Source organism: Mesoplodon bidens (genome assembly GCF_964165515.1).
Source record: "Mesoplodon bidens genome assembly, chromosome: 1".
Taxonomy (NCBI): Eukaryota; Metazoa; Chordata; class Mammalia; order Artiodactyla; family Ziphiidae; genus Mesoplodon; species Mesoplodon bidens.
In genome coordinates, this window is record NC_138176.1 from 148055546 (window position 1) to 148194165 (window position 138620).

At 38.8% G+C, this 138620-nt stretch overlaps 1 protein-coding gene and 1 pseudogene across 2 annotated transcripts; one reads left to right on the top strand and one right to left on the bottom strand.

Annotated features, from left to right (window-relative positions):
* Nucleotides 1-2110: 2110 nt before the first annotated feature.
* UBE2K (ubiquitin conjugating enzyme E2 K) lies at nt 2111-72985 on the bottom strand. Its single transcript, XM_081237365.1, has 7 exons — nt 72717-72985; nt 35455-35548; nt 31214-31272; nt 25579-25661; nt 7182-7281; nt 3719-3847; nt 2111-3390 (listed from the first exon to the last, which is right to left on the bottom strand). Exons 1-7 carry the CDS (start codon nt 72777-72779, stop codon nt 3316-3318), a joined length of 603 nt encoding a protein of 200 aa, XP_081093491.1. The 5' UTR covers nt 72780-72985; the 3' UTR covers nt 2111-3315.
* Nucleotides 60255-62624, top strand: LOC308625245 (polyglutamylase complex subunit TTLL1-like; annotated as a pseudogene). The gene has a single exon. The product of its transcript is annotated as a polyglutamylase complex subunit TTLL1-like (transcript).
* Nucleotides 72986-138620: the final 65635 nt, after the last annotated feature.

A 138620-nucleotide genomic window follows, 5' to 3' on the forward strand; every position in this document is an offset into this window, starting at 1 on the left:
CTCCATGAAATCAAGTTAACTGTAAACAGCTTCCCTTTCCTATCCAAACACTGTTTCCATCTAGGTACAAGAGTATAAACTGGCTCCAACTCTTCCAAGCCCAAATTCATCTTTAAAACACCAAAAAAAAAAAAAAAAAAAAGAAAGAAAAAAAAGAAAAGCTTTTGTTTCCTGTGCTAACAAGGATCGTGGAACATTATTATACCCCTATTGTAGAGTTTTAAAAGCTCAAATCAGGCACACACTTAGAGCCAAGAACTGCTTTTCACATTGATAAACTTACAAAGCAGCAGTAATATGATATGCTGCATTCTGTAGTGCATAAATAAGCAATATCCACTTTATCTGCCAATTTTTTCTTATACTTTAAAATTATTTTGCATAGTTTTAAGTGCCACCAGCAATCACAAACGTGAAATACTTCCAAAAAAAGAAAAATTATGTCTTTCATTCCATAGATAACTCTCCTCAAAAGCAAAATGGTCAGAATACAAACACACATATATATACTTGAACGTGTTATGTGTTTAAGTAAATCATAGTCACAATTCCAAACATTTGGGGGAGCCAACACAGAGCATCTGATTTAGTACCAGTTTCTCAAATATTTATATATCTTACCGTATACTTATTTGGGTCACAAATTGCTACTCATTCATTTAGTCATCTGTACTGAAATACTACATAACTAATTATTTGTTCTTTTAAAGGTCAGGCACATACTCAGGAAACAGACCTGATTACCGTAAAAGCCTATAGGAGTATCAGTGACTTGTATCTGTCTGCCCTAAATGGGATAAAACTATTTATATTTTTTACCATAATTTTTGAGGCCTTCACAACACAAATCACAAATGATTGAGAATTATAAAAATAATTTCCATCAGGGTACCTCTTCCCTAGACCTGCACTTTTTAATGTTCTTTTTCCGAACATATATAAGACCACAGAAAAGAGCAACTGCCTTTATTTCTGTTTGGGAAATAAATCTACCTGTAGAAAAGTAGGAAAAAAACAAACAAACAAAACAACAGGAGGCGACAGTAGGAAAGGTACCAGAAAAAGAAAGAGATTATTACATTAAATGTAAATGAGGTAAATTTTAGAAATGAAAAATCCATTATGAAGAACCTCTCATACAAAATATTGTACTTTTCAATTTCCTGGGCATTGGGGATGTTGAACTGTAGTTAGATGAGTAAACCCTAAGGGGCTAATGTGCATAAAAGTCATAGGCAAGGTATAGCTGCCTCCAAGAGCAAAGTGTATAATGCTTGACCCTTAGTAAATTCTCAGTTCTTTCTCTCTCATTTGTCAAACCACAGGACAATTAAATATACCCTGATAAAATAGGCAAATAGTAAACTGGGTAGAGGTGTCTGATATTTAAAATAATCCAAATATTACTAATATTACCAAGCCACCCACCACTAAAAAAAAAATAATTCTAACCAACAATGGAACAAAACTGTCCACATTTTCACACAATTCCAACCTTACTTCAAAAATATAAAGAAAAGTACATGGTTTTAGCTATTTAAAATAAATAAAGAAAAATCTTGTTTCCTTTGGCATCTTTAGAAAGTAACTAAACTACAACAAAAGGAGGTGATTGTATAAAGAAATTTATACTTAAGCAAACATATAGGGGAAAAAAACAGCAACTTGTGTTTAGTATGGAATAAAATCAACTACAAGAGTTTACTATTGATTAGGAAAGCCTTACAAGTTTTTGGAAGAACCTCCACATCTTAACATTACAATATATTTAATAATGGTTCTTTTATTGCTTCTAAGATTATTGAGAAGTCAAATGAAATTATGCTGAATTTATGGTTCAAAACTATTTTCCAAACACTTAACCATTATAATTTAGGATAAGTAACACTTGAAGAAAGCAAACCTTTTATAATATGACTTTCAGTATACAGCCTTACTTTAATTCACTCTGATTCCATTACATTTTTGTAATTTTTGCATTGGTCCTGAATATGTAATAAGAACTGTGTTTCTATGTATAGAACAGCCTACACAAATCCATCTCACCCTTCATAAAATGGTCACATTAGTGTTTGAGCTTGCAAAACTAATAATTTTCAAACTTTTGAACTTAGAATGAAATGTAAGTCTAATACGTATAGAAAGTCTGACTATGTACAAGAGAAGGTAAAGTTTTCAATTCTCATATTATCAGAAACATCATAAAGAAAGCTAGATTTATAACACACTTCTATTCCTATGTGCATCTGAAGTATGTACAGTAAAACACCAACACAGCTTTCATGTGTCAATAGGGGGAAATGCAAGCAAGAGTGACTTTTAAAGGATCTGATAAAGCAATCTCTTATAAAGCCAAAATTAGGCTTAAAAAACTGCTAACAGTTGATTTCATCCTTGCAAGTTGTCAACAAAAAACTTCATCAGTTTAAAAATAGAAAGATATTAAATTCACTGAAAAATTAAGCTGGGTTCTTTCATTAAATCTGGGAGTACTGCAACATCAAGTTTTTACTGTTTTTGCAAGAGAAATGAAACTGGCAGCTCCATTTTTACATTATTACTTACTTATATATGAAAGTTCTAAGAGTGAAGAATTGTGACAAAACATTCCAAATGGACAACCTAAAAATGGAGCAAGGGATACTGTCCCTCAGCACATTTCCCCACCAAATAGAGAAATTTACTATTAGAATATTAGCTGTGTGTGTAAGAGGGGAAAAACAGATATGGTGTCCCAGTCTGTTGACAAGGACAAAAAGGCTCTGAATAGGTCACCATCTTCAGTTCTGAATAATCTCATATTTAAGAATTCTCAAATGCTTAAAATGGTGGTCTTTTCAGCTACCCATCCTAAGAAGTCAAGTACAAGCATGCAAGTAAATTCACAGGCACAGAGGGTCCATGTTAAAAACAGTTAAGGTAGCTGTGATGCAACACCAACGATTTGAATGGCCCTGACACACTCAAAATATTATCTTAATTATTCAACAAAATCCTGAAGCAAACTCTTGCTAGTCTTGGTACACTGCTAAACACTAAAGTAGCATGTTTTTTCCATGGTTTTAGCTTAGCTCAAAGAATTTTTACACTATTAAGTAAGAAAAAAATTAAAGTATTTCCCCTTTTTAAATTTACAGAGACGTTTAATTAGCTTTATTTACAGAGCAGAGATTTTTTTCAGTCTCCAATGGTGCCTAGATAACATCATTAGGCAAGAATGCCAGTTTAAAAGAAATCTACGCAGAATCCTAAAAATAACAGATGTTGATGCTCCTCAAGAAGGGGCAAGCTTGACTATATCAGCAGCTCTATGTCTCAGTTACTCAGAAGCAATTCTGTTGCAGTCTCTACATCCCAAGATTTTGAAGACAAGGCCACTATTACTGCATTCTGTAGAAAAGAAAAGGGGACAAAATAAATAAATAAATAAAATCTCAAGGAAATATTTTTAAAATACTGCATCACCCACTGTCTTTATATTAAGAAACCACACCTTGTTTTTTCATTTTTAAGTTACCTTGCACTTCATAAAAAGAAGCTTCTAAAACCAATGACTGGAATCAGCCAAAAAAAAAAAAGAAAGATGACTGGTTTTAATAACAAAGTTTGCTTATCAAAATTAGATTTAGGGTATTTTTTTGAGCCACTTTTGTCAGCCAAGGATTTGCAGCAATAATTTAATGAATAAGTAAAAATCAACATGCCTTTATGTACTTACCCTATCAAAGCCCATAGCACATAGGTTTTCTATTTTTTTGGTGTATTCTGGACTAGAAACTGGTGCTCCAGCATACACATGTGCCCAAAGTCGAGCTGTCTGTTTGAACATTTCGGGATTTTGTTTGTACTATATGGGGGAAAAAAATTGATTGGCATGACAATGCAGTTATAATATTCAATATAGTAACTCATCTCTTAATTGCCTAAAAACCTGATTTTTCTAAGTAAAATGTAAATAAATGTAGATTTGATTTTTAAAATGTGACTGATTCACTTTCCACTGCAAACAAACTATGTCACTCAAGAAAAGACTGTTTATTTAACCTGAAGCTGTGATTCACAAGTTGCACTGAGGAAAGAAAAACAAAAATAACGTTTATCAACTTTAATCTCCAATTTCAACAAAGTAGCAGAAAACTAATACTGAATGGAGTTATTAGAGTTGTCTCTAAACACTGTGCAGTGGCAAACGTTATAGAGATAAACAGAATTACTAGCTTCTAAAATTATGTGGACATTAATAAATGTGACCAACTTCTGTATTAATCATAGCTCAGGCTAGAATACAACTTGACTTTGCTGTTTTGCTAGAGCTGTATTAGTGTACAGTGATTTAAGAAAACCCCATATGCAAAGTCCTAACTTACACCACATGTTTTGAGATGATTATGAACTCACCATAGAGTACTTTTTAAAAGGTAAGATTTTCCATATGCATTGGAAAGAAGTAAATTTATTCTCAAATATTCTGGGACTACCATTAGTTAATAAAGCCAAGTATAAATTTAAAATATTAAATTCACTTTAATATTTCTTCTTAAGATGTTTTATACACATTAAATATTTCTATACATTAAAATGATAAATCTAGTTTCTACCATTATTAAAAGGAAATAAGTCAAACTACTGAACAGAGTTAGAAGAAAACTGAGTCCAACCTCAACCTTTGAGGCTCAGAACTCAACAGGAAATCAAAGCTGGAACTCAAGCCATGTTTCTATCAAAAATGAACCAAGAGGGCTTCCCTGGTGGCGCAGTGATTGAGAATCTGCCTGCTAGTGCAGGGGACACGGGTTCGAGCCCTGGTCTGGGAGGATCCCACATGCCACGGAGCAACTAGGCCCGTGAGCCACAACTACTGAGCCTGCGCGTCTGAAGCCTGTGCTCCGCAACAAGAGAGGCCGCGATAGTGAGAGGCCCATGCACCGCGATGAAGAGTGGCCCCCGCTTGCCACAATTAGAGAAAGCCCTTACACAGAAACGAAGACCCAACACAGCAAAAATTAATTAATTAATTAATAAACTCCTACCCCCAACATCTTAAAAAAAAAATTCTTTAAAAAAAAAAAAAAGAACCAAGAGCACACATATAACATGTTAAACCATAATTCTAAGCACTCTAAGGCAAATAATACTAGAACACATTAACAAGGATATATACAACATAAGGAGTGATGAACTTTTCAAAGGAAAGGAAGAAGTTTCTAAGAGGAAATGTTTTCTTAGGCAGAGGGAAAATGGCAGACTGGGTGAAATGACAGGTAGGAATGACACCATCTTGAACAGCGTGAGTTTGAAGAACAGTAAGAATTTAGGAGATGAAACTGGGTTTATAGACAGTTCAAATCATGGAGGAACTCTTCAAACTAAACAATTTGGACTTACCAAGTAGGTGATAGTAAAGCTACTAATAGGTTTTTAACAGGAAAGTGGAATAAGATTTACACTTTTATAAAGCTAACTGCTATCAGTGTAGAATATGAGGGAAAGAAGAGGCTGAGGTAGGGAGCTCCATCAGAGCAGTCAAATGAGAAATTTTTAAACATGTGAATTAAGGCAATCAGAGAAGTATTACGACAGAGAGATACTGGGATTCGAGAGAAAAGGAGACACAGAGAAGTACTCCAAGTCTGTGACTGGGATATATAAATAAGCTGATTATATTACAGGAGGATGAACAGGTTCATAGGTTTAAGATTCTGCATCCAGTTTTGGGAATGCTGTACTAAGGTACCCGTGGAATATTCATATAGACCTCTCCACTTCCAAACAGGCTCTTGGGCTCAGGATAGAGGTCAAGCCTGAATACTGTTATCAACATACAGGTGGTAACATCAGCATGGATATGATCATCCAAGTGAGCGTATATAATGGAAAGTGAAAGAAACAATGTAAGAACTGAGAAAGTATATTTAAAAAGGAGGAGAGGTAATTCCTTGGTGGTCCAGTGATTAGGACTCCGCACTTCCATTGCAGGGGGCACGGGTTCAATCCCTGGTTGTGGAACTAAGATCCTGCAAGCTGTGCAGTGTGGACAAGAAAAAAAAACAAAAAACAAAAACGGAGGGCGGGGCCTGGAGGGGGTGTGGCAGAGTGGGGAAAGAAGAGAAACAACTGTAGGAAGTAGGAGGGAACAAGCACAACTACGAAGACAGGAAAAGAGAGTAGTATCTCAGAAGTCAAGAGAAGAAAAAATTTCTGGGTTAAAAAACAAAAATAACAAAAACACACAAGGCTCAATAAATCCTACTGGTTTAGACCAGGGGTCCCCAACCTCCAGGCCACGGACCAGTACCGATCCTCGGCCTGTTAGGAACCGGTCCACACAGCAGGAGGTGAGCAGCGAGCGAGCAAAGCTGCACCTGCCACTCCCATCGCTCGCATCACCGCCTGAACCATCTCCACCCCACCCCACACCCTCCACTACCGGTCCGAAGAAAAACTGTCTTCCACGAAACCAGTTCCTGGTTCCAAAACGGTTGGGAACCACTGGTTTAGAGTATGGGTTGGCAAACTTTCTTAAAGGACCAGAAAATAATTATTCAGGCTTTCAGACAATATTGTCTCTTTCATAATTATTCAATTCTGCCACTTGTAGCTGTAAACAAATGAGGGTGGCTATGTTCCAATAAAACATTATTTACATAAACAGTCAGTCTGGCAGTAATTTGCTAACCTCTGCCTTGGAAATCAAAGATCACAACTGAAAAATATTTATTCCATTTGGCAATTACAAGGTTTTTGATAACCTTCACCATGCAAATCAGTGCTTCAGTTGGAGCTGATTAACATTATCAGGGAAGGATCATCACTGAATTAGGAGACAGATAAATAGATACACACATGATAAAGCACATGAAGTAAAATGTTAATCATAGAATCAAGATGGTAGGTAGATATGTGGGTATTCATTGTGTAATTCTTGCAACATTGTGTGTTTGAAAACTTCATATGTTAGGAAAAAAGCATCTACCATATAAACAATTAAACTACTGTGTTAAAAAAAATCACAAAATTAGGTTTTCACTATTACATCTGATACAATAATCTCACAGCAGGAAAGGAAACCATTTCCAAATTTACTTTCAATAGACGTATGCTTCTGTTCTAACCACTGCAAACCATTAAAGTAAACACTCCTAGGTAAGTACAAGAAAGTCGTTCAAAAGCAGCTACCTTACCTGATTTGCTACTACTGCATCTTGTGGATCATCTGGTTCTGCAGCTGCCAGTAGTGCTTGCAATGACAATAATACCGTGCGGAGAGTCATTGCTGCTGCCCTGAAATTCAAAATAGGAAGATATCCCAGTTAAGAACACTTTGCATGACAAACCAAAATAGAGGTTTTCTGAATAAAACATGGAAACTACTGAAGCTAAAAATAATCTAGATTTTATCTTAATCATATAATTAAGTCTTAGAAATCTATAATTATATATCTGCCTGCCCCCCCCTTTTTTTTACAACAAATGAGTCCTTCTATTTCTTAAGACAACTCAAATTGCCCTTAATTGGCTTAGTTTTTTTCGTTTTGCCCATGTTGTTGACATATCCTTCTGGTCAGCTTTATCTACTGACTTACTTTCTATCCATTTCTCTAGACACAAACTTAAAATAAAGTGATAAAGTAACATGTGAAACTTCCTTTCTGTGCAATTCTAAAAACAAGATACCATCAAGCAAATATCCTTTACTTTCAAGAAAGCATAAAATTACTTGGAGGGCATTATGCTAAGTGATATGTCAGATAAAGAAAGACAAATACTATATATGATAGCACTTAAATGTGAAATCTAAAAAATAAAACTAGAGAATGTAACAAAAAAGAAGCAGACTCACAGACAAAGAGAACAAACTAGTGGTGAGCAGTGGGGAGAAAGAAGGAGGGAGGGGCAATATAGGGATGGGGTGTAAGAGGTACAAATTATCAAGTATAAAATAAGCTACAAGGATATACTGTACAACATGGGGAATACAGCCAATACTTTATAATAATAATAAATATATATTATTTTATAAGTATAAATGGAATATAACCTTTAAAGATTGTGTATACTATATTGTACACCTGTAACTTATAATATTGTATACCTGTAATTAACATAAAATTGTACACCTGTAACTTATATAATATTGTACAGCACCTATACTTCAATAAAAAATGAAAGAAAATTTAAAAACCATTCTATAACATTCTGAAAAGGGAAAATTTTTTGCTTCATATACATAATATTCATGCCTCTAAATGTGTTTATAAAGCAAATATTTATCTAGAAAATGGTATCTACCTAACCAAAAAGGACTCTTGGTATTTCTGTTAAAAAATTACTTGGCCAGTTAATGTACAAATATTTCTGAATACAATAGTGAAACAGCATAGTAGTGAACTATTTTAAAAGTTGAAGATTATTTTTTTTGAGATGATCATATGGTTTTCCTTCTTCAATTTGTTAATATGGTGTATCACATTGATTGATTTGCATATATTGAAGAACCCTTGCATCCCTGGGATAAACCCCACTTGATCATGGTGTATGATCCTTTTAATGTGCTATTGGATTCTGTTTGCTGGTATTTTGTTGAGGATTTTTGCATCTATATTCATCAGTGATACTGGGGTCTGTAATTTTCTTTTTTTGTAGTATCTTTGTCTGGTTTTGGTATCAGGTTGATGGTGGCCTCGTAAAATGAGTTTGGGTGTGTTCCTTCCTCCGCAATTTTTTGGAAGTGTTTGAGAAAGATGGGTGTTGGCTTTGCTCTAAATGTTTGATAGAATTCACCTGTGAAGCCATCTGGTCCTGGACTTTTTTGTTTGTTGGAAGATTTTTTTTTTTTTCGGTACGTGGGCCTCTCACTGCTGTGGCCTCTCCCATCGTGGAGCACAGGCTCCGGACGTGCAGGCTCAGTGGCCATGGCTCATGGGCCCAGCAACTCGGCAGGATGTGGGATCTTCCCGGACTGGGGCATGAACACGTGTCCCCTGCATCAGCAGGCGGACTCTCAACCACTGCACCACCAGGAAAGCCCTGTTGGAAGATTTTTAATCACAATTTCATTACTTGTGATTGGTCTGTTCATATTTTCTATTTCTTCCTGGTTCAGTCTTGGAAGATGATACCTTTCTAAGAATTTGTCCATTTCTTCCAGGTTGTCCATTTTATTGGCAAAGAGTTGCTTGTAGTAGTCTCTTAGGATGCTTTGTATTTCTGCTGTGTCTGTTGTAACTTCTCCTTTGTCATTTCTAATTTTGATTTGAGTCCTCTCCTTCTTTTTCTTGATGAGTCTGGCTAAAGGTTTAGCAATTTTGTTTATCTTCTCAAAGAACCAGCTTTTAGTTTTATTGATCTTTGCTATTGTTTTCTTTGTTTCTATTTCATTTATTTCTGCTCTGATCTTTATGATTTCTTTCCTTCTACTAACTTTGGGTTTTGTTTGTTCTTCTTTCTCTAGTTCCTTTAGATGTAAGGTTAGATTGTTTGAGATTTTTCTTGTTTCCTGAGGTACGCTTGTACTGCTATAAACTTCCCTCTTAGAACTGCTTTTGCTGCATCCCATAGGTTTTGTATCGATGGATTTTCGTTGTAATTTGTCTCCAGGTATTTTCTGATTTCCTCTTTGAGGTTTTCAGTGATCTCTTGGTTATTTAGTAACATATTGTTTAGCTCCATGTGTTTGTGTTTTTTACACTTTTTTCCCCCTATAACTGATTTCTAATCTCATAGCATTGTCGTCAGAAAAGATGCTTGATATGATTTCAATTTTCTTAAATTTACTGAAGTTTGATTTGTGACTCAAGATGTGATCTATCCTGGAGAATGTTCCATGTGCACTTGAGAAGAAAGTAAAATCTGCTGCTTTTGGATGGAATGTCCTGTAAATATCAATTAAATCTATCTGGTCTATTGTGTCATTTCACTGATAACAAGTATCAATTAAATCTATCTGCTTCTATTGTGTTTCCTTATTAATTTTCTGTTTCGATGATTGGTCCATTGGTGCAAGTGAGGTGTTAAAATCCCCCACTATTATTGCATTACTGTCGATTTCCTCTTTTATAGCTGTTGGCAGTTGCCTTATGTACTGAAGTGCTACTATGTTGGGTGCATATATGTTTACAATTGTTAAATCTTCTTCTTGAATTGATCCCTTGATCATTATGTAGTGCCCTTCCTTGTCTCTTGTAACATTCTTTATTTTAAAGTCTATTTTATCTGATATGAGTATTGCTACTCCAGCTTTCTTCTGATTTCCATTTGCATGGAATATCTTTTTCCATTCCCTTACTTTCAGTCTGTATGTGTCCTTAGGTCTGAACTGGGTCTCTTATAGACAGCATATATTTGGGTCTTGTTTTTGTATCCATTCAGCAACCCTGTATCTTTTGGTTGGAGCATTTAATCCATTCACGTTTAAGCTAATTATCGATATGTATGTTCCTATTATCATTTTGTTGACTGTTACGGTTTGTTTTTGTAGGTCCTTTTCTACTCGTGTTTCCAACTTAGAGAAGTTCCTTTAGCATTTGTTGTACAGCTGGTTTAGTGGTGCTGAATTCTCTTAGCCTTTGCTTGTCTGTAAAGCTTTTGATTTCTCCATCGAATCTGAATGAGATACTTGCTGGGTAGAGTAACCTTGGTTGTAGATTCTTCCCTTTCATTACTTTAAATGTATCATGCCACGCCCTTCTGGTTTGTAGAGTTTCTGCTGAGAAATCAGCTGTTAACCTTATGGAAGTTCCCTTGTATGTTATTTGTCATTTTTCCCTTGTTTCTTTTAATAATTTTTCTTTGCCTTTAATTTTTGTTAACTTGATTACTATGTGTCTCAGTGTGTTTCTCCTTGGGTTTATCCTGCCTGGGACTCACTGCATTTCCTGGACGTGGGTGGCTATTTCCTTTCCCATGTTAGGGAAGTTTTTGACTATAATCTCTTCAAATATTTTCTCGGATCCTTTCTCTCTCTCTTCTCCTTCTGGGACACCTATAATGAGAATGTTGTTGTGTTTAATGTTGTCCCAGAGGTCTCTTAGGCTGTCTTCATTTCTTTCCATCCTTTTTTCTTTATTCTGTTCTGCAGCAGTGAATTCCACCATTCTGTCTTCCAGGTCACTTATCCGTTCTTCTGCCTGTTATTCTGCTGTTGATTCCTTCTAGTGTAGTTTTCATTTCAGTTACTGTATTGTTCATTTCTGTTTGTTTGTTCTTTAATTCTCCTAGGTGTTTGTTCTTTAATTCTTTTAGGTCTTTGTTAAACATTTCTTGCATCTTCTCAATCTTTGCCTCCATTCTTTCTCCAAGGTCCTGGATGATCTTCACTATCATTATTCTGAATTCTTTTTCTGGAAGGTTGTCTATATCCACTTAATTTAGTTGTTTTTCTGGGGTTTTATCTTGTTCCTTCATCTGGTACAAAGTCCTCTGCCTTTTCATTTTGTCTGTCTTTTTGTGAATGTGGTTTTCCTTCCACACGCTGCAGAATTGTAGTTTTTCTTGCTTCTGCTAAATGTTGAAGATTACTAAAGAACATGCCCATTTTCACCACACAAATTAGATAATTCTAAACCAGTCTTTTTCAACTGGGTTCCTCATTTTAACCACAGAACAGAGAAAATTACTAAGTATTTACTCAATTTCCCCAAGGATGGTATATAAATAGTACCATCCTGGATGCTTAGGAAAAAAGTTAATTTATTATCAATAACAAATGTCTTAAGGAAATGTGTCTCTACAGTGTGGTTTCTTCAACCGGTAGCAGCAACATCACTTGGGAACTTCTAAGAAATGAAAATTCTTAGCCCTGTCCCAGACCTACTGAATCAGAAACTCTGGGATGGCTTAACAGATACTCCAAGTGATTCTGATGCAAGCTAATTTTTGAGAAATACTACTTTAGTGCATTACAGCTTAAAGCGAATTGAGAAAGGCTGTTCTAAACCAATAAAATTAAATCAGTATCACAAACATGTCTATATTTTATCTACTGGAGAAAAATTACAATACAAATGGTTCTTCATCTAAAATGCTATCAGAATTGTCACTTATATTAAATTCCACAAAATGCAAACTAATCTACAGTGACAGCAGATCAGTGTTTGCTGGGGAATGGGGGAGCAGGAAGGGTGGGAAGGAGCAATTACAAAGGGACACTCACTAGGAAACTTTTGGATATGTTGGTTATGTTCGCTATCTTGATTTGTGATAGCTTTATGGATATATCTGTGCATTTATCAAATTGTGCATTTTTAATGTGTGCAGTTTAAGATAAATCACACCTCAATGAAGCATTTTTTAAAGTTGTGTTTAAAAAAACAAAGCTATCAAAATAAGAAATTTTATTGATCAACTTATCCTTTTAGAGAAGCTACAGAAATAGGAAAAACTTTGGTTATGATGTTTTAAAATTAGGTGAAATGCTAAACTAGCATTGAGAAGAGAATAAAACTTTAAAAACTTTTTAAACCACTATATAGTTATATGAAATGGAATTTTTTTTTTTTTTTTGCCACACTGCACGGCACATGGGATCTTAGTTCCCCGACCAGGGATCAAACCTGCGCCCCCTGGATTGGAAACATGGAGTCTTAACTACTGGACCGCCAAGGCAGTCCTGTGTAATGGAAATTTCTGATTCTGAAACAGGGCTGGGAAAATAGAAATTATTTTTCTAGACTAAATTTCTAAATTTCCTAAAAGCGTGAACAACTTATTTTCAACCAGAAGTTTTAACGTCTTTACAATGGACAATATTCTTTTAAGACAGTAATCAAAGCATAGAATTCCAAATTTAGCCCTTAAATGTTAATTCTTGTTCTACCATTCATTATCACTATTAACAAGATGAAATCTTTCTTAATTACTTAATTACTCTAACTTCATTTTATATTTGGGTAATTGTAAAGAGAATGTTTAAAGGCACATGCACACCAAGAGCTGCCAGATATATCACCTTGAAGCTGAGTTAAACCACTCGAAAAAGGACAAAAGTACAAAATATCACAGAAATAGAATATATAAAGCTGGCTACTCTAATATCCCAGTGGAATTAAGCATCCTGATTTAGAAATCTTCTTTTTTTTTGACCACACCAGCAGCAGGCAGGATCTTAGTTCCCCAACCAGGGATTGAACCCGTGCCCCCTGCATTGGGACCACTGGGCCACAAGGGAAGCCCCGCAATTTAGAAATCTATAAAAACACTTTATATAATGTTTAATTGATCCCACATGATGCGTGGCACGGCCAAGGGAATAAATAAATAAAATAAAATTATTTCAAGGAAATGTATCTGAATATGGAAGAAAAATCTTCACTCAAAGAGTATTTAATTGTATATACTAAAACAATTATTAAACTCAATAATTTTAATTTACAATAAAAACAAATATGTTTACAACTCAACAAGGCAATAAACATTATTCTTTACAACTTAATGAGCTCTACTATTTACGAAAGCCAGAACATGGAAGCAACCTAAGTGTCCATCGACAGATGAATGGATAAAGAAGATATGGCCCATATATACAATGGAATATTACTCAGCCATAAAAAGAAACGAAATTGAGTTATCTGTAGTGAGGTGGATAGACCTACAGTCTGTCATACGGAGTGAAGTAAGTCAGAAAGAGAAAAACAAATACTGTATGCTAACACATATATGGAATCTTCAAAAAAAAATGGTTCTAAAGAACCTAGGGGCAGGACAGGAATAAAAACGCAGACATAGAGAATGGACTTGAGGACACGGGAAGGGGGAAGTGTAAGCTGGGACAAAGTGAGAGAGTGGCATGGACATATATAAACTACCAAATGTAAAATAGATAGCTAGGGCCCTGAACCAAGATGCCAGAATAGAAGGACGTGCTCTCCCTCTTGCGAGAACACCAGAACCACAACTAGCTGCTTGACAATCATCGACAGGAAGACACGGGAACTCACCAAAAAAGATACCCCACATCTAAAGACAAAGGAGAAGCCACAAAGAGATGGTAGGAGGGGCGCAAGCACAGTAAAATCAAATCCCGTAACTGGAGGGTGGGTGACTCACAGACTGGAGAAAACTTATACCACAGAAGTCCACCTACTGGAGTGAAGGTTCTGAGCCCCACGTCAGGCTTCCAAACCTGGGGGTCCAGCAATGGGAGGAGGAATTCCTAGAGAATCAGACTTTGAAGGCTAGTGGGATTTGATTGCAGGACTTCGACAGGACTGGGGGAAGAGTGACTCCACCTTGGAGGGCACACACAAAGTACTGTGTGCATCAGGACCCAGGGGAAGCAGTGACCCCAGGGGAGACTGAACCAGACCTACCTGCTAGTGCTGGAGAGTCTCCTACAGAGGTGGGGGGGGGAGGGTGGTGGCTGTGGCTAACCATGGGGACAAGGACACTGGCAGCATAAGTTCTGGGAAGCACTCCTTGGCCTGAGCCCTCCCAGAGTCCGCCATTAGCCCCACCAAAGACCCCGGGTAGGCTCCTGTGTTGGGTCACCTCAGGCCAAACACCAGCAGGGAAGGAACCCAGCCCCACCCATCAGCAGTCAAAGGGATTAAACTTTTACTGAGCTCTGCCCACCAGAGCAACAGTCAGCTCTACCGACCACCAGTCCCTCCCATCAGGAAACTTGCACAAGCCTCTTAGATAGCCTCACCCACCAGAGGGCAGACAGCAGAAGCAAGAAGAACTACAATCCTGCAGCCTGTGGAACAAAAAACACATTCACAGAAAGATAGACAAGATGAAAAGGGCTATGTATCAGATGAAGGAACAAGATAAAACCCCAGAAAAACAACTAAATGAAGTGGAGGTAGGCAACCTTCCAGAAAGAGAATTCAAAATAATGATAGTGAAGATCATACAGGATCTCAGAAAAAGAATGGAGGCAAAGATCGAGAAGATGCAAGAAATGTTTAACAAAGACCTAGAAGAATTAAAGAACAAACACCCAGAAGAATTAAAGAACAAACAAACAGAGATGAACAATAAAATAACTGATGAAAACTACATAAGAAGGAATCAATAGCAGAATAACAGGCAGAAGAACGGATAAGTGACCTGGAAGACAGAATGGTAGAATTCACTGCTGTGCAACAGAATAAAGAAAAAAAAAAGGAAAGGAATGAAGACAGCCTAAGAGATCTCGGGGATAACATTAAACACAACAACATTTGCATTATAGGTGTCCCAGAAAGAGAAGAGAGAGAGAAAGGACCAGAGAAAATATCTGAAGAAATTATAGTCGAAAACTTCCCTAACATAGAAAAGAAAATAGCCAGCCAAGTCCAGGAAGCACAGAGAGTCCCATACAGGATAAACCAATGGAGAAACACTCCAAGACACATATTAAGTAAACTGGCAAAAATTAAAGACAAAGAAAAATTACTGAAAGCAGCAAGGGAAAAATGACAAATAACATACAAGGGAACTCCCATAAGGTTAACAGCTGATTTCTCAGCAGAAACAATACAAGCAAGAAGGGACTGTCATGATATACTTAAAGTGATGAAAGGGAAGAACCTAAAACCAAGATTACTCTACCCAGCAAGGATCTCATTCAGATTCGATGGAGAAATCACAAAAGCTTTACAGACAAGCAAAAGCTATGAGAATTCAGCACCACCAGACCAGCTCTACAACAAATGCTAAAGGAACTTCTCTAAATGGGAAACACAAAAGAAAAGGACCTACAAAAACAAACCCAAAACAATTAAGAAAATGGTCATAGGAACATACATATCAATAATTACCTTAAACGTGAATGGATTAAATGCTCCAACCAAAAGACAACAGGCTTCCTGAATGGATACAAAAACAAGACCAATATATACGCTATCTACAAGAGACCCACTTCAGACCTAGGGACACATTCAGACTGAAAGTGAGGGGATGGAAAAACATATTCCATGCAAATGGAAATCAGAAGAAAGCTGGAGTAGCAATACTCATATCAGATAAAATACACTTTAAAATAAAGAATGTTACAAGAGACAAGGAAGGACACTACATAATGATCAAGGGATCAATCCAAGAAGATATAACAATTACAAATATATATGCACCCAACATGAGCACCTCGATACATAACGCAATTGCTAACAGCTATAAAAGAGGAAATTGACAGTAACACAATAGTAGGGGACTTCAACACCTCACTTACACCAATGGACAGATCATCCAAACAGAAAATTAATATGGAAACACAAGCTTTAAATAACACAATAAACCAGATACATTTAATTGATATTTATAGGACATGCCACCAAAGAACAGCAGATTACACTTTCTTCTCAAGTGCACATGGAACATTCTCCAGGATAGACCACATCTTGGGTCACAAATCAAACTTCAGTAAATTTAAGAAATTGAAATCATATCAACCATCTTTTCTGACCACAACGCTCTGAGAGTAGAAATGAATTACAAGGAAAAAACCGTAAAAAAAAAACACAAACACATGGAGGCTAAACAATACGTTACTAAATAACCAAGAGATCACTGAAGACATCAAAAGAGGAAATCAAAAGTACCTAGAGACAAATGACAACGAAGACACGATGATCCAAAATCTATGGGATGCAGCAAAAGCAGTTCTAAGAGGGAAGTTTATAGCTATACAAGCCTACCTCAAGAAACAAGAAAAATCTCAAATAAACAATCTAACCTTACACCTCAAGGAACTAGAGAAAGAATAACAAACAAAACCCAAAGTTAGCAGAAGAAAAATCGTAAAGATCAGAGCAGAAATAAATAAAATAGAAACAAAGAAAACGACAGCAAAGATCAATAAAACTAAAAGCTGGCTCTTTGAGAAGATAAACAAAATTGACAAACCATTAGCCAGACTCATCAAGAAAAAGAGGAAGAGGACTCAAATCAATAAAATTAGGAATGAAAAAGGAGAAGTTACAACAGACACCGCAGAAATACAAAGCATCCTAAAAGACTACTACAAGCAACTCTGTGCCAATAAAATGGACAACCTGGAAGAAATGGACTAATTCTTAGAAAGGTATAACCTTCCAAGACTGAACCATGAAGAAACAGAAAATATGAACAGACCAATCACAAGTAATGAAACTGAAACTGTGATTAAAAATCTTCCAACAGGGCTCCCCTGGTGGTGCAGTGGTTGAGAGTCCACCTGCCGATGCAGGGGACACAGGTTTGTGCCCCGGTCCGGGAAGATCCCACACGCCGTGGAGCAGCTAGGCCCGTGAGCCATGGCCGCTGAGCCTGCGCGTCCGGAGCCTGGGCTCCGCAACGGGAGAGGCCATAGCAGTGAGAGGCCCGCATATAGCAAAAAAAAAAATCTTCCAACAAACGGAAGTCCAGGACTAGATGGCTTCACAGGTGAATTCTATCAAACATTTAGAGCAGAGCCAACACCCATCCTTCTCAAACACTTCCAAAAAATTGCGGAGGAAGGAACACTCCCAAACTCATTCTATGAGGCCACCGTCACCCTGATACCAAAACCAAAGATACTACAAAAAAAGGAAATTACAGACCAATAGCACTGATGAATATAGATGCAAAAATCCTCAACAAAATACTAGCAAACAGAATCCAACAACAGATTAAAAGGATCATACACCATGATCAAGTGGGATTTATCCCAGGGATGCACGGATTCTTCAATATATGCAAATCAATCAATGTGATACACCGTATTAACAAATTGAAGGAGAAAAACCATATGATCATCTCAATAAATGCAGAAAAAGCTTTTGACAAAATTCAACACCTGGGCTTCCCTGGTGGCGCAGTTGTTGACAGTCTGCCTGCCGATGCAGGGCACACGGGTTCGTGCCCTGGTCCGGGAGGATCCCACATGCCGTGGAGCAGCTGGGCCTGTGAGCCACGGCTGCTGAGCCCGCGCGTCCAGAGCCTGTGCTCCGCAACGGGAGAGGCCACAAAAGTGAGAGGCCCACGTAACGCAAAAACAAAACAAAACAAAACAAAAAAATCAACACCCATTATGATAAAAACTCTCCAGAAAGTGGGCACAGATGGAACCTACCTCAACATAATAAAGGCCATATACGATAAACCCACAGCAAACATCATTCTCAATGGTGAAAAACTGAAAGCATTTCCTCTAAGATCAGGAACAAGACAAGGATGTCCACACTCACCACTGTTAATAAACATAGTTTTGGAAGCCCTAGCCATGGCAATCAGAAAAGAAAAAGAAATAAAAGGAATACAAATTGGAAAAGAAGAAGTAAAACTGTCACTGTTTGCAGATGACATGATACTATACATAGAGAATCCTGAAGATGCCACCAGAAAACTACTAGAGATAATCAATGAATCTGGTAAAGTTGCAGGATACAAAATTAATGCACAGAAATCTCTTGCATTCCTATACACTAATGATGAAAAATCTGAAAGAGAAATTAAGGAAACACTCCCATTAACCACTGCAACAAAAAGAATAAAATACCTAGGAATAAACCTACCTAGGGAGACAAAAGACCTGTATGCAGAAAACTATAAGACACTGACGAAAGAAATTAAAGATGATACCAACAGATGGATATACCATGTTCTTGGACTGGAAGAATCAATATTGTGAAAATGACTATACTACCCAAAGCAATCTACAGATTCAATGCAGTCCCTATCAAATTACCAATGGCATTTTTTACTGAACTAGAACAAAAATCTTAAAATATGTATGGAGGCATAAAAGACCCCGAATAGCCAAAGCAGTCAAGGGAAAAAAACGGAGCGGTAGGAATCAGACTCCCTGACTTCAGACTATACTACAAAGCTATAGTAATCAAGACAATATGGTACTGGCACAAAAACAGAAACAAAGATCAATGGAACAAGATAGAAAGCCCAGAGATAAACCCATGCACCTACGGTCAACTAATCTATGACAAAGGAGGCAAGGATATACAATGGAGAAAAGACAGTCTCTTCAGTAAGTGGTGCCAGGAAAACTGGACAGCTACATGTAAAAAAATGAAATTAGAACACTCCCACACACCATACACAAAAATAAACTCAAAATGGATTTGAGACCTAAATGTAAGACCGGGCACTATAAAATTGTTAGAGGAAAACATATAGGAAGAACACTCTTTGACATGAATCACAGCAAGATCTTTTTTAATCCACCTCCTAGAGTAATGGAAATAAAAACAAAAATAAACAAATGGGACCTAATGAAACTTAAAAGCGTTTGCACAGCAAAGGAAACCATAAACAAGACGAAAAGACAACCCTCAGAATGGGAGAAAATATTTGCAAACGAATCAACGGACAAAGGATTCATCTCCAAAATATATAAACAGCTCATGCAGCTCAATATTAAAGAAACAAACAACCCAATCCAAAAATGGGCAGAAAACCTAAATAGACATTTCTCCAAAGAAGACCTACAGATGGCCAAGAAGCACATGAAAAGCTGCTCAACATCACTAATTATTAGAGAAATGCAAATCAAAACTACAACAAGGTATCACGTCACACCAGTCAGAATGGGCATTCTCAGAAAATCTACAAACAAATGCTGGAAAGAGTGTGGAGAAAAGGAAACCCTCTTGCACTGTTGGTGGGAATGTAAATTGATACAGCCATTATGGAGAACAGTATGGAGGTTCCTTAAAAAACTAAAAATAGAATTACCATATGGATCCAGCAATCCCATTACTGGGCATATACCCTAGGACAACCATAATTCAAAAAGACACATGAATCCCAATGTTCATTGCAGCACTATTTACAATAGCCAGGTCACGGAAGCAACCTAAATGCCCATCGACACACGAATGGATAAGGAAGATGTGGTACATATATACAATGGAATATTACTCAGCCAGAAAAAGGAACGAAATTGGGTCATTTGTTGAGACGTGGGTGGATCTAGAGACTGTCATACGGAGTGAAGTCAGAAAGAGAAAAACAGATATCGTATATTAACGCATGTATGTGGAACCTAGAAAAACAGTACAGATGAACCGGTTTGCAGGGCAGAAGTTGAGACACAGATGTAGAGAACAATCGTATGGACACCAAAGGCAGGAAGCCGTGGCGGGATGGGGATGGTGGTGTGATGAATTGGGCGATTGGGATTGACATGTATACACTGATGTGTATAAATTTGATGACTAATAAGAACCTGCTGTATAGAAAAATAAAATTAAATTTAAAAAAATTTTTAGAAGAGAGAAGAGCATTGGCACAAGAAAATAATATTCTTCTTCATCAGTAAAAAAAAAAAAAGAAAAAAAGAAAAAGGAGGAAGCCCCCAATTTCTCCTAACATTATCATTTTTTTTAATTTGCCAAAAATGTTGGATACATGTATATCTATAACGGATTCAGTTTGCTGTACACCTGAAACACAACATTGTAAATCAACTATACTCCAATAAATTAAAAAGTAAATAAATAAATAAAATAAAATAGATAGCTAGTGCAAAGCAGCCACATAGCACAGGGAGATCAGCTCACTGCTTTGTGACCACCTAGAGGGGTGGGATAGGGAGGGTGGGAGGGAGACGCAAGAGGGAGGAGATATGGGGATATATGTATATGTACAGCTGATTCACTCTGTTATAAAGCAGAAACTAACACACCATTGTGTAAAGAAATTATACTCCAATAAAGATGTTAAAATAAATAAATAAATAAAGCTACTATGATAGAAAAAAACCCAACAACTTAATGAGCTCTCAGAAGAGTGAAGCTGGACCTTTGCCATGCCTTATACCCTATATAAAAATTAACTCAACACAGGGAACTATACTCAGTATCTTGTAATAACTTTTAATGGAAAAGAATCAGAAAAAGAATATATACATATATGTATAACGGAATCACTTTGCTGTACATTTGAAACTAACACTACATTGTAAATTAACTATTCTTCAATTTTTAAAAAAATCAGAAAAAAAAATTAACTCAAAATGGATCAAAGACCTAAACGTAAGACTAATTTTTTGCAGGGGGGCTGCGCCACATGGCTTGTGGGATCTTATTTCTCCAACCAGGGTCCCAGCAGTGAAAGCGCAGAGTTCTAACCACTGGACCTCTAGGGAGTTCTCAAGACTAAACTTATTATAAAACTCTTAGTAGAAAACATAGGGTGAAAGGTCCACGACACGGCAGTTGACCAAATGCAAAAGCACAGGCAACGAAAGAAAAAATAGAGAAACTGGTCTATAACTACATCAAAATTAAAAACTCCTGTGCAAAGAAAAAAAAAATTTTTTTTAAATCTTCCTAGGCAGAGAATACAGTCAATAGAGTGAAAGTCAATAGAGGGAAAGAATAGAATACAGTCACAGAATGGGGAGAAAATATTTACAAATCATAGATCTGACAAGGGAGTTAATATCTGAAATATATAAAGAACTCCTTCAACTCAAGAACAAAAAACAAACCTGACCAAGAAAGGACTTAAACAAGCATTTCTCCAAAGATGATATACCAATAGCCGATAAGCACATGAAAAGATGCTTAACATCATTAATCATTAGGAAAATGTAAATGTAACAATGAGATACCACCTCACATCCATTAGGACAGCTACTGTCAAAAAAACAGAAGATAGCAGTGGCAAGGATGTGGAGTAATTGGAATCCTGTGCATTGTTGGTGGGAATGCAAAGGGACAGTTTATTCTCAAAACTGAAGGAAAAATCTAGAGCTGTAACTTTAGATTCAATTTGTAACAATCTCAATGAGCAGTTTTAAGTCTTCTGTATGTTTGAAAACTTTCATAATAAATGCAAGGGAGGTATTCATAAACCATTAAGAATTAATTAGCTAAAAAGAAACCTAAATGAAAAGTTTTTAAAAGCTGAACACAAGATCAATGGCAAACAATGACAATGTTTTCATAATTAGCTGTAATAAAATTAACATTAAAATAAAACTTATTCTTTTGGCCCTAAATACTATAGAAACTATAACATCTTTGATGGTATAAAGAAATGTGTACATTTTTTGACTGCTCTACATAAATTTTAAAATCTAAACTTGGTAATGTGAAAAAATATATAAACAAAAATACAACATTCTATTCCATTTATTTTGCTTTTCACAAACTACTGATTAAATTCATACTACATTAATATTTTTAGCATTTAATGTGTAAAATTAGCATAAATCTATTAAAAACAAATCCTAACAGGCAATCTGAAGTATGAAATTTCAAAATGTGTTAGCTAATTTTAATTAATCAGTGGATACAAATAAGTGAGTACTTTATAAATCTATCTTCAGTAAATTAATTTTGCTCAGATCTCAAAAATCAGTAAGCACAGTTAATATGGCTAATATTCATTCATATGGACTAGGTGGGGCCTTTAATATGTAGAGTAAGCACTGAATTGTGTGTATTGCTGACTAACTTGTCTGTTAAGGATCTTCCAGAAAACCATTAATAAATAAATCTATGTTCATTCGAAACACTGAATGCTACTTAAAAATAACAGCAGCTTTTCTGTCATATTTTTTTGTTAAGGTATAATCAGAGTAAAATGCTTGACAGCTAGATGAATTTTTATACATGTACACACCCATGGTAACCACCATCTAGATCAAAATACATAGTACTTCCAGCACTCAGAAAGCCTCACTCTTGCCCCTGTTATTCACGACCCTACCTACCCACCACTGTCCTAGTTTCTATCACACAAAATTTGCTGTGACTCGTGTTGAATTTCATAAAATGAAATCATACAGTATGTACTCCTTTGTGTCTGGTGTTGCCACTCAACATGTCTATGAGAATCATCCATGTTGTTTGTGTCAACATGCTTTTTTTTTTTTTTACTGCTATGTAGTGTTCCATTGCATGATTATAGCATTATATATCCATTCTCTTGTTTATAGACATTTGGGTGACTTGCAGTTTGAATAAATTTGCTATGAATATTCTTGTACAAGTCTTTTGGTGGACATATGCACTCATTTCTCTCGGATTTCTCTTGGATATATACCTAGGAGTAGAACTGCTGTGCCATAGTGAAGGTGTATACTTAATTTAGCTTTGGCAGATACTGCTGGTTGAGTGGCTGAACCACATTCTTACCAGCAATGCATGAGAACCAACCATTTACAAGTGTGTAGTGGTACCTAACTGTGATTTGAATTTGCATTTCCCTGATGACTAATGGTGCTGAGCGCAGCTTATCAACCATACAGATATTCTCTTAATGCCTGTTCGTGTCTTTTGGAAGAGCAGTATCAATGAGTGCAATTTTTATGTGTTGTCATTTTCTTCCCCAGGTAAACAGACACCTTTAGTCATAAGAGGTGTCGCAGAAAAACATCAGAAGATGGTTTCCACACAGGGTAAGTTACAAAGTTAAGAAATAACCCATACTAACATAAGTTGTTAAATATTAAAGGTAAATCACCATCCACATGTATTAATAAAGACCAAGGTTAACAAACTGTTTTCTAAGATAACTGTTCCAAATTAGCCTAAACATTGACATTTAGATATCCACTGAATGTCAATTTACTTCAATCAAAGGGAGGGGGGGTGCTGACAAACCCATGGATATCCAATCTCACCTATTTTATCTGATGTCTCTGGTATCTTTTATTATTTCAATGATATAGATATGAAAAGACTAAATTCAGCTATTTGACCTGCCTTAGGAAATGGGAATAGCTGATAAAAAGTGTTCTGATACAAAATTTCAAGTTCTCTATATACACCATAATCTTTCGACTATTTATAGGAAGATAATCAGAAGTGGTAGTACTGCTGGTTTAACTCTGAGCAAAAAGAAAAGACAGTGGAAAATTTTAGTGTGGAGTTTTGTTTTCAAAGGGGTGGAGGTTTCACTCCGTCTGCTGAGAATAGCCTGAGTAAAGTCAGAAGCAGAAGGACAGGCTACTGTAACCGTCCAGGCAAGAGGCAATGCAACTTTGGACCAAGGTAGTAGTAATGAACTGCTGCTAAAATGTTGGCGGTTTCTACAACAGGATTTGCAGATTTCTCTGGTATAAAGGTACCAGAGAAAGAAGAAACAAGCATCACGATGAAGTTTTGGCCTTAGCAACTGCAAGGATGTAGCTGCCAAAACTTACATGGGGAAGAAGTAAGTTTTGGGCTGGGGAAATAGTTCAGTTTCCAACATGTTTAAGTTTGAGATGTCTATTACATATTCAAGTATAGATGTTAAACAGGCAGCAGGACGTGAGTCTAGAGTTCAGAAAATGTGAGTTGCTAGTATATCAACGGTGAAGTTATGAAATCAGATGAGCTCACCAAGGAAATGAGTATAGATGGAAAAAAGCAGACTTAGCCCTGAGGTATTCTCAGGTACAAAGCTCCAGGAGATGAGGGAGGAACTAGTTGAGAAGTCTAGGAGTGGGAAAAGGAAGGGGAGAACAGAAGAACTGATGTGCTAGAAACCAAGTGAAAAAAAGGACAATGTCTCTAATACGGCAAATTTTCATTAATATCACTGAACAACAGAGCTATAAAGGGTCTTCGAGATGACTTTATAGATAAAAACATGGAGCCACAGAAATTCAATAAATTGTGAAGTCACAAATCAAAACAATGACAGAAGATAAAGTTAGGTCTAGTCCACAATGTTCAATGTTTAACAGTATGGAATACAGATCAAGAAACTGGATCCCAAGAGATGATCTACTGAGGGAGAGGCTTTACTCAGGTGTGCTATTAGAATGGAAAAACAAAACAAAACCAGCAACTCTTGTCTGCTTATCCAATTACTAAATATTGGATAAAATAAATAAATATACCAAGTGACCCATATGCTAAATGTTGTCATCCTGTTTCAGCTTATTCAGGTTCATTTCTTTCCCTTTTTTAACAAATCAAACACATAACTTATTGTTTTCTTCCACCCCAACGTCTTTTTATATCTCTTGTCCTGGTTGTTCAATCCATACTGTTAGAATATGCCAGGCTCTAATCTAAGAGAAATACATAAGACAACTCATTTACTCTTCTCAACAGCCCTATGAAATAGGTATTAACCCCCAATTTTTTCCAATAAGGAAACGAAGGCAAAAGACCAGGTAATTTACTCAAGACCACAAAAATGAGTAAATGGCAGAGCCACGATTTTAACCTAGTAGTTAAACAGTATACTGCTAAGATAAAATCAGACAAAACATGTGAAAGCACTGTACAAATGACGATACCACCTACAAAGGTACTTCTTAGAATCTTAGAACCTTAATCGCACTCAATTAATACAACTTTTAACATTTTTGTTGTCTACATTCCATCCAAGTCAGAGCTGATTACTACAATACTTAAATTATTTTAGTCTTTCACAAATATCTTCCTGAGATAGCAAAAAATCAAATTTACCAAAACAACAAATAAAATCCAAGGTTTTTCAAGATGGAAAGCTAGCATCTGACATTACCTAATCACTATTTAAATACAGATTCCAATTTCAACTGTAACATATTTTCTCTTATATACTTAAGAGACTTCATCTAGTTTTAAAATTATTGCCAAATAAAAGTATAATATATGCTTATGTTTTGAGGCAAGTACACATTTAACACTCTAAACAGTCTTAGAATTCGTATGAGAGAGCGTTGAAGGTGAATTCAAAATTTCTTACCATTGATCTTTCAGGATATCCAAACAAATAGCCCCTGTGACGGAACTAATATTAGGATGCCATATTTTAGTGATAAACCGGACCTAGAATATAAAGCACATTTGAGTTTTAAAGTACAGAAGTAAAACATATATAGTTTAAGTAGTACTATAAGAAAATGAAATCCTCGAGCTAAAAAAAACGCTCAAACTTACATCATTTTGCCTAAGTGAAGGGAAGGGTGTAGGAGACAAAGCATTCAGTGAGCCGAATGCTATCAATGACATACATTCTTTTTAAACCTTTTAATAAATGCTCAAAGAAACCCAACAATTAACTAGGTGTTTATAAATTACCTAGCATAGTGTTAGATGCTATGAGAAATTTAACATGGACTAAGATCCATTCAGGTAGATAAAGTAGTACAGAAAATCAAAATATAGATAGTAAATGGCAATTTTTCTGGAGTGAAGGGTGTAGAATAGGTTTGAAGGAAAAAGTAAGCAAAATCAGTACATGGGAACAGAAGCAGAAAGTGACTATAAGATTACTCCTGATTTTCTTGTAGCACTTTTTTTCTTAAATACATTTAAAAATTTTCTGACAAATATTTAAAGGCCTACTATTATTTGCCAGGCACTGAGGCTTAGAGTTTAAGAAATTTACCCAGTATCAAGTAAGTACTTTGCAACAGAAGACACAAACTCACACAATCTAATTTCAGATTCTGAGTGTACTTATTTAAGCATGAAAGAATAAGGAATCAACAATGTGAAAATGCTAACTCTATCACATCACCTTGACATGAAATCTACTTCATCAGCTCTTACTTATGAGCTCTTGGAGAAGGAATAGGAGGAGGAGAGGGAGGAGGAGGAGGAGGATTATATCTGACACATATATATGATAGTCATCTAAGTCAAAATTCTTTAACATTTAACAGATTAATTACTATGAACCAAGCTATGTCCTAGTACCTTGCAAAAATTAACTCATCAATATATGCTCTGTGATGAACTGGGAGATTGGGATTGACATTATACACTAATATGTATAAATGGATAACTAATAAGAACCCACTGTATAAAAAAATAAAATAAAATTCAAAAAAAACTATATGCTCCAAATGTAAGCTATTTATGAAAAGAAGCTAAAAGATTTATCATGCTTCCACTTCTCTCCTTGTGACTTGTCTATACTATCTGTTCTTAATTCCTCACATATTCACTCACTAACTTACATGCCATCTGAAAATGCACTTCCAGTCACCAATGACTTCAAAACACCTAAAACTAATGGAGACTTTCCACTCCTTGATCCTTTTTAATTCTTAAAATAACCTTACTGCTTTCAATGATATCTACTTCTTTCCATCCACAGAACACCATGTCTTTAAAGGAGACTATCATTCTTCACCTGGGTTACTGAACAGTTTACTGACTTTACTGCCTTCAGTTTTCTTCCCTCCAATCCATTCTCCACACTGAAACCAGAGAGCCCTTGAAAACAAACCTGATTCATGTCACTATTCTACTTAAGGCCCTCTAACGACTTCTCATTCCGTTTATGTAAGCCCACACTGTTAAACTGATTCTAGCCTCACTCTCAAATCTCACATCTACCCTACATTCAATACAAGTGTTCAACAAGTCATATTTTAAAAAAAATTTTTTTTTTTTGCCTCAGGGCCTTCATACATTTCTTCTTTCAATAACACACCTCGATATCCTCTTCTCCTGGCTAACTCCTACTTATCATTTAAGTTTCAGCTTCCATAATCACTTCTTCCTGACCTGTCCCATAGCACCCTGTACTTTCCTATGTCACAGTAGTTGATCACACTTCTATCATCTCTTTCTTATTTGCCTGGTCTTCTCTAAAATGCATGGTGTCTATCCTGCTTAGTAGAGCATTCCAAGTATCTAAAGTGCCTCACACTGAGTGAATGTGCAATAATATTTATATATATATATATATATATATATATATATATATATATATATATATATTTTGGTTTGTTTGTTTGTTTTAATACTTTGGCGACGCCACACGGCATGTGGCATCTTAGTTCCCCGACCAGGGATTGAACCGTGCCCTCTGCACTGGAAATGCAGTCTTAACCACCGGACCACCAGGGAAGTCCCGAGGAAAACAGAATTTTAAATTACTACTGAAGATGTCAGAAGGTTTACAATTTAGGCAGATGATCTAAGGATGTGTGAATTGTATCTTGCTTTTTAAAGAAGAATCTTCAATACATGATTCTCTGTAGACGCTACATGAAAAGCAAATATGCTTATATGCAGGACCAAGGAAATTATTGAACTATTTCTTTGTACTACAATCTACAGTTAGAAATAAATAGCTTTGAATTTGCAGATAATCTAATAAAGAAATTAATTTTCAAGAGGCTACTCCATTATCTACCAGTACAGATGTAAGTAACTGTCCTGTAAGTAGTTCTTTGTGTAGTTTTACACTCTTTTATCTATTCCTCTCTTTGTCATTCTTTATCATCAACTATCTCCTTTCTTAGATTTTTCACTTCTTTCTCAACTCTTAATATTACCAATGGTAACCACATATACCCCATCATTCTACGCTCAATTCATATCCATTGTATTCATCACTTTCTCCCAGAGTACTACCATCCCCAACCTATAGCAACAAAAATGTACAAAGAACTTGGAAGGGATGAAGTATAAAAGTAACGAAGACATTTATTATGACCTACTTGAGTCATACTTGACTATGATTACAAAACAAATATGGGATGGTTTACAGTACTAAAATACTTATATGAATAACAATTCAAGTTTCCTTATTTTCACAAATGAAACTAATACTAGCAACTGTCTGCGTAACTTGACAACACTCATTAGCTTTGAGGAGCACTCAAAGAATTTAGAAACAAAAATCTTAACACTATGTACACAGTGTTACCAGACTGAAACAAAGGAAGGCGATGATTCTTAGTTATTTATATTGGTACACCATCATCAGTAACCTTATCTCCTCCCACAGGATGCAGCCTATATTTATGCACTCTTTAGTTCAACAAATATTTTACCTTCCACCTCATGGTAGACATGAGCTCTATTTCCATCAGGAATTTCCAGTTTCAAGCTTGGAACTCAAGGAAGTTACAATATTAAACCTGCTTTAACTAACTTATTGTACAAAAGAAAATGCTATTTTATTTTAAATATGCATGTGCAGAAGGGAAGACTCACAGAAGGCTATTAGCGTTGGTATTTATACTCAATTTCATATATAAAAGTACTTACAACACAAAGGAAAAAGAGGAAAATTCACAACCTAATCTCCAATAGTAAGTTCGACAAATCACTGAGCTAGAGCTTTCCTAATTTAATGGGTTTTTCAGTAATATTACAACTTACTTTAAAAATAAAGTATGCGGGTTTCCCTGGTGGTGCAGTGGTTAAGAATCCGCCTGCCAATGCAGGGGACATGGGTTCGAGCCCTGGTCCAGGAAGATCCCACATGCCGCGGAGCAACTAAGCCCGTGCACCACAACTACTGAGCCGGCGCTCTAGAGCCCGTGAGCCACAACTACTGAAGCCCGTGCACCTAGAGTCCATGCTCTGCAACAAGAGAAGCCACCGCAGTGGGAAGCCCACGCACCACAACGAAGGGTAACCCTGCTCGCCGCAACTAGAGAAAGCCCACACACAGCAACAAAGACCCAACACAGCCAAAAATAAAATAAATAAATAAATTTATTTTTTAAAAAATTTCTACAACAAACAAAAACTTTTATAAAAGGCAAAAAAAAAAAAAAAAAAATCAACCAGGCTTAAAACGTAGAAACAACCAAAATGTCCATCAATGGTTAAAGGGATAAACAAAATGTGGTGGGTATGTACAAGGGAATACTATTAAGCCTTAAAAAGGAATGACATTCTGACACAACTTATAATATGGATGAACCTTAAAGATATTATGCTAAGTGAAATAAGCCAGGTACAGAAGGACAAAAATCGTATGATTCCACTTAAATGAGGTACCTAGGGTAGGAAAAATTCATAGAGAAAAAGTGTAACAGTGGTTACCAGTGTGGAATACCAGGGAGTTATTGTTTAGTAGGGAAGATGAAAATGTTCTAGAAATGGATGGTGGTGATACACGCAAAACAATGTGAATGTGCTTAGTGCCACTAGACTGCACACTTAAAAATGGTTAAAATAGTAAATTTTATGTTATGTATACTTTACCACAATTTAAAAACATCAACCAGGCTTATCAGAAAATAGATATACATAAACAACAGAATAACAGGCACCTCAAACTGGTAGGTGACTCAACTTCACCCTGGAACTTCCACTGCTGTGTCTATTCTTAAATGGGGGACAACCAGTAGGCTGAATGAATGAATTCTGGAACATTTTCTGAGTGACTACTATCATATGCTCAAGGGACACTATACTTTCAGGAGCCATAGAAAATACAAAGGTGTATTAAGCCATGGGGTCTTTGACCTCAGGAGCACAAAAGCTAGTGAAAGATACATATCCCCAAATAATACAATACATTAATTGGTACTGTAATTGTGGTGGTACTATATAAATTATATAAAATGCTATTGGGAGTGGAGGGAGAAACATTTTGACAGGCACAGCGTAATGGAGAAAGTGATACTTTACCTAGACCTCAAAAGAAAAGTAGAATTTTAAATGATAGGGACAATGGTTCAAGTGAAAATGACAGGAAAGTGTGAAAGAATAAGCATTAACCTACAAACAGCAAATAATCTAGGCTGGAGAAAAAGAGACTCATATTGTGGGTGAGGGCAGCAGAAGATTAGGATGGAAAAAAAGACTAAGGTCAGGTTACAGGAGCTTTTAAATGCCCAGCTAAGGAGTTCAGACTATTAACAAGGAAAGAAAAGAAACATGATCAAAACTGCACTTTAGGAAGATTTATAGAACAGCAGTGCAAAGAATGAATAGTACGGCAAAGATGAAAGGGTGATTAAATAATAGGCAAAAGAGGTAATAAAGCTGAATAAAGCAGTAATAAAGCTGAATGCCTAAACTAAAATGGTGATGACAGCAAAAGTAAAGACATAAAGGAAGCAATTCAGTCAAAATATAAGTTTAGGTTAGTTCCCCTTGTTATACACAATCCTAGATTATTCTGTTTCCTCTTTTAACATTCATCACAGTTGCAATGATTTGTTCATTTTTCTCCCCCCACTAAAACATGAGCTCCATGAAAGCAAGGACAGCAGTGTAAGTAAGTCTTACGTATTGCTATATTGGCACAAAGTACTCAAATAATTGTTGAATAAATTCAGAGTACTCTCTTCCCTAAAAAATATACTTCTCTGAGGCAAATAAGGACTTGGATAAGGATCCTCTAAATTTGGGAACACTATAAGTTTTTCCAGACCTAGAATTTAAGCCGTTGTCAGATACACATCCTATTCCTGTCTAAAGCTATTACTAGCTGCCTCTGAGTAAGCTTACTTTTCATTCTAATTCCAGAAGCAAACCATCTGTCATTACCTGACATCTTGTCCATGCTAAATTTACACAGTAAACTAAAAAATTTGTAATTTTAATAAACACTAAAGTACATATTAATTAAACGAGCCAAGAAATATAGTTCATGCACAAAAATAGGCTTACAATACCTTAGGGGGATTAAATGGATATGTTTCTGGTATTTTAATCTCTAGTTGATATCTTCCTCCTAAAAAATGGGGAAAACAGAAAGTCAACAGTGCTGCTCACCTCCAACATGTAAAGCCAGATATAGTGATGGAACTTTTCAAAACATATACTATTTTATAGTCAATTACAACAGATTCATTTTAAAGCTGAAACCCAAAAAGGAAATAAACAAAAGCACTAGTTTTTAAATTAAAGGTTATTTAAAGCATACAGAATACCCATTTTAAACAACTGGTATTAGTTTATCAGTGAATAATTGGAGAGATGGATGAATACATTAAATCCACAGACAATCCAATGACAAAGACTTCACTGGAACAATTACGTAGCACAGGTTCCATCTCCTTTTGTTTCCTTTAGTCCACACTGAGAAGAGTTGCTAAATAACAGGAAAAAATGGAAAGAAAAAAGGAAAAGAAGAAAAAAAGAAAGAAGGTAGGGAAGTATAAAGGCATAGGTGGTACAGAGAAAAAGGATACACAGATTACGCCAAAAACTGAAAAATCTACTTCTAGCTGGTTCTCTCAAATGCAAAAATGTCCCAAAGTTTTAATCTGGGACATTAAATTAAATGCCAACACTTCTTGTTAAAATTTAAAAAACAAAATTCAACAGTAAGACAAGAGGCAGGAATAAAGACAAAAACCTAGTCTCTTCCTGTAAATGGGTATACAAAGAGACTGTTCTAACCAGTAACATATAAACAGTAGGCAACATTCCATATTGGTCTGAAGTTATCTTGAGCAACTAGCAGCTAAATAAGTAATTTTTTTTTAAGTTTATCTAGCTTCCCATAACTAGGATATTAAAGGGAGAGGATAACTGCTTCTCAGGAAACTCTGAAGGGGGAATCTTGCACTGGATGGCAGACTGGATTTGAATCCTACCTCTACAGAACCTTCCAATTCTAAGATTTTATGATCCATTACCAAAGAATATTTATCATTCCAAAATACAGCAAATAAAACTGTGCTAGTGAAATATTTATATATGAAACTATGCCTGGATTTGCTTCAAAATAATCAAGGGATGAATTACATCAAAGACTGGCCATGAAATGATAGTTATTAAAGCTGGCTGATGAGTGCCTGGAGGTTTTTGCCTTCTGTATATATCTGAAATTTTCCATAATAAAACGTAATAAAACAAAAACAGTAATTGTGCACTAGGAACTCTACTGACTTCAAAATTCCGACACTCAATTCTCAGTATATCCTGCCACTTTCTCCACTGTTAGAACAGATGAATGTGGATCTAAGAAAAAAACAAAAGAGCAATTCACTTGGTACCACTTTCTTCAAGCCCTTTTGGTGCCAATTCTTCTTTTCTTGCTTATTCCTTTTAATAGAATCCCATACTGACTAATGCACAAGTTGAACTAGATGCCTGAAGCACATAGAATACAGCAGCAGTGAAATATAAAGGAAAGAAGTCAAAAAAAAAAGAAACAAAAAAAGACAGGTAAGAGAAGAGTACCTCAAGAAATTTTTGTGTATACAGAGATAACTGTTTATATTCAGAGTTATAAATGCTAGCTTCAAATATAGGTATAATAAATTTAACCTGAGTAATGTGTACATTCTTCTTTTTCCTTCCTATGAATCTTACTTTTTTCATTAAATTCCAAATTACTGTCTCTATAACCTTTCATATAAAGTTTTTCCTTCTTGAATGTCCAAAACAATCTCTTAAGAGCAGTGTGAGAGCTCTGAAATACTATATAAATAATGCTGGACCCCAGAGTTCCCCAAATCCTATTTCTACTCCATGTGCTATTGGTATGCTCTGTCTTGCATTATTTGACAACTTCAATATATAATCAATACAGCATTAACCACAGCATTATTTGATATATAATATCAGAGTAACACAACTAAGGGAGCTTTATGATAACTACATTATTATTATCATACAGCTTTCACTATAAAACATTTACTTCTTGAAGAACAGCTTTTACTACTACACGTTTATAATCTTTAAATGGGGAAGGGATGAATTTTTCAAAAAATACCAAGAATGATTCCCTAAATTTAAAACAACTGTTAGGTACAAAGCCTCAAGAACTAAATTGCTCCTTTGCCATTGAGCCATTAAGGCAAAAGAAGAAAACATGTACAATATGGTCATTTTAACTCAATCTGATTACTTTTAACACTACATAAAATAGCTACCTGATTTCTTAATGATGTTATTAACAATTTAACATTCCACATGTAAACTTTTGCCCTGGCTATTGAGATAAAACAACAACAACAACAAAAACCCTCAAAATAAAAATCCCTCAAAATTTAGCAAGAGTCCTGAGATAAATATTAGCAAAATATTTTACCCCTGTTCGTATTTCAAAAAACAGTACCTAAGTTTATGCCCTCGAATGTGCTTTTCTTCAACAAAATGAACAACTTCAATAGTTTTATGATAAAAAGAATACAATTTAAGTTAATCTACTTCAAATATATACCCAAGAAGCATATTAAAACTAATCTTATCAAACATTAATGTCTCATTTAGTGGCAGCAGCAGACATAAGCACTTAAAAATGACCAAACTTGTTTCTAACCAATGAATGTGGTATAGTTATAATTTAATCATCCTACAAATAAGTATTGTCCAATTTTTTAAAAATTCATGTACCTTTATTAAGGGTTGCTAAGAAGGTAATAAACATTCTGCCTAGATCAGGAGATCTCTTGTTTATAAATATCAATTTACTGGAAGAGCTCCATGGTGATAATGCTACTGCCCTACTATCTTTCAAAAATACATCTAAACAACCTAAAAAGTAATTCAAGAATATTTATAATGTATACCTTCAAGAAGAAGCTTGTATATCATTACAAACAATATCTGCTATTAAGGACGAACTTGATTTTTATAAGATAACTAAAGATCTCTTCTCCATCTAACAACTGTCAAAAGGACTAAATGAATAGCATCCATGAAAGCATCCAGATGAGGCCTGGCATACAGGAGGCACTCACAAAACAATATACAAAATTAAATAAGTCTAGAAATGGCTCATATGAACTGTAAAACAGAAAATAAAATTTTGTCATTTAAGATTTGGTAGAATGTGCTAAAGACATTCTAGGATCTTTAAAACTTTGAATGAAAACAGAAACACAGTCTAGAACGTTGAATTTTTCTGAAAAATTTTGGGTAACTGTTCATTACAGAATTGTAGAACCACTACATTCAAAGGAGACATAACCACCACTTCCAATATTCAATCACTCCTGATTTATTCAAGAGCAGAAAGTGATTAGAAACACAGGCTTTGGAGTCAAAGGCTATTAGGACTCAAATCCCAGCTGTGCTGCTTAGATGTCTTAGCCAAGTTACTTAACTTTCCTGAGCTTAAGTTTCTTCATCTATGAAACAGTGATAACCGTACTTACCTCATAAGATTTGTTATAAGGATTGAATGAGAAAATACACGTAAACCTCTAACAAGTAAGAACTCAGTAAGTGCTACTACTACAAATTCCGTGACATGATTTCCTTTAAACAAATATTTGAATGCTTATTATATGCAAGAATCTTGGTTATGCTATATAATCCAAATTTACAGTAACACTCACTACTGAGGGTCTGCCTAATGAGGGAATAAAAAGCTATAAAGCTTCTTTCTCTATCTTACCACCCAATTCCATGGTCTAAAGCAGCTATAGACTTAGTTTGTAAACAGAGTTCAGCAAAACTGCCTCCTTTCTATATGTCTTAAAACGATCACTCAAAGCTTTCCTGAATAAAGAAAATTAAATATTTGGAATACAGCCTGTATGAAGACATATGAGTAAATTACACGCTAAATGACAAACAGGGGAGAGAAGTTTTTCTTTAAAAATTAACATAAGTCAGAAATTTAAGGCAAGGTTTGTTTACAGATACCATATGAAGGGTAACTGAGAGTCCATATAAGTTAAAGGCTTAACATGCTAGATGTTTTATACTGTTAGATTCTAACATAATATAACCTGTAACTTGGCTCTTTGGAAAAAGAAAAAAATTAGCTAAAATTCAGTAAGAAAAATCAGTCTAGATAAGTATCTAAATTTATTATTTAAAAACTGCTGTATATATCCTTAAGCCAAATGAAGTTACCTTTCACGTAGTTTATAAATGCTTGAGATTATTCTGATTTAATGTTTCGGACAAGTTCTAATACGCACAATATTTTGATACAGAAAAAAGTACTTGCCTTCATATGGTGTGTCTGGAGGTCCTGCTATTTCTCCTCTTAATTCTGTAAAATTCTCATCTACAAGATCTACTTTAATTTGATTTTTGCTCGTCTTAAAAATAAACAGAAAATAAATGTTAGTTATATCAGCAAGAAAAAAGCCTATTTTTATTTAAAGTATTACCTATAAAAATTTTTGAAACACGCTCTTTCATAAGCTTATCTGCTCTAGTAAAAATAATAGTCTGCTTTTCTAGAACGTAATTAGCCAACTTGAATATTTAAAACAAAAATACTAACAAATTTTAACTGCAATGTTTTTAATGACATAACACCACTTTGAACAATAGTACAATGTCTGGTTGACTTTACAGGAATGTTTAGAGAAAACTAGCAGACACCTTTATTTTATATTTGCTGAGTTCATGTGTGTTAGGTCCAAAGTGATAATTCTACTCATCTGTAGATGAACTCTGCAATTCGATACCCCCGGGCTACATGGGTTCTAGCCCAAACAGAAACTTCAAGATCATTAAAAACTATTTAGGCTATAAGCTCTCACTTAAATTTCTAGATGTTTAGGTTAACTGGAATACTACACCATCAACCAGGATGATGAAAGCTCTAACTGTCTAATTAATATCGCTTTCCACAATAATTCCTAAAGCCTAAATGCCTCAATAGAATCTTCTAATTCCTTCCTCAAACTGTTTTTCTGCTTAGTTTACTTCAATGGCAATTACTTACTTCTCAAAACAGATTTTTATGTTTATCTACATCTACTTCTCAAAGTACTGTCATATCAATATTATCACTTCAATCTCTCAATAATCTTTAACAATCCATTCTCATAGTAAACAGTGATCATGATTCAGGAAACCCTCAAGTGGGATTCACTTTAACGCTCCCAAGTACCTGCCTGCAAATAGGCTCTCTGCTTACATTATGTAACCTACCCCAGTATCTTACTGGTCTATTCACCAAACACAATGATCCTCCCCTTTTCTCAATTTTTTAAAACATAAATCCTTAATATACGAAGCTTTCCTTTCATTTTTTGGTTAGGATTTTTATATTTATCTACATCTACTTATTTTGTACTTTATACCTAAGTGACACATGTACTCTTATGAAAGAAAGCCCCACAAGATTTCAAAAGTAAATTTTTGCTTTTGAACCCACCTTCTTAAACTTGCTTACTGGATGCAACAGTGTAGGAATTATTGTTTTAAGGTCCCTGACTTCCTCCCCTCACCCCCAGGAGAAGACACCATCATTTTCACTTTCTCTGTACTAAACAGTTTAGTACCGAATGTTAAGTACAGAAAAAATACATAATTTAAAACTCAAATTTTAAAGATCTCATGACTCCTAATTTATCTTATCTTTTAATAAGAACGTAGGATTAAAAAACTTACTTTATGAATTTTAACTAGTACTGGTTTATTTCATAACCTTTTTCTACATTTGGGATTAAAGTCTTTCATATTTTTCTGAAGATAATTTTACCCCAAATTAAATTTAATTATAAATATGCATAATGGGGAACTTCTTCCTGTGCCCTAAAAAAATCATTATCATCCTTGGTATTTTCAGAAGAGGATGAAATGTACAATTTTAGTAATGGTAAAATACTTTTTCCAGTAAGCACAGGAATGAATAATGTTAAAATGAAAATCACAGGCACCAGACGTTCGTTCACTGACCAATTTAAGAGGCCCAAAGTGTAACTTACAGACATCTATTTTTCTCCCCTACGATTTCTAAGGGAAACAAGAGTAACCAAATCTTGCAAATCTTGAATGCTTTCAAAGTTCTCTATAAGGTTCCCACAATATCCCCTTCCCCAAAAGAAGTAAATAATCCTAAAATGGCAGGATACTAAAGGACACTTACTACACTGAAGTTTGAGGAAGGGTAGAAAGAAGTAACAAATTAGAAAAGCTGCCTTCTAGATTGCCCCCAACTGTTTGTTTAGTAAAATGCTAAGTAAACAAATATTAATAAACAAGATTACCTCTGTCCTCATTCCCCCAAAATTGTAATTCAGAGAAAAGTGTCTTTTTTTCACTCTAGGGAAAGAACACTATTCGTGTATGAAAAATTTACTAAAAAACTCAAGAAAATACAATCACCATGATGAATCCCATTATAAAGAAGTATTCTATGTTCTAGAGTAGGGTTTTTATCCACATATAACCAAAGATAAAAAGAAAATGGAAAGTTAAAGACAGATTTTTCACAGCTTAATTTTTCCATCACGCAACAATTATCATTACATCCATACTTTAATTCAAACATCCAGTATTTCCACAATCCAAAACTCCAACTCCACTGCCCACACAAAATAACTTAAAATCCCACTTTAAGACTCAAGAACCGTAAGGGGAAAAAATGGAAAACAGAAAAATGACAGTATTTTAAAAAATCATGGCCTTGGGAGTGAGACAGATGTGAGGTGATTCCCAGTTCTGCCACTTATTTGTGATGTTCATTCAGGTAAGTCACCATCTAACTCTCAATTTTATTATTGTAAAATGAGAATACACCTCAGAACTAAATGAAAATTTCCTGGATAGAAGTAGCATAGTTACCCTTCTCCTAACACTATTAACTACAAAAACCTTTGATTTCAAAGACGTATTTTATAAAATTTATTTCACAGGTCTGTTTCCAAACTAAGAATGGAAACTAATTTCTAAAAATAAATAAAATCATGTGTTTTTGATTTTAATGACTACAACAACCAGGGAGGCTGAGGCTTTCGGATGAAACCTTGAACTGTTTTATTACTATACTATTTTTTCTAAGGACAGTTAGAAAGTTGCTTTACTATACTTTCTTCTCCCAACATATCTAAACACACAGTGGGACCTCTGGTAGTCGTGATTTTTCTTACGTTTCCTTGTGGCTCCAATGCATTTCCAACACATAAAAGGAAAAGAGATGAAAAAAAGCTACAGCTCCTAGTAACAATTTTTTATTAAATATTTTATTAAGATATAACATGCATAAAGTATGCCAAACAGTACATAATGCTGAAGTTAATTTGGAAGTGGTAGATAAACGAACATTACTGCTAATAAGCAACAGTGCAAAATTTAAAGCAATTCTAGTAGATTCTCAAGGCCAAGTCTCTTGATGAACTGACATCATCATCATCACAAAATTCTTTCAAATAATTCCTGGGATCTACTACATGCCAGAAAGCAATCTCAACTGTCAGTGAAACAACTAAGTGACAAAACTAAGTCCCTGCCCACTTGGAGCTTACATTCTCCTGGGAAAAACTAAAAATTGATAGATTTTATTGAGAAAGCACTAAGTATAAGCTACTGTTGTTTAACCTGTTTAAAACATACTACCTATGTGACCTTGAGCAAGTTAACTAACCACTCCATACCTCAGTTTCATCCTCAGTCAATTGGGAATTATAATAGTACCTACCACATACAGTTCATGGGGGAATTTAATGAATACAGTATTAATGCCTACCAAATAGTAAATGCTGAACGTATAGTAGCCATTTAACACTTCAATATGTTGACTTTTGATAATGATGTTGGAGCAGAAAACTTCTACATAAAGCAAATATTATACTTTAAAGGAATAATTTATCACTTTAGCCTCTCTTCTATTTATTCTGGAAAAAGTTTTCTAAAATATAATTTAAATCCAAATTTCAGATAAGCAAATATAATTCTAAATGACCCCTAAAGTTATAGATAATTCTCATATGCTATTAAAAAAACTATTAATTTGCTTCCTAGTCAAATCACTACTACCAAAATTCAGGAACATTGCTCATTATTATCATGTAAATAAACGTGAAATTCAATTCTTCCTCATTTGTTGGAAATGAGGCTTAACACTTGCCATTACTTTCTCATAATTTAACATAAATGACTTATGTTTCCCCTACTATTCTAGGGCCCAAGAAGAAACATTTCCACCTCCTAAGCAGTTAAAAACCTGAAACGTGGGACATTCACATTTCCAAAGCAGGGCTGACATGGAAACTAACAGACTAGAAGAAAAATGGGAAACTGAGGCCATGGGGACACATTAGTGGTCCTTACTAAAAAACAAATTCTAGACCAGTGCTATCCAATAGAAATATAACATAAGCCACAAATGTACTTTATTTTTTTCCAGTTATTCATAAGTGATTGTATTTTTTTAATTGAAATATAGTTGATTTACAATGTTGGGTTAGCTTCTGGTATACAGCAAAGTGATTCAGTTATACATATATATGCTTTTTTTTAATGGTAATTATATGACCATTTCTCTTTTTCTTTTCTTTTTTTTAAATTTATTTATTTATTTTTGCTGTGTTGGGTCTTCGTTTCTGTGCAAGGGTTTTCTCTAGTTGTGGCAAGTGGGGGCCACTCTTCATCGCGGCCTCTCTTGTTGTGGAGCACAGGCTCCAGACGCGCAGGCTCAGTAGTTGTGGCTCACGGGCCTAGTTGCTCCGCGGCATGTGGGATCCTCCCAGACCAGGGCTCGAACCCATGTCCCCTGCATTAGCAGGCAGATTCTCAACCGCTGCACCACCAGGGAAGCCCATATATATTCTTTTTTAAAAATATATTTATTTAGTTATTTGGCTGCGTCGGGTCTTAGTTGCAGCAATCCGGATCTTTAGTTCAGCATGTGTGATCTAGCTCCCTGACCAGGGATCAAACCCAGGGCTCCTGCATTGGGAGTGCAGAGTCTTAGCCACTGGACCACCACAGAAGCCCCCATATATATTGTTTTTCAGATTCTGTTCCATTATGGTTTATTATAGGATATTTAATATAGTTTCCTGTGCTAAACAGTACGATGTTGTTATCTATTTTATATATAGCAGTTTGTATCTGCTAATCCCAAGCTCCCAATTTATCCCTTCCACACCCCCTTCCCCTTCAGTAACCATAAGTTTATTTTCTATGTAAGTCTGTTTCTATTTTGTAAATAAGTTCATTTGCATCTTTTTTTTGGGGGGGGGGGCTCATGCAACTTGCGGGATCTTAGTTCCCCAACCAGGGCTTGAACCCGGGCCACCTCAGTGAAGGTACTGAGTCCTAACCACTGGACCTCCAGGGAATTCCCCATTTGTATCATTTCTTTAGGTTCCACATGTAAGTGATATGATATTTGTCTTTCTCTGACTTACTTCACTTAGTATAATCTCTAGGTCTATCCATGTTGCTGCAAATGGAATTATTTCATTCTTTATATGGCAGACTAGTATTCCATCATGTGTGTATATGTATATGTATATGTATATGTATATACACCACATCTTTTTTATCCACTCATCTGCTGATGAACATTAAGGTTGCTCCTATGTCTTGGCTATTGTAAATAGTGCTGCTATGAACACTGGGGTGCATGTATCTTTCTGTATTATAGTTTTATCTGGATATACGCCCAGGAGTGGGATTGCTGGATCGTATGGCAACTCTAGTTTTTTAAGGAACCTCCATACTATTTTCCATAGTAGCTGCACCAAGTTACAGTCCAACCAATAACATGGGAGGGTTCCCTTTTCTCCACACTCCCTCCAGCATTTAAAATTTGTAGATTTTTTAATGATGGCCACTCTGACTGGTGTGAAGTGATACTTCATTGTAGTTTTGATGTGCACTTCTCTAATAATTAATGACGTTGAGCATTGTTTCATGTGCCCGCTGGTCATCTGTATGTTTTCTTTAGAGAAATGTCTATTTAGGTTTTCTGTCCATTTTTTGATTGGGTTGTTTGGGTTTTTTTTGTTATTGAGCTGTATGAGCCGTTTGTATATTTTGGAAATTAAGCCCTTGTTGGTCACAACATTTGCAAATATCTTCTCCCAGTCCATAGGCTGTCTTTTCGTTTTGTTCATGGTTTCCTTTGCTATGCAAAAGCTTTTAAGTTTGGTTAGGTCCCATTTGTTTATTTTTGCTTTTAATTCTATTGCCTTAGGAGACTGACCTAGGAAAACACTGGTACAATTTATGCCAGAGAACGTTTTGCCTATGTTTTCTTCTAGGAGTTTTATCGTGTCATGTCTTATATTTTAAGTCTTTAAGCCATTTTGAGTTTATTTTTGTGTATGGTGTGAGGGAGTGTTCTACAAATGTATTTTTAAATTTTTCTAGTAATCACATTAAAATGAGTAAAAGGAAACAGGAGAAATTTTAATATTTACCTCCAATATATTAAAAATTATCATTTTAACATGTAATCAAAATTAAAATTTCTGAGATACTTCACATTTTATCATACTAAGTCTTCAAGATTCAGTGTCTAACTTACAATTACAGCACCTTTCAATTTGGAATGGCCACACTTCAAGTGTTCTAAAGCCACATGTGATAGGCAGATCCACAGAAACAGAAAGTAAAATATCAGTTTCTCACGGAGGAGGGGAAAATAGGAAGGATCTGTTAATAGGTACGGGGATTCTTTTGGGGGTGACGAGAATGTTCTGGAATTAGATACTTGTAATAACTGCACAACCTTGTGAATATACTAAAAACCACCGACTAATACACTTTTTAAAAGAGTAATTTTTTTAAAACTTGAAGGAAAGAAAAAAATCACACATAGCTAGTGGGTACAGTACTGGACAGTGTAGCTCCAAAGAACCAGGAAATAATAGCCTCTCCAATTACAGCAACAGTGTGCCATTAAAATTTTACTTTCTGGACTTTTGTCATCACAATTCACACAATCTAGAATACAGAATAATTACAGTTCTGAACCTACTAATTCCATGAATATTTATTAAGTACCCATCATTTGCAAGGCAAATAGGTACTGGTGGTAAAATCATCAACCAGAAATGTTCTCTAACCTACCTTATCCCCATAAATAGAGTTTTCATTCTAAGGTATTAAACAAATTATATAATTTTTAAATGAAGGATAGGATACCATGAGTCATGATAAGAAAAGGACTCCCTCAGGAAAGCACCTTTAAAAGATTTAACTTAGTCAATGACAACATTTCAGGCAGAAAGTTCATCCTGTGCAAAGTAGAGGCAAGGAAGGACTTGGCATGTTTAGAAACTGAAAAGCCACCAATGTGACTAGAATACACAGAATAAAAGAGCAGAAATGAGGGAGGGAAACTAGGCAGGAGCCAGATTATGCAGGGTCACGAAGAACAATAAGAAAAAAAGTTGTGACAAAACAAACAGATTTGGGTCTTTTAAAACATCCTGGCTGCAGTGGGAGGGAAATGCCTGGAGGGAGATTAAAGCAGATACAGAGAAGAAGGTTAGGAATCCAGTGAGAGTGATTAGAAAGTACACTGAGATGAAGAGAAGCAGATGAATTAAGACCGGTAGGAGATAAAATTTATAGGACTTAGTTATTACATACTAAAACTGTATGATCCTAAGGAGGGAACAAGGATCACTCTTATGGTTTTGATTTTCCACTGGGTGGATGGTAAAACAATAACTAAGATAAGGAAATGGGAAATTGAGGGGTCAGAGTTTGGGGAAGAAGGAAAATCAAAAATTCAGCTTTGGACATGTTCAAAAAAGATATTTATGAAAATCCAAAAGGGCAAGTAGACAGTTGAAAACTCAGGTCTAGAGTTCAGGAGTGAGCTCGGCTGAAGATATGGTGAGTAAGAGAAAAATCCAGGATAGTCTGTTATCACTGGCACCAAAAAAAGAAAAATGTTTCAAAAAGAAGAGTAGTTAGGGCTTCCCTGGTGGTGCAGTGGTTAAAAATCCACCTGCCAGTGCAGGGGACATGGGTTCAAGCCCTGATCCGGGAAGATCCCACATGCCACAGAGCAACTAAGCCCGTGTGCCACAACTACTGAGCCTGCACTCTAGAGCCCACAAGCCACAACTACTGAGCCCGCACACCACAACTACTGAAGCCCGCGCACCACAACTACTGAGCCTGCACTCTAGAGCCCACAAGCCACAACTACTGAGCCCACACACTACAACTACTGAAGCCTGCGCGCCTAGAGCCTGTGCTCCGCAACAAGAGAAGCCACCACGATGAGAAGCCCGCTAATCGCAATGAAGAGCAGCCCCTGCTTGCCACAACTTGAGAAAGCCCGCACGCAGCAACGAAGACCCAATGCAGCCAAAAGTAAATAAATAAATTTATTAAAAAAAAAAGAGTAGCTAATGTTGCTGAGAGATTAATGATAATAACTAATACACCATATAAGCTGTATCCTGACTTATATGTAATAATTCATTTAACACTCACAACAATTTTATGTGTTTACCAATAAGGAACTAAGACACAAAGAGATCACACACAGCTAATAATCAGCAAAGCCTGGTTCCAAAGATGATGCAGAAGCCAAGGCATATACATTCTATTTCACTGACTCTTAAGATACCATCAAATATAGGATGCCCCAGTGTCTGCCCAGTAAGAAATACACACCACCATTTACACTATGACAATATTTACCATTTAGAATTTTTATTTTACACTTAACTCAAAGAGACTTTAGACTTTACATATATTACTATTAAGACTGCACAAAGAAAAAATAAGCAAAAATTATCTTCTTCACAGTGAAAGCCCTGAATGTGCACACACACAAACTTCCGAAAACACATACAAGAAATTGGCAATGGTGGATCCCTGAAAATGAAGGAAAATGAAGAACTACGGATCTGAGGTAAATGGGAGACCATGGTGCTGTTTAAAAATTATTTTAAACACATACACATGTAACTTTTGTTCTGAAACACTTTAAAAAGGCTGAGCAGCAGGGAGGTCTTTGCAAAGTGAAAAGATAAAAGCACCCACTATTAACTGGATAGTCACGAAAGGTGAGGAAATGGAGAGCATGATTAGAGAGAACTCCTCCAAATGTTGGCTATAAAGGGGGAAGTGAGAAACAAAGCAGTAGTTTGGATGAAGAAAGAGGGCAGAAGGTGGGGTTTCTTTATAACATAGCCATTAAACGGTATGTTTAAATGCTCATGACACAGCTATGGTAGAGTTAGACGTTAAAAATAAGGATGTCAGATAATGTAATGAAGAAGATGGAATGGGGTAGAATGGGTGAAATCCGAAATGAGAAGAATAAATGACTGTCCAAACTGAAAATCAACTACTCTTCTTAGATCCATCAGAGACTTGAAGTCACAGCGTCAACCACATCCCCCATAACTGGAGAGACAAACGGGCAGAAAAAGAGAATCAAACCAGAACAAAAGCTCACAAGCATCTCTGCTTGAACCACTACCAGAGTATGAAAACCTAAATTGTAATTGACATTGCTGGGAGGCACAGTGGGGATAAATTTGAGAGTGAAAAACTCCCAGGGGGCCCTACCACTTTTGTAAATTTTTACTTCCAGGATTCCTACAAGGTTTTCACAGTGAAGATCAGAGAAAAATCCCCTCATGCTTCTGGCAAGGGAAGGGAGAAAGTAGCCATTTCTCTTATTTAGAAATAAGCCCAGAGTACTTGATTCTTCTTAAGGCCTGCCTGCAAACTATTTCACCAGAGCATAACATCAATTGGTGTTTTAACAGATCTAACCAACCTGAGAGAGGGGCAATACCCTCCAGCCCCCTCTAGCCTGACACCTATAGCTACTGCAAATAGTAAACACAGCCTAAACCCTAGCCAGATAAACATAAAAGCTAACACTAAAGACCTACTTATATAGTTCCTTTTCTAGTATATTATGCCTGGCTTTCAAGAAAAAAATTACAAGGCATACTAAAAGACAAAAATCACAGTTTAAAGAGGCAGAGTAAGCATCAGAACCAGACTCAGATATGGCAGAAATGTTGGAATTAGACTGGAAATTTAAAACTATGACTAATATGCTAAGTGCTGTAACAGAAAGAGTTGACAACATCCAAAACACATGGGTAATGTAAGCAGAGAGATGGACTCTCTAAGAAAGAATCAGAAGGAAATGCTAGAAATCAAAAAGATTGTAACAGAAAAAAAAATGCTTTTGATGGACTCAATTAGTACATAAATGTGGAGAAAGAATCAGTGAGCTAGAAGAAGTGTCAATAGAAACTTCCAAAACTGAAATGCAAAGGAAAAACACATGAAAAAGACAACAGAATATCCAAAAAGTGTAACGTATGAGTAATGGGAATACCAGAAGGAGAAGAAAACAAGAAATATTTGAAGCAACAACTTAGAATTTCCCTAAATTAATGACAGATACCAAATCACAGATGCAGGAAGCTCAGAGTTCAAACCAAAATCTATACCTAAGCATACCATATTCAAACTGAAGAAAATCAGAACAAAGAAAACATCTTGAAAGAAGCCAGAGGAAAAAAAACACCTTGCCTATACAGGAGCTATGATAAGAGTTACATTAGACTTCTCTTTGGATTCATGGAAGCTAGAGGAGAATAGAGTGATACATTTAAAATGTTAAAAAAAAAAAAAAAAAAAGCCCCACCAACCTAGATTTCTATATCCAGTGGAATTATCCCTCAGAAATCAACAATAAAGACTTTTCAGATAAACAAAAATTAAAGGAATCTGTTGCCAGCAGACCTGCCTTGCAAGAAATGTTAAAAGAAATTCTTTAGAAAGAAGGATAATGATATCCATCAGACACTTTGAATGTATTTAAAGAAAGGAACAGCATTAGGGAAGGAATAAATGAAGATGAAATAAAATATGCACTACCCATGAAGTAATGTAGTGTTATCTGGAAGAGCATTTTTTTTTTTTTTGACTGTACTACACAGTTTGCAAGATCTTAGTTCCCCAACCAGGGATCGAACCCAGGCCCCCTGTCAGTGGAAGTGCAGAGTCCTAACCACTGGACCGCCAGGGAATTCCTGGAAGAGCACTTTTAAGTAAGTGTGTATGGCAATTCAAGGGTAAAGTTTTTTTTTTTTAAAAAAAGCACAACTGCTACTTTAAGAGAAGAAAAAAACTAGAATCACATAAAATGATCAATTAAAAACAAGATAAGGCAGAAAAGAGTGGAAGACAAAGAACAAGGGCAATAAACAGAAAAGCATTTTAAAAATATGGTAGGCATTAATCCAACTATCAACTATGATCTTACATGTCAATGGTCTAAATAATTAAAATATACTGTTGAAGTAGATAAAAAAAGATTCAACTTCATGTTGTCTATTGAAAAACCACTTTAAATACAACACCAAAAACACAGGCAACAAAAGTAAAAATAAAACGGACTACATCAAAATGAAAAACTTCTGTGTATCAAACCATACAATCAACAGAGTGAAAAGGCAACCTATGGAATAGGAGAAAATATTTGCAAATCATATAAATGACAAGTGGTTAATATCCAAAATGTATAGAGCTCTTAAACTCAACAACAAAAAACAACCTAATTTAAAAATGGCAAAGTGGGACTTCCCTGGTGGTCCACCGGTTAAGAATCCGTCTTGCAATTCAGGGACGCCAGTTCGATCCCTGGTCAAGGAACTAAGATCCCACATGCTGCAGGGCAACTAAGCCTGCATGCCGCAACTAGACAGCCTGCATGCCGCAACTACAGAGCCTATGTGCACTGGAGCCCACGTGCCACAACTAGAGAAAAGCTGCAACTAAGACTGCAATGAAGAGCCCGTGCACCCCAACTAAGACCCGATGCAGCCAATAAATAAATAAATAATGAATGAATGAATATTTTAAAAAATAAATAATAGGGAAACCATTAAAAAAAATTTTAATGGCAAAGTACTTGAATAGACATTTCTCCACAAGATATACAAATGGCCATCAAGTGCATAAAAAGATGCTCAATATCACTATGCAACTATCATTAGGAAAATGCAAATCAAAACTACAATGAGATACCACCTTGCATCCATTGAGATGGCCACTATCAAAAAAACTGGAAATAACAAGTGTTGGCAAGGATGTGAAGAAACTGGAACTCTGTGCACTACTGGAGGGGATATAAAATGGTGTGCCCACAATGGAAAACAGTATGGTTCATCAAAAAATTGAAAACACACACACACACACATACACACACACAAATTTAAAACAGAATTACCATGTGATCCAATAATTCCACTTCTGGGTACATACGCAAAAGAACTGCAGCAGGGTCTCAAATAAGATAATATGCACACTCATGTTCATGATGGCATTATTCAAAAAAGCCAAAAGGTGGAAGAACCCAAGTGCCTATTGGCAGATGAATAGGCACCTGGTGGTGCAGTGGTTGAGAGTCCACCAGCCGATGCAGGGGACATGGGTTCATGCCCCGGTCCGGGAAGATCCCACATGCCGTGGAGCGGCTAGGTCCATAAGCCATGGCCGCTGAGCCTGCACGTCCGGAGCCTGTGCTCCGCAACGGGAGAGGCCGCAGCAGTGAGAGGCCCGAGTACCACAAAAAAAAAAAAAAAAAGGGTCAAAGGGACTTCCCTGGTGGTGCTGTGGTTAAGAATCCACCTACCAATGCAGGGGACACGGGTTCGAGCCCTGGTCTGGGAAGATCCCACATGCCACGGAGCAACTATGCCCGTGCGCCACAACTACTGAGCCTGCGCTCTAGAGCCCTCGAGGCACAACTAATGAAACCCACACACCTAGAGTCCATGCTCCACAACCAGAAGCCACCACAATGAGAAGCCCGTGCACCTGAACGAAAAGTAGCCCCTGATCACCGCAACTAGGGAAAAGCTTGCGCACAGCAACAAAGCCCCAACACAGCCAAAATACATAAATACATTTATTTTTTTTAAAAAAGGCCAAAGACCTAAACAGACACCTCACCAGAGAAGACACACAGATGACAAATAAGTATATGAAAAGACACTCCAGTCAAGTCATGGGGAAATGCAAATTAAAGTGAGATACCGCTACATACCTATTAGAATGGCACAAATCCAGCACACTGACAAGAGTAAATGCTGACAAGGTTGTGGAGCAACAGGCACTCATTCATTACTAGTGGGAATACAAAATTATACAGCCACTGCGGAAGACAGTTTGGCAGTTTCTTAAAAAACTAAACATACTCTTACCATATGATCCAGCAATCACACTCCTTGGTAATTACCACAGGGATGTGAAAACTGATGTCCACACAAAAACCTGCACACAGATGTTTATAGCAGCTTTATTCATGATTGCCAAAACGTGGAAGCCAACAAGATGTCCTTTAACAGGAGAATGGATAAACAAGCTGTTACATCCAATGAAATATTATACAGCAATAAAAATAATTATCAAGCCATGAAGAGATATGGAGAAAACTTAAATACATATTATTAAGTGAAACAAGCAAATCTGAAAAGGCTATATATTACACAATCCCAGCTCTATAACATTCTGGAAAAGTAAAACTATGGAGACAGTTAAAAAATCAGTGGTTGTCAGTGTTTTGAGAGAGGGAAGGATGAACAGGCAGAGCACAGAGGATTTTTAGGGCAGTGAAAATACTCTGTACAATACTATAATGATAAATACACGTCATTATACATTTGTCCAAACTCACAGAATAAACAACACCAAGAGTGAACCCTAAGGTGAACTATGGACTCTGGGTGATTATGACGTATCAATGTAGATTCAACCACTGTACAAGATACATATGTTGGTGGGGGATGTTGATAATGGGGGAGGCTATGCATGTGTGGGGGCAGGAGGTATACGGGAAATCTCTGTATGTTCCTCTCAATTTTGCTGTGAACCTGACAGCTATTTTTTTTTTAAGTCTCCAAGTTAAAAAAATGAGTACTAAACATTCAAAAGTGTTCATGATATGTAAAGAAAAAAATAGAACAGAAGGGCTTCCCGGGTGGCGCAGTGGTTGAGAGTCCGCCTGCCGATGCAGGGGACACGGGTTCGTGCCCCGGTCTGGGAAGATCCCACATGCCGCGGAGCGGCTGGGCCCGTGAGCCATGGCTGCTGAGCCTGCGCATCCGGAGCCTGTGCTCTGCAAGGGGAGAGGCCACAGCAGTGAGAGGCCCGCCTACCGCAAAAAAAAAAAAAAAAAAAAAAAAATAGAACAGAAAATATTTATTCTATGATTACCAACTACACAAATTTGCAGAATAAAAACTAACAAGATTGTAAAAATGAAAAACAGCCTTTGCATGTTTCTGAGACAACTGGAGAAATCTGAATATGGACTTTATTACATGATATCGACATGTTTCGGTTAATCTGTTAGATGTAATAATGGTACTTCTGTGTAAGAATATATTTTTAAAGATATTAATACATGCTGAGAATATGAAAGACATTTATATGTGAAGCTATAGAGACAAGATAACCTAGATATGCTTTAAAATTCCCAAATAAAGAAAAGGCAAGATGAAAATTATCCTTGGGCCACTAAAGTATTTCCTAGACCTGAAGGATCCAAAATTATTTGTCAATCAATTACCATATCCACGGACACAACAGAGGCTTAAAATAAAAAGTTTGAGAGACAAAACTATTAGAATATTTACTGTTAAATAATATTAATATATATAATAACTAGAAATTTAATTAGTTCATGGAAATGAAAGACATTCTGTTAAAGTTGAAAGTTGTTTGTTAAATAGTTTATGCAAATAAAAATGAAGATAAACATAAAATGGAAGCACAAAGTTACCAATTCCAACAATAAATTTACACGTTGTTCAACTTTTCAAATGTGTCACCATATATATTAAAATCAAAATCCAGGGCTTCCCTGGTGGCGCAGTGGTTGAGAGACCGCCTGCCGATGCACGGGACAAGGGTTTGTGCCCCGGTCCGGGAAGATCCCACACGCCGCAGAGCAGCTAGGCCTGTGAGCCATGGCCGCTGAGCCTGCGCGTCCAGAGCCTGTGCTCCGCAACGGGAGAGGCCACAACAGTGAGAGTCCCGCGTACCGCAAAAAAAAAAAAAAAAAAAAAAAAAAAAAAAAAATCAAAATCCAGTAATCATTCTCTACAAGAAGGAATAAATACTTAAGTCTAAAAGACAAAAATGGATAGACTCAACAAGTCTGAGGAGAATAGCAAGAATTGATCTATCTTCTAAAAAGCATTAAGAAACAATAAGCACATCAAAAATACTATATTTGTTTGACTAACATCAAAAAAACAAGCAGAAATACAAAAAGTAAATAAATATAATTTTAATTATAGACCTCAACATTTCCTTGCAGGTACACTAAGATAATTTTTAAAGTGGGGAAAAAAAAGAAACTTCATCAAATATACACATTTTCACAAAATAACTGAGCATCTCCTAGGGGAACACAAATTGGTAAATAAAACTGGCAATGCATTCAACATGTCCATACCACAGGGTAATTTTTTTTTTTAAGCTAAGTCAGGACACAGCCATTTAAAAATACTCAAGTAATTTGTTCAGAAATATCATAATAAAACACTACAAAATCAAAAATAAAAATTTATTTAAAATTTTTATTAATCAGTTAATGGCATTCTCTTGTCAAAATCTAAAGGACTATAAAACTCTCTTACCAACTAATCAGGTGTCAGAAGGCTGTTCTTTGTTCAAAAGTCTTGTGATACTGCACAAGCTTTCCTTTACAACATCTATCATCACACAGAGCTAAAATAACTTTTAGTGTGTCTGTACTCTTGTTTGTATTTATATAAGTTCATACACTTGTAGACGAAAAACACTGCTTGCAGTATCCGTAAACAAAGGATGTTGCAGCCATCTAGCATTCAGCCATCTAGCATTCAGCCACTGCACCCAGTCCTGACAGTGTACCCTGAGGGGATTCAGGATGGAAAAAAGCAGAATACATACAGGCCCTAAATAGTTAAGGTGCATATCAAAGGAACGATTTCAATGAGTCCAAACTCTCGCATCTTCCCATACATAGAGAAGTGTTAAATTCGTTACCTTGAGATGTCTGGTTTTCTTTAATAAATGGTAATCTTTTGATGTTCCAACTACCTGTTTTTTGTTGTAAAACTCCTGTACCTCCCTTACCTCTTTGGACTAGTTCCTCAGAGCAATCTGAGAGGCTATCTTCCATGCTTAAGTCCTTGGAAAACCCGCCAAATAAAAGGTAATTCTCAACTTCTAGGTTGTGTATGTTTTTTCGGTCGACAAACTAGAAGTTCCTATGTTTTCTGAATATGTAGACGCATAGAAAAAGTTGTTAAAGGTTCCTTGTGAAAGACAGGATTAGGATTGAGGGAAGGAAGGAAGGAAAGGGTGGATGGGTAACGAAAAATTTACTCTGTATATTTCTGTAATTGAAAAATTTTAACAATGAGACTCTGTACCCTTAATTTAAAACAACTTTTCTTTTAACCTTCCAAACTCCTATATCACCTAAGAAAATTTAAGAAGGAATTTTAAAGGGTTCAAACTACTGACAGCAAAAAGGAAAAAAAAAAAAAACACTAAAGAACTGAACCAAACAAAAAGGAAGAAAAACAATAGAACCAGTGACTCAATGAAATAAAATAAAATAAAACCAAAAAGTCATGGGCTCAACTGATAAAATACAGAATAAGTAAACTAAGGGCAGAAAAGAGAAAGGAAACTAAAAAACGAGATAAACCGGGACTTCTCATGTAGTCCAGTGGTAAAGAATCCACCCTCCAATGCAGGGGACGTGGGTTTGATCCCTGGTTGGGGAACTAAGATCCCACATGCCGTGGAGAAACTAAGCCCACGTACCACAACTACTGCGCCTGCACGTGCTGGAGCCTGTGCACCACAACTAGAGAGAAGCCCAAGTGCCGTAACGAATGCCACAATAAAGACAGGATGCAGCCAAAAAAAAAAAAAAAAAGTAGATATAAATAAATTAAAAAGTTTTTAAAAACCTTTAAAAAATGAGATAAACCATATCCTGTGTTTACTACAGATTAAAAACAGATCATAAATAATAAGTGAAATGTAATATATTAAATAAGAGATTTTTTTTTGATGTGGACTATTTCTAAAGTCTTTATTGAATTTGTTATAATACTGCTTCTGTTTTATGTTTTGGTTTTTTGGCCACAAGGCATGTGGGATCTTACCTCCCCCGACCAGGGATTGAACCCGCACCCCCCTGCACTGGAATGTGAAGTCTTAACCACTGGACCGCCAGGGAAGTCCCAAGAGATTTTTTCTAAAATACCTAAACTGACAAAAATTTAGCGACCACTCTAAAAAGCCACCTGGTTCTCAAACATACATTCCACTTTACAAAAAATTATCCCACACTGTTTCAAAACAATGAAAGAAACAGAATGATTACAAACACATTTTATAGGACAAACAATGGCTTTGATCCCCCAAACTCAGCCAGCACAATTCTGAACAAACACAGGCTAGTCTCACTAAAAAGATACACAATTCTCAACAAAATCTTGGTTAACATACCGTAACAAATTTAAGTACTATTCACTATGACCAAGAGGGGTTTATTCCAAGAATTCAAGAATACAATTCCATGAAAAATTTTATCAAAAAGGTATTTGGAAATGCCTTAATTTGACAAATACAGATGTTAAAGTGACAAAGGATATATATCTAAAATTTAGGCAAAACTATGTTTTCCTTAAAAAAAGGGATAAGAATATTTGCCATCACTGCTACTACTTAGAGTAATCCTTCCACCTAAACACAAACTCTTTTATAAAATCAAACAGACAAATTTATTTTGCATAAACGTATTTTAACCACAAGAATTTCAAACAGAGACCAATCTCAAATTACTTTCACAGCTATGACTTGAAGTCCCCTGCCTCCATAACTGTGAGAAAATGAATTTCTGTTGTTTATGCCACCCAGTCTATGGTATTTTGCTGTGGCAGCATAGGCTAAGACATCCACACACTGATTAAAAAAAGAGAAAAGGGGACTTCTCTGGTGGCGAAGTGGTTAAGAATCCGCCTGCCAGTGCAGGGCACACAGGTTCAATCCCTGGTCCAGGAAGATCCCACATGCCGCGGATCAATTACGCCCGTGCGCCCTAGCTACTGAGCCTGCACTCTAGAGCCCACAACTACCGAAGCCCGCGTGCTGCAACTACTGAAGCCCGCGCGCCTAGAGCCCGTGCTCCGCAACAAGAGAAGCCACCGCAATGAGAAGCGCCGCTCGCCACAACGAGAGAAAGCCCACATGCAGCAACGAAGACCCAATGCAGCCAAAAATAATTAAAAAAAATTTTTTTAAAAGGGGAAAATCATTTGTTGCCATAGGATGTGACTATTAAACCAAAGCTATACTCTGATAATAAGCAATTTTCATCCCAGTTAATGATGGAAAGCTCTTCTTTCTAGAAGAATTCTAGTTAGGTAAATATAAATTTGACAATTAGGAAAATCAATGGATGATGATCCTTATCAGGTGAAAGGATACTAAAGAGTAAGATATTTGCAAAGGACCAAAGCATAAACTTCAGTTTACTTGCGAACTGCAAAAGGAATAAAACATACCTTCACAAAGAGATCTTGTAGCTCCCACCTTAATCAAGTGATTACACAAGTGACCTGATATCACGAACAGTGAGAAAACCTGATTTTACACATATATTAACATGATTCAATATGAAATACCGACATTACACTTGGAGTCTTGCCAAAAATGTTTAACCTGATAATCCAGGCAAACCTTTATACCTAAACTCCCAGTTTATAAGAAATACAAGTTAAAGCATCACCATGAGGAAATCTCCAGGATTAAAAATGGAGGTGTGTGGGCTTCCCTGGCGGCGCAGTGGTTGGGAGTCAGCCTGCCGATGCAGGGGATGCGGGTTCGTGCCCCTGTCCGGGAGGATCCCACGTGCCGCGGAGCGGCTGGGCCCGTGAGCCATGGCCGCTGAGCCTGCGCGTCCGGGGCCTGTGCTCCGCGGCGGGAGAGGCCACGGCAGTGGGGGGCCCGTGTACCGCAAAAAAAAAAAAAAGAAAAATGGAGGTGTGTGCAGGAGAACCATCATAAATTTTAGAAGACTAAAAACTACATTCAGGAAATCCCCTGGCTAGGACTCAGCGCTTTCACTGCCATTACCAGGGTTCAATCCCTGGTCGAGGAACCAAGATCCTGCAAGCCAAAAAAAAAACCCCAAACAGACAAACAAACAAACTACATTCATACGCAATGTGTAAACCTTAAGCGGATCCTTCAAAACAAAAATCCAAAAAACTATAAAAGACATTTTTTAAGTAACTAGGGAGATATGGATTAGATACTAAGGAATTAACAATTTTCTTACGTAGAATAATGATACAGTGGTTATGTAAAAGAATGCTATTTAGAGGAGATGCATGCTCAGCTTTTGGTAGTGAATTATCTTCATAACAGCAGCATTAACAATTGTTGAATCTAGGCAGTGATGACAGAAGCATACGTTCTTTCAACTCTTCCACTTGAAAATTTTCTTAATAAAAAGTTAAACGAATTATTTGTTTTATTTTTTCTGCCACTTATTTGCCCATAGAATGTCTAGTTCATAGAACTTGCTCAAGTTCACTGGATAAACTAGGGCTTGGTCAAATGTTTATCTAAATAAACTCAATGTTTTTCAAAAAAAATAAAGTTAAATAAACAGATAAAATGGAACAGTTAATTTTTCTATCTGACTTTTAAAAAAAAAGGTTGCCTTAATGGTGAGAATATGATGAAATGGGCTGCCTCATACAGTGCCAGTGCTAGAGCAATTTACAACCAACTTTCTAGAAATCACCTTGGTCATAAGTTCAGATACTATGACCTAGTAATTTTCTTCCAGTAATCTATCTTAGGGAAATAAACTCAGATTAAAAAGTATTATGGGACGTCCCTGGTGGCGCAGCGGGTTAAGAATCCGCCTGCCGGGCTTCCCTGGTGGCGCAGTGGTTGAGAGTCCGCCTGCCGACGCGGGGGACATGGGTTCGTGCCCCGGTCCGGGAAGATCCCACGTGCCGTGGAGCGGCTGGGCCCGTGAGCCATGGCCGCTGAGCCTGCGTGTCCGGAGCCTGTGCTCCACAACGGGAGAGGCCACAGTAGTGAGAAGCCTGCGTACTGCACACACACACACACACAAAGAATCCGCCTGCCAATGCAGGGGACACAGGTTCAATCCTTGGTCTGGGAAGATCCCACATACCACGGAGCAACTAAGCCTGTGCGCCACAACTACTGGGCCTGCGCTCTAGAGCCCGCGAACCACAACTACTGAAGCCCGTGCACCTAGAGCCAGTGCTCCGCAACAAGAGAAGCCGCAACAAGAGAAGCCACCGCAATGAGAAGCCCGCGCACCTCAATGAAGAGTAGCCCTCGCTCGCTGCAACTAGAGAAAGCCTGTGCACAGCAAAGAAGACCCAATGCAGCCAAAAATAAAGACATTTACTTTTTTTAAAAAGTATTATGTAAAGATATGCCTTTCAGCAGGAAAGGCTATAAGAAGAAAAAATAGAAACAACTTATAAATGTTCGACAAAAGAATGGTTTAGTCAGGAAGTACTAAAAGTTAATATATAAATACCATTTAATTCTAATACTCAAGTTAAACACTAAATATTTAAAAAGAATATTTAATGCCCTGAAGAAAACACAAGATATATTAATAGGAAAAAGATATAAAACAGTATACATACAAAGATCCTGATTTGATTAAAAGGATGTTTATATCAACAGCTATCTGTGGTTGATGAGAGACTGTTGCCTAATTTGTCATCTTTGTACATTTCTTCTCAAATCTCACAGAAGAGCAAGGAAACAGGATTAAGAATGCCTGTGTTCCCGACAAATACTAACAGACTGTAACCTCTTATCCCCATAATCATACTCTTGATTTTGTCGTCACCTAAACTTGCACCTTCTCCGAAATCCACTTCAAGTTTCTCAGATTCCCAACCTCTGTGGATTAAATAAATTCACTTTGGTACTCCAAACCCAGCTATTAGCTGGCTTCATCAAAACAGAACCACTCTCCCTGACTCTCCCTCATTATCAGTCACCTTTAAGGTCCTCACTTCCTCCTTAGCCAGTTTAGATTCCTTGGGCATTCATTATAATCACTCCCTTGCAAATACTCTTGACAACCTTGATACCTTTCTTCCTGCAGTGTACTCATATGGCAAAGCCCTAATGCTAATTAAACTCATTCTCCAATTAACTAAAAAAAAAAAAAAAAACCTTCCTGTGTCTGCCCCAAGCAGCACTGCTGGGGGAGGAGCAGGGAACAACCACCATTAAGCGGTCTGATGTTCCAAGTGAAAACCACAAATCCCAAATGGAAACTTAACATTGCCCTAAGTGTCTCTGTTCCTATTAAAGATTAATCCTTCCACTTATGTTAGGAACACCACCCCGTTCTTCTCAAGGACTTTGCACCTTCAGTTACTCCTCTCTCTAGCATAACCAATTTCTCCCATCCATCAACATACAAACATACTCTAATATCTACTAGAAATTTTTTTTTAAAGAACTCTGAAGCCATGGTCTTCTCCAGCTCCCCCTCTTCTCTCCTTCCCTGTAAAAGCAAAACTCCTTTAAAAAGTTGACCATAGTTGCCAGTTCCTCATCTCATTCCTCTTAACAATCCACCCCAATAACACATGCACACCATTCCAATGAAAATATTCCAGTCAAGGTCACCAATGATCACACTGCAAATTCAACGGTCATTTCTCCCATTTAAGCAGCATGACAAAGTTGACCACCTTCTTCTTGGAACTCTGTCTTCTCTTGGCTTCAATGACACCACGCTCTCCTTTGTTCTTTCTCATCAATTCAACTTCAACACATTCTATGGAACCAGGACAAAAACCAGACTTTGTCCTAGACCCCTCTTTTTCTAACCAAATTCTAGAGTTAAGTTACCCAGTCTAAGCATCAAATTATACCATCTATGTATCTATGATGCCAAATCTCTCTTCAGATCTAACCTCCAGACTCACAAAACGAACTGCTTAAATTCTTATCCTCCCCACCTCCAGTGTGCTCTTCCCACTCTTCAACTCAGAAATTAGCACCACCATCTACCTAGTTGCAAAGACAAAAATCTAGGTGTTTTTCCAGCTTCTTCATTATTTCTCTACACCATCAGCAAGCTCTGGTGACTCTACTCTTAAAACATAACCCAAACACTTCTCTTAAGCCTCCTGTATTCCACCCTAACCCCAAGCTTCAATCATCTCTTGCCTAGGCTACCTAGAAAGGCTTCCCAAATGATCTTCCTGACTTCATTCCTGCCTCCTATCCCCAACCCCACATGGGAAGTGCCTAACAAATTTCCTTCTCCTTCCTTACTAACAAAACCCTCATTTTAATTGGGGAGCAATGTGCTCAGCTAATAAACATTTCCTAGCCTACCTTAAACCAAGAAGTGATTATGACACTGTGGTGAATAAAAAAAATAAAAAGAGAGGTCACTGAATGGAACCTCAGATATCTCTTTAAAGGGAGTGAACTCAGTTGGCAGTGCCTGGTGCCTTTCCCTTTTTGAAATTCAGATAGGCTGCCTGGTCCTCTGATAGCCATTCTGAGAGTTTAGGGACAAGGGTCAAACTCCTAAGAATAGTAACCTGAAAGTTAGAAGTAGACTATTAACACTATAAAGCCCCTAACCAAGCAACTTTGGGATACTTTCCCTCCAGACTTTTCCTATTTATTTCAATCACTACTACTGTTTCTTTTGTTACATCCAGCAAAACTCAACCTTTAAGTAGTAAACGTTTCCTCATTATCTTCAGTGTCAATTCATTCTCCACAGCAGCCAAAGTGATCTTTTAAAAACACAAATTCTGTCGTTTGCTTTAAATCCTCAAATGGCTTGAGTGTGATCTGGCTCCCACCTACATCTCCAACTTCATCTTGCACCATTCTCCTCCCTTACCCACAATACTCCAGCCACAACCATCTCCTTTTGGTTACTTACACATAGCAAATTCATTCCCACTTTAGAGCTTTTACACTAACAGTTTCCTCTGATCTGGACTGTTCTTCCCCTAGTGACGTGCTTTTATCATTCAGATCTCAATTTAAGTTTACGATTCTAGGATAAGCCTTTTCTGAACACCCAATCAAAAACAACCAATTAATTTCATCTGGACAATATTACTATACAGCTCTGCACTGCATTTATTACTTATTTGTCTGTCTTCTCTTATCCCACTCATTACTATATCCCCAACACATATCATGGTGCCTACCATAGAGACAGCCCTCAAATACCTGTTAAAGAGCTCTTGGTACTGATAATACAAAGATGGATGAGCCATGATGCCTACCCTTGAGAAGCTTGGAGTCTAATAGGGAAAAACAACTTCAAATGATTAAAAATTACAGATGTCGGTTTAAAGTCCCATGGGAATTGTATTCAAAGCTCCCCCACCCCAAAAAACTCTAAATATGTATATATATGTACATACATAGATAAAATGAAAGGAAAACCAAAATTAAGATGTATCTCTGTATATGTGAAATATTTCATAGACAAACATTTTTTAAAGAAAAAAATTATCTCTGGGAGTGAGATTACCAATAGTTTTTACTTTATAATATAGTTCCCTGTATTTTTCAAAGTTTAATAAGTTTCTTACTTTTATATTCACAGAAATTTGACTATTTAAAAGAGGAAAGCAATTAAATGGTTTACATTCTTGACTATATGATTATTAGCTTTCTATGTGCATGTAAGAGTTGATCATCCTAATATATGACTAAGTTAATTCCAATTTATCCTCCCAAGTATTAGTTTAAGCGTTATTCCCAAGGAACTCTTTCCCTGAGTTTAGGTTCCCTCACCCTCACAGTTCTCCTTACTTAAACTCAACAAACAAAACTAGCTGTTCAATGTCTCACCATCTTACTGGACCATAATTTACTCCATAACAGCATGGACCATGTCTAGCTTATTAACAAACACAGGTGGCATTCAATAAATATTTGTTGAATAAATGAAGAAAAATGTAGAGTTAACTAAAGAGTTTAAACCACAGGATACAGATGATGTCATATATAATACTAAATAGATGCTCCCTGAGATCTTCAAAGGGGAAAACTACAAAATAAAGCAAAAAAGATTCTCTTCCCACCATCTTATTTCCCCAGTTTTGGGCTTGGACAGTATACCATCCCAATTCAGGACCTAACTACATTATCAACAGAAACCCAACTTCACTGGCGGCCACCTTTATCAACATATTCAGTTCTTCCTAGTTCCAGAAGCAGGATGAAAGGTATTACTTTCATAGTGCTTGGGGATTAGCTCCCTGGAGCTTAAGAAATACTGAAACTCATTCAGGAAAACAAATGCCTCCTGCTCACCAGGCAATGTGCTAAGCAATGGAGGATGGAAAAATCAGTAAGACAGGTCCATGTCCTCAATGACACACATTCACAGTTCCATCAGACAGATGGAGATAAAGCAGTAAACACCTAAGGATATAATCAATGTATGACCAAGCCAAGAGACGTTTAAAAAAGTCTGACATATATAACCTTCTAAATCTCATCTAGCAATACACATTAAATTCTTGCACATTTGTACCAGCAAGAAACTGGAAATAACCAAATATCCAATGCACAGATGCATAAACTGCAGTATATTCTATACATATATTTTAAAAATAAAGGAACTAGTACAGAATGATTTAAGAAAAATGAAGCACAAAGTGTTTTATATCACTGCTGAAAAGCAATAGTATCAGACAACCCACAGTTAAGTACACCAATTCCAAATAGGATGGTTCACATGAAACAAAGAAACCTAAAAGTAAAGCACCCCACAGTCACTTGAGAGAAAAGGCTACATATGCTAGCTAGCCCTGCATTTGTAATCACTAGAAAAACCCATAATCACACAAAGACTAAAAATAATGAACAGAGTAACATAGACCTGTCCTAAACCTAGGCAAAGAGCACTTTCAGCAATAGCTCCAAAAGATTAGACACCTATCAAAGATTTGGGCGGGGGGGGGGCGGGCAGGTGTGGCATACTTTAAATGTTACTAAGCCTACTACATTTCAGGCACCATACTGCTGGATGCTGAAGAAAAAATGATGAATAAGAATCCTCAAGGAGCCCAATAATCTAGCAGGAGCAAAAAGACATATATACAATTACCAAAAATATAATAACTGCTCTAAAAAAAACCCCAACAAAGTGATACTAGAGAAAAAAGGTAAACTGTGGGTTCAAGAAAAGCTTATCAGGTTCCCTGATGGTGCAGTGCCAATGCAGGGAACACGGGTTTGAGCCCTGGTCCGGGAAGACCCCACATGCTACGGAGCAACTAAGCCCGTGCACCACAACTACTGAGCCTGCGCTCTAGAGCCCATGAGCCACAACTACTGAAGCCCTCGCACCTAGAGCCTGTGCTCCGCAACAAGAGAAGCCACCTCAATGAGAAGCCCGCGCACCACAATGAAGAGTAGCCCCCACTCACTGCAACTAGAGAAAGCCCACGCGCAGCAACAAAGACCCAATGCAGCCAAAAACAGATAAATAAATTTTAAAACAGAAAAAAAAGAAAAAAGAAAAGCTTATCAGAAATGGCATTTTAGGAGAAGTAAGTTTTTCAAAAGGCAAAGAAAGGAGGTTAAGGACTTATTCCAAGCAGACAGAACTCAATATAGCTAAAGGCTGGAGGGACAGTGAGGGTCTGAGGTATGTTCAGGCATACAACTTAAGTTGAGACTTGACAGGAAATAAGTAAAAAGGTAGGCTAGAACAACAGTAAAAAGGTTTTGACTTCATGCAATAGGGGGGAGACAATGTAAAGGAAAATGACAAAGTAACGTTTTAAAAATTAAATCCAGGGAGGCAGGGCTGGGCTGCAGTGCGGGGCCACCGTCCTCCGCACTCCTGGGCGTTCCTCCGCGCTGTGCGCCCCACAGGAGGAAGTCACAGGAAAACAATCTGACATCAGGTGAGAATCCAAGTCAAAACTGGGTGAAAATGAAGAGAAATTGGACGTTCCCACTGGCTCCTTAAGTACCTATGGATTATGGCAGGAAAACTGAAATGGGTCACTGATATCGAGAAGTCATTGCTGATAAATAACTCTGAAAAGAGAGGATGGGTCCAAGTGACAGAAAACGAGGACTGGAACTTTTACTGGAAGAGCAAGCAAACCATCTGCAATGTTTTTAGTGTCGAAACTGGCTACCGGCTCTCAGATGATCAAATAGTCAACCATTTCCCGAACCACTATGAACTGATGCAGAAGGATCTGATGGTGAAAAACATCAAGAGATACAGGAAAGAGCTGGAGAAGAAAGGGAGTCCTTTAGCAGAGAAGGACGAAAGTGGGAAACACCTCTACCTGGACTTCGTCCCTGTCACCTACATGCTGCCCGCCGACTACAACCTGTTCGTGGAGTTCAGGAAAAGGCTCTCCAGCACCTGGATCATGAAACCTTGGGGCAAAGCTCAGGAAAAGGGCATCTTTCTGATCAACAAGCTCTCTCAAATCAAAAGGTGGTCCTGGGACAGCAAAACAACTTCGTTCATGACTCAGTCTACCAAGGAAGCCTACGTGATCTCTCTGTACATTAACAACCCGTTACTAATCGGCAGCAGGAAGTTTGACCTGCGCTTGTATATTCTGGTGTCTACGTACCGCCCACTGCTCTACTACATGCATAAACTTGGATTTTGCCGCTTTTGCACAGTAAAATACACCCCGAGTACCAGTGAGCTGGATAACATGTTTGTTCATCTCACCAACGTTGCCATTCAGAAACATGGGGAGGACTACAACCACATCCACGGGGGCAAGTGGACCGTGAACAACCTGCGGCTCTACCTGGAGAGCACCCGAGACAAGGAGGTGACCAGCAAACTGTTCAACGAGATCCACTGGATCTTCACGCAGTCCCTGAAGGCCATGGCACCAATGATGAACAATGACAAACACTGCTTTGAGTGCTACGGCTACGACATCATCATCAACGACAAGCTGAAGCCCTGGCTGATCGAGGTGAACGCGTCCCCATCCCTCACCTCCAGCACTGCCAACGACCAAATCCTTGAGTATAACCTGATTAATGACACCCTCAACATCGCGGTCCCTAACGTTGAAATTCCAGACTGTAAATGAAACAAGTTCACCCCCAAAGGAAGTCCTTGGCAATTATGAAATTCTGTACGACGAGGAGCTGGCACAGGGCGACAAGGCTGACCAAGGGCTGAGAAGTCCGCCGGGCCAGTCGCTGGGGGCCCAGAGGGGGCCGATCGAGAGACTCCAGGAGGACCGTCCTCACAACCTGGAAGTGACCTCTAGTGAGAGCAAGACTCCAGCCTGGACTTGTCACTGCACCCGCCCTTGCTGAAGACCTATTTTGGAAATTTCCTTTTTCTAGAGCTTTTTTCCTTTCCTAAACCCTGTAATAAAGGCATTTCTTTGGAAGGTTAAAAAAAAAATTAAATCCAGTGGCATGGCGCCAGTTGAATTAGAAGTTGGGACAGACCAAAGGCAGAGAATTAAATGTAAATAAGCAAACTATTTTAATATAAATAGTCCATCTGAGAAATGAAAACCTGACCTAAGATGATTAACAAAAAACGCAAAAGCGGAAACAAAGATTCAGGAGATAAATGGGGGATGGAGGACGAAATCAGTAACTTACAAAGGATAATGAGAGAAGTTGAAGAAAAACCAGAAAAGTCTTACCAGAGTAACCGAAAGGGGAAAGCTCTAAGATGGAATTGGAAACGTGGAAGAAAGAGGTACAAAATGGACAATTGCTGAAAAGTTACTTTTCGTTTCACAATTTAGACGATATTGGTAATGACTGAAAAAGTAGTTTCAATATATGATAGAGACAGAAGAAACCTGAGTACAGAAGTTAAGGAATGAATTAACTTTTAAGAACCAAATACAGGAGAGTATCTTTATGATAACCAGAGTAGGAAAAGATTCCTTAAACAAAATACAAAAGCCACACCATATAGGAAAAGACAGACAAATTTGACTACTTTAAAAGTAAACTCAGTAAGATCAAAGATACAATAAAGTGAAATAAGCCAGCAGAATAAATAATGTATAATAATCAAATTCATAGAGACAGAAAATATTCAATAGAATGGTAACTGCCAGGGGTTGAGCATTGAGAAGTAAGGAGTTAGTGTTTAATGGGTACAGAGAAAGCAAAGTCTTAGAGATGGATGGTGGTATTGGTCGTACGACAATGTGAACGTACTTAATGCCACTGAAATTGTGCACTTAAATATATAAAGGATGAGGGACTTCCCTGGTGATCCCGCAGTTAAGACTCCTCGCTCCCAATGCAGGGGGCCCAGGTTTGATCCCTGGTCAGGGAACTAGAGCCTGCATGCCGCAACTAAAAGATCCTGCATGCGACAACGAAGATGCTGCGTGCCACAACTAAGACCCCAGTGCAGCAAAATAAATAAATAAATATTTTTAAAAAATACAATGAAAAGTTTTATGGGGCTTCCCTGGTGGCGCAGTGGTTAGGAGTCCGCCTGCCGATGCGGGGGACACGGGTTCGTGCCGCGGTCCGGGAAGATCCCACATGCCTCAGAGTGGCTAGGCCCGTGAGCCATGGCCGCTGAGCCTGCGCATCCGGAGCCTGTGCTCCGCAACGGGAGAGGCCACAACAGTGAGAGGCCCATGTACCACAAAAAAAAAAAAAAAAGAAAAGTTTTATGATGTTATTTACCACAATTTTTTTAAGAAGAGCATAAAAAAAGATAAGACAGTTAGAAATTACGCCACATAACAGAAGTAGACAAAATTATACAGATAAAGAATTCTTACAAATCAATAAGAAAAATACAAACCACACAAATTCTTAAAAATGGGTAAGGAGGGCTTCCCTGGTGGCGCAGCGGCTGAGAGTCCGCCTGCCGATGCAGGGGACACGGGTTCGTGCCCCGGTCCGGGAAGATCCCACTTGCCGCGGAGCAGCTGGGCCCGTGAACCATGGCTGATGAGCCTGCACGTCCAGAGCCTGTGCTCCGCAACGGGAGAGGCCACAACAGTGAGAGGCCCACGTACCACAAAAAAAAAAAAAAAAAAAAAAAAAAAAGGGTAAGGAATGCAAACACTAATTTTACAAAAGAAAGCCTTATGGCCAATAAACACAAAAACATGCTTAATATCTCTACTGACAAGGGAAATGAAAATTAAAATAAGCTATCATTTCATATCCATCAGACTGACAAAAATCTAAACCTTCCAAATGTCAGGTCCCTAGAATTCTTATTTACTTCTAGAGCAAGTGTAAATTGATACAATCATTGGGAGAACAATGATGCAATATCGAGTCATGCAGAAGATGCAAATACACTCAGATCCTGAAAGTCTACTTCCTATAAAACCCTTAAGTGCCCAAGAAAACAACTATAATAATGTTCAATGCATCCTTTTTTATAATCTCTAAAAGTTGGAACTACATGCCATCAGTAAGAGAATGAATTTTAAAAACTGTGACACGAAATACTCTACATAGTAGACCCTTGAACGAGGGGGGTTAGGGATACCGACCCCCTCCCTGCTCAGACAAAAATCGAAGTATAACTTATAGTTTGGCCCTCCATATACCCAGTTCCTCCACATTTTCACATTCAATCAACAGTGGATTGTGCAGTACTGCAGTATTTACTACGGAAAAAAATCCGCATATAAATAGATTCATGCAGTTCAAACTCATGTTGGTCAAGGGTCAACTGTAGTTTAAAACTGAAGAACTAGAGCAATATGCATCGTCACAGATAAATCTCAAAAAACAACACTGAGAAGAAAAGTTGCAGGAGATGTAGAATATTATAACCATCTATGAAAAAAAATTTTTTTAAGTTTAAAATACTAAAAAGTGATTTTACACTCAAAAATACTGTGTTTATCAATAGTAAAAACAAAAATATGAATGGGGGGGTATACTCAACCCCAGCATAGTGGTTACTTAAAGAAGGAAAGAACAGAATGAGCTTTGTCTGTATGCTTTGTTTTATTTCTTGGGGAGGTGGAGGAGGGGCTAAACCCAGTATGAGTTAAGATCTATTAAATCTGGACCATGGATATAAAGGTGTTCATATATTATTTCTTAACTTCTAAGTCTAAAATATAATTTTTAAAACATCTTTAAAGATAATGGATAGGAAGCAAGCAGCAGATATGATTATACTCTATTCTTCCCACCATAACCAGTAAACAGTCAGAGACCTGGTTTTAAACCCTTGTTCCACCAAGTTACTCGACACTGAGGAAAGTTACTTAATTTCTTCAGAGCTGCAACTTTCTAATCCATAAAACAAGAATAACACCCATCTCATAAGGCTGTCATATATATAAAATATTGGATAGCAGACATTCAACTACAGGTAGTTACTGTTTTAAATTTGCAGTAAAGGCACTTCCCTGGTGGTCCAGTGGGTAAGACTCCATGCTCCCAGTGCAGGGGGCCCGAGTTCAATCCCTGGCCGGGGAACTAGATCCTGCATGCATACCACAACTAAGTAGTCCACATGCCGCAACTAAAGATGACGTGCCACAACTAAGATCCGGAGCAGCCAAAATAAATAAATAAATGTTAAATTTGCAGTAAAAGCAAAGAACTAAAGGGAGGGAAAGGACAAGGGTTTTGAATGAAATGTACTTGTCTCACCTTTTCAGAATTACATAACAGAACATACGACTGACGTCAGATGGATGTGACCACGACTTTCTAGTTTCCAAAACCCGACTTTAAAATAGGGATTTTACAAAGGAATTCAAGATTACACACCAGAGGATTAGCATATGGATTCCATGGTCCAGTTAAACGAGACCAGAGCCATGTCAAGAAGTCCAAAATAATCCCATTACTCCATATTATATGAAAGGCTCCCTAAGAATTTACTTCTTTTTCACTCAGAAAGGTCATTTTAACACAAACTTCTCTCCAATTTATAACTGTCTCCTAAAGAAAGACTAACCAACATCTTCAGAACAAAGCCCACATATATTCTTTTGTATTCCCCCTTGGCCACCAGTCCCCACAGGTTATTTGCACACAAAGAAACAATATAAGTAGTACTAAAGTCCCTCATCATGTTATTAAGCCTTTTCTGGAGGCAAATTCCCGTAGAGCTATCACTAAACCATTGAAGGAAACCTTTATGGTCCAAGGACAACAATAAGCAGAGTATGAAAGTACAGTTAATTTTGACATCTTAGCAGCTATCCATTTACTGAATGTTCCAAGCACTGCTCTAAGCACTGTAAAGCCTCTCTTGATCTCCCTATTTACAGATAAGAAAGCTGAAACAGTCAGTGCTGTAGGTATTAAGCAGAAAAGCCAGGACTGAACGCAAATCTAATTCCAAAGCCCACACTCTTAATCACTAAGCTAAACTCACTACATCATGCTTGGCGAAGTAAGTATCTCTGCCTCCTGGCAACCTTTCCTCACACCAAGAGAGAAAAGCAAAATATATTTAAATACAATACTCAATACTGAACTGTCACCCACTGTTGTACTTAGTTTTATTAGCATTCAGCTTTTATGGTATTGTTTATGAAAAGTATACTCCCATAAAGCAACCATATATAATGGTTGGAGTAAACTGGTATGCCAAAAGCTTGGGTGAAGTTCACCATTAACCAGATTTGAGTCACTGAGCAACAATCAATCTCTCTAGGCCTCAGATTCCTGATCTTATAGATGAAGTTTTTGGCCTAGATCTAAGGTCTCTTTCAACTTTAACATTCAACACATTTTCTAAGACACTGTTAATGAATGTTTTGAACAAAGATTTTGAAAGTCATCTTTTGAAAACCTTTAAAATAAAATCATATAGTATATGCTCTTATGTCTATCCTTTTACTCAAACATACTCAAAGCAAAAAACAAAAAAACAAAAAAACATACTCAGGGCTTCCCTGGTGGCGCAGTGGTTGAGAGTCCGCTTGCCAATGCAGGGGACACGGATTCGTGCCCCGGTCTGGGAAGATCCCACATGCCGCGGAGTGGCTGGGCCCGTGAGCCATGGCCACTGAGCCTGCACGTCTGGAGCCTGTGCTCCGCAACAGGAGAGGCCACAACAGTGAGAGGCCCGTGTACCGCAAAAAAAAAACAAAAACAAAAACAAAAAACAACATACTCAAAGCTAGTCTGTGCTATTAAAAACCAAGAAAATTACTGGAAAGGGGTGGGGTGTGGGGATTCTGATGGTGCTGGTAATATTAATATTCTGTTTGTTTTGGGTGCTGGTCACACTTTATTGTATGTACTTTGTATATTACCATTTATTATTTTGATATGAAAAAGGTGTTTTTTTCTCCAAAGAAAACTTATGTGTTCTAACTCCACAACTATGTTTGTGTATATCAGAGCTGTGCAACCTTTTTGTTATAAATATATAAATGCGGTGCTTTGTGACCACCTAGAGGGGTGGGATAGGGAGGGTGGGAGGGAGACGCAAGAGGGAGGAGATATGGGGATATATGTATATGTATAGCTGATTCACTTTGTTATAAAGCAGAAACTAACACACCACTGTAAAGCAACTATACTCCAATAAAGATGTTAAATATATAAATATATATATATTTATATATACACACATATATATAAATGTGTTTCTTGCCTAATTTTGTCCATAACCCTGCTCCCTAGTTCCAGTTCAGGCAACTACAGAAGAGATCATTTACTTGTAAATTACAGTATTCTTGTAATTCCTTTATGACTGTCTCCTGAAATTCGAAGTCAGTCTTAACTTTCCTTTGGAACCTAGCTCAAGAACCTCCCTACATACACATACCCTCAGAACTCCCATAGCATTGATTCCTTGCATCTAACATTTTTATCTACCTCCAACCAGGTAAGTCTTTTAGGGCTGTTGTCAATATGCTCAATAACTGCTGATAACATATTTACTGAGAAATAAGAATATATATCCTTTACAAAGGGGTGACCTGCAAAGGGATCCCAAATGCATCTAACTGCGCCTGATGGACAGAGATCAAAGTCTTTATAATAACTAAAAAAAAAAAAGAGAGAAGAGAAATGCACCCCAAAGAGTATTTCTTGGACAGGCTTCTAAGTTGCTTTTTTTTTTTTTTAACTCAATCTATAACACTTTCCTTGCTCAACCTACACCCAGAACCTCTTAAGGAACACTATCTAAATAAGTTACACTGAACTATAATTTACATAGCTGTAAAAACACACCACTTTTCTATTAGTAAAAAATTGTTCAAATTCTGGTAACATTAGTTTATAGCAGGAAATTTCACCTTTTTCCTTAAATCAAAAAGGAAAGTTTAAAAGAAAATGACGATAATTAATTGATAAGGGGCAAAGTCTTAAAACAAAAACAGAACATTCAAACCTAGTAGTAGCCATGCTATATAATTTTTTGTACCTTTACTTCCATTCATTCATCTTTTAGAGAAATTATACTACACATCCTACCTAGTTAACAGTCTTAAATGTTCTTCTAAAGAGTTTTGTCTACAGCAGTGGTTCTCAGCATTTGGCAAAGTCTGGAGACATTTTTAGTTGATATGATTGGCAGGGAGAGGGTAGGGAGGTGGAGGGAGGATTGCCTGTGCTATTGGCATCTAGTGCTATTAGTCAGGGATAGTGCTAAGCATCCTACAATGCACAGGAGAACCACCCACAACAAAGAATTCATTATCTGCCCCACATGCCCCACATAGTGCCAAGGTTGTATGGTCTACAGAAATCAAGAGACTTTCTTCTAAAGATGTGCAACTAGTTCTACACAGAATAATCAAATATATAAAATTTAAAATAAAAGATACAAAAATCCATTTAAATACTTAAGGAAAATGTATACAATAGTAGTTTTCGTGAAACCAATTTGTTAATTGGTTTAAATTAAATATTAAAATAATTCCCTATGAGAATATTCCCTATGAGAATCCTAGAAAATCCTAGTTAGCAAAGTGCAGCTACAATATGAAAAAAACTACAGGTACCATATAGCACAAGAACAAGCAAGAGTATGTGCACTGATTTAAGGGCCTTTTACTTCACTGAACATCAAATTTAAAAATATTTTCCATATTGAAATGCAAGTAAAACTTTAATTACAGGTAACACGTATTTTAATGTTTAAACTAACAATTAACTTAGGTTGTGTTTAAATCCTTTAATCAGTAATACAAACCAGGTTCAATTATTTTTAAATAATTAAAAATATGCCTACCTTTGGCAAGTCATGACAGCATGGTACAATATAAACACAAGCAGACTTAGATCTACATCTCAAAGCTATACATTTGCGGCCAAATAATTTAACTTCTCTGAATCTCAATTTTCTCATCTAAGAAAGAAGAAATCTAATTCAAAGACCTGTTCTTGAGAATTAGCAATAATGTATATAAACAAATGGAACTGAGAGCTCCTCTACAAATGGTGGTTAATTGTTAATACCAATAATAATTGATAGTAAATAATAATACAACCTATGAATACAGATTATAGTTTAATTCTATCCTCGTAAGCAACAACTCACTTATGTAATTCAACTCAAAAAATAACCATAAAATGTACTTTAAATCAATTTTCCATGCCTAGCAACTTTGAAGCATTACTTAAAATTCACACTCAGATTTAAATAAACCTGACACATAAAGGACAGACTTCCAAACACAGTCTCAGGAAAAAAGACCTACGTGGTTTATTTATTTTGAGTAAATAACATATTAGCATGATTCAAAATTCAAAAGGGATCTTTTGATGCCTGTTGCCCCAGACACCCAATTCTCCCGACAGAGAAGCAATCAATGTTACCAATTTCTCATTAATCCTTTCATCTATGCAGACAAATACACCTATTCTCCCACTTCTGACACAAATGGTGGCCTCCTCCCACTATTCTGCACTGTGCTTTTAATTTATCTTGGAGGTTATATTTTAATTAACAACACACTCCAACAGTGGCCACTTACAACTTCTTATGGCCAGAATTCAGCAATGTCAGCTATCTTTACTAAGGCACTTAAAAGGGGAAAAAAAAATCCTTAAAATCAATCAGGAGTCTTAGTAAACACAAGCATATGAAATAAACTTTGGTAAAATGGAGATTTACATGAGGAAATACTTGATTACTTGACCAGCCACTCAAATACTACATTTACATACATAAAAAGGAAACACGTGGACTGTACTACAAGTTCTTCAATGAGCTGAAAATAATCAACATAATCCACTTACAGAACTGGACCTAGTAAAATATCAATTAAATAAAATATTGGTGAAAACAAAGCTATTTACTGGTTATATATTCCAATATCTGACCCTTTCCTAAATGTTCTTTTAACTTACTTTCTGGAAGAAGTTTCATTCCAGATTTATAAAGGTACTGTTCTTAAAAAAATAATTTGCCTGTTTGTATTTTCTGCTTTCTTCCTCTGAAACACTACGTCACTTGAAGCAAGGCTTCATCATCCCTTACTTAATATAGAGCTGTATTATTTTAACAATATGCATTACTATAGCAATACAAGATTTCTTTTAAGCATCAATTTAAGTACTAAGAATATCATGGTGAAAAGTCAACTCACATAATGCAGAGACTATATGAATTATGAGAGCAGTAACTTACCACTTTTAATTAATAGAAAATAATGCATTAAAGTCTTAAAGTTTCAGGCTTGTACAACCGTATTATAGAAGAAATGTTTTAGGCTACTGGCAACAATATTAGCTGCAAACTTTCATTAGGAAGATATATGTCAACTGTCCTGGAATGTATTTTCTTATTAGAGAAAAATTTAGAATCACTGTTTCACTGTATATCAGTACAGGCATTTACGACTCTTTTTCTGCACTGTACCACAAAAATACAAAGTCATCCTTCCATTCAGAGTTTTGGCACTTGAACAAATACAGAGGTCAGAGTACATACACATGCTCTGTAAAACCAATCATTACTTATATACTATTACATTCAATAAATCTGCTAGGATTTGGCATTTTTAAATAATCTTAAAGAATCTTCTCCATGTCTAACTGGAAAAATACATAATCACTTTAGACTCAAAGTTCAACTGCTATCAGACTTATGTTAATAACTCATCACATACTTAGAATGCTGAATTTCACAAATCATTAAGATCATTAAAGTACCAATGTAAGAGTAAAATACAAATAGCAATAATACATCCAATAATGATACGTGACATCTTGAAAATAACCAGTCAGTATTTTTAATCTTTGTTGGATCCAAGGATGAAAACAACCTAGCATTCTTCTTGATTTGGGTATGAAAAAAAAAACTGTACTGATCCGTTCATAATTTTGAGTCAAATTACTAAAACACTTTAAATATCTTACATTAATAAGTGCGGCTAATACTAGAGTATCTAAAATTTCCAAAGGACTCAGGAGCAGGTTAAGACAAAAAATTTTTTAATCATTTCAGATATAAATATGTTGGGATAAACCTACTTACTTAATAAGGAAATATAACAATGTATTAATCTGCTGAAACCTCATGTTTCTTAATAGGGATGTTCTTCAAAAGTAAGAATCAAGTTAACTATGAGGGACATCATAATGAAGTTAACTATGAGGGACATCATAGTGAAGTTTCATGGCACAACACAACAGTGTCACAGAGGCACTGTCTTGGGACACTCTGTAACTTGTAGACAGTATTTTGAAATAAGCTTCTCGTACACTCCATTATTTTTTCCTACTCCTAGCTAAAAATATCTAAATGTCTTTAATACACCAAACTTGCCTTTACCCAGTCAAAAAGCTTTAGATGTCAATCGAAACTCTAGGCCTAGATGTCGGGGTAAGTAGAAATGAGATAACGGTCTAATATGGAATTAATTTCCTATCTCAGGTGAAAATTCCCTTATCCCACCCCCCCACTCAAAGAAGACAGCACCCCATTATGCCTTCTCTTCTCTCCCAATACCGAACTGAGAGGGAGTAACTCTGAACGTCCTTTCATCAATACCTAAGGACTTGCATCGCTCCTTCCTTAAGGAAAGGACCGTGGCGGCCAGACCAGTTATAACCCAGAATACCCTTAAAAAGAGTGGGCCTTTGGGCAGCGCGGCTCTCCGGATCCAGTTACCACCTTTCCCCTTCCCCCAACCCACTTCCCGGGTTTTCTCAGGCTCGGCCTGCTCCCTCCCCACCCTACAGCCACACTTCCAGCTGTTGCCACTGCCTTGGGGCTCTCTCTAGAGCTCACACCCCGCCGATAAGCGCCCCTCCTCCATCCGCCCCCCAAACCTTTTTCCTCCCCAGACCACCCGCCCGCGAGACCATCCATCCCAGGGCCCTGGGAGGGGAGGGGAAAACGGCGGAAGGAGGGGGAGACTGCTGCTTCCCCACAAGCAGAAGGGTGGCAGCAAAAAAGGCCACCCGGGGGTTACCAGGGATATTGGGGTCGCCACTGAAAGGGCCCTCCCGCCCTGGGCTGAGGTGGGGGACGTCCGGGAGTTCATTTCTGACCTCCTCGCTCTTCAGCACCTCCTTGAACTCCCGCTTGATTCGCTGCACCGCGATGTTGGCCATGTCTCCGCCCGCAGCTGATTCGTACCCGCCTCCTCCGCCACCGTTACGACCACCGCCACCGCCGCCACCTCTTCCTCCACCGCCTCCTCCCTCTGCGATTCACACCCGAGCACACGAACGCTGCCAACGCCACCCCTGCCGCCGCGCTCTCCAGAGTGTGGAATCACCTCCGCGCCCGGCCACCAAAATGGCGCCGGGTTCGCGCAGGCGCACGACGTTGACCCGGCCGGGCGGCGCAGCCGCTGCCGTCGTAGCCCCTTACGCCACAGTCGCGAACCCGCGCCGCGCTGCGCCGCGCCTCGCGTCTCTGCCCGAGCTGCAGCCGCGTGGCTCCGCCCTGCCGGCGTTTGGGGCCAGGAGGGTGCGGCTTCTGCGCCGGCCGGCTCTACCCGGGCCGCCCCGGGCCTCTCCGGAGCCTCCTCCTCTGTACGAACCAATGTGATGTGGTCGAGGCTTCCAGAATTTAGCCTCTAACCGAAGGTTCGAATCCAACCTGACCGGTTCACGCGGCCCCACTCGGCTCAGAGCGCCGCCCTGACTCAGCCAGACCCAGAACCCACGGGATTAATGTAGCCGGCTGTGTCTAGTGTCTGAAAACACTGTCCCGGAACTCAGTCCGGCCCATTTTCTATTGGTAAAGAAAATCCACTGCGGTTCGTTTTTGTTCTGAAGCCATTATAATACTGTTACTACAATCATCCCAGGATCTTTCCAGGTACAACAAATCATTAAGTATGGTCATTGTTGGGTCTCAGTTGTATCTGAGACCACTACTCCACGGAGATGCCTGAGAGTTCAGAAGCCGGATGTTGATCTTTGACCTACTTAGATAATTGATGCCAAGCCGTGGAACTAAAACCATAGTTTTTAAACTTGAATGTACATCAGAATCCCTGGAGAGCTTGTTTAAGAACAACAACAACAAAAAGATTGCTGGAGTGTAGTGTGGGCCTAATAATTTACATTTTTAACAAGTTCCCAGGTGCTTCTGCTCCTGCTGCTGGTTCAGGGACCATACTATGAGAACCACTGAACTAAGGCCTGTAAAAATAGTTTATAAAGTGAACAATGGAGAAATAGATGCTTCTTGGGGACGAAGGGCAGCTTCTGTAAGCCTAGGGTCTACAACAGTGTCTGGAGCTAGTAGGCAGTCAATAAATATTGAATGAATAAATGAGTAAAGATAAGAGTAAAATGTTTTAAGTGGAAAGTAAATTTGAAAGTGGTTGCTAGGGCTTCCAGTAACTAATATGGTTTTGATGCTGAGGGATGCTTTGAATAGAAAACATTTTGTAATAAGTAATAACGTTTATTTAGAAGTTTATATTTCTTGCATTTCTTTCACCTAACCAATCAGTAAAGTGTCCTATTAGAAGAATATCATAAATACACCGTCTTAGCAAAAATTACTAAAATTGTGGCAGTAAAAAAGAAAATAGCCACTGGGGGTGAACCATTCAGTGGAGACACATGGCAAAAAAGAATTTATTGAACTCCTGCCGCGGGAACCAAGAGGCGATTTTAAATTCCAGCTCTCCTCCATACCAGCTCTCTCGGCCAAACTTGGTTTCCTCTTCTGCAAAATAAGGAAGCTGGATGAGATGATCTCTTTCAAGTTTTAAGAGTTTAGAAATCTAAAACATCATCTCGAAAAATTCCCCTAAATGGACTAACGTAACTGTAAAACCCTTCCGGCAGAGCCCCCTAGTGGTCCTAACAGGAACCGACTATACATGTGGGTCATGGCCCAATAAATTATTGGTATAATGTATAAATCATGCAATGCTATGTGAATTTGTGCCAGTACATTAAAAATAGTTATTTCGAAGTGTGCAAAATTTTTTTGAATACTTTACATTTATCACCTTCATTCAGTCCCCAATATTAATCTTGGAACTTCAAAGAAATGTACAACACTCAAATCACAGGGAGACTAATTAGAAGAGTATGCTAATTTCTTTGGGGAAGAGAGGTTTGGTAATTTTTAAATGCACATAGTCATTGGTCCTGAAATTCCACTCAGTCCATTTTTACAGTCCTTCCAGAGAATGAGGCAACTGCATATAAACTGACCTGAGATGATCCTCAAAATACATTCTAAGGGAAAAAGAACATTATGCTAAAAGCAATGTGGTATCCTGGATTGGACCCTAGAACCAAAAGGACATAATTAGTGAAATCTGAATAAATTCTGTAATTTAGTTAGTAGTATTGTAGAATGTTAATTTCCTAGTTTTGACATGGTACTATGATTATGTAAGATGCTAACAGTAGTAGAAGTGAGTAGAGTATACAAGATTCTCTAAAACTTTTCTGTAAGTACAAAATTATTCCAAAAGAAAAATTTTATTTAAAAAAATCACTATTCAGTCCAGATTGTGTGTAGTATACCACAAAGTATGTGATGGAAGAAAGGAATATGCTGGTGTATATGCTTGTGAATCCATAAAATATCACTGGAAAAATATATCAGAAACTGACAGCATCATTGTAAAACAACTGTACCCCAATGAAAATAAATAAATAAATAAAATTAAAATGCACAGAACATTAAAAAGAAAAAAAGAGAAACTGACAGCAGTGGTTATCTCTGAGAAAGCAGCTTAAGTTCCTTGGGGAAGGCAAAGTGGAAGACTTTTCATCATGTATCCTATTGTAAATTTTACCTGTTCAAAACTAATTTTTAAAAAATGAGTTTCCAGTAATGCAGATTATAAGCTCTTCACTATTATGATCTAGTTCTGATTGCTTACTTCATTACATAATTAATTAAACGAATAATTTTTGAATGCCTACTATGTGCCAGGAATAATCTAAGCCCTGGAGGCATACTAGTGAACAAGACCAAAAAAACCCTCGTAAAAGAATTTGCATTCTAGCAATGATAAGGAAAAATTCATCTCAAAAGTCTGAAGGCACCTGGGTGGCCCCTGAGATGTCTTCAGGAGTCATTGTGCAATGCCCAAACTATTATCATAATAAAACTAAGATATTATTTGCCTTTTTACTGTGTTGACATATGCACTGATGATGTAGAAGCAGTAGTATGCAAAAAATTACTGTACTAGTAATAATTTTACTAATGCCATACACTCACTATTTGAAAATGCCAGTTTCACTTTAGAATGTCTTCAGTGAAGCAATAGAATTTTTAAAATTTATTTATTTTATTTTTATTTATTTTTGGCTGCATTGGGTCTTCATTGCTGCGTGCGGGCTTTCTCTAGTTGTGGCCAGTGGGGGCTACCCTTCATTGCGGTGCGTGAGCTTCTCATTGCAGTGGCTTCTCGGAGCACGAGCTCTATGCACGCGGCCTTCATTAGTTGAGGCGCGCAGGCTCAGTAGTCTTGGCACACCGGCATGGTTGCTCCGCCGCATGTGGGATCTTCCCAGTCCAGGGCTTGAACCCGTGTCCCCTGCGTTGGCAGGCAGATTCTTAACCACTGCACCACCAGGGATGCCCCAGAAATTATTAATTTTATTAAACTTCAACTTTAAAGTACGTCTTAATATTCTGTTTGATACATGGGAAAGGTACATAAAGGACTTCTGCCTACCAAAGTTCATGGTAAAGCACTTATGCAAATGGTGGCGTTGCAAGCTGAACTTAGCCACTTTTTTCATGGAACACCATTTTACTTAAGATAATGACTGAGACAAACTATGTTTATTAAGAGTTGGGTATTTGGCAGGCGTTTTATCAAAAATGAACAAGGTAAGCCTATCATGTCAAGGAAAACAACTGGCAGAATTTGTTGAAATGATAAAATTCAAGCTTTCAACTGAAAATTAGAGTTTGTTTTTTTTTTAACCCATAAGAAAACTTTTTAATATGCATCTTATTTTTTAACAAATTATATACAGGAAGTTCTACACATATAATGTATGTACATTATAAACCACACAGATATTTTTTAAATGATACAAAGGCAAATAGGTTCTAATATTTTCTTTTCCTAACTCCTAAGGCATTAGAAAATTAGAGTTTTAGAAAACGTATCTGCCACTGTGACTTGACAGCTTCCCAATATGCTTAAAGACCTTTCCGATTAAATTGGGTGATATTAATAAATGTGATTGCTAGAAATTATGCAATGAAGTATGTCAACATTGGGAAGATCTGCATAAATCAGTGAGGCAATAGTTTCCAAATGACAAATGCATGATGTCACAAAATCATGCATGGGTAAAACATCCATTCAAGGATCAAGACAGACCAATGGATTTTAATGTAACAGAATACAAAAAGTTCATTCATAACATTTCAGATTCCATATTGCACCTAACCTTTGAGAAACTACCATTTGTCTAGATTTAGTTATCTGAAAAAAGTTATTAAAATATTCTTTCCCTTTCCAACTACGTATCTGCATGAGGCTGGATTTTCTTCATGTACTTCAACCAAAACAACATGTGCAACATATTGAATGCAAAGACATACATGAAAATCCAGCTGTGTTCTATTAAGCCAGGCATTAAAGAGATTTTGTTTGGGAAATATAGTTATTTTTCACTGAAGTTATACTAGTTATATAAGCATGTATGGATTTTATTATAGTTTATTATAGTTATTAATAAATGTTTCAGTAACTTCTCAGTTTTAATTTCTAACACAATTTTGTTTAACCCACGTAAACAAATGCTTTTTGGAATCCTCAATATTTTTGAAGAGTGTAAAGGAGAACATCTGAGTATACTGTGCTGCTTAAGCATGAGATTTAGATCTAAAAAGTTTCCCAATTTCAGAATATATAATATATGTAAACATTATTTATGTGAACATTGTGTAATTGGCTTTAGATGGATGGAAGAAAGTTCATCTGGTAACTCTTCTGATGTCTCTAACAGAACAATGTGTTTTGATGTGTTGAAGCACATAAAAAGAAACGTGACAAGGGATAATTGTGCTTTGCTGACCCCTGATAATACTCGCCTACATTGGAACTGTGCAAGTCTTCCTTTTTGTAGCTTCTGATAGTTACTACTACTGTTCTACAGATTCAAATTTCCTGTTCTAAATGCAGAGCAGTATTTTTTTTTCCTACAGCCCTTTCCTGACCTTGTGTTTTGCCAGCTTTTTGAGATTTTTTTCCTCCGTCTCTTACCAATGCCTATTCTATCCAAGTCTGTCATTTAACTCTCTTTTTGAAACACTCAGTCATAACTCTAAGGTCATTTTGCATTTTTTCTCCTCTTTCACTGAGTCCTTACGCTTCCCATCTTGTTAGCTCCTCTCCTTGTTACCCACTCCAGCTGGGGTGAAGAGCTCTAGCAGCAAGAGTAGAAAGCAGCATTTAGATCCGCAGTCAAACTGCATACTAATTGTAATGCACACTGTATTATCCCAAATATAGAGAATAGATCAGAAACCCCACCATTGTGGCTTTCAGAATATCTGCAGCATGGAGTAGAAAGCTTGTTTCAGTAGCACAGAATATGCTTCCTTGCCTTAAATTACTTATTGTTCCTGTCAGGCACAGAAGTTCGTTAGGTGGGAGATTTTTTAGGAAAGGACCTCATAATTCCACTCTGTCCAAGGAATATGCAGCTACAACTGGGACATGGCTATAGGACGTTCACACTCCACAGTCAATACGCCAGCCACCTTTCTGGTAGACTGCCCTCTGCTGATCATCCCATTTGTTTTTGCTGAGTTTATGAATTCCTTTCTGTCCTCTAAACAAGAGTCCTCTCTTTTAGAGCCTAGAATCACTGGAGCCCCAATGCAAAACTCCCGATCCTCCAGAAGCTACTCTTCAAAATCCTCTTCCTCTGGTTGTCTCAAAGGCCATGAACTAGTCAACATGGGACTTCCTGCTAATTAAAATCCACAGGTAGCTGCTACCTACTCAGCCCCTCAATTATGTCAATTACTTTTTTTTAATGTTTATTTATTTGGTTGCGCTAGGTCTTAGTTGCCGCACTCTGGTTCCTCGTTGCCACATGCGGGATCTAGTTCCCTGACCAGGGATCAAACCTGGACCCCCTGCATTGAGAGCATGGAGTCTTAACCACTGGACCACCAGGGAAGTCCCACTTATGTCAATCATTTATCTTTCATTTAGAATACAGATTTTCACAAATCATATAAGCCTCATCAAATTGGCCAGATATTCTTTGTTTGCTCCTCCAGATCCACTCTCCAATGTTTTCTACTTTGTGTGCCTAGATGCTGGAAGCATGGGCTACCAAGTAGTTGTTAAATGTAGAAAGCTTTCTTACCATCTGGATTCCAGTTGAGCATGGCCAATGGAAGGCTCTGGCAGGAGATGAAGCCAAGGGTTAACAATGCTACCTTTCCCTACCAAAGCCCGCAGTTCTGATAGCTCTTTCCTTCAACTGCAGCTATAGCTCTTTCAAGATTCCAGTAATCATGCTCCCCTATCCTTTCAAGCCTGGAGGTGCCAAGAGCTCCCTGCTGTTGTTAGCCTTTGCCAGCTTCCTTTAACTTTTGTAAACAGTCTCTCTCTCTTTTTTTTTTTTTTTTTTTTGCGGTACGCGGGCCTCTCACTGCTGTGGCCTCTCCCGCTGCGGAGCGCAGGCTCCGGACGCGCAGGTTCAACGGCCATGGCTCACGGGCCCAGCCGCTCCGCGGCATGTGAGATCTTCCCGGACCGGAGCGCGAACCCGTGTCCCCTGCATCGGCAGGCAGACTCTCAACCACTGTGCCACCAGGGAAGCCCCATGTAAACAGTCTCTTAACAAACTCTTATCAATATCCACCGGCTTCCAGCCAGGATCCTGTCTGATACACCAAGGTAAAACCATAATTTCTTACTCTCCTGGATGTTGTTATTATTGAGAAAAGTTGCCTATTGATCTCTCCTGCTCTACAGCCTCTACATCAGAATTACTTAGAGGAGCTCAGAGTTATAGCTTTCCCCACTAAGGTGAAACTCTGAAGGGCCAACTGAGGTATTACCCTAAGAACAATAGATAAATATCTTTTCCTTTATTGGTGCTCCCTGTAGTGGCGATTCACACCGACTTCCACCTCTTTATAGCTGGACATTTCAACTGTACGATCCTAGGCAGTGACTCCTTTCCAGGGTGAACAATTCAGCTTTATCCCTTTCCCTAGAGGCCTAGGGAAGCATATGCAAAAGAATTCCCCCCATACCCTCTGAAGTTAGCAAGCACCATGACTTAGACACTCTCAGGAGACCCTACAGAAACATAATGAAAATCATAATTGAAAGCAGCAGGAGACATATTTATCATATAAATATCTCAGCAAAAGCACTGTGCTCAAAACTTTTTTTTAATTTTTAAATTTTATTTATTTTTTTATACAGAGGTTCTTATTAGTCATCGATTTTATACACATCAGTGTATACATGTCAATCCCAATCGCCCAGTTCATCACACCACCATCCCCACCCCCCAGCAGCTTTCCTCCCTTGGTGTCCATACGTTTGTTCTCTACATCTGTGTCTCAACTTCTGCCCTGCAAACCGGTTCATCTGTACCATTTTTCTAGGTTCCATATACATGCGTTAATATATGATATTTGTTTTTCTCTTTCTGACTTACTTCACTCTGTATGACAGTCTCTAGATCCACCCACGTCTCAACAAATGATCCAATTTCGTTCCTTTTTATGACTGAGTAATATTCCATTGTATATATGTACCACAACTTCTTTATCCATTCGTCTGTCGTTGGGCATTTAGGTTGCTTCCATGACCTGGCTATTGTAAATAGTGCTGCAATGAATATTGGGGTGCATGTGTCATTTTGAATTATGGCTGTCCTAGGGTATATGCCCAGTAGTGGGATTGCTGGATCATATGGTAATTCTATTTTTAGTTTTTTAAGGAACCTCCATACTGTTCTCCATAGTGGCTGTATCAATTTACATTCCCACCAACAGTGCAAGAGGGTCCCCTTTTCTCCACACCCTCTCCAGCATTTGTTGTTTGTAGATTTTCTGATGATGTCCATTCTAACTGGTGTGACGTGATACCTTGTTGTAGTTTTGATTTGCATTTCTCTAATAATTAGTGATGTTGAGCAGCTTTTCATGTGCTTCTTGGCCATCTGTAGGTCTTCTTTGGAGAAATGTCTATTTAGGTCTTCTGCCCATTTTTGGACTGGGTTGTTTGTTTTTTTAATATTGAGCTGCATGAGCTGTTTATATATTTTGGAGATGAATCCTTTGTCCGTTGATTCATTTGCAAATATTTTCTCCCATTCTGAGGGTTGTCTTTTCCTCTTGTTTATGGTTTCCTTTGCTGTGCAAAAGCTTTGAAGTTTCATTAGGTCCCATTTGTTTATTTTTGTTTTTATTTCCATTTTGCTAGGAGGTGGATCAAAAGAAAGATCTTGCTGTGATTTATGTCAAAGAGTGTTCTTCCTTTGTTTTCCTCTAAGAGTTTTATAATGTCCGGTCTTACATTGAGGTCTCGAATCCATTTTGAGTTTATTTTTGTGTATGGTGTTAGGGAGTGTTCTAATTTCATTCTTTTACATGTAGCTGTCCAGTTCTCCCAGCACCACTTATTGAAGAGACTGTCTTTTCTCCATTGTATATCCTGGCCTCCTCTGTCATAGATTAGTTGACCATAGGTGCATGGGTTTATCTCTGGGCTTTCTATCTTGTTCCATTGATCTATGTTTCTGTTTTTGTGCCAGTACCATATTGTCTTGATTACTGTAGCTTTGTAGTATAGTCTGAAGTCAGGGAGTCTGATTCCTCCAGCTCCGTTTTTTTCCCTCAAGACTGCTTTGGCTATTTGGGGTCTTTTGTGTCTCCATACAAATTTTAAGATTTTTTTGTTCTAGTTCTGTGAAAAATGCTAGTGGTAGTTTGATAGGGATTGCATTGTATCTGTAGATTGCTTTGGGTAGTATAGTCATTTTCACAATATTGGTTCTTCCAATCCAAGAGCATGGTATATCTCTCTCCATCTGTTGGTATCATCTTTAATTTCTTTCATCAATGTCTTATAATTTTCTGCATACAGGTCTTTTGTCTCCCTAGGTAGGTTTATTCCTAAGTATTTTATTATTTTTGCTGCAATGGTAAATGGGAGTGTTTCCTTAATTTCTCTTTCAGATTTTTCATCGTTAGTGTATAGGAATGCAAAAGATTTCTGTGCATTAATTTTGTATCCTGCAACTTTACCAAATTCATTGAGTAGCTCTAGTAGTTTTCTGGTGGCATCTTTAGGATTCTCTATGTATATAGTATCATGTCATCTGCAAACAGTGACAGTTTTACTTCTTCTTTTCCAACTTGTATTCCTTTTATTTCTTTTTCTTCTCTGATTGCCGTGGCTAGGACTTCCAAAACTATGTTGACTAATAGTGGTGAGAGTGGACATCCTTGTCTTGTTCCTGATATTAGAGGAAATGCTTTCAGTTTTTCACCATTGAGAATGATGTTTGCTGTGAGTTTGTCGTACATGGCCTTTATTATGTTGAGGTAGGTTCCCTCTATACCCATTTTCTGGAGAGTTTTTATCATAAATGGGTGTTGAATTTTGTCAAAAGCCTCTTCTGCATCTATTGAGATGATCATATGGTTTTTATTCTTCAATTTGTTAATATGGTGTATCATGTTGATTCATTTGTGTATATTGAAGAATCCTTTCATCCCTGGGATAAATCCCACTTGATCATGGTGTATGATCCTTTTAATGTGTTGTTGGATTCTGTTTGCTAGTATTTTGTTGAGGATTTTTGCATCCATATTCATCAGTGACATTGGTCTGTAATTTTCTTTTTTTGTAGTATCTTTGTCTGGTTTTGGTATCAGGGTGATGGTGGCCTCATAGAATGAGTTTGGGAGTGTTCCTTCCTCCGCAATTTTTTGGAAGTGTTTGAGGAGGATGGGTGTTGGCTCTTCTCTAAATGTTTAATAGAATTCACCTGTGAAGCCATGGGTCCTGGACTTTTGTTTGTTGGAAGATTTTTAATCACAATTTCAATTTCATTACTTGTGATTTGTCTGTTCATATTTTCTATTTCTTCCTGGTTCAGTCTTGGAAGATGATACCTTTCTAAGAATTTGTCCATTTCTTCCAGGTTGTCACTTTATTGGCATAGAGTTGCTTGTAGTAGTCTCTTAGGATGCTTTGTATTTCTGCTGTGTCTGTTGTAACTTCTCCTTTTTCATTTCTAATTTTATTGATTTGAGTCCTCTCCTTCTTTTTCTTGATGAGTCTGGCTAAAGGTTTAGCAATTTTGTTTATCTTCTCAAAGAACCAGCTTTTAGTTTTATTGATCTTTGCTACTGTTTTGTTTGTTTCTATTTCATTTATTTCTGCTCTGATCTTTATGATTTCTTTCCTTCTGCTAACTTTAGGTTTTGTTTGTTGTTCTTCCTCTAGTTCCTTTAGGTGTAAGGTTAGATTGTTTATTTGAGATTTTTCTTGTTTCTTGACGTAGGCTTGTATAGCTATAAACTTCTCTCTTAAAACTGCTTTTGCTGCATCCCATAGGTTTTGGATCGTCGTGTTTTCATTGTCATTTGTCTCTAGGTATTTTTTGATTTCCTCTTTGATTTCTTCAGTGATCTCTTGGTTATTTAGTAATGTATTGTTTAGCCTCCATGTGTTTTTGGGGTTTTTTATGCTTTTTTCCCTGTAATTCATTTCTAATCTCATAGCGTTGTGGTCAGAAAAGATGCTTGATATGGTTTCAATTTTCTTAAATTTACTGAGGCTTGATTTGTGACCCAAGATGCGATCTATCCTGGAGAATGTTCCATGTACACTAGAGAGGAAAGTGTAATCTGCTGTTTTTGGATGGAATGTCCTATAAATATCAATTAAATCTATCTGGTCTATTGTGTCACTTAAGGCTTATGTTTCCGTATTAATTTTCTGTTTGGATGATCTGTCCATTGGTGTAAGTGAGGTGTTAAAGTTCCCTACTATTATTGTGTTACTGTCGATTTCCTCTTTTATAGCTGTTGGCAGTTGCCTTATGTATTGAGGTGCTCCTATGTTGGATGCATATATATTTATAATTGTTATATCTTCTTCTTGGATTGATCCCTTGATCATTATGTAGTGTCCTTCCTTGTCTCTTGTAACATTCTTTATTTTAAAGTCTATTTTATCTGATATGAGTATTGCTACTCCAGCTTTCTTTTGATTTCCATTTGCATGAAATATCTTTTTCCATCCCCTCACTTTCAGTCTGTATGTGTCCCTAGGTCTGAAGTGGGTCTCTTGTAAGCAGCATATATATGGGTCTTGTTTCTGCATCCATTCAGGAAGACTGTGTCTTTTGGTTGGAGCATTTAATCCATTCACTTTTAAGCTAATTATCGATATGTATATTCCTATGACCATTTTCTTAATTGTTTTGGGTTTGTTTTTGTAGGTCCTTTTCTTCTCTTGTGTTTCCCACTTAGAGAAGTTCCTTTAGCATTTGTTGTAGAGCTGGTCTGGTGGTGCTGAATTCTCATAGCTTTTGCTTGTCTGTAAAGCTTTTGATTTCTCTATCGAATCTGAATGAGATCCTTTCTGGGTAGAGTAATCTTGGTTGTAGTTCTTCCCTTTCATCACTTTAAGTATATCATGCCACTCCCTTCTGGCTTGTAGAGTTTCTGCTGAGAAGTCAGCTGTTAACCTTATGGGAGTTCCCTTGTATGTTATTTGTCATTTTTCCCTTGCTGCTTTCAATAATTTTTCTTTGTCTTTAATTTTTCCCAATTTGATTACTATGTGTCTCAGCGTGTTTCTCCTTGGGTTTATCCTGTTTGGGACTTGCTGCGCTTCCTGGACTTGGGTGGCTATTTCCTTTCCCATGTTAGGGAAGTTTCCAACTATAATCTTTTCAAATATTTTCTCCGGTCCTTTCTCTCTCTCTTCTCCTTCTGGGACACCTATAATGCTAATATTGTTGCGTTTAATGTTGTCCCAGCGGTCTCTTAAGCTGTCTTCATTTCTTTTCATTCTTTTTTCTTTATTCTGTTCCACAGCAGTGAATTCCACCATTCTGTCTTCCACGTCACTTATCTGTTCTTCTGCCTCAGTTACTCTGCTATTGATTCCTTCTAGTGTAGTTTTCATTTCAGTTATTGTATTGCTCATCTCTGTTTTTTTGTTCTTTAATTCTTCTAGGTGTTTGTTCTTTAATTCTTCTAGGTCTTTGTTAAACATTTCTTGCATCTTCTCAATCTTTGCCTCCATTCTTTTTCTGAGGTCCTGGATGATCTTCACTATCATTATTTTGAATTCTTCTTCTGGAAAGTTGCCTATCTCCACTTCATTTAGCTGTATTTCTGGGGTCTTATCTTGTTCCTTCATCTGGTACATAACCCTCTGCCTTTTCATCTTGTCTATCTTTCTGTGAATGTGGTTTTTGTTCCACAGGCTGCAGGATTCTGTGCTCAGAATTTGATGCAACTACATTTTATTCTTTTTAAAGTGATTTTGATGGCGACTTCCCTGGCAGTCCAGTGGTTAAGACTCTGTGCATCCACTGCAGGGGGTGTAGTTTGGACCCCTGGTTGGGGTACTAAGATCATGCATGCTACATGGCATAGCCAAAAAATAAAAATAAATAAAGTCTTAATATAATTAATTAATTTTAAAAAGTGATTTTGATGTGTTAACAGTAGTATGAGTTCTTATACATCTCTAACCTATTAGCATAACATTTTATCAACTTAACATTAGGAAGGAGGTTAAAGAAAAAGTAGTTTAAAGTAGCATTTGGTAACTTAGTATTCCACAGTTTTGTTTCTTTTTTGTTTGTTTGTTTGTTTGTTTTGGCTGCGTCGGGTCTTCTTTGAGGCATGCGGGATCTTTTCTTGTAGTGCACGGGCTCTTCGTTACAGCACCAGGCTTCTCTCTAGTTGTGGTGTGCAGGTTTTCTCTTCTCTAGTTGTGGTGTGTGGGTTTTCTCTTCTCAAGTTGTGGCTCGCGGGCTGCAGAGCACATGGCCTCTGTAGTTTGCGGCATGTGGGCTCTCTTGTTGAGGCGCGCGAGCTCAGTAGTTGTGACTTGCGGGCTTAGTTGCCCTGCGGCATGTGGGATCTTAGTTCCCCAACCAGGGATCAAACCCACGTACCCTGCATTGGAAGGTGGATTCTTTGCCACTGGACCACCAGGGAAGTCCCAGTATTCCACAGTTTTGTATTCTTGATTAAGGAAGGTACATTCTTATATTTCCCAGTTGAAAAGTACAGGAAAGTACTTAGCTACTACAACAATTAGAACTTCAAATATGTGTCGACTAGTATGTAGACTGAGCACACTTACTGCTAACTAGAATTATTTTTTAAAAACACAAAGCCTTATTCTTCACACTGGATAATTAGATTTTTAGATTTCTGTCATTTTATTTTATTTTTTATTTTTAAAAATTAATTTATTAATTTATTTATTTTTGGCTGTGTTGGGTCCTTGTTTCTGTGCAAGGGCTTTCTCCAGTTGCAGTGAGCAGGGACCACTCTTCATCACGGTGCGCAGGCCTCTCACTGTCGCGGCCTCTCTTGTTGTGGGGCACAGGCTCCAGAGGCGCAGGCTCAGTAGTTGTGGCTCACGGGCCCAGTTGCTCTGTGGCATGTGGGATCTTCCTAGACCAGGGCTCGAACCCGTGTCCCGTGCATTGGCAGGCAGATTCTCAACCACTACACCACCAGGGAAGCCCCTTATTTTATTTTTTAAATTTTATTTATTTATTTATTTATTTTTGGCTGCATTGGGTCTTCGTTCCTGCACGCGGGCTTTCTCTAGTTGCAGCGAGCGGGGGCTACTCTTCATTGCAGTGCACGGTTGTCTCATTGTGGTGGCTTCTCTTGTTGTGGAGCACAGGCTCTAGGCACACAGGCTTCAGTAGTTGTGGCTTGCGGGCTCTAGAGTGCAGGCTCAGTAGTTGTGGCCCACAGGCTTAGTTGCTCCGTGGCATGTGGGATCTTCCCAGACCAGGGCTCGAACCCATGTCCCCTGCATTGGCAGATGGATTCTTATCCACTGCGTCACCAGGGAAGTCCCAGATTTCTGTCATTTTATAAAATTAAGTACCAAGGATTTCTATACAGGTTCTCACTAGGCTTCCTTGCAACCCCTCATCCCAGGCTTTTTTATTTTTTGAAATTTTGGTAAGATATACAAACATAAAATTTACTCTTACACATTTAAAAAAATATTTATTTGTTTTTATTTTTGGCTGTGTTGGGTCTTCATTGCTGTGTGCGGGCTTTCTCTAGTAGTGGCAAGCAGGGGGCTACTCTTTGTTGTGGTGCACAGGCTTCTCATTGCCATGGCTTCTCTTGTTGTGGAGCACAGGCTGTAGGCATGCGGGTTTCAGTAGTTGTGGAACACGGGCTCAGTAGTTGTGGCTCGTGGGCTCTAGAGCACAGGCTCAGTAGTTGTGGTGCAGGAGCTTAGTTGCTCCATGGCCTGTGGGATCTTCCTGTGCCAGGGATCAAACCCATGTCCCCTGCATTGGCAAGCGGATTCCTAACCACTGCGCCACCAGGGAAGCCCTACTCTTACCCACTTTTAAGTGTACTGTTCAGTGGCATTAAATACATTCACATTGTGTAACCATCACCACCATACATCTCTGGAACTTTTTCATCATCCCAAATTGAAACTGTACATCCATTAAAAAATAACTCTCCATTCCTCCCTTTTTTCAGCCCCCAGTAACCGTTATCCTACTTTCTGTATTATCCAGTGTGAAGAATAAGGCTTTGTGTTTTTTAAAAAATAATTCTATGGGGCCTCCCTGGTGGCGCAGTGGTTGAGAGTCCGCCTGCAGATGCAGGGGATACGGGTTCGTGCCCCGGTCCGGGAGGATCCCATATGCCGCGGAGCGGCTGGGCCCGTGAACCATGGCCACTGAGCCTGCGCATCCGGAGCCTGTACTCCGCAACGGGAGAGGCCACAACAGTGAGAGGCCCATATACCGCAAAAAAAATAAATAAATAAAATAATAATAATAATAATAATAATTCTATGAACTTGACTATTCTAGGTATCTCATGTAAGTAGAATCAGACAATATTTGTCCTTTTGCGTCTGTCTTATTTCACTTAACAATGTTTTCAAAGTTCATCCACTCTGTAGCATGTATAAGGCTTTCCTTCCTTTTTAAGACTGAAAAATTTAAGATTCCATTGTACATATATGTACATACATATATGCCACATTTTGTTTATTCGTTCATCATCCATCAAAGGACAACTCGGTTTTTTTCATCTTTTATCTACTGTGAATAATGCTGCTATGAACATGAGTGTGCCAATTCTCTCTGAGACCCTGTTTCAGATCTTTTGAATATATACCCGGAAGTAAAATTGGTGGATCATTTGGTAATTCTATTTAATTTTTTGAGGAACCACCATACCATTATCCACAGTGGCTGCACCATTTCACATTCCCACCAGCAGTTCACAGGGGTTCAGATTTTTCTACATCTTTGTCAACACTCATTACTTTCTGTTTTTTTGGTAATAGTTATCCTAATGGGTGTGAGGTAGTATCACATTGTGGTTTTGATATGCATTTCCCTAGTGATTAGTGATGTTAAGCATCTTTTCATGCGGTTATTGACATTTGTATATCTTCTTTGGAGAAGTATCTATGTATGTCCATTGCATTTTTTTTTTTTTTTTTTTGCCGTATGCAGGCCTCTCTCTGCTGTGGCCTCTCCCGCTGTGAGCACAGGCTCTGGATGCGCAGGCTCAGCGGCCATGGCTCACGGGCCCAGCCGCTCCGCGGCATGTGGGATTCTCCCAGACCGGGGCATGAACCCGCGTCCCCTGCATTGGCAGGCGGACTCTCAACCACTGTGCCACCAGGAAAGCCCCCATTGCTTATTTTTGAATCAGTTTGTTTGTTTTGTTGTTGTTGAGTTGTTGGAGGTTTTTAAATATATATATGTATTCTGGATATTAATCCCTTATTCAGATATATGATTTGCAAATATTTTCTCCTATTTTGTGGGTCAACTTTTCACTAACTTGATAGTGTCCTTTGATGCAAAAAGTTTTACATTTTGATGAAGTCCAATTTTTTTTTGTCACCCATGCTTTTGGTGTCATATCTAAAAAAATCATTGTCAAATTCATTGTCATAAGATTTTCCCCTATGTTTTCTTCCAAGGCTTTTATAGTTTTAGCTGTTTAACTGTCTTTGACCCATTTTGAGTTAATTTTTGCATATGGTGTAAGGTAAGGGTCCCACTACGTTCTTTTGCGTGTGGATACCCAGTTTTCCCAGTATCATTTGTTGAAGAGACTGTCCTTTCCCTGTTGAAGGGTCTTGGACTTGTCAAAAATCATCTCAAGCTTTTAACCACAGAAGGCTATTCTTATCTTTCTTCCCAGGCAAAGCCATATATTTGAAGAAATGACACTATAATTATCAGTATTTATGGATGCTCAAGTAACTATGACACAAGGGGTACATGGAGAAATAAGATATGGACTCTGGTCCTGAAACTATCAATTTGTTGCGGAAGATAGAATATCTCATTAAAAGACAACTACAAATACAGGATAGTGCATGCTAATTTTAAAATAAATGTCACAGAAATTACATGTCTTGAGAGTTCAGAGGTTGTGGTTTTAGGAATGGATTTTAAATATGAAGTTACCAGTATGTACACAAATGTTCATAGCAGCATTTTTCATATCAACCAATAAAAATAGAAACAATGCAAATGTCCATCAGCTGATGGATAAACAATATGTGGATATATATATATACACACAATGAAATAGTATTCAGCAGTTAAAAGAAAGAAAGTACGGACACATGGTGTAACATGGATAAACCTTAATAACATTACGCTAAGTGGAAGAAACCAGTCACAATGGACCACATATTGTGTTATTCCATTTTTATGAAATGTCAAGAATAGGGAAATCCATACAAACAAAGTAAATTACTGGTTACCTAGGTCTGGAGGGTAGTGGAGAAACAGAAGGGAGGAATGGAAAGTGACTGCTAATGGGCATGGCATTTGTTTTGGGGGTGATGAGAATATTCTGAAACTGATTATGATGGTGATTGTAGGTTGAATCGTGTGGTATGCAAATTGTATCCCAATAAAGATGTTATTTTAAAAATAAACACAAATAAAAAACCTCACCAACCCCGTCTCTCTAGGAAAAAATATGCATTTTATCATATGAGATCGTATACATCTCAATAAAACAGTTAATAAAAAAGAAAGAAAAGATAGCAATCAGTAATCCAGAAAGAACTATAGTCTGGGCCAGATGACCTGTTTCTCTTAGGTTTATATAATCCTATCAGAAACAGTGCAAAAGAGTGTGCATTTTTAATATCTGAGGCAATGAGTAATTATTGAAAGTTTTTGATTAAGGTAATGATATACTAAAGCTGTGTTTTAGGAAGATTGATACTGGCAGCTCTCAGTAGGCTGGACTGGAATGGAGAGGGACTGGAAGAGGGAAGCCTGCTTGGGTAACTGTTAAAATATTCTAGAACAGTAGTTTCCAAATTCTGTCCAACAGTGTCTGTATCACCTAGGAACTTGTTAGAAATGCAAATTCTTGGTTCCCACCTCCGAGCTAGAATCAGAAACTCTAGATTAGGGTCCAGCAATCTGTGTTTTAATAAATCCTCCTGGTGATTCTGATGCAGGAAAATACTGAGAATATTTCTGCTCTAGGAGAAAAGTAATGGGTATCTGAAAGAAAGTGGTAATAATGTGAATGAAGAAAAGCTTATGATGTGTAGGTAATAAATTTCCAGCCAGCTATTTGAAAATAAAGGCAAGAGGAAGGAAGGAAGCAAAGAAAATTCACAGATTTCCTTTGGTATCATTAACAGAAATAAGGAGGAGGGGAAGAGGTGCAGGTATAGGAAGAAGACAAGGAGTTCAAATGTTTACATTCTGAGCTGATTTATGAAGCGGACACTGTTAATTGCCTATCCAAATTTGTTTCCCTCACCTGCCCCATACTCCTTCTTAGCCAAGTCCCTTTTTGTTCAAGTGTTCATCCTCCACACAGCCATGTGCTCAAGAGAGTCTAGGTCCCTCCTAAGACCTAAAAGGCGACCCTTGATTGACCTAATAGTCATGGTCATCTTAATTAGATTAGGCATAAGCGTGTGCCATAATTCTGGCCAGTGAGCAATGAAGGGAAATCTGTGGGGGGTCTGAGATAGGAGAAGGAGTTTTCTTCAAAAGGACTTAAAGCAGGGTCATTCCTTTTTCCCTGCCTCTGGGTTATAACACTGAGGTGGAACTCATGACTGTGAGGGTACTGTTTAACAGTGATCTGGAAGTTCTAAACAGTTCAAAATTCCAAGGAATAAAAGGAACATTTTGAGTGCTTAGTTAGTGTTAGGCATGCTTCAGGTACTTTACACATGTGATTATGTTATTAAAATGCAAATTAACTTTGAATCTTATAATAAACTCATTTTGCAGATGAGGAAACTGAAACATGGCAAATTAAGTAACTTGCCCAACACAAAGTTAAATACTAGGAAGTGAAAAAGACAGGATTCCCATAGGTCTTTGACCCCAGAGCCTACACCCTTAACTTCAATGCTTAAATTACAATGATCAGAAAACAAGGGACAAGATTATAATTATTTGTAGATGCTCTGACTGTTTACAAAAGAAAGAAAAAATATCAACTGAAAATTTTTTAGAAATATTGAATTCAGTACATGTAAAAAATTAATTAGTGTAAATCTCAACTAAATAGAACTGGGAGATCAGAATAGGGAACTCTCATGCCCTGCAGTGATAACAGAACCCAATAGGAAGGAGAAAGACTCCTTTTTTTCTGGGCAAGGACTCAGCCAGTGAAAAGCTATGGACTCTCTGTTTACTACAACCCTCCCAAATCCTTTTGCACCCTATAAAAGTGTTCTCCTTCCCTTGCCATGAGGGGGACTGCATATGGTTGCAGATCCCAAATTGCAATCCTCTGCTGATCCCAAATAAACCCATCCTTGCTGAAGAGATATCTGGCAGAATACTTCTTTTAGGTCAACATTTTGGTGGCCCATATAGGGACCAGAGAAGACCCCAGAAGACTCTGGGGCTGGTGAGCAAACAGGTGCAGTTCCTACAAATTGAGCCCATTGTACTCACTGCTTTTCTCACCGACCCTGAAGTTTGGAGGTACATCTTTCTCCAGGATCCAAGCTCACACCCTTTTTGCATTTTAAAGGTCTCCAGGTTTTTAAGGTTTTTTCTTCCAAGTTAAGTCCTGGTTCTGTATTCGAGTACTTGTTTGGCACTTCGTTCTGATTTTTAGATCAGACTGTTTGAATCAAAGGTGGCTGACAATGCCTTCAGCCCATTCCTTTGGAAACAGGGGCTGCTTCATGGAAACTGTGCCAGGTTTTTCAGCTGGAAACTGGCTTTAAAAAGCCTTTGGTCTGGCTCCTCCAGAACCAAGCTGTTTCCTTAAAATTGACTGTGATTAACTTGCAAACAGTTTGAATTGAGCTGTTTGAACTGTAAGGTGTTTGAGCTGTTTTAAAATTATTCTTTAGGGACTTCCCTGGTGGCGCAGTGGATAAGATTCCACACTCCCAATGCAGGGGCCCAGGTTCAATCCTTGTTCAGGGAACTAGATCCCGCATGCACGCTACAACTAAGGAGGTAGTGAGCTGCAACTAAAGAGCCCACCTGCCACAACTAAGACCCAGCACAACCAAATAAATAATAAAAAATTTTTTAAATAAATAAAATTATTCTTTAGAGAAAAACCTCTGAGAATTGAAATCCAAGTTATCTAAATATTTTGAGGGTGCTCCCTCCACAGGTTTCCAGCTGATTTCATGTTTAAGAACAATGGTCCTTGCCATGCTCATTTCTAACTAAATGGATTGACCTGACCAAAGGCAATTTAGAATATCAATGGCCATTATGGGGAGCTCTTGAAATTCTCAAACTTAATTTCCTTAAAACCAAATTTAATTAAAATAGCTCAAAAATTTCCAGAACTGAGTGGAATGGTTATTTCATCTGGTATTTTGAGGCTTCCCAACATTATCAGGAGTCTAAATTTGCCTCTGTAAAATAAAATTTTAAGATGAAATAAGGCAAACAATTAAAGACAAATGACTCCCAAAGCTTCAGGCTCTTCTTCCTTGGCTTCTTTATTTCAGGCTCTGCCTCCAGTGCCATCTTGTCTCTCTCCTTCTGCTCCATCTCTGGTGCCATCTTCCCACTTCCTTTCTATGCCACCTATACCTCCTCTATACCCTCAAATTCCCCCACACAAATTCTGTCACCAAACTTCCTCTTTTCTCTGAAACTCTTCTGACTCCCTTTTCCTTTGAACTTGTCAGAACTTATCCCTTTAAAATTAAGCCTTCTGAGGATCCAAATGCCAAATCCTTCATTTCTTGTATTCCCTAGACTAAAACTGAACTGCAAGCCACAGTCAAATATTTTCCCAAAGTAACTGAAGATCCTCAAAGATTTGCTGAGGAATTTAATATTGTCATTCAAACTTATTGACCTGGTTTTTCTGACATATATCAGCTAGTTCATATGCTTATTGGTGAAGGACAGGCCCAGCAATTAGATGAAAACTGCTAATTGGGAAAATCCTGAAAGTTCTCTAGAATTACAACCAGGAGACCTGTCTGCTAACCTTCTATATAATCAGGTTTGGGCAATTGCTAGGCAACTTCACCAAGCAATTCCTAGAACTTTTCCAAAGCCCACTGATTGGAACAAAATTCAGGCTTGCACACGAAAGTCTGATGAATCTGTTCATGTCTATTACAATTGATTTCAGATTATTTTTGAAAATCCAGTCTTCCATCAGATGTTGATTCCACCTGGGTAGCTTTTAATTCTATGTTTATTAATTGGCCAAACCAGGACCTTTCCCTCCAGTAAAAAGGACCAGGATGGAATGGGAAACTATATCCACTCCATATTTAGTTAATCTGTCAAATCAGCTCTCTCACACTCTAGATGAGTCACCTGAAAGGAAGACCACCAAAAATCTTAATCTTCAACTGCAGCAAATGAATGCTTCTAAATGAAACCAAAACCCTCCTAGTTTTTGCTATTATTGCAAAGAGCCAGGACTTTGTCAAAGAGAGTGTTACAAATGTAAGCATGTTAAGTGTCTTCAATCCTCTAACCAGCCTTTCCAACATCCTCCCAATTCTCAATGAAAGGGTTCTGAGGAACTACAAGGGTTCTTCCCAATTCTCCCTTTTAATTAGCTTGGAGAAACATTTCTCCAGACTGGGGATTAATCTCTTTCAGTTCTAACTGATACTGGAGCCACACTCTTGATGCTTGACCCCACTGCTATAAAACAGCCCCTGCCTCAGAGTACTAAAACAGTTCAAATAGTGGGGATCACTAATGAACGTCAAGAGGTACCTGTCTCTGAACCTGTTCCCATTTGTTTAGGCCCTTTGGGAGATACACACACTTTTCTCCTAATTTCTCCACCCTTACCCATTTATTAGGCTTGAGACATCTTAGAGAAATATAGTGCCAGAATTTCTCTCTCCCAAAAGTGTGAAATAATTCTAGAATTTAACAGTAGTTATCAAAATAACCCACCAGGTGAATTAAATGATCCTTTGACATTTTTAATTTGTTCTATCTCTGACAGTACTAGAACAGATTCTGGAAGCACCTTCCTAATGGACAAAATTTCCAGCTATTGTTGGCAGAATTCATAGCTCACTTCCCATCAGGATTCAAATAGATCCCTCAAAATCTCTTCACAGAATTAATTAATACTCTGTGTGTAAAGGAGCCCTTCAAGGCATACAGCCCATAATAGAAGATTTTAAGGCTCACAGCCTCATTATCCCTTGTACTAACCACTGTAACAACTCCCAATTTACCAGTGAGAAAACCTAAGGGCTGAGGGTACAGGTTTGTCCAGGACCTCCAAGCAATAAACAACATCATTATCAACACCCTGTTTTTCACAGCCCCCATTGTTACTAACTTCCATTCCCACAGGATGTAAATTCTCTGCTGTAATTGATTTATGCAGTGCATTCTTTAGTATTTCAGTTGATGAAGCTAGCCAATATCTTTTTGCCTTTGCTCGGGAAGAAAAACAATTCACTTGGACAGTGATGACTCAGGGTTTTACTGAGAATACTTATGTTTCGAAGATCATGAAGGCTGATTTGGATGATATAAAGTTCCCTAGAGGCCCTACTTTGTTGCAGTATGTGGATAATTTGCTCTCCTTCTCAAGCCTCCTCACAGGAAGGCAGCATTCATTTACTAAAATTTTTAGCCTTTAAAAAAACAAAAAAATTTTAGCTTTAAAAGGACATAAGATAGCCAAAGAAAAATTACAGTTTGCCCAAACCCAGGTTTGATACTGAGGGCATCCGAAATCAAAACAAGGGTTCCACCTAGGTGCAGATAGATTTCATGGTGTTCTAAGTGTCCCCAAACCCAAAACTAAATGCCAACTGCAAGGTTTTCTTGAGCTATTTGGTTATTGCTGAAATTGGATTCCGAATTTCTCACTTATGGCAAAACCTCTATTTTACTAAACAATAACAACCTCGACCCAATTTTATGGGAAGAATGGGACCACAGGCCTTAAAGGAGAGTTTGATGAACTCACCTGCCCTTGGCATCCCAATGATCAGATTCCCCTTTTCCTTTTTGTATATGAAAAGTAGGGACTTCCCTGGTGGCGCAGTGGTTAAGAATCCGCCTGCCAATGCAGGGGACACAGGTTCGAGCTCTAGTCTGGGAAGTTCCCACATGCCTGGGAGCAACTAAGCCCGCGAGCCACAACTACTGAGCCCGCATGCTGCAACTACTGAAGCCTGTGCTCCTAGAGCCTATGCTCCACAACAAGAGAAGCCACTGTAATGAGAAGCCCATGCACTGCAATGAATAGGAGCCCTGCTTGCCACAACTAGAGGAAGACTGTGTGCAGCAACAAAGACCCAACCCAGCCAAAAATAAATAAATAAATAAATAAAATATTAAATTACTTTAAAAAAAAAAGAAAGAAAAATAAAGTAATGCCCTTGGGGTACTCACCCAAAAATACAGGGACCACCATCAACCCGTAGAGTATTATAGCCAGCCATAAGGAGCACACGGATACCTCCCGCATTGCCTTAGAACAATTACAGCCACCACCCTTTTGATTAAGACCAAGAAAATAATTGTGGGATCCCTTTTAACCATTTTTATACCTTATGAAATAGAAATTCTCCTGAATTCTTATCACACTCAACATTTCTCATCAACCACATTACCTCCTATGAGGTCCTTTTGTTAATTGCTCCTCACAAAGCTCTTTTACAATGTAGTGACCTTAACCCTGCTACTATTTTCCCCTTTGTCACTGATGAAGTCCTTCACAACTGCTTGACGCTGATGGATCACCTCCTGACTCCTCATAATGATGTACAAGAAACTCTTGTAGGTAATGCTGACTCTTTATAGTTCACTGATGGTTCTTATTTAAAAGGTCAAATGATGGCAAATGTTGTGCTGGGTATACTATTGCAACTCCTTTGATGTTGCTGAAGCAGCATTTTTACCTAAGGCTACTTCAGCCCAACGTGCTGAATTATATGCTCTTACATGGGCTTGTATTTTAGCCAAGGATAAAACTGCCTGTATGTATACTTATAGTAGATATGTTTTCAGAGTAACTCATGATTTTGGAATGCTGTGGAAGCAATGTGGCTTCCTTCCTTACAAAAATAAAAATGGCCCCTAAGTTCAGGAATGATTAGATGCAATACTTTTACTTGCCCCTTTAGCTATTAATTACTAACATTTCAGGGAATTCTAAACTTGACTCTTTGGAAGCTAAGGGAAATCACCTTGCTGATATTTCCACAAGGAATGCGGCCCTTAAAGGGACCAACAGCAGCCAAACCTCTGTCATTGTCCATAGGGATATTACCCCAAATGATAACTTCGAAAAACTGGCTAGAAAAGGCCAGCAATTGGCCTCAGAAAAGGAAAAACAAGATTGGAAATTCAACAATTGTTGGTTTGATAAAAAAGAAAAAGCTCTGGTTTGGACTAAATAACAACCCAGTCCTATCAGAGACTCTAAAATTTCCACTCCTCACCACTGGACATGAATTAAACCACTGGTCTACTGACAAAATGACAGCTTTCTTTTTTTTCTTTTTTTTTGCGGTACGCGGGCCTCTCACTGTTGTGGCCTCTCCCGTTGCGGAGCACAGGCTCCGGACGCCCAGGCTCAGCGGCCATGGCTCACGCGCCCAGCTGCTCCGCGGCATGTGGGATCCTCCCGGACCAGGGCACGAACCCGTGTCCCCTGCATCAGCAGGCAGACTCCCAACCCCTGCGCCACAAGGGAAGCCCAATGACAGCCTTCTTGAATCACCATTGATGGGAAAACATTAACAGGGCCACAAAAAGTGCCTGACTCACTTGTCCCATTTATCCGAAGTACAACCCAGTGAAGTCTGTTTGTACTGCTCCCAGACATTTTGAACTGCCCAATGGACCATTCACGTTCTGGCAATTGGATTTCACACAACTTCCTCCTTCTCATGGATATAAATATATTTGTAGTCATGGTCTATATGTTTCACACTGAACTGAAGCCACGATTACAGTATCATACAGAATAGTTTCACTGGCCTAAAATATCCTCTGTGAATGAAGTGACGAATAAATGAATGGCTGTCATAAGCCCACGTGGTCATTGGCTCTGAAACAAAATTACCTCAGTTTGAATCTCAGCTCCCCACTTACTAGCTGTGTGATCTTGGACAAAATGACTTAACCTTTCTGTATTTCAGTTCCCTCATTTGAAATGGCTATAATTGTTACCTTATAGGATTGTTATGAAGATTTAAAGTCTAGCACAGACTTCTTCCTGGGAGAAATGGAGCAGATATACTTTTCCCTATTCCTTCCACTAAATGCAACTAAAATCCCTGGATATTCTATATAAAACAAAATATAAGGAGACTCTAAGAAGTGTAGAGGGAAAGCAGACCAGCTAAAGATGTCAGGACCCAAGGAAGAATATAGTGGTGAGTTCCTTGGGTTTTCTTTTCACCAAATATATTCCAGTCTGGATACTGGAGAAGCCTGGAAACACCATGTTTGCAGACAGAAAAAAAAAAAAAAAAAGCCCCAAGAGAAACCTGCTCTCTCCAGCCAAAGGACCAGGAAAGGGGCAGTCTAGCAAGACAGAAAACCTTTAAACAATAACTGCTTTACTTTAGGCAAACATCACAGAAAATAACTGAGGCTCCACCCACACAATCTCCCATAAAGGCCCAGTGGGGAGCCAAGACTTCCACTCTTTCCAGGCTGTAATGAGTCATCCCAAACCCCCTGCCAGGGTAGTAACAGAGAAAGCCAAACGGAGAGCCATGACTTTCATCTCTGCTTGGTGGTAAAGAGCACCAGATCCTCCCCACCCCAGCTGTCAGTGGAGACCATATGGGGAGCCTGGACTTTCATCTGCACCCAAGGCACCCATCCTCCTCCTTGCCCAGTGATGTCAGAGTAAGCCTAGTAGACAGCCAGGACTTTCACCACCTCTCAGTGGTAACAATGCCATATGCACCTCCACGGAGTTGGCAGAGGCCACAGAGGGAGCCAGAACTCCCACCCCCACTCAGCAGTAATGAAATACCCCTTCCTCCACCGAGGGTATCATAGAGGAGAGCCAAGACTTCTTCTCACACCTGGCAGTGATGAGGTAGCAACCCCCTTTACCCACCAGAGCAGTGTCAGAGGAGGCTTGCTAAAACACAGCTCTAAATAAGATCTAGAGTCTTATTAGAACATCCCAAATGCCCAGGTTTCAATAAAAAAAATCACTCATCATACCAAAAACCAAGAAAATCTCAAAGCGAATGAGAAAAAGACAACAAATGCCAACACCAAGGTGACACAGATGTTAGAATTATTTAACAAGGTTTTTAAAGCGGCCATCAATTGCAATTATAAGCATACTTGAAACAAATGAAAAAATAGAAAGTTTCAGCAAAGAAACAGAAAGTCTTAGAAAATAAATAGGTTATAAAGGAGACCCAAATGGTAATTTAGAAATAAAAAATACAATAACCCAAATAAAAATCTTGATGGATGGGCTCAACAGAAGAATGGAAATTAGAAAGAAATTACCTAGCCTGAACAACAGAGAAAATGGATAAAATTAACAGGTGAAACCTGGAGATATATGTATACATATAGCTGATTCACTTCATTATACAGAAGAAACTAACACAACACTGTAAAGCAATTATACTCCAATAAAGATGTAAAAATGAAAAACAACAACAACAACAAAAATTAACAGAATCTTGAGGACCTGTGAGACTATAACAAAAAATCTAACATTCATACCATCAGAGCCCTGAAGGACAGGAGGAAGACAATAGGGCTAAAAAAGCATTTGAAGAAATAATGGCTGAAAATCTTTCAAATCTGGCAAAAAAACCCCCCACAAACATGCAGTTCATGACTATATGACTGAACTCCAAACAGGATAATTAAAGAAATTATGTCAAGGCACATCATAATCAATCTTCTGAAAACAAAAATCTTGAAAGCAGTCAGAGAGAAATGAAACATTACCTATGGAGGAGAACAGTTAGAATAATAGCAGATTTCTCATCAGAAAGCACAGAGGCCAAAAAGAAGGCTCACAAAACTTTTGAAGTGCTGAAAGAGAAGAACTGTCAACCCAGAATTCTGTATCCAGAGAGACAATATCCTTCAGAAATGAAGGATCAGTTGAGACAACCTCAGATGAAGGAAAACCAATAGAATATGACACCAAATTCACCAAATTAGACCTACCCTAAGACAATGGTCAAGGGAAGTTCTCTTCTAAACAGAAAGAAAAGGGTAAAAGAAAAATCTTGGAATATCAGGAAGGAAAAAAGGGCTTGCTTCCCTGGTGGTGCAGTTGTTAAGAATCCATCTGCCAATACAGGGGACATGGGTTTGAGCCCTGGTCCGGGAAGATCCCACAAGCCACAGAGCAACTAAGCCCGTGTGCCACAACTACTGACCCTGCACTCTAGAGCCCGCAAGCCACAACTACTGAGTCCGTGCGCCACAACTACTGAAGCCCTCGTGCCCTAGAGCCGGTGCTCTGCAACAGGAGAAGCCACCGCAATGAGAAGCCTGCACGTCACAACGAAGAGTAGCCCCTGCTCGCCACAACTAGAGAAAGCCCATGCACAGCAATGAAGACCCAACGCAGCCAAAAATAAATAAATAAAGTAAATAAATTTATTTTTAAAAAAGAAGGAAAAAAGAACACTGAAAGAGCAAAAATATAGGTAAATACAGTAGACCTTCCTTGTCTTGGGTTTTCAAAGTTATGTTGGGCAGTTGAAGCAAAAATTATAATACTGTCTAATGTCATTCTCAATGTATGTAGAAGAAATCATTAAGGCAATTATATTATAAACTGGGGAGAATAAAGGTACATAAAGGGAGGGAAGGTAAAATGTCAACACCAATAAATTTTCTCCATATGTGAGAAGATGACATATAACTATACACACACATTGTACTGATGTCAAATTCCTGGTTTTGTTGTTGTTCAATAATTATATGAGGTAACCATTGGGAAAAACTGGGTGAAGCATATGTGGGACTTCTCTGTAATGCAACTTCCTGTGAATCTACAATTATTTCAGAATTAAAAGCTATTAAAAAGTTAACATACAGGGACTTCCCTGGTGGTCCGGCGGTTAAGACTCCGCACTCCCAGTGCAGGGGGCCCAGGTTTGATCCCTGGTCGGGGAACTAGATCCCGCATGCAATGGGAAGAATATCTTTTTAAAGATATTTGTATAGTGAACAGCCTTGGAAGAAAGAGATAGTGTCTTCCTCTGGGGCAGAGGGCAGATTTGTTTCCTCTGCAGTATAATCAGACAATAATGATACTGTCACTCTCCAAGGCAAAGGTTGGGCAGATTTGCTTGCAGCCCATTATAAAAGACTGGGAGGGTGTTTTGGTTTTTGTTTTCCATTTCGGTTGCTTGGGGGGGGGACAAAATGAGCTGTATGAACAAGAAGCTTATGCAGCCTGCTATGCTGTGAGTAATAAAATCCTCTGTCTGTAACCTGAGAGTCTCATGTCTTCTGCTAGATCCATGAACTGTGGCAAACTTTTAAGTGGGCAAAATCTGAGACTCTACAGTTCGTAACACTATGCACAGAGGCGAATTCTGGGAAATGTAGTTCCAGCTTAGCTAAATTGACAACACAAATCCAATGCAGAGGGCCAGAGGGAGAGAGGAGGAGGGGGAGGAGAGACACAAATGTGGCAAAAAGTTAGCACATGGTGCATCCAGAGGAAAGCTATGTCAGTATAAATGGTACTAGTCTTTCAACTGAAATTTACAAAATAGAGGAAAAAATCACTCAGACTGCTATGTGAGACAGTGGAGTGAGAAGAGCTGAAGCAGGGGTGTTAGTTAGGAAGTCTCAAACAGCTATCCAAATCACAAACCAGAAATCTAGTAACAATACTTCGGTCAGGACCTAGACTAATAATCTCCTAAATGGTGATCCTGCCTTGAGTCAAGCTCTCTACAAGTCATCCTTCATCTTGCTGCCAGGATGATTTTCAGAGATCTTTCTCTGACCAGTCATTTCCCCACTCAAAACCCTCTCATCCAGGGCAAGGTTCAAATTCGTGTACATGGCATATATGGCATCACAATCTGTACCTCACACTCCATTTACACATTGCACTAGAACATTGGTCATCTTTGTTTCTACACACATCATGTTCTTTACATGGCGTGTCTGCTGTCTGGAACGTCCTTTCCACCTTGACTTCTTGCTGCATATGTATTCACTCTTTCATATCTGTGACTGCAACATTCACTGGTGTTCTGTGACACTTTCCTGAACCTCACAATGAGAATATCCTCTTTTGCACTATTTCACTCCCTTGCACATGCTTCACTTGTTTCACACATCACACACTGTTGTATTTTTTATTGACAAGGCTATCTTCCCAACTAGGCTTTGAGTACCTTAAAGACAGAGATTGACTCATAGTTATAATCCGATGCAAAGGACAGGCAATATGTGTGGCAGCTGTTCTAGAACAGTTCATTGAAGTGAACTGAAAATCCTGCCACATTAAGAGAATTTAGGAAAAGCAGAGAAGACATAAAATGCTGAACATAAACTTTGCAGTGGCTGAATCCTAAGATGCCCACCCAAAGAGTCAGCTCTGAGTCGCCTCTTTTGAGTTTCAAAATCACATAAATGGAGCTTCCCTGGTGGCGCAGTGGTTGAGAATCTGCCTGCCAATGCAGGGGACACGGGTTCAAGCCCTGGTCTGGGAAGATCCCACATGCCGCAGAGCAACTAGGCCCATGAGCCACAGCTGCTGAGCCTGCGCGTCTGGAGCCTGTGCTCCGCAACAAGAGAGGCCGCGATAGTGAGAGGCCCGCGCATCGCGATGAAGAGTGGCCTCCGTTTGCCGCAACTAGAGAAAGCCCTCGCACAGAAACGAAGACCCAACACAGCCAAAAGTAAAACAAAACAAAACAAACTTGTATGACCAGCATATATAATTTTTTTAAAAAATCACATAAATGAAGCAACTGAATGTAGAATCTAACCACTTATTTTGAAGAGGGTTTCTCGCTAGCTATTTGGGGAAATACAAAATTATGTAAACATCTTTTTTTAAATAGAAAACCTGTGGATATTCAAATCAAGTATTAAATTGCAAGGCTATCTTACCTCTCCAGAGAGAATGAATAACTTGCAAGGGGGGAAAATGGTCTAAGCAAAATTTCTGTTATAATATACAATAGTATTTCTTATTTTTCCTGCATTATCATTTTGTACTTTCTGAGAGATGAAACTCAATTTCTATTTCTACCATTTAAATGGGCTTCCATTTAAATCTTAAAAAGCCAAATGCAGAGAAACAGAGAGAAGAGTGGTGGTTACCAGGGACTGAGGGATATGGGAAATGGGGAGATATTGGTCAAAGGGTACAGACTTCCAGTTTAAGATTAACAGGTTCTGGGGATCTAATACACAGCATGGTAATTATAGCTAATAATACCATATTATGTACTTGAAAGTTGCTAAGAGAGTTGGTCTTAAGTGTTCTCACCAGAAAAAAGAAATGGTAATTAAGGCACAGGATGGAGGTGGTAGCTAACACTATGGTGATTATCATTTTGCAATATATAAATGTATCAAATCATCAGGCTTGTACACCTTAAACTTATACAGTTTTCTATGTCAATTATATCTCAGTAAAGCTGAGGAAAAAAGGCCTCCATTTTAACAATAAAGTTGTTGAATTACTGTCTGATACTCTACATTTTAGAGGAAATGTTATAAATAGAATACTTTATAGCTATTATTTCATAAAAGAACAGCTATAAAAATGCCTTGAGGGCTTCCCTGGTGGCGCAGTGGTTGAGAGTCCACCTGCAGGGGACACGGGTTTGTGCCCCGGTCCGGGAAGATCCCACATGCCGCAGAGCAGCTGGGCCCATGAGCCATGGCCACTGAGCCTGCGTGTACAGAGTCTGTGCTCTGCAATGGGAGAGGCCACAACAGTGAGAGGCCCGTGTACCGCAAAACAAACAAACAAACAAACAAAACAAAAAAAACTTAGAAATAGGTAAAATATTTTTAAAAGCAAGGTTTTGTACTAAGCTGCCTATGATGTATTTTAATAAATTAATCCCAAAATACTAACTTGTAATAATAGTGTTTAACAGCACTAATACATAAAGGCAGTGTTAGGAAAACTGATGTTCTGAGCAAGAAGAACAAGGAACAGAAGTTGTAATGATAACAGACGACAGAGGAAAAAGCAGAATTCATCAGCTCCTACTTTGCTTTCATTTTCCATCACTGAGAACTATCCTCAAATTGGAAAGGGTAGGACCTACATGGGAAAGAGGGATTTTTTTTTTTTTTGGGGGGGGCACACCATGCAGCTTGTGGGATCTTAGTTCCCCGACCAGGGATTGAACCTGGGCCCTCTACAGTGAGAATGCAGAGTCCTAACCACTGGACCGCCAGGGAGTTCCCCTCATTTTCTAAAAAAAGGAAACTGTAAGCCCGTGAGCACATTTTTCCTTGGCAAAATTCTGGAACGGATAATTAAGCAAATGGTTTGTGAATCTTTAGAAAAGTGGTAAAAACAAGGCCCAGCTTGAATTCACTAAGAAATAGGTGGATGTTGCTGATAGGTTTCCTACTCTCCCTGGTCTGACCCCTGCATGGTCATACAAGGGAAGAAAGTGGGCCTTGGAGTGGAATGAGGCTGAATTTCCAAACACAGTTCCACCACTGAATTTCCAAACACAGTTCCACCACTTACCAAAATTGAGGCTTGGACACAACTTCTCTGAGCCTGTCATGTAACCCAAATGTAATGGAGCTTCTCTGGGCTAACTCTGCTCTCATCCAGGGCCTTCTTGGAGACCAATCTCACACACATGGTCTTACCACAAAACAACAACAACAATCCAAACTTTGAAGGCATTGATAAATAATGGGGATTATATTATACATGACACATCATAAACTTCATAAAAATCCCCTTATCTAACCTGACCCTTTCCCTAAAGTTCCTCCCCTAGGGAATCTACATCATCTCCTTCACTTCTAACTCCCTCAAAAGAACGACAACAACAAAGATACTCCACAGCTTCTCCACTTACACTTCTGCCTTCCCACCAGTCAGTAAAACGACAATACTTAGAAAAATACGTGGTTAGCCAAAACCAAACTACATCCATGTATGTCCTAGGGAGCCTGAATTATTCTGCCATAGCAAAAAAAATAATAATGCCTACTTCACAGAGTTTTTGAGAGGACTATATTTAAAATAATACATGAAAAAGGCTTAGACTGGTCACTCAGTAAGTATTCATCACTATTATTTTTCATCACTACTTACTGTGGTAGATCAAGAGAATGGTGTGAACCTTGTTTTTTGAGGCATTTGACAAATCTTCACAAATAAGGAGGGCTGGATGATAGCACAGTTTGTTGGAAGTTCAAATGATTTCTACAAGGGTGAAATAGAAGTGTCCAGCAGTTTGACAAAGCCCTCCATAGCCCCATCCTGTTAAACATCTTCATGAATCACTTAATATGAATGAGCATACTGGAAGCTCATTATCAAGTTTGCAGATAGTACAAAATGGGGGGTGTTTAATAGATGATAAGCTAAATGACAGAATGAAGAATCCAGAAACCTAAAAAGGCTGATCCAAAAGGTAATGTAAAACTGAGTTGTGTGTTTAAAAAAAAACCCTGTTGCTTAAAAACAGAATGGTGAGGCTTGGATTTACTTGTGTATCAAGTGAAAAAAACAAAAACAAACCCAGGAAAGTCTTCTTGACTACAAGATCAAAATGAGCATTCAGTATCGTATGAAAGTTAAACAGCAACTACAGCCCTACAAATAGAATGCAAAGAGAGGTGTCTGGTTTTTGTTTTGTTTTGTTTTGTTTTGCGGTACGCGGGCCTCTCACCGCCGTGGCCTCTCCCATTGCAGAGCACAGGCTCCGGACGCGCAGTCTCAGCGGCCATGGCTCACGGGACCAGCCACTCCGCGGCATGTGGGATCCTCCCGGACCAGGGCACGAACCCGTGTCCTCTGCATCGGCAGGCGGACTCTCACCACTGTGCCACCAGGGAATCCCAGGTGTCTGGTTTTGAGTTACGTTCCCACTTCCTGTAGCATAGGGTAGTGGTGTCATAGCCTCAAGATCCCAGCTTCTAGTCTTGGCTCCAAGCAATCATCACCCGTGTGACTTTGACAAATTGGTGAACCTTTCTGGGAGCTCCTTAATCTTGAAATTCAAAAGAAGTAGGAAGGAAAGTTTGGACTAAATTATTTCTTCTTCTATCTATCTATCTATCTATCTATCTATTTATTTATCTATTTATCTATCTATTTATCTATCTATCTATTTATTTATGGCTGTGTTGGGTCTTCGTTGCTGCACGCGGGCTTCTTATTGTGGTGGCTTCTCTTGTTGCAGAGCACGGACTCTAGGCATGCGGGCTTCAGTAGTTGTGGCATGTAGTCTCCGTAGTCGTGGCTCATAGGCTCTAAAGCGCAGGCTCAGTAGTTGTGGCGCACGGGCTTATTTGCTCTGTAGCATGTGGGATCTTCCCGGACCAGGGCTTGAACCCGTGTCCCCTGCATTGGCAGGTGGATTTTTAACCACTGTGCCACCAGGGAAGCCCCCTGGACTAAATTATTTCTGAAAGAACTGGCCATGAAGTTCAACTTCAATTATTTAAATTCAAGTAGTAATTTAAACTAATTTACCTTAGGAGATTAACTAACTGCCACTTTAGATATGAGGGATATATTAGTGGTTATAAGTGATATAAACCCAACTCAAATTATTTTAGGTAAAATGGAAGTATATAGGCTCTCTGAATGTGAAGAATGGTTCATGAAATCATGAGAATAACAGAGAAGCTGGACTTCAGGAACACTGATGTCCACACAAAGAGAATTTGGTTCTGAGGGAAGTAAGGTTTGAAACTGGTTAGCTGATGTAGATGGGAAAGTCAGCCTGGAGTGATAATTTAGGGAAAAAGGGAGAGGCAACAGGAACTAAGCTTTGTTGAATGTCTACTATGCGTCAGGTTCTATGCTAATCTATTTCAAGTATGCTATCTTCTTTAATCCTTACTTTTATAGAAAATGAAATTCAGAGTGGTTTAAGAAACTTGCCTGAAGTTAAGTAGTAGAACCAAAGAAATGGCAATGGCCAATGTAGTTTTTAGTGGTATGGCCTAAAGATGCTTAACTAATAATGTGCTTGTAGATGTTGCTTAATGATGCTAGCATAGGTAATTCCCTGGCAGTCCAGTGGTCAGGACTCCAAGCTCTCACTGCCGAAGGCCTGGGTTCCATCCCTGGTTGGGGAACTAAGATCCCACAAGCTGTGTGGCAAGGCCAAAACTAAATAAATAAATTAATTAATTTTTAAAAATAATGGTAGCACATTTATAGTGCTTACTGTGTAACAATAACTATTCTAAGTGCTTTATGTATGTTAACTTTTTAAACAATATTTTATTTATTTATTTATTTGGCTGCGCCTGGTCTTAGTTGCAGCACTCGGGATCTTCATTGCACTATGTGATATTCTTCACTATGACCAGAAGGGGAAGTCAAATACAGCAACATTTCAAAAATGATTTTCTCTTTCTCTTAGTTATGGAATAACAAGCTTCTCATTTTTTTTTTTTTTTTTTACTTTTCAGTTTTTTGTTTGTTTGTTTGTTTGTTTTTGCGGTAGGCGGGCCTCTCACTGTTGTGGCCTCTCCCCTTGCAGAGCACAGGCTCCGGACGCGCAGGCTCAGCAGCCATGGCTCACGGGCCTAGCCGCTCTGCGGCATGTGGGATCTTCCCAGACCGGGGCACGAACCCGTGTCCCCTGCATCGGCAGGCGGACTCTCAACCACTGCGCCACCAGGGAAGCCCCTTTTTCAGTTTTTTTCAATTTACTTCAATGAAAAAGTTTTCCCTATATTCAGGAAAACCCTACAGCTTTAAATATATGTATATTTCTTTTTTACACTTATAATTGTCTTGCTTCTACCCCGGGGGGGACACACTCTATTTTGAAGGTCAACACTGCATTCTGGGATTGAGTTGAAAAGGTCATTAACTAGGAGAACAGTAGAAAACAAACACTGCACCAAGGAATTGGGACATAATGCTTCTCTCTAACATCATGCATGTATTCTAGATAGGAATAAGGGTGAAGGTGAAAAGCAAAAGGAAGTATGAATGCCAAATGAGTTTATCCCCATTCTATTGGTAAGAAAGAATAGGTTAATTGATATTGGGTAGACAATTTGAAATCTCTGCCTAGCAATTGAGACCTAAGAAATTATCTAGTTCATACTCATTTTGCAAATGAGAAAACTGAGGCCTGGAAAAGTTAGTTTGCCTCCAGTCACATAGCTTATTAATTATAACAAGTTGGAGTAGAAAGAGCATGGGCTCCTAGAGTCATATTCTGGCTCCACCACTCCCTAATTGTGCAAATTTTGGGTCAAGTTATTTAACTTCTCAGAGTCTCAGTCTCTTCATTTTCAAAATGATAGTAATCTTACCTATTGCAATTGATTGTTGTGAGAATTAAATGTATAAGTACATAGCTAATCCCAAATAGACAGTTGGTGTTCAATAAATTTTATCTTCAAATTCCTTCTGGTTGTTTGCAAAGCAAGGCCACCATCTATAACTTGTAGAGATTGTACAGTATACTGCTTTTAATAAAGAAATTTGTAAGACTCAAATACTGAATGATACACTTGTTATAAAAGAGTGGTGCTGGAAACATTTTAAAGAGTATGCAGGACAAAGAATTAAACATATTAAAAATTTTTTAATTCTTATTTTTTAAATATTTATGTATGTATGTATGTATGTATTTATTTATTTACTTACTTAGGCTGCTCTGGGTCTTCATTGCAGCATGCGGGACCTTGGTTGCAACCTGCAGGATCCCTCAGCCGCAGCATGCAGGCTTCTTAGTTGCGGCATGTGAACTCCTAGTTGCAGCGTGCATGTGGGATCCAGTTCCCCCACCAGGGATCGAACCTGGGCCCCCCTCATTGGGAGCATGGAGTCCCACCCACTGAACCACCAGGGAAGTCCCCATATTTTAATTTATATATATTGATAATACCTATGATGGTTAATTTTATGTATCTATTTGACTGGGCCATGGGGTACCCAGATATTAGGTCAAACATTATTCTAGTTGGGTATGTGAGGGTGTTTCTGGATGAGATTAACATATGAATCAGTAGACTAAATAAAGCAGATTTCCCCCTAATTTAGAGAGTGGGCCTTATTTAATCAGTTGAAGGCCTGAATAGAGCAAAAAGAGTGACCTTCCCTCAAGTAAGTGAGAATTTTTCCTGCCTACAGACTCAAACTGAAACATCAACTCTTCCTGGGTCTTTAGCCTTCCAGCCTTTGGACTGGAACTGAAACATTGACTCTCCTGGTTCTCAGGCCTTTGAATGTGGACTGGAAGTACACCAGCTCTCCTGGACTTCCAGTTTAACTACTCACCCACTCTCTGGATCTTGGGACTTGTCAGCTCCCATGATTACATGAGCCAATGCCTTGTAATAAGTCTCTTTATAATTATAAATAATTATACACACACACACATCCTAACAGTTCTGTTTCTCAGCAGAACACTAATACCATACCAGAGGTATACACGTGCACATACCTATTCCTCATGTTTTCATAATAGTCAACAAGTAAGTATCCATTTCAAGGAATGCTTATGCAAATCCACAAGAAGTTGGGAAATACTGGGCAACAGTTAACGTCTCACATCTGATAAACCACTTAAGAATATATCTGCCTCTTTGAGAGCACTGCTCTTCTCCAGAAGAACATGGCTAGTTCCAGGAGAAGTAGAGGTGACTTAGGAGCAGCAGAACCAAAGAATACATGTCAATCAACTCATTCCTAAGAGGGTTACCTTGAGGGATAGAAAGTTTGAGCAACTCTTTTGTAACCTTTCCTATTCGTGGTGCCCTCAAGCAACCAGCTTTTGTAATGTTCTATCTATGGCATTCTTTTTAGTGGACTTGGCAATATCATGAATCATATTTTCATGATCTGTCTCGTCACTGGTTGGTGACTGGTGGCAGCTGGATGGGGAATCCATTAAATAGAATACATTTTTTCTAATCCTTTCATATGTTTGGTGTAAGTGCTATCATCAATTCAACATTAAATAAATGTTTTATGATTCTGGCTTTTAAATCACTAAAATAGGGATAATAAGGCCATCTATATATTTTTAAATATGGTAGGAAAATTATAAAAAGTAAAAGCATTATAAAGTATTATAAGTTAATACTTTTACTTTTCAGATGTGTTGAAATGGTGCAAACACAAAATATTGCAAACACTAGAAGGCACTATTTCTCTACTGAGGCAGAAAATGTTCTACCACAAATTTCTTGTGTCCTAAACTCCTCCTCTTGCCCATTTCCTTTTCAAGAACAAAAAGTGCAGTATGAGAAACTTTAAAATATACATTTCTACAATGTACTAAGCAGTGTAAAGAAAACGGAAAAGGAGGACTAGTGATATAAAAGACACAAAGAAAAAATGTAAATCCAATAAAAAGAAGACAGAAACAAAAGAGCTGCAAAAGACAATAAAGGGGAAGACAGATAATGAGAAAAAAATGAGGTCAAAGCAAGTTTCTTTTATACAATATAATATATGGGAACTGTTTTCCATGTCATAACTCTTTGTCATGTTATATTTTAAAACCCTAATTTATAATTAATCAGTGGCTGTCTAGGTCTGTGCTGTCTTCCCTTTCCAATCTTCTCACCCATCCTATTTCTCTCAACTGCACCTTGCAGGGAGGATACTGGGAATGCCTCAGAATCTATAATGGAGACAAGAGTGACTTGGGCTTCCCTGGTGGTGCAGTGGTTGAGAGTCCGCCTGCCGATGCAGGGGACGCGGGTTCGTGCCCCGGTCCGGGAAGATCCCACGTGCCACGGAGCGGCTGGACCCGTGAGCCATGGCCGCTGAGCCTGCACGTCCGGAGCCTGTGCTCCGCAACCGGAGAGGCCACAACAGTGAGAGGCCCGCGTACGGCATAAAAAAAAAAAAAAAAAAAAAGTGACTGAGGGGTTTGGAATTAACCGTGGAAAGGCAAGTGCTGTCTTGATAGTACTGGCTCGTAGGAAGGAAAGTAGACAAATGTCCTACTTATCCCTCCCTAAAAAAATTGTGTCTGAACAATTGGTTGAGACTTACAAAAAAATTGAGGGGATTGTGAATAATGGAGAACTAAACAGTCCTGGACTATTTGTTTAGAGGCTTTTTTAAAAATTTAACTTTTGGGACTTAAGGTTTCACAATAGCTTGAGGTTCATTTGTTGTTGTTGGTGGTGGTTTTTATTTTTCTCTCTTCCTCTGAAAGGATGCCTTCTTCACCTTTTAATTGTTTCTTTTTTTAATATTTATTTATTTATTTTGGCTGCACTGGGTCTTCGTTGCAGCATGCGGGATCCTTAGTTGTGGCATGCAGACTTCTTAGTTGCAACATGCATGGGGGATCTAGTTCCCCAACCTGGCTCCCTGCATTGTAATTGCAGTCTTACCCACTGGACCACCAGGGAAATCCCCACCTTTTAATTCTTGACAATTAAAGGAATCCAGGAGGAGGCAGCACAGAGCTGCCTGGCTGCTGAGGATCTGACCTAGTTTTAAAGAGTGATCTTGAGGTTGGCTTCTATAATCTATCTTTGAAATCAACTTAGGAAAGTAAACAGGAACTGAAAGTCACATTTGTCAAATCAAATACTGTACATTTAAGGGCCAAGGCGATCATGTTTGATTGAGACTCAGGAAATTTTACTAACTGTGCTTTGAGAACAAGGAAATCAAAGTCCCTCATTTAACACATTTAGATTGGAGGTTAAAACACCTGGCCAAACAATTTCTCAGCAATAAATACTCTGTTGAACTATGAGCTCTCAGAGAATCATGTCTTACATCTTGTACACCTCAACTTGTCTTTGTACCCACAAAGCCTAGTATACATCAGGCACTCAATAAATGGTAGTTGAATGAATGAACATGAAAACATTCTCCTGGAGTTAGGCATTCAGGCTATCAACTGTTTTGTTTTGTTTTGTTTTGTTTTGTTTTCCTCTGATCTTTTTTGTCCTTCCTTTCATTGAACCATGCTCTTATGTTGGAAAGTATTAATTAACAATCTCTTTCTCACCTCTTATCAGGAAGAGGGTCTGAATCCAAAGAACGTAATTGAGACTGGTGCCAATCTCTTGAGTTAGAGGGAGAGAGGAGACTTTAATAGCCAGTAAGTAAATTTGTGGTGCCCTCAAGTTCCTTGGAGGAGTAGGAAAAAAATTGGGAAGTTATTAACTCAACTGGGGATGACAGAGGACACATTTTTCTTCAGTATGAATTTAGACTTTGATGCCTTCAAGAAAAATCATTAATGCAAGCCCTTGGGAGATATTCTCACCTCATATATGACCAAGGGACTGGCAGTGTTAATGCCCACCAAGTTGAAGTTCAGAAAGTTCTTGTCCAGCAAGAGAAAATTAGTATTGATGTGCAATATAGTCAGCCTTCTTATAGTGATTTGTGCTGCCTTTCTTCTGCTCTTGTAGTCCCTCTTTGAGACCATAGGGCTAGACTAGGGAAGATTAAGGGAGAAGGGTCCAGGGGATGAATCTCTTCCTATGGAAGGAACAAGAGCAGGTTTTTCCCCCCAAGGAATAGGGTGGGGTTTGTAGGACTGAGTGTCTTAAAGAGGGGGTACTTGGGGTAGGGGAAGGGGCAGAGCCTGGAATTTCCTGTTAGGAATGGAGGGGAGGGACCAAAGAGGACTCCCTCCTAATGAAATCTTTGGGTGCTTTCCCTTTTGGAATGCAAGGGAAAGTTGAAGTTAGTTGATATGTTAACTCTTGCCTCTTCTATAGTATGATTTTCTATATAAATAATTAATTCCTATTCCAGCAGAGTCTGTTGTATTTATATGTGGAGGCTGAAGGGACAGGGTAGTGAGGAGGAATGGGCTCTTCTACCATAGTCTTTTTAAGCACTCCAGTAGAGATAGGGTATAAGCCCAGCAGATGGACTGTGGCTGTTGACTGGAGACCTCAAATTTTTGCCAAGTCGACCTGTTCTCATGGTATGAATGATCCAAGAAAGACCAACACAGAAGTGAGCCTTTATGACCTAACCTTGAAGTGGCATACCATCACTTCTGCCAAGGTCACATAGACCAACCCTGATGCATTGTGGGAAAGCACTACAGAAGGGAGTAAATACCAAGAGACAAGGATCATTGGGGACTAGCCTGGAATTTGGCTACCGCAGATGAAATTCCTAAATTTATTTGATCATAACACCTTTTTTTGAAAATAATAACTTCCTGGGGCTATTGTTCTATGGAACACATTTTAGGAAATGCTTTTATAGGTAATGGAAATCCATTGGAGTTTCTACAAGATTGTGACATGAATCTATCTATGTTTTGGAAGATTGTTGGCAGAAACATGCTGTATGAATCTAAGGAAGAGGAAAGATTAGAGAGATTACAGTTAGGAGGTTTTGCAGTGTTGTAGATGAGAGGTGATGGAAGTGGGGAATGGGAATTGGGGAGGAAAGGAGGAAGCAGGGTGAGATATATTGTGGAGGCAGAAACAACAGAACAATGTGATTGCTAAAGAGGGAGGCATCCGAAATGACTTGGATTTCTGGCTTAAGTGATTAGGACCATGATAAGTCCATTAACTAACACTGGAAATATAGAATGCGGATCAGATTTGGGAGAAGCTTTGATGAACTCACTTCTAGATATCTTGAAATTTTGTGTAAGTAAGCCTATTTACAGTAAGGAGCCTATTTACATGAACACATCAATTTAACACATTTTGGGCCACAAACAACAAAAACCCCTATTCAAAATGGCTGAAATGGGGCTTCCCTGGTGGCGCAGTGGTTGAGAGTCCGCCTGCCGATGCAGGGGACACGGGTTTGTGCCCCGGTCCGGGAAGATCCCACATGCTGTGGAGCGGCTGGGCCCGTGAGCCATGGCCGCTGAGCCTGCGCGTCCGGAGCCTGTGCTCCGCAACGGGAGAGGCCACAACAGTGAGAGGCCCGCGTACCACAAAAAAAAAAAAAAGGCTGAAATGATAAAGACAGTATTTGACTCACAAATTGGAAATCCAGAGGTAGGATTGGCTTTAGGGTCGACCTAAAGTGTCTCCAGTTCCATTTCCCAGTGATTCTCTTGGCTCTGCTCTCTTCCCTATGTCAGCTTCTTCCTTAGGCTGGTTTTTAAGAAAACCGCAACTATTCTGGCCTCACACCTGCACATGACTATACTGGAGAAAAAAGGGCTATGTCTCCACCTGAATTGGTCTTTCCTCATTTGTCAAAGCCAAGATTGAATCTCATGTCCAGCATTAATCAGTCCCTGAGGCTAGAAGAATGCTTTGTGCTCATGTAAACCAATTACTGGCAAGGTGGTTGGATAGGATTCTTAGACCAGAGAGTCATTCTTAGACCAATGAAACCTGCCTCTGGAACTAGGGTGTAATGGATATAGAAGAGATAAAGTCCACTGGAATGAGTCCATTAGGCAACTGGAAATGTGATTCCAGAGCACAAAGAGTTGCAGATTTGGGAATCATTTGCACTGATGTTAATTTGAAGACTTGGCCGAATTTGAGATCATGTAGGGTGACATTGTATGGTAAGAAGAACAAGAGAATGTTGAGGAGCAGTTACATTAAAGGGTCAATGCTTAATGATGGCAGCCAGCAAAGAAAAGTGAGGCATGGCCAGAGAGGCAGGTATTTGTGGAACCAGGGTAGTAACAGCTTCTCTGTAGCCATGAGAGAGGCAAAAGAGTTTATTTTTCATCTGTTTTTTCTTACCTCTCCAACTCAGTAGTTCTTCGTAGGCAAATGCCATGTCAGTTATTTCCTTTCCTCTCTCACAATGTCCTTCAAAGTCTCATATATATGGTGAATGCTCAGTAATTATCTGTTGAGTGATTTTTTTTTATGGTGGGAAATTTGGCTAAGAAAGCACATTTTATGAATGTATAGGGAAAAGTGTAACCAAAAGCAAGAACACTTGAAGAACTCTGGATTTAATTAAACTCAAACATTGGTGTCATATTTAAAAAAATTTTTTTGAAACTAAAAGTTATTTTTGTGCTAGTAAAACCACTAGGAAGCATCTCCTGAGTATGCTGTTGTCTTCAGAAACATTGTTTGAAACAGTTACTAAAAATATGACAAAATTGTTTAAAATGTAAAAGTTTGCATTTGGAAAAAAGTCTACCTTATGTAATGTGAATTTAGTGGTTCTTTTGTTGCTTTTCTCCTCTCAGAATATGAGTTTAAATGTGTACATTTTGCATATAAGTAAGATAAGGGCAAAGAAGCACCTCTTTATCAGACAGTTCAGCCTCTGTTTTAAAAACTTTTATTTTGCATTATCTAATTTTATCATGCAATGCCTTCTCAAAATTTGTATAGGCATGGATTGTTTTGCTTTATTGAAGGGAATGGGCACCTGATAAAATCCCCAGCACACTAGGAAGCATCAGGAATCACACTGGGAATTAATGAAACTTTTGATTTATTGACTGATGGATTCTTTAAGATTCTAGCATCTATGCCATGCACAGTTTACAATTAACACTGGATGATGATGATGATGAAGAAACTATTTTATTAAAGTGGAAATTTAATTGGTGCTGCGACATATAAATTATGCACAACTTATATAAAAAAAGAGGTAGAATAAATTCTTTATGATGAATTATGCATTTGAAGTAATCACTTTTCGGTAACTAAAGTCTAGTAAGCTGCTTTATTTTCAGAAATTCTTTCTCCATTGTTGCCCCTTGCCACTCAGCACAGGTCATGAAACAATGGCCTGAAACAATGTAGAGACAAGAGTTTTAGAGAACAGAGATTAAAAGCTCTGGCTTTGAAGTCAGAAAGTTGGAGTGGAAGTTTTAAATTCCAGTTTTAAATTTCTCAGTTTCCTCATCTGTAAAAAGGTAATAATGTTATCTATTGCATTATTGTGAGAATTACACACAGCGTGAAAGCCGGACATCAAAAATGCTCAGCTAGGGGCTTCCCTGGTGGCGCAGTGGTTGAGAGTCCGCCTGCCGATGCAGGGGACACGGGTTCATGCCCCGGTCCGGGAAGATCCCACATGCTGCAGAGTGGCTAGGCCCATGAGCCATGGCCACTGAGCCTGCGCATCCGGAGCCTGTGCTCCGCAATGGGAGAGGCCACAACAGTGAGAGGCCCGTGTACCGCTAAAAAAAAAAAAAAAAATGCTCAGCTATTGGTGGCTAGTGACTGTTAGGTTTTATTTTAGACTGTCCCTGATGATCTATCTACTCTGTCTGCAAGTAATTCGTGGACATAGTCATCCATAATTTAATGGCAGCTGCTGCTTATGTGATTTCCAGTATTTGGGTGGAGAACTATTTATCAAAGCCAAGGACTCTGTGTTCTGTTTCTGTGTCATGTTTATTCAGTCATTAAGTAACCACAGTGTCTTGTCTTTGGCCCTATATTACTCAGTATCTATGATTTAATTGTTGAAAATGATATCTGGACACAAATTATGTTTGTAAGTCAGGTCAGTCTTCCAGTAGAGAAAGCAGGCCTCCACCCATATAGATCATCTGCTCAGAAAACTGCATCCTAGATTTTGTTCCTGGTTCAAATATAAATACCTTGGTTTTTATAGTTTTAGAGTAAGACTTCTTTGTTCTTATACTGTACTTTCAAAATATTGCCAATATAATCTCTTTTTCATTCTTGTCATTTGGATCTAACTGATCTTATGCTGTCTCAAAGCTTTTGCCCTAGCCCTAGATAACTTACATTCAAGAACTGAAAGTTCTGTGGGAGGTATCTGTTTCCAACTTCTTCCTATTTCAATTCATGTTGGATGCTACAAAGTATTTCATCAGACGTAACAATTTATTCATGAATACGTCTCCTTAAACTTCCCCGGAGTCTCATTTAATTAAATTAATTAATTAATTAATTTATTTATTTATTTATTTTTGATCACACCATGCAGCTTGTGGGATCTTAGTTCCCTGACCAGAGACTGAACCCAGGCCCTCAGCAGTGAAAGCACAGAGTCCTAAGCAATGGACCGCCAGGGAATTCCAATCAGAGTCTCATTTTAGACATAAACTATGGTGCCCTTAGCTTGGAGTTAGGGGAGACTGTAGGATTATATGTTTTAAATATCATAAAATCATTTGTTGGAATCTGATCATACTCTTGGCCAACCACACTATGATATCACAGCAGTTGAAAGTTTAGCCAAGTATTTTAATTTCAAATAAACTTCTATGTGTTGAAGATGGTTCTGACTGGAATTGGAGCAGCCACTGTTGACTCTCCTCTTAAGTAGTGGCGGGTCTAGAGTCGAAATATTCTGCCGATTATTTTTTATCCTAATTAGGTAACATTATATCCTTTTGTCATCCTTTCTTATCTTTTAAACAGAGCCCCTGATAATAACCTAACCTGTATGGGCTTATTGTCTCAGAATACTTTATTTAATGTGTAATATCTATACTTGCACTAACAGTAGTAGTTAAATCGAGTTTTATTGCTAAAGAAGATTCAAAGGACTCAAAATGACAATGCTTGTAAGTTTACAGTTTAAGGACTTCCTTGGTTGGTCCAGTGGTTAAGATTCCGTGCTCCCAATGCAGGGAGCCCAGGTTTGATCCCTGGTCAGGGAACTAGATCCACATGCCACAACAAAGATCCTGCATGCTGCAATGAAGACCCAGCACACCCAAATAAATATTTTTTAAAAGATAAAAATAAATTTACAGTTTATTACAGGAAAAGAATATATCAATGGCATTAAAGTAAGGATTGCATCCCTGCAAACGCTGACTCACTGTAAGGGGTCCAGAGAGGCCAGGTCGGGCTGCTTTGTTCACCCTCTGTAAGAGTTGAGGTCAGGAGGACTTCCGGGGAAGATGGCGGAAGAGTAAGACGCGGAGATCACCTTCCTCCCCACAGATACACCAGAAATATAGCTACACGTGGAACAACTCCTACAGAACACCTACTGAACGCTGGCAGAAGACCTCAGACCTCCCAAAAGGCAAGAAACTCCCCACGTACCTGGGTAGGGCAAAGTGGAGAGATTCCTGCACAGAGGATCGGTGCCGACCAGCACTCACCAGCCCGAGAGGCTTGTCTGCTCGCCCGCCGGGGCGGGCGGCGCTGGAAGCTGAAGCTCGGGCTTCGGTCAGAGCGCAGGGAGAGGACTGGGGCTGGCGGTGAGAACTCAGCCTGAAGGGGGCTAATGCGCCACAGCTAGCCGGGAGGAAGTCCGGGAAAACTCTGGAGCTGCCGAAAAGGCAAGAGACTATTTCTTCCCTCTCGGTTTCCTGGTGCGCGAGGAGAGGGGATTAAGAGCGCTGCTTAAAGGAGCCTCACAGACGGGCGCAAGCCGCGGCTGAAAGCGCGGAGCCCAGAGACGGGCGTGGGACGCTGGGGCTGCTGCTGCCGCCGCCAAGAGGCCTGTGTGCGAGCGCAGCTCACTGTCCACGCCGCCCTTCCGGGAGCCTGTACAACCCGTCACTGCCGGGGTCCCGGGATCCAGAGACGGCTTCCCTGGGAGAATGCACGGCGCGCCTCGGGCTGGTGCAACATCACCGGCCTCTGCCGCTGCAGGATCGCCCCGCACTCCGTGCCCCTCCCTCCCCCCTGGCCTGAGTGAGCCAGAGTCCCCGAAGCGGCTCCTCCTTTAACCCTGTCCTGTCTGAGTGAAGAGCAGACGCCCTCTGGCGACCTACACGCAGAGGCGGGGCCAAATCCAAAGCTGAGACCCGGGAGCTGTGAGAACAAAGAACAGAAAGGGAAATCTCTCCCAGCAGCCTCAGAAGCAGCGGATTAAAGCTCCACAATCAACTTGATGTACCCTGCATCTGTGGAAAACATGAATAGACAACAAATCATCCCAAATTGAGGAGCCAGGAGTCAGTGCTGTGCCTCTGAGGTGGGAGAGCCAACTTCAGGACACTGGTCCACAAGAGACCTCCCAGCTCCACATAATATCAAACGGCGAAAATCTTCCAGAGATCTCCATCTCAACACCAGCACCCAGCTTCACTCAACGACCTGCAGCAAGCTACAGTGCTGGACACCCTATGCCAAACAACTAGCAAGACAGGAACACAACCCCACCCATTAGCAGAGAGGCTGCCTAAAATCATAAAAAGTCCGCAGACACCCCAAAACACACCACCAGACGTGGACCTGCCCACCAGAAAGACAAGATCCAGCCTCATCCACCAGAACACAGGCACTAGTCCCCTCCACCAGGAAGCCTACACAACCCACTAAACCAAACTTAGCCACTGGGGACAGACACCAAAAACAACGGGAACTATGAACCTGCAGTCTGCAAAAAGGAGACCCCAAACACAGTAACATAAGCAAAATGAGAAGACAGAAAAACACACAGCAGGAGAAGGAGCAAGATAAAAACCCACCAGACCTAACAAATGAAGAGGTACTAGGCAGTCTATCTGAAAAAGAATTCAGAATAATGATAGTAAAGATGATCGAAGATTCTATTTCCAAGATCCAAAATCTTGGAAATAGAATAGACAAAATGCAAGAAACAGTTAACAAGGACCTAGAAGAACTAAAGATGAATCAAGCATCAATTAAAAACACGATAAATGAAATGAAAAATACTCTAGATGGGATCAATAGCAGAATAACTGAGGCAGAAGAACAGATAAGTGAGGTGGAAGATAAAATAGTGGAAATAACTGATGCAGAGCAAAATAAAGAAAAAAGAATGAAAAGAACAGAGGACAGTCTCAGAGACCTCTGGGACAACATTAAACACACTAACATTCGAATTATAGGGGTTCCAGAAGAAGAAGAGAAAAAGAAAGGGACTGAGAAAATATTTGAAGAGATTATAGTTGAAAACTTCCCTAATATGGGAAAGGAAATAGTTAATCAAGTCCAGGAGGCACAGAGAGTCCCATACAGAATAAATCCAAGGAGAAATACGCCAAGACACATATTAATCAAACTGTCAAAAATTAAACACAAAGAAATCACATTAAAAGCAGCAAGGGAAAAACAACAAATAACACACAAGGGAATCCCCATCAGGATAACAGCTGATCTCTCAGCAGAAACTCTACAAGCCAGAAGGGAGTGGCAGGACATAATTAAAGTGATGAAGGAGAAAAACCTGCAACCAACATTACTCTACCCAGCAAGGATCTCATTCAGATTTGATGGAGAAATTAAAACGTTTACAGACAAACAAAAGCTGAGAGAGTTCGGCACCACCAGACCATCTTTACAACAAATGCTAAAGGAACTTCTCTAGGCAAGAAACACAACAGAAGGAAAAGACCTACAATAATGAACCCAAAACAATTAAGAAAATGGGAATAGGAACATACATATCAATAATTACCTTAAAAGTAAATGGACTAAATGCTCCCACCAAAAGACACAGTCTTCCTGAATGGATACAGAAACAAGACCCATATATATGCTGTCTACAAGAGACCCACTTCAGACCTAGAGACACATACAGACTGAAAGTAAGGGGATGGAAAAAGATAGTCCATGCAAATGGAAACCAAAAGAAAGCTGGAGTAGCAATTCTCATATCAGATAAAATAGACTTTAAAATAAAGACTATTAGAAGAGACAAAGAAGGACACTACATAATGATCAAGGGATCGATCCAAGAAGAAGATATAACAATTGTAAATATTTATGCACCCAACATAGGAGCACCTCAATACATAAGGCAAATACTAACAGCCATAAAAGGAGAAATTGACAGTAACACAATCATAGTAGGGGACTTTAACACCCCACTTTCACCAATGGACAGATCATCCAAAATGAAAATAAATAAGGAAACACAAGCTTTAAATGATACATTAAATAAGATGGACTTAATTGATATTTATAGGACATTCCATCCAAAAACAACAGAATACACATTTTTCTCAAGTGCTCATGGAACATTCTCCAGGATAGATCATATCTTGGGTCACAAATCAAGCCTTGGTAAATTTAAGAGAATTGAAATTGTATCAAGTATCGTTTCTGACCACAATGCTATGAGACTAGACATCAATTACAGGAAAAGATCTGTAAAAAATACAAACACATGGAGGCTAAACATTACACTACTTAATAACGAAGTGATCACTGAAGAAATCAAAGAGGAAATAAAAAAATACCTAGAAACAAATGACAATGGAGACACGACGACCCAAAACCTATGGGATGCAGCAAAAGCAGTTCTAAGAGGGAAGTTTATAGCAATACAATCCTACCTTAAGAAACAGGAAACATCTCGAATAAACAACCTAACCTTGCACCTAAAACAATTAGAGAAAGAAGAACAAAAACATCCCAAAGTTAGCAGAAGGAAAGAAATCATAAAAATCAGATCAGAAATAAATGAAAAAGAAATGAAGGAAACGATACCAAAGATCAATAAAACTAAAAGCTGGTTCTTTGAGAAGATAAACAAAATTGATAAACCATTAGCCAGACTCATCAAGAAAAAAAGAGAGAAGACTCAAATCAATAGAATTAGAAATGAAAAAGGAGAAGTAGCAATGGCAACTGCAGAAATACAAAAGATCATGAGAGATTATTACAAGCAACTCTATGCCAATAAAATGGACAACCTGGAAGAAATGGACAAATTCTTAGAAATGCACAACCTGCCAAGACTGAATCAGGAAGAAATAGAAAATATGAACAGACCAATCACAAGCACTGTAATTGAAACTGTGATAAAAAATCTTGCAACAAACAAAAGCCCAGGACCAGATGGCTTCACAGGCAAGTTCTATCAGACATTTAGAGAAGAGCTAACACCTATCCTTCTGAAACTCTTCCAAAATATAGCAGAGGGAGGAACACTCCCAAACTCATTCTACGAGGCCACCATCACCTTGATACCAAAACCAGACAAGGATGTCACAAAGAAAGAAAACTACAGGCCAATATCACTGATGAACATAGATGCAAAAATCCTCAACAAAATACTAGCAAACAGAATCCAACAGCACATTAAAAGGATCATACACCATGATCAAGTGGGGTTTATTCCAGGAATGCAAGGATTTTTCAATATACGCAAATCAATCAATGTGATACACCATATTAACAAGTTGAAGGAGAAAAACCATATGATCATCTCAATAGATGCAGAGAAAGCTTTCGACAAAATTCAACACCCATTTATGATAAAAACCCTGCAGAAAGTAGGCATAGAGGGAACTTTCTGCAACATAATAAAGGCCATATATGACAAACCCACAGCCAGCATCATCCTCAATGGTGAAAAATTGAAACCATTTCCACTAAGATCAGGAACAAGACAAGGTTGCCCACTCTCACCACTCTTATTCAACATAGTTTTGGAAGTTTTAGCCACAGCAATCAGAGAAGAAAAGAAATAAAAGGAATCCAAATCGGAAAAGAAGAAGTAAAGCTGTCACTGTTTGCAGATGACATGATACTATACATAGAGAATCCAAAAGATGCTACCAGAAAACTACTAGAGCTAATCAATGAATTTGCTAAAGTAGCAGGATACAAAATTAATGCACAGAAATCTCTGGCATTCCTATATACTAATGATGAAAAATCTGAAAGTGAAATCAAGGAAACACTCCCATTTACCATTACAACAAAAAGAATAAAATATCTAGGAATAAACCTACCTAAGGAGACAAAAGACCTGTATGCAGAAAATTATAAGACACTGATGAAAGAAATTAAAGATGATACAAATAGATGGAGAGATGTACCATGTTCTTGGATTGGAAGAATCAACATTGTGAAAATGACTCTACTACCCAAAGCAATCTACAGATTCAATGCAATCCCTATCAAACTACCACTGGCATTTTTCACAGAACTAGAACAAAAAATTTCACAATTTGTATGGAAACACAAAAGACCCCGAATAGCCAAAGCAATCTTGAGAACAAAAAACGGAGCTGGAGGAATCAGGCTCCCTGACTTCAGACTATACTACAAAGCTACAGTAATCAAGACAGTGTGGTACTGGCACAAAAACAGAAAGATAGATCAATGGAACAGGATAGAAAGCCCAGAGATAAACCCACGCACATATGGTCACCTTATCTTTGATAAAGGAGGCAGGAATGTACAGTGGACAAAGGACAGTCTCTTCAATAAGTGGTGCTGGGAAAACTGGACAGGGACATGTAAAAGTATGAGATTAGATCACTCCCTAACACCATACACAAAAATAAGCTCAAAATGGATTAAAGACCTAAATGTAAGGCCAGACACTATCAAACTCTTAGCGGAAAACATAGGCAGAACACTCTATGACATAAATCACAGCAAGATCCTTTTTGACCCACCTCCTAGAGTAATGGAAATAAAGAGAAAAATAAACACATGGGACCTAATGAAACTTGAAAGCTTTTGCACAGCAAAGGAAATCATAAACAAGACCAAAGGGCAACCCTCAGAATGGGAGAAAATATTTGCAAATGAAGCAACTGACAAAGGATTAATCTCCAAAATTTATAAGCAGCTCATGCACCTCAATAACAAAAAAACAAACAACCCAATCCAAAAATGGGCAGAAGACCTAAATAGACATTTCTCCACAGAAGATATACAGACTGCCAACAAACACATGAAAGAATGCTCAACATCTTTACTCATTAGAGAAATGCAAATCAAAACTACAATGAGATATCATCTCACACCAGTCAGAATGGCCATCATCAAAAAATCTAGAAACAATAAATGCTGGAGAGGGTGTGGAAAAAAGGGAACACTCTTGCACTGCTGGTGGGAATGTGAATTGGTACAGCCACTATGGAGAACGGTATGGAGGTTCCTTAAAAAACTACAAATAGAACTACCATATGACCCAGCAATCCCACTACTGGGCGTATATCCTGAGAAAACCATAATTCAAAAAGAGTCATGTACCAAAATGTTCATAGCAGCCCTATTTACAATAGTCCGGAGATGGAAACAACCTAAGTGTCCATCATTGGATGAATGGATATAGAAGATGTGGCACATATATACAATGGAATATTACTCAGCCATAAAAAGAAACGAAATTGAGCTATTTGTAATGAGGTGGATGGACCTAGAGTCTGTCATACAGAGTGAAGTAAGTCAGAAAGAGAAAGACAAATACTGTATGCTGACACATATATATGGAATTTAAGAAAAAAATGTCATGAAGAACATAGGGGTAAGACAGGAATAAAGACACAGATCTACTAGAGAATGGACTTGAGGATATGGGGAGGGGGAAGGGTAAGCTGTGACAAAGCGAAAGAGCGGCATGGACATATATACACTACCAAACGTAAGGTAGATAGCTAGTGGGAAGCAGCCGCATAGCACAGGGAGATCAGCTCGGTGCTTTGTGACCGCCTGGAGGGGTGGGATAGGGAGGGCGGGAGGGAGACGCAAAAGGGAGGGGATATGGGAACATATGTATATGTATAACTGATTAAATTTGTTAAATAAATAAAAAATTAATTAATTTTAAAAAAAAAGTTGAGGTCAGATGCAGCAGTTGAGAACCACTGATGTGAACACAGAATACCTTGAAAGCAGAAAGCCCCAAGTGGAGTCTTTGGTGGAGTTTTTTGTATTTTCTGTCACATAGACAAATTCCTGCCAAATAACCAGTCTCAACAGCAGAGCTGAGACCAGGTGTAAAACGCTCATCTCACTGATATTAATAATCAATGTTGACACAGTGGTACAAACTGCAACTACCCTGAAACTCCTCTGACCCATGGTTACAAAACAACACTGTTAATGAATATGTTTCATGCCTTGACCAGGGTCAGTGCCATGCAGGAACTTTAGCAAAACAGTTCAGGCTGATTCCTGACCTGTTGGAATTAACTGTCACAGTAAGGTTCATCACCCTAATCTGTGGTCAAGACCTTTCTATGACAAAACAATTATCCTTAGTTTGACAGAAATTAACTTGCCTTACAGTCAGAATGCACACACAGATTCTAAACATTTGCAATAATCAGTGAGGAGTTGGTACAGATTTAAACAGAAACTAAACCATTCAATAAGAACAGCATAACTTTTCTCATACTTTTATAATGATTTTATAATTCTTTTGCCTCCCTGATCTATAGCTATCTGAACTTTAAGGTATACATCTGCTGAATGATTAAGAACCATGATCAATCTACCATTAATTAAGTTAACATCTTCCTTAGGCTAATTCTTCTCCATAAGAATAATGGCCTATGAAACAAAAATCAAAAGACATAGCCACATTAGTATTTTTCTATGTAGACATAGTTAGAGATCTCCATTTTTCATTCATTTTGAGAATGTAGACTACTTCTGGATGTTTGTTTTTCATTCAGCTCACTTCTTGGCTCTTCAAAAGGGAAAAGGTTTTTTCAGGGTCTTTCTCCCCAACAGGCAAGTCCAAGCTAAGACAGAATATTATTCTTTTGTTTTAAGCCTCATCAGAACTGCTGGATTTTCCCTTTTGTAAAACACATTTATTGGCTCCTTTCCTCTCAGCAATAATTTCACCTCTCTTTCATTAATCATTAATTTAAATCCAAACCTTTCCTCCCTGAAATAGATCCCTGTGGTTCAACCACTAGGCTAGTCCATTTGACTTGTAGCAAGATGAGACATGGCTGGATTTCCCTTTCAGTCCATACCAAATTGTAGGGGGTCAGATTGGGTAAGTAGAGAAAATGGAGCTATCCTGTCCACCAGCAACAAAACATTGGTACAGTTAGCCCCAATGTGGCAAAGTGGGATAATCTATCCCACCAATCTCTTTGGAATTCTTGCATTATGTTCAAATTAATAGGAACAGTATCTTGTTTTACATTATCAGCCTCTGGAGCCCTTAATTACACACCTAGTCTAGAGACTACGAATTTGGCATTTGTTATGGACTGAATTTTGTGTAACCCCCCAAATTAATATGTTAAACCCTACTCCCAATGTGATGGTATTAGGTGAGGTCTTGGGGAGGTAATTAGGATTAAATGAGAGCAGAGTTCTCAAGAATGGAATTAGTGCCCTTATAAGAGTCAAGAGGGAGCTTGCTGCTCTCTGCTCTCTGCCTTGTAAGGATATAAGCAGGTGCAGTTTGCAACCTGGAGGAGGGTCCTCAACAGAATCTGACCATGCCAGCACCATGATGTCCAACTGCCAGCCTCCAGAACTGTTGTTCGTAAAGCATCCAGTCTATGGCACTTTGTTATAGCAGCACAAACAGACTAAGACAACATTGAAAAAGAAAATTATGCAAGACATATTTAAATTCCTGCATCATTCCTCATTCTCTTTTCCCTACTTCCACTGTAAAAGCATAACAATTTAACTAATGGAGACATGACTTTAGTCAACTTCGTGTTAAGTTGCAAAATACAAACTATAGGTTTGTAGACCAATCCTTCAATCCATCGTCACCCCTACATCTTTTTAAGCAGTTGTGTTTAGTTCAATTGTCCATTAATCTACCACTTTGAGGGTGATAAAGAATATAAGTTCAGTCCATTGAACGTGATGTTTCTTTGCCCATTTTAGTACCATGTGGGCAGAGAAGTGAGTGTCTTCATCCGAGGAAATGTGACTAGGAGGGCCAAACTGGTACAATATTTTTGTTCTAACATTTTTTTTTTTTGGCTGCACCACGTGGCATGTGGAACTTCTCCGACCAGAGGTTGAACCCATGCCGCCTGCAGTAGAAGTGCAGAGTCTTAACCACTGGACCACCAGGGAATCCCTATTCTAACTTTTTGATAGTATTAAAAACATTGGCTTCACTGGGTATGCAAAGCCAAACCCAGAATATGAATCAGGTTCTGTCAATATCCATCTAAGCTCCCCTAGGGCAATAGATAAAGGGTCAATATTACCTACTTGCCAGCTATGAACTGGACATTTTCCCTTGGGAATACTTCCCAGGGCTAATTGCAAACACTGCTTTTCTGATGGCAAACAGAATAATTATTATTAATGGTTTAAGCTTCAGTAAGGGCCACTGGTATATTTGTCATTTGGTCCATTGATGCATGGTTTGAATTCCCCTATGTCAACTCATTTCATGGACCCAGGTTGCCACTTCAAGTGGTCAAGCTAAGTCATCAACTTGTTGATTCCTTGCATAAGGCTTCTTTGCTGAGCATTCACATGTCCCACTTTGGTTTGCTCTTAGAATTTACATAAAGATTTCCAAAGAGCAGTACCCCTTTTATCACCCAGTTATCTATGGCCCACTTGCCAGACCAAATTGCATATCCATTGGTCAAGAGTCAGTATACACTCAAAAAGTAGGACATTTATTTATATCTAATTCTTCTACCACTGACAGGAATACATCCTATAATTTAGCTCCCTCGACCAATCTGTTCTTATCTTCCCTCATGAGAATTTTACTATCTGCTGGACACCAAACCACAGCTTTCCTTACTGAGCCATGACCTTCAATTCTAGAATATCTATCTGTGAACCAGGCAAATTGCCTAATATCCTTGAAAAATTGGTTGAAGTGAGGGGCCCAATTCCACAACAGCAGCAGGCAAAGCCAGGCTTAGGTTACTCTAAAGGCTACCATTTTGCATCTTCAACTAGTGTTGGCCAAAAGGTCGATGAATGTATCATTCCTTTTTAAATTTTACCTAATAGAGGAGAAATTTCCATTCAAACATAGCTACACCAATTATACATTCAGGTAGAGGTGATACTTTCACATAAATTTAAAAAATCATACATTCGAAATTTTTTTTTTTTTTTTTTTTTTTGGCCACACTGCACGGCATGCAAGATCTTAGTTCCCTAACCAGGGATTGAACCCGTGCCCCCTGCATTGGGAGTGCAGAGTCTTAACCACTGGACCACCAGGGAAGTCCCATACATTCTAAATTTTAACCATATTTTAATTTTCATTCCTTTTACAGTAGCATGCCATATCCCTTAAATTAATTCTATCACCCTCAGGGGTTGATTAGCAAGCCTAACCAGTATTGTACATTGTGCACATATATTCAATGGATCTAAAAGTTTATTCTTCACTCCCAAGCCATTTTATATAATCTTGGTGTTCAACTGATATACCAAATTATCATCTTGAGCTGAATACTGTAAGAAACAAGAGCTCATAAATCGGTGGCTGGATAAAATACCCTATAGGCAAACATTTTTGTGTGTGTGTGTGTGCGGCACGCGGGCCTCTCACTGTTGTGGCCTCTCCCGTTGTGGAGCACAGGCTCTGGACGCGCAGGCCCAGCGGCCATGGCTCACGGGCCCAGCCGTTCCGCGGCATGTGGGATCTTCCCGGACCGGGGCACGAACCCGTGTCCCCTGCATCGGCAGGTGGACTCTCAACCACTGCGCCACCAGGGAAGCCCTAGACAAACATTTTTAAATTAGGGGTGGAGGTTGCATAGGCCACTTGACTCCATTAATTATACCTTTGGATTTCTTATTGATAGGAAGGATTCTCAAAGATTGCGAGTGTGTAAAGCTGTAATAGGATTTGATCAGAGAAACCACTGGGAATAATATAGTATTTTTTAATAGAGATTTGACCTTACACAATTGTAGAAACTGGTTAGATAGTTTATGTATGGCTTTTGCTTCTATGTCTGGTGCCGGACCTGATGCTAGCATGGCAGGAAGTCAAGAAGGAAAGATGGACATGAAGTGGGGAAGAACAAAGACAAGCTGGAACCTGCCTTGGTCCCTTACCACCTCTAAGCCTCTAACCTTAGTGATTCAGATGACCTGCAATAGAAGCTAGTATCCTTCATTATGAAGCTAAATGTACAGTTGACCCAGGAGTAGAGTTGGAGAAACTGAAGAAGGAGATCCAGCAGGAGATGGATTGCTGTGGACCCAGCTGCTGCCTCACATCTCCAAAGTGAGTCAAAAAATCAGTGACAACCTGTGTGAGCTACAACAGTACCTGATACTCTGCACTAACCCTCTGAGTGCAAAAAGATGACGACAATGGTGAGTTGTATGGTATGCGAATTATGTCTCAAAAAAGCTGTTTTTTTTTTTTAAGACAGTTGCTGTTTTACTGCTGCCTTCGTAAATCTCACACAAAACGTCTTTTATTGTGCAGGCTAACCTGTAAGTATGTAGGGGAGGGAATTTCTGGGAATCATAGCTCCGCTTAAATAAGTTACCACTGTATAAACCTGCTGCAAATGTTTTCTGTTCGGTTATATAGATTTTTAAATTCAGTTAATTAATTTATTTATTTTGCTGCACTGGGTCTTCGTTGCTGCATGCGGGCTTTCTCTATTTGCAGCGAGTGGGGGCTACTCTTCCTTGCGGTGCGTGGGCTTCTCATTGCGGTGGTTTCTCTTGTTGCAGAGCATCGGCTCTAGGCATGCAGACTTCAGTAGTTCCGGCTCGTGGGCTCAGTAGTTATGGCTCACAGGCTCTAGAGGGCAGGCTCAGTAGTTGTGGCGCACGGGCTTAGTTGGTCCGTGGCATGTGGAATCTTCCCGGACCAGGGTTTGAACCTGTGTCCCCTGCATTGGCAGATGGATTCTTAACCACTGTGCCAAAGCCCCAGATTATATAAATTGTGTTTAAAAATGTAAACTTTGAAGCTAGATGGAGAATCCATGCTCTAATTCTAATAAAATCATCATTGGATGTCAGTAAAAGGTTCTCTATCAATATCTTTGCACTTTGAAAAATGGTGTGCTTATAAAGGTAACTATAGGGCTAAATAACATGGGAAAGCATTAACTAGTACTAAAAGTTATATTTGTAAATAGTTACACTTTTTTGTCGCTAAGAATAACACAAGCTATCTATTATTGTACAAGGAATCATTATTTTTCAAAAAGCAAATACAGTTTACATCTTGGAGATCTTTCAGAAGTCAAAGCAAACTAAAACTATTAAAATTATTAAAAAGATGGGGAGAAGTAGTCTTTTCAACAAATGGTACTAGGACAGCTGGGTCTCCACATGCAAAAGAATTAACTAGGATCCCTAACTCACACCATATAAAAGTTAATTCAAATGGATCATAAACCTAAATATAAGAGCTAAAGCTATAAAACTCTTGGAAAAAATATAGGGGCAGAGACTTCCCTGGTGGTGCAGTGGTTAAGACTCCACACTCCCAATGCAGGGGGCACAGGTTCGATCCCTGGTCAGGGAACTAGATCCCACATGCATGCCACAACTAAGAGCTTGCATGCCACAACTAAGGAGCCCACCTGCCACAACTAAGGAGCCCACCCGTTGAAACTAAGGAGCCCACCCGTCACAACTAAGACCCAGGGCAACCAAATAAATAAATAAATAAATAAAATATTAAAGAAAATATAGTGGCAAATCATCATGACCTCAGATTAGGCAATAGTTTATTAGATATGACACCAAAAGCAAAAAAAAAAAAAAAAAGGATAAACTGGATTTTATCAAAATTAAAAACCTTTGTGCTCCAAAGGGCACTATCAAGAAAGTAAAAACACGGATTTCCCTGGTGGTGCAGTGGTTGAGAGTCCGCCTGCCGATGCAGGGGACACGGGTTCGTGCCCCAGTCCGGGAAGATCCCACATGCCGCAGAGCGGCTAGGCCCGTGAGCCATGGCTGCTGAGCCTGCGCGTCCAGAGCCTGTGCGTCCAGAGCCTGTGCTCCACAACGGGAGAGGCCACAACAGTGAGAGGCCCGTGTACGGCAAAAAAAAAACCCAAACAACAACAACAACAAAAAAAACAATTAAAAAATGGGCAAAAGGGACTTCCCTGGTGGCACAGTGGTTAAGAATCCTCCTGCCAATGCAAGGGACATGGGTTCAATCCCTGGTCCAGGAAGATGCCACATGCTGTGAAACAACTAAACCTGTGTGCCACAACTACTGAGCCTGTGCTCTAGAGCCCGCGAGCCACAACTACTGAGCCCGCGAGCCAGAACTACTGGGCCCACGTGCCACAACTACTAAAGCCCGCGTGCCCTGGAGCCTGCACAGCGCAACTACTGAGCCCACTCACCACAACTACTGAGCCTGCGTGCTGCAACTACTGAGCCCACGTGCCTAGAGCCTGTGCTCCGCAACAAGAGAAGCCACTGCAATGAGAAGCCAGCGCACCACAGCAAAGAGTAGACCCTGCTTGCCACAACTAGAGAAAGCCCGCACACAGCAACAAAGACCCAGTGCAGCCAAAAAAAGAAAGAAGAAATGGGCAAAGGACTTGAATAGATCGTTCTCTGAAGAAGGTATACAAATTGACAATTAGCACATGAAAACATACTAATTATCAAGAAATACAAATGAAAACCACAATGAAATACCAACTCACACCCATTAGGATGGCTAATATTAAAAAACAAAAACAGAAAGTAACAAGTGTTGGTGAGGATGTGGAGAAATTGGAACCCTCATGCACTGCTGGTGGGAAAGTAAAATGGTGCAGCCACTGTGAAACAGTATGATTATTCCTCAAAAAATTAAATACAGAATAACCATATGATCCAATAATTTCCCTTCTGATATATACCCAAAAGAATTGAAACCAGGGGCTTGAACAGATATTTGTACAGCCATGTTTATAATGGTGTTATACACAGTAGCCAAAAGGTGGAAGCAAGCCAAGTTTTAATCAACGGATGAATGAATAAACAAAATATGGTGTGTGTGTGTGTGTGTGTGTGTGTCTGTGTATGTATATATGTAACATGGATGACCTTAAATTATGCTCAGTGAAATAAGTCAGTCATAAAAGGATAAATATTGTACAAGTCCCCTTATATGAAGTACCAAAAGTAGTCAAATTTACAGAGACAGTAAGTAGAATGGTGGTTTCCAGGGACTAGGAGGAAGGGAGACTGGGGAGTTACAGTATAATAGGCACAGAGTTTTTGGGGTTTTTTTGCAGTATGTGGGCCTGTCACTATTGTGGCTTCTCCCGTTGCAGAGCACAGGCTCCGGACACACAGGCTCAGCGGCCAGGCTCACGGGCCCAGCCGCTCCGCGGCACATGGGATCTTCCAGGACCGGGGCACGAACCCATGTCCCCTGCATCGGCAGGTGGACTCTCAACCACTGCGCCACCAGGGAAGCCCGGCAGAGAGTTTTAATTGGTAAAGATGAAAATGTTCAGAAGATAGATGTTGGTGATAGTTGCACAACAAGATGAATGTATTTAAAGCCACAGAACTGTACACTTAAAAATGGTTAAGATGGTAAATTTTATGTTATATATATTTAACCCGTTAATGGACTGACTTGTGTCCACCCAAGTTAATATGTTGAAGCCCTAACCTCCATTGTGACTATTTGGAGACAGGGACTTTAAGGGCGTAAGTAAGGTTAAATGAGGTCATAAGGGTAAGCCCTAATCCAGTAGGAATAGTGTCCTTATAAGAGAAAGAGAAAACAGGAGTGCCTTTGCACGGAGGAAAGGCCATGTGAGGACAAAGTGAGATGGTGGTCATCTGCAAGCCAGGAAGAGAGGTCTCACCAAAAATCAACCCTGCCTTGGGCTTCCCTGGTGGCGCAGTGGTTGAGAGTCCGCCTGCCGATGCAGGGGACATGGGTTCGTGCCCCGGTCCGGGAAGATCCCACATGCTGTGGAGCGGCTGGGCCCGTGAGCCATGGCCGCTGAGCCTACGCATCCGGAGCCTGTGCTCCGCAACGGGAGAGGCCACGGCAGTGAGAGGCCCGTGTACCGCAAAAAAAAAAAAAAAAAAAAAAAATAGGGTCTGGTTCAGAAAGGGAAGATATCTTCAAGTTTGTTAATGCCTAAAACATAGTTTAATATATTCATCCATTCCATCCATTGTATATTTAGATTATTTCTAGATTTTTTCCCTCTGTCATAAAATGTGATTAACTTCCTTATAGTCACTTAAAATTATTTCTATTCTCGAGTTTTTTAGATCCTAACATACAATGCAACATTTAGCCTTTCCATTACCATTGTTTACGTAGGTTATTTCCCTATTTTTCTCCCATCATATAAATGTAATTCATATCTCTAAAATGTTACTCTTTCAAATTATTTCATTAAGTTCCTAGTAATGAAAATCGGTCAACAGATGTGATACTTTTATGGAACTTGGTATATATTGCCAAACTGATTACCTGCCAACTTACATTTCTACAGCAGTGCTAACAGTACCAATATTAGATACTCCTCTTTAAAAATATCTCCCTCTCTGCTAAAAAAAAAAAAAAACTCCCTAAAGTAGTAGTTAAAAAAGGAAATCTTGGGCTTCCCTGGTGGCGCAGTGGTTGAGAGTCCGCCTGCCGGTGCAGGGGACACGGGTTCGTGCCCCAGTCTGGGAAGATCCCACATGCCGCAGAGCAGCTAGGCCCGTGAGCCATGGCTGCTGAGCCTGCGCGTCCGGAGCCTGTGCTCCGCAAGGGGAGAGGCCACAACAGTGAGAGGCCCGCCTACTGCAAAAAAAAAAAAAAAAGAAGGAAATCTTAATTTGCTTTTTGTGTGTGTGTGTGTGTGTGTGTGTGGCATGCGGGCCTCTCACTGTTGTGGCCTCTCCCGTTGCGGAGCACAGGCTCCGGACGCACAGGCTCAGCGGCCATGGCTCACGGGCCCAGCCGCTCCGCGGCATGTGGGATCTTCCCGGACCAGGGTACGAACCCGTGTCCCCTACATCGGCAGGCATATTCTCAATCACTGCGCCACCAGGAAAGCCCTAATTTGCATTTTTGATTACTACTGAGATTGAAGATTTTCAAATATCTATTAGTCATTAGTATCTCCTTTTTGTGTGTAAATCATCAACTCATACTTTTTTTTTTTTTTTTTGCGGTACACAGGCCTTTCACTGTTGTGGCCTCTCCCGTGCCTCTCCCGTTGCAGAGCACAGGCTCCAGATGCGCAGGCTCAGCAGCCATGGCTTACGGGCCTAGCCGCTCCGCGGCATGTGGGATCTTCCCAGACCGGGGCACGAACCTGTGTCCCCTGCATCGGTAGGCGGACTCTCAACCACTGTGCCACCAGGGAAGCCCAACTCATACTCTTTACTCATACATGTATTAGAAGCATTAATATCTTTCTTATTGATTTGTATGAGTCCTTCATACATTATATTACTCCTTTATCTATCAATATGTATTCCAAATATTTCCCAGTTGGTTTCTGTCTTTTAAATTTTATGTGTCTGTTCAACAAATATTCACTATCTACTATGTTCCAGGTACTATGGTGGGAATTCTATGTTATTTTCTGCATTACTTTATATAGAGAATTACACACATACTTTTTCATTCTTCCATTGTTTGAAGTTTTGAAAGGTTGAACTTAGATCAGGGCAAAAATCCACATATGATCCTGTATCACTGTCTGCATGTCAGAGCTGGGCCTTTCTATCTCTCATGAGATTGCAAGCAGATGTTGGGCAAGGAGTCATTGAATGCTTGATTGGGGTTGCAGGATGAGCCCAATCAAGGTAGTTCACTCACATGGGGATAAAGTGGTGAAGCTGTTGGTGGAGGATTTTGTTCCTCTCCACGTGGGCCTCTTCATACACAGGTCTGCTTGAGTGGAGTTTCGTGGAGCCTAGCTTCCTCCAGAGCAAGCAATCCAAGAGAATGAGGTGGAAAGCTGCAATCAGTGCCTTTATGACCTAGCCTCAGAAGTCACACACCTTCAGCTGTATTCTACAGGTCAGAGTAGCCTTCATTCAAAGGGCTGGAGGAGTATATATTTCCAGAGTGGAGAATCACTGGGGGTTTTCTTGGAAGCTATCTACCAAAGATCCTAACATGTTGATTTTCCTGATATTTACTTTATAAAGCAAATACTGATAATTTTGCAATATTGTGTACCAGTCCAATTTTGCAGCATACTGTTCTTTTAAACACAGCTGTGTTTTCAAACACATATGTGTGCATGGGTGCACCCAAGTATTTGAGATTTTCTGTTCCACAATTAAGATTCCACAGATTAAAGACCCTCTGTTACAAGGTCAGCCTATGAACTTCATTAGGGCACTAGATTGCACTTCAAGCTCTGAATTTGAGTAAACAGAGTTCAAGAGTGCAGAGTAACAGCCAAGTAGCTGGACTTCTATCTACTTGTAATCTGTTAATTAACTAGGAAACACTTTGAGTCTTACCAGAAATTTTCATTTTCTAGAAAATTTTACCTGCTTGAATTAAAAAGCTCTTCTCGAGGAGATTCGATTAGAGGGCGCTCGTTTGCCGCTGAGTCTTGCGGGTCTGCATCACTGTGCTTCTCCCGGGCAAGGATCTCCGTCCTGAGCCTCAGCCAATGAATGATACACCAGAAATACATCTACACGTGGATCAACTCCTACAGAACACCTACTGGACGCTGGCAGAAGACCTCAGACCTCCCAAAAGGCAAGACACTCCCCACGTACCTGGGTAGGGCAAAGCGGAAAGATTCCCGCACAGAGGATCGGTGCTGACCAGCACTCACCAGCCCGAGAGGTTTGTCTGCTCACCCGCCGGGGCGGGCGGGGCTGGGAGCTGAGGCTAAGGCTTCGGTCGGAGCACAGGGAGAGGACTGGGGTTGGCCGCGTGAACACAGCCTGAAGGGGCTAGTGCACCACAGCTAGCCGGGAGGGAGTCCGGGGAAAAGTCTGGACCTGGCGAAGAGGCAAGAGACTTTTTCTTCCTTCTTTGTTTCTTGGTGCACGAGGAGAGGGGATTAAGAGTGCTGCTTAAAGGAGCTCCAGAGACGGGCGCGAGCCACGGCTAAAAGCGCGGACCCCGGAGACGGGCGTGGGACGCTGGGGATTCTGCTGCCGCCACCAAGAGGCCTGTGTGCGAGCGCAGGTCACTGTCCACGCCCCCCTTCCGGGGAGCCTGTGCAGCCCGCCACTGCCGAGGTCCGGAGATCCAGGGACGGCTTCCCCGGGAGAACGCACGGAGCGCCGTGGGCTGGTGCAATGTCACGCTGGCCTCTGCCGCCGCAGGCCCGCCCCGCACTCCGTACCCCTCCCTGCCCCCGGCCTGAGTGACCCAGAGCCCCGGAATCAGCTGCTCCTTTAACTCCGTCCGGTCTGAGCGAAGAACAGACGCCCTCTGGCGACCTACACGCAGAGGCGGGGCCAAATCCAAAGCTGAACCCCGGGAGCTGTGCAAACAAAGAGAAAGGGAAATGTCTCCCAGCAGCCTCAGGAGCAGCAGATTAAAGCTCCACAATCAACTTGATGTGGCCTACATCTGTGAAATACATGAATAGACAAGGAATCATCCCAAATTGAGGAGGTGGACTTAGAGAGCAAGATTTATGATTCTTTCCCTTTTTCCTCTTTTTGTGAGTGTGTATGTTTCTGTGTGAGATTTTGTCTGTACAGCTTTGCTTCCACCATTTGTCCTAGGGTTCTATCCGTCCCTTTTTTTTGTTTGTTTGTTTTTTCTTAATAATTATTTTTTATTCTAATAACTTTATTATATTTTATCATATTTTATTTTATTTTACGTTATCTTCTTTCTTTTTCTCCTTCCTTCCCTCCTTCCTCCCTCCCTCCCTCTTTTTTTTCTTTCTTTCTTTCTACTTCTACTAATTCTTTCTTTCTACTTTTTCTCCCTTTTATTCTGAGCCGTGTGGATGAAAGGCTCTTGGTCCTGCAGCCAGGAGTCAGTGCTGTGCCTCTGAGGTGGGAGAGCCAACTTCAGGACACTGGTCCACAAGAGACCTCCCAGCTCCACATAATATCAAACGGCGAAAATCTCCCAGAGATCTCCATCTCAACACCAGCACCCAGCTTCACTCAACGACCTGCAGCAAGCCACAGTGCTGGACACCCTATGCCAAACAACTAGCAAGACAGGAACACAACCCCACCCATTAGCAGAGAGGCTGCCTAAAATCATAAAAAGTCCGCAGACACCCCAAAACACACCACCAGACGTGGACCTGCCCACCAGAAAGATAAGATCCAGCCTCATCCACCAGAACACAGGCACTAGTCCCCTCCACCTGGAAGCCCACACAACCCACTGAACCAACCTTAGCCACTGGGGACAGACACCAAAAACAACGGGAACTACGAATCTGCAGCCTGCAAAACGGAGACCCCAAACACAGTAACATAAGCAAAATGAGAAGACAGAAAAACACACAGCAGGAGAAGGAGCAAGATAAAAACCCACCAGACCTAACAAATGAAGAGGAAATAGGCAGTCTACCTGAAAAAGAATTCAGAATAATGATAGTAAAGATGATCCAAAATCTTGGAAATAGGGCTTCCCTGGTGGCGCAGTGGTTGAGAATCCGCCTGCCAATGCAGGACACACGGGTTCGAGCCCTGGTCTGGGAAGATCCCACATGCCAGGGAGCAGCTGGCCCCATGAGCCACAATTACTGAGCCTGTGCGTCTGGAGCCTGTGCTACACAACAAGAGAGGCCGCGATAGTGAGAGGCCCACGCACCGTGATGAGGAGTGGCCCCCACTTGCCACAACTGGAGAAAGCCCTCGCACAGAAATGAAGACCCAACACAGCCATAAATAAATAAATAAAATTCAATATCTTGGAAATAGAATAGACAAAATGCAAGAAACATTTAACAAGGACCGAGAAGAACTAAAGATGAAACAAGCAACGATGAACAACACAATAAATGAAATTAAAAATACTCTAGATGGGATCAATAGCAGAATAACTGAGGCAGAAGAAAGGATAAGTGATGTGGAAGATAAAATAGTGGAAATCACTACTGCAGAGCTGAATAAAGAAAAAAGAATGAAAAGAACTGAGGACAGGCTCAGTGACCTCTGGGACAACATTAAACGCACCAACATTCGAATTATAGGGGTTCCAGAAGAAGAAGAGAAAAAGAAAGGGACTGAGAAAATATTTGAAGAGATTATAGTTGAAAACTTCCCTAATATGGGAAAGGAAATAGTTAATCAAGTCCAGGAGGCACAGAGAGTCCCATATAGAATAAATCCAAGGAGAAATACGCCAAGACACATATTAATCAAACTGTCAAAAATTAAATACAAAGAAAACATATTAAAAGCAGCAAGGGAAAAACAACAAATAACACACAAGGGAATCCCCATCAGGATAACAGCTGATCTCTCAGCAGAAACTCTACAAGCCAGAAGGGAGTGGCAGGACATAATTAAAGTGATGAAGGAGAAAAACCTGCAACCAACATTACTCTACCCAGCAAGGATCTCATTCAGATTTGATGGAGAAATTAAAACCTTTACAGACAAGCAAAAGCTGAGAGAGTTCAGCACCACCAAACCAGCTTTCCAACAAATGCTAAAGGAACTTCTCTAGGCAAGAAACACAACAGAAGGAAAAGACCTACAATAACGAACCCAAAACAATTAAGAAAATGGGAATAGGAACATACATATCAATAATTACCTTAAATGTAAATGGACTAAATGCTCCCACCAAAAGACACAGATTGGCTGAATGGATACAAAAACAACACCCATATATATGCTGTCTACAAGAGACCCACTTCAGACCTAGAGACACATACAGACTGAAAGTAAGGGGATGGAAAAAGATAGTCCATGCAAATGGAAACCAAAAGAAAGCTGGAGTAGCAATTCTCATATCAGATAAAATAGACTTTAAAATAAAGACTATTAGAAGAGACAAAGAAGGACACTACATAATGATCAAGGGATCGATCCAAGAAGAAGATATAACAATTGTAAATATTTATGCACCCAACACAGGAGCACTTCAATACATAAGGCAAATACTAACAGCCATAAAAGGAGAAATTGACAGTAACACAATCATAGTAGGGGACTTTAACACCCCACTTTCACCAATGGACAGATCATCCAAAATGAAAATAAATAAGGAAACACAAGCTTTAAATGATACATTAAATAAGATGGACTTAATTGATATTTATAGGACATTCCATCCAAAAACAACAGAATACACATTTTTCTCAAGTGCTCATGGAACATTCTCCAGGATAGATCATATCTTGGGTCACAAATCAAGCCTTGGTAAATTTAAGAAAATTGAAATTGTATCAAGTATCTTTTCCAACCACAGCGCTATGAGACTAGATATCAATTACAGGAAAAGATCTGTAAAAAATACAAACACATGGAGGCTAAACAATACACTACTTAATAACGAAGTGATCAGTGAAGAAATCAAAGAGGAAATAAAAAAATACCTAGAAACAAATGACAATGGAGACACGACGACCCAAAACCTATGGGATGCAGCAAAAGCAGTACTAAGAGGGAAGTTTATAGCAATACAATCCCACCTTAAGAAACAGGAAACATCTTGAATAAACAACCTGACCTTGCACCTAA

Bases quoted from the DNA above. Each gene is read 5' to 3' on its own strand.
- UBE2K (XM_081237365.1), bottom strand. From the start codon at position 72,779: ATGGCCAACATCGCGGTGCAGCGAATCAAGCGGGAGTTCAAGGAGGTG. The intron at 31,273-35,454 runs GCAAGTACTTTT...CCCATTTTTTAG, and splicing joins TCCAGACACACCATATGAAG to GAGGAAGATATCAACTAGAG. The intron at 7,282-25,578 runs GTAAGAAATTTT...TTTGAATTTCAG, and splicing joins GATATCCTGAAAGATCAATG to GGCAGCAGCAATGACTCTCC.